Consider the following 144179-nt stretch of genomic DNA (forward strand, 5'->3'; position numbering starts at 1 on the left):
TGAACTCTCTCAAGTTCTATCTTCAAGTTCTAAGTGTTCTTCATAAATTCCAAAAGTTCTAGTTTCATAAAATCAAGAATACTTTCAAGTTTGCTAGCTCACTTCAAATCTTGTAAGGTGATCATCCAACCTCAAGAAATCTTTGTTTCTTACAGTAGGTTATCATTCTAATACAAGGTAATAATCATATTCAAACTTTGGTTCAATTTCTATAACTATAACAATCTTATTTCAAGTGATGATCTTACTTGAACTTGTTTTCGTGTCATGATTTTGCTTCAAGAACTTTGAGCCATCCAAGGATCCATTGAAGCTAGATCCATTTTTCTCTTTTCCAGTAGGTTCATCCAAGGAACTTAAGGTAGTAATGATGTTCATAACATCATTCGATTCATACATATAAAGCTATCTTATTCGAAGGTTTAAACTTGTAATCACTAGAACATAGTTTAGTTAATTCTAAACTTGTTCGCGAACAAAAGTTAATCCTTCTAACTTGACTTTTAAAATCAACTAAACACATGTTCTATATCTATATGATATGCTAACTTAATGATTTAAAACCTGGAAACACGAAAAACACCGTAAAACCGGATTTACGCCGTCGTAGTAACACCGCGGGCTGTTTTGGGTTAGTTAATTAAAAACTATGATAAACTTTGATTTAAAAGTTGTTATTCTGAGAAAATTATTTTTATTATGAACATGAAACTATATCCAAAAATTATGGTTAAACTCAAAGTGGAAGTATGTTTTCTAAAATGGTCATCTAGACGTCGTTCTTTCGACTGAAATGACTACCTTTACAAAAACGACTTGTAACTTATTTTTCCAACTAGAAACCTATACTTTTTTTGTTTAGATTCATAAAATAGAGTTCAATATGAAACCATAGCAATTTGATTCACTCAAAACGGATTTAAAATGAAGAAGTTATGGGTAAAACAAGATTGGATAATTTTTCTCATTTTAGCTACGTGAAAATTGATAACAAATCTATTCCAACCATAACTTAATCAACTTGTATTGTATATTATGTAATCTTGAGATACCATAGACACGTATACAATGTTTCGACCTATCATGTCGACACATCTATATATATTTCGGAACAACCATAGACACTCTATATGTGAATGTTGGAGTTAGCTATACAGGGTTGAGGTTGATTCCAAAATATATATAGTTGAGTTGTGATCAATACTGAGATACGTATACACTGGGTCGTGGATTGATTCAAGATAATATTTATCGATTTATTTCTGTACATCTAACTGTGGACAACTAGTTGTAGGTTACTAACGAGGACAGCTGACTTAATAAACTTAAAACATCAAAATATATTATAAGTGTTGTAAATATATTTAAATATATCTTGAACATACTTTGATATATATGTATATATTGTTATAGGTTCGTGAATCAACCAGTGGCCAAGTTTTACTTTCCGACGAAGTAAAAATCTGTGAAAGTGAGTTATAGTCCCACTTTTAAAATCTAATATTTTTGGGATGAGAATACATGCAGGTTTTATAAATGATTTACAAAATAGACACAAGTACGTGAAACTACATTCTATGGTTGAATTATCGAAATCGAATATGCCCCTTTTTATTAAGTCTGGTAATCTAAGAATTAGGGAACAGACACCCTAATTGACGCGAATCCTAAAGATAGATCTATTGGGCCTAACAAACCCCATCCAAAGTACCGGATGCTTTAGTACTTCGAAATTTATATCATATCCGAAGGGTGTCCCGGAATGATGGGGATATTCTTATATATGCATCTTGTTATTGTCGGTTACCAGGTGTTCACCATATGAATGATTTTTATCTCTATGTATGGGATGTGTATTGAAATATGAAATCTTGTGGTCTATTGTTACGATTTGATATATATAGGTTAAACCTATAACTCACCAACATTTTTGTTGACGTTTAAAGCATGTTTATTCTCAGGTGAATATTAAGAGCTTCCGCTGTTGCATACTAAAATAAGGACAAGATTTGGAGTCCATGTTTGTATGATATTGTGTAAAAACTGCATTCAAGAAACTGATTTCGATGTAACATATTTGTATTGTAAACCATTATGTAATGGTCGTGTGTAAACAGGATATTTTAGATTATCATTATTTGATAATCTACGTAAAGCATTTTAAACCTTTATTTATCAAATAAAGGTTATGGTTTGTTTTAAAAATGAATGCAGTCTTTGAAAAACGTCTCATATAGAGGTCAAAACCTCGCAACGAAATCAATTAATATGGAACGTTTTTAATCAATAAGAACGGGACATTTCAATTACCCCCACATCGATCCGTTGAATTTCAAATAGATCTTGTACTAGGAGCTGCACTAATAGCTCGTGCTCCTTACAGACTTGCACCTAGCGAGATGAAAGAACTGCAAAGCCAATTACAAGAACTTTTAGAGCGTGGTTTCATTCGACCAAGCACATCACCGTGGGGAGCTCCTATTTTGTTTGTCAAGAAGAAAGATGGTACATTCAGGTTGTGTATCGACTACCGAGAGTTGAACAAACTTACCATCAAGAACCGCTACCCACTACTGAGAATCGACGACTTATTTGATCAACTACAAGGCTCGTCTATTTATTCAAAGATTGACTTACGTTCCGGGTATCATCAAATGCGAGTGAAAGAAGATGATATTCCAAAGACTGCTTTCAGAACACGTTACGGTCATTACGAGTTTAAGGTCATGCCGTTTGGTTTAACTAATGCACCAGCTGTGTTCATGGACCTTATGAACCGAGTGTGTGGACCATTGATGTGTGCGATCGAGACCTTTATTTATGAACGGATTTGAGTTGTTTTGTTACACGAATTGATTTATTGTATATGTGGTATTTTATTGATTTTAGGTTGATTTCACACATATATATAGGCAACTAGTCCTATCCGTGTAGTTTAGTTTGTTGGTAAATCTGATTCTTTCCACAGGGAGATGGAGTGTTTAATGGGTTTTTAATAGTCTTTGATGTCAAACTTAATTAAAGAGGGTTTTGGATTAGGCAATTTATAGTAACAGTAAAAGAAAATAACTTAACTAATTTACTAAATAAAATAAAAGTACAATATGACAAGAATTATCTTAAAATGATACTAAATGAAATTATACTAATTATTATGCATTAATTATGTTACTAAATGGTAACTAGTAAAATAGTAATTTTTAATAGAACTATATATTTAGATTTTGGTTTTAAGCAATTATTATATAAACTTAATTAAATTAACTAAATGACATTTTTAATAAAACTAATACAAATTAAAAGGAAAATTAATTAATTTACTAACTATAAACTAGTTACAATTTATAAACCTATAATAAATACTAATTTTTAAGATTAAAACATGTATTTTAGTATTTTATACTAATTAATACTAATTATATAATAAAAATAACTAATAACCTAAATATATATAATTAATTAATTAAAATCCTAATTTTAACCTACGATGTACTGTAGCCGCGTTTTATTCCTACACGATTCGTGTGATGCTACACGATTCGTGTAAGGCTAAAAATATGTGACAAACAACTGTTTCGAAAAATAAATATTTTTATGGTTTCTTTTTATATTTTAAACTTATAATTCGTGAATAATAACAATAATACTTTTTATAAGAAGTATAAATAAGATAAATGGGAGTGTTTACTTAATTGTGTCACCCCTAGGTCCATGGATTGTTTTAAGTTTTACGCCCTATTAAAATGTTCTAGTATCAAACTTTACATTTTTCTCTCGAATAAATATAAGGTTACAACTTAACTAAATAAAATCTAATTTTCATTGGATTCTTTTTAGAAAGCTACTATTCCCTAAGTATTTAAATTGAGACCTAGCCTAGTTTTGACCTTCGCCAATACCCAAATTATAACGGTTTCCCTTTTTATAATTTCACCTTCATATAATTTATTGATATCACCCAAACCACCGAAGTTTATTTCTAAATTGGTGTCAATAACTTATCCATAAATTCGTCTAGATCATTTTTAATGTTGAAGCTTAATTTAGGTAAATAAATATAACTTTCGTTATTTAAATTTACTAAATTAAGCGGCAAGGGTTAAATACCTAATTACATAAAAATGGTTCTTTTAACTAGGCTCAATATTAAAAATACTAAAGTTACATTTTAACTTTACTAATGGTAACAATCCATTTCACTAGGGGTTCTACATTTAAGCAAACACTAGGGAAATTTAGTTATTCATTACACTAAGGTAGACATAAAAATATAGATATGCAAACATAATAACAACGCTAATTTTAACAGAGTAAACTTGAAATGTCCCGTTCTTATTGATTAAAAACGTTCCATATTAATTGATTTCGTTGCGAGGTTTTGACCTCTATATGAGACGTTTTTCAAAGACTGCATTCATTTTTAAAACAAACCATAACCTTTATTTCATAAATAAAGGTTTAAAAAGCTTTACGTAGATTATCAAATAATGATAATCTAAAATATCCTGTTTACACACGACCATTACATAATGGTTTACAATACAAATATGTTACATCGAAATCAGTTTCTTGAATGCAGTTTTTACACAATATCATACAAACATGGACTCCAAATCTTGTCCTTATTTTAGTATGCAACAGCGGAAGCTCTTAATATTCACCTGAGAATAAACATGCTTTAAACGTCAACAAAAAATGTTGGTGAGTTATAGGTTTAACCTATATATATCAAATCGTAACAATAGACCACAAGATTTCATATTTCAATACACATCCCATACATAGAGATAAAAATCATTCATATGGTGAACACCTAGTAACCGACAATAACAAGATGCATATATAAGAATATCCCCATCATTCCGGGACACCCTTCGGATATGATATAAATTTCGAAGTACTAAAGCATCCGGTACTTTGGATGGGGTTTGTTAGGCCCAATAGATCTATCTTTAGGATTCGCGTCAATTAGGGTGTCTGTTCCCTAATTCTTAGATTACCAGACTTAATAAAAAGGGGCATATTCGATTTCGATAATTCAACCATAGAATGTAGTTTCACGTACTTGTGTCTATTTTGTAAATCATTTATAAAACCTGCATGTATTCTCATCCCAAAAATATTAGATTTTAAAAGTGGGACTATAACTCACTTTCACAGATTTTTACTTCGTCGGGAAGTAAGACTTGGCCACTGTTGATTCACGAACCTATAACAATATATACATATATATTAAAGTATGTTCAAAATATATTTACAACACTTTTAATATATTTTGATGTTTTAAGTTTATTAAGTCAGCTGTCCTCGTTAGTAACCTACAACTAGTTGTCCACAGTTAGATGTACAGAAATAAATCGATAAATATTATCTTGAATCAATCCACGACCCAGTGTATACGTATCTCAGTATTGATCACAACTCAAACTATATATATTTTGGAATCAACCTCAACCCTGTATAGCTAACTCCAACATTCACATATAGAGTGTCTATGGTTGTTCCGAAATATATATAGATGTGTCGACATGATAGGTCGAAACATTGTATACGTGTCTATGGTATCTCAAGATTACATAATATACAATACAAGTTGATTAAGTTATGGTTGGAATAGATTTGTTACCAATTTTCACGTAGCTAAAATGAGAAAAAGTATCCAATCTTGTTTTACCCATAACTTCTTCATTTTAAATCCGTTTTGAGTGAATCAAATTGCTATGGTTTCATATTGAACTCTATTTTATGAATCTAAACAGAAAAGTATAGGTTTATAGTCGGAAAAATAAGTTACAAGTCGTTTTTGTAAAGGTAGTCATTTCAGTCGAAAGAACGACGTCTAGATGACCATTTTAGAAAACATACTTCCACTTTGAGTTTAACCATAATTTTTGGATATAGTTTTATGTTCATAATAAAAATCATTTTCTCAGAATAACAACTTTTAAATCAAAGTTTATCATAGTTTTTAATTAACTAACCCAAAACAGCCCGCGGTGTTACTACGACGGCGTAAATCCGGTTTTACGGTGTTTTTCGTGTTTCCAGGTTTTAAATCATTAAGTTAGCATATCATATAGATATAGAACATGTTTTTAGTTGATTTTAAAAGTCAAGTTAGAAGGATTAACTTTTGTTTGCGAACAAGTTTAGAATTAACTAAACTATGTTCTAGTGATTACAAGTTTAAACCTTCGAATAAGATAGCTTTATATGTATGAATCGAATGATGTTATGAACATCATTACTACCTTAATTTCCTTGGATAAACCTACTGGAAAAGAGAAAAATAGATCTAGCTTCAATGGATCCTTGGATGGCTCGAAGTTCTTGAAGCAGAATCATGACACGAAAACAAGTTCAAGTAAGATCATCACTTGAAATAAGATTGTTATAGTTATAGAAATTGAACCAAAGTTTGAATATGATTATTACCTTGTATTAGAATGATAACCTACTGTAAGAAACAAAGATTTCTTGAGGTTGGATGATCACCTTACAAGATTGGAAGTGAGCTAGCAAACTTGAAAGTATTCTTGATTTTATGAAACTAGAACTTTTGGAATTTATGAAGAACACTTAGAACTTGAAGATAGAACTTGAGAGAGATCAATTAGATGAAGAAAATTGAAGAATTAAAGTGTTTGTAGGTGTTTTTGGTCGTTGGTGTATGGATTAGATATAAAGGATATGTAATTTTGTTTTCATGTAAATAAGTCATGAATGATTACTCATATTTTTGTAATTTTATGAGATATTTCATGCTAGTTGCCAAATGATGGTTCCCACATGTGTTAGGTGACTCACATGGGCTGCTAAGAGCTGATCATTGGAGTGTATATACCAATAGTACATACATCTAAAAGCTGTGTATTGTACGAGTACGAATACGGGTGCATACGAGTAGAATTGTTGATGAAACTGAACGAGGATGTAATTGTAAGCATTTTTGTTAAGTAGAAGTATTTTGATAAGTGTATTGAAGTCTTTCAAAAGTGTATAAATACATATTAAAACACTACATGTATATACATTTTAACTGAGTCGTTAAGTCATCGTTAGTCGTTACATGTAAGTGTTGTTTTGAAACCTTTAGGTTAACGATCTTGTTAAATGTTGTTAACCCAATGTTTATAATATCAAATGAGATTTTAAATTATTATATTATCATGATATTATCATGTATGAATATCTCTTAATATGATATATATACATTAAATGTCTTTACAACGATAATCGTTACATATATGTCTCGCTTAAAAATCATTAAGTTAGTAGTCTTGTTTTTACATATGTAGTTCATTGTTAATATACTTTATGATATGTTTTCTTATCATAGTATCATGTTAACTATATATATATATATATATATATATATATATATATATATATATATATATATATATATATATCCATATATATGTCATCATATAGTTTTTACAAGTTTTAACGTTCGTGAATCACCGATCAACTTGGGTGGTCAATTGTCTATATGAAACATATTTCAATTAATCAAGTCTTAACAAGTTTGATTGCTTAACATGTTGGAAACATTTAATCATGTAAATATCAATCTCAATTAATATATATAAACATGGAAAAGTTCGGGTCACTACAGTACCTACCCGTTAAATAAATTTCGTCCCGAAATTTTAAGCTGTTGAAGGTGTTGACGAATCTTCTGGAAATAGATGCGGGTATTTCTTCTTCATCTGATCTTCACGCTCCCAGGTGAACTCGGGTCCTCTACGAGCATTCCATCGAACCTTAACAATTGGTATCTTGTTTTGCTTAAGTCTTTTAACCTCACGATCCATTATTTCGACGGGTTCTTCGATGAATTGAAGTTTTTCGTTGATTTGGATTTCATCTAACGGAATATTGAGATCTTCTTTAGCAAAACATTTCTTCAAATTCGAGACGTGAAAAGTGTTATGTACAGCCGCGAGTTGTTGAGGTAACTCCAGTCGGTAAGCTACTGGTCCGACACGATCAATAATCTTGAATGGTCCAATATACCTTGGATTTAATTTCCCTCGTTTACCAAATCGAACAACGCCTTTCCAAGGTGCAACTTTAAGCATGACCATCTCTCCAATTTCAAATTCTATATCTTTTCTTTTAATGTCAGCGTAGCTCTTTTGTCGACTTTGGGCGGTTTTCAACCGTTGTTGAATTTGGATGATCTTCTCGGTAGTTTCTTGTATAATCTCCGGACCCGTAATCTGTCTATCCCCCACTTCACTCCAACAAATCGGAGACCTGCACTTTCTACCATAAAGTGCTTCAAACGGCGCCATCTCAATGCTTGAATGGTAGCTGTTGTTGTAGGAAAATTCTGCTAACGGTAGATGTCGATCCCAACTGTTTCCGAAATCAATAACACATGCTCGTAGCATGTCTTCAAGCGTTTGTATCGTCCTTTCGCTCTGCCCATCAGTTTGTGGATGATAGGCAGTACTCATGTCTAGACGAGTTCCTAATGCTTGCTGTAATGTCTGCCAGAATCTTGAAATAAATCTGCCATCCCTATCAGAGATAATAGAGATTGGTATTCCATGTCTGGAGACGACTTCCTTCAAATACAGTCGTGCTAACTTCTCCATCTTGTCATCTTCTCTTATTGGTAGGAAGTGTGCTGATTTGGTGAGACGATCAACTATTACCCAAATAGTATCAAAACCACTTGCAGTCCTTGGCAATTTAGTGATGAAATCCATGGTAATGTTTTCCCATTTCCATTCCGGGATTTCGGGTTGTTGAAGTAGACCTGATGGTTTCTGATGCTCAGCTTTGACCTTAGAACACGTCAAACATTCTCCTACGTATTTAGCAACATCGGCTTTCATACCCGGCCACCAAAAATGTTTCTTGAGATCCTTGTACATCTTCCCCGTTCCAGGATGTATTGAGTATCTGGTTTTATGAGCTTCAATAAGTACCATTTCTCTCATATCTCCAAATTTTGGTACCCAAATCCTTTCAGCCCTATACCGGGTTCCGTCTTCCCGAATATTAAGATGCTTCTCCGATCCTTTGGGTATTTCATCCTTTAAATTTCCCTCTTTTAAAACTCCTTGTTGCGCCTCCTTTATTTGAGTAGTAATGTTATTATGAATCATTATATTCATAGATTTTACTCGAATGGGTTCTCTATCCTTCCTGCTCAAGGCATCGGCTACCACATTTGCCTTCCCCGGGTGGTAACGAATCTCAAAATCGTAATCATTCAATAATTCAATCCACCTACGCTGCCTCATATTCAGTTGTTTCTGATTAAATATGTGTTGAAGACTTTTGTGGTCGGTATATATAATACTTTTGACCCCATATAAGTAGTGCCTCCAAGTCTTTAATGCAAAAACAACCGCGCCTAATTCCAAATCATGCGTCGTATAATTTTGTTCGTGAATCTTCAATTGTCTAGACGCATAAGCAATCACCTTCGTTCGTTGCATTAATACACAACCGAGACCTTGCTTTGATGCGTCACAATAAATCACAAAATCATCATTCCCTTCAGGCAATGACAATATAGGTGCCGTAGTTAGCTTTTTCTTCAATAACTGAAACGCTTTCTCTTGTTCATCATTCCATTCAAATTTCTTCCCTTTATGCGTTAATGCAGTCAAGGGTTTTGCTATTCTGGAAAAGTCTTGGATGAACCTTCTGTAGTAACCAGCTAGTCCTAAAAACTGGCGTATGTGTTTCGGAGTTTTCGGGGTTTCCCACTTTTCAACAGTTTCTATCTTTGCCGGATCCACCTTAATACCTTCTTTGTTCACTATGTGACCGAGGAATTGAACTTCTTCCAACCAAAATGCACACTTTGAAAACTTAGCGTACAATTCTTCCTTCCTCAATACTTCTAACACCTTTCTCAAATGTTCACCGTGTTCTTGGTCATTCTTGGAGTAAATAAGTATGTCATCAATGAAAACAATGACAAACTTGTCAAGGTATGGTCCACACACTCGGTTCATAAGGTCCATGAACACAGCTGGTGCATTAGTTAAACCAAACGGCATGACCATAAACTCGTAATGACCGTAACGTGTTCTGAAAGCAGTCTTTGGAATATCATCTTCTTTCACCCGCATTTGATGATACCCGGAACGTAAGTCAATCTTTGAATAAACAGACGAGCCTTGTAGTTGATCAAATAAGTCGTCGATTCTCGGTAGTGGGTAGCGGTTCTTGATGGTAAGTTTGTTCAACTCTCGGTAGTCGATACACAACCTGAATGTACCATCTTTCTTCTTGACAAACAAAACAGGAGCTCCCCACGGTGATGTGCTTGGTCGAATGAAACCACGCTCTAAAAGTTCTTGTAATTGGCTTTGCAGTTCTTTCATCTCGCTGGGTGCGAGTCTGTAAGGAGCACGAGCTATTGGTGCAGCTCCTGGTACAAGATCTATTTGAAATTCAACGGATCGATGTGGGGGTAATCCCGGTAATTCTTTCGGAAATACATCGGGAAATTCTTTTGCAATGGGAACATCATTGATGCTCTTTTCTTCAGTTTGTACTTTCTCGACGTGTGCTAGAACAGCATAGCAACCTTTTCTTATTAGTTTTTGTGCCTTCAAATTACTAATAAGATGTAGCTTCGTGTTGCCCTTTTCTCCGTACACCATTAAGGGTTTTCCTTTTTCTCGTATAATGCGAATTGCATTTTTGTAACAAACGATCTCCGCTTTCACTTCTTTCAACCAGTCCATACCGATTATCACATCAAAACTCCCTAACTCTACTGGTATCAAATCAATCTTAAATGTTTCGCTAACCAGTTTAATTTCTCGATTCCGACATATATTATCTGCTGAAATTAATTTACCATTTGCTAATTCGAGTAAAAATTTACTATCCAAAGGCGTCAATGGACAACTTAATTTAGCACAAAAATCTCTACTCATATAGCTTCTATCCGCACCCGAATCAAATAAAACGTAAGCAGATTTATTGTCAATAAGAAACGTACCCGTAACAAGCTCTGGGTCTTCCTGTGCCTCTACCGCATTAATATTGAAAACTCTTCCACGGCCTTGTCCATTCGTGTTCTCCTGGTTCGGGCAATTTCTAATAATGTGGCCTGGTTTTCCACATTTATAACAAACTACATTGGCATAACTTGCTCCGACACTACTTGCTCCGCCATTACTCGTTCCGACACCATTTGTTCCTTTCGTTCTATTAACCCCTGGTCCGTAGACCTCACACTTCGCCGCGCTATGACCATTTCTTTTACACTTGTTGCAAAATTTGGTGCAGAACCCCGAGTGATTCTTTTCACACCTTTGGCATAGTTGCTTCTGATTATTGTTGTTGTTGCGGTTATTATTGTTGTTGGGATGATTGTTGTAGTTGCTGTTGTTGTTGTTGTTGTTGTTGTTGTTGGGCCGTTTGTTGTAGTTGCGATTGATGTTGCGATTGTTGGGATAATTGTTGCGATTATTGTTGTAATTGCTGTTGTTGTTGTATTGGTGATTCTTATCACCGTTTTCCTCCCACTTTCTTTTGACTTGCTTCACATTGGCCTCTTCAGCAGTCTGTTCTTTAATTCTTTCTTCAATCTGGTTCACTAGTTTGTGAGCCATTCTACATGCCTGTTGTATGGAGGCGGGCTCGTGTGAACTTATATCTTCTTGGATTCTTTCCGGTAATCCTTTCACAAACGCGTCGATCTTCTCTTCCTCATCTTCGAATGCTCCCGGACACAATAGGCACAATTCTGTGAATCGTCTTTCGTACGTGGTAATATCAAATCCTTGGGTTCGTAACCCTCTAAGTTCTGTCTTGAGCTTATTGACCTCGGTTCTGGGACGGTACTTCTCGTTCATCAAGTGCTTGAATGCTGACCACGGTAGTGCGTACGCATCGTCTTGTCCCACTTGCTCTAGATAGGTATTCCACCATGTTAACGCAGAACCTGTGAAGGTATGCGTAGCGTACTTCACTTTGTCCTCTTCAGTACACTTACTTATGGCAAACACCGATTCGACCTTCTCGGTCCACCGTTTCAATCCGATCGGTCCTTCGGTTCCATCAAATTCCAAAGGTTTGCAGGCAGTGAATTCTTTGTAGGTGCATCCTACACGATTTCCTGTACTGCTAGATCCAAGGTTATTGTTGGTATGTAGCGCAGCCTGTACTGCTGCTATGTTTGAAGCTAGAAAAGTACGGAATTCCTCTTCATTCATATTCACGGTGTGTCGAGTAGTCGGTGCCATTTCCTTCAAAATAGTCAAATGGAACAAGTTAATCATACAGAATATTAAGAGTAGTTAATAGTATTTCGTAGCATAATATGAACTCATTTATAAAAGCTTTTTCTTCATATTAGCGTTTTATAAGTTTAAATTCGGGTAGTACCTACCCGTTAAGTTCATACTTAATAGCTAATATACAATTCAACTACTACAATTCTATATGAAAAACTGATTATAATAATATTTCGCGTTCAAACTTTTATACAATATTTTACAAACTTACAATACCGCTTATTTTACATAAAGCATGAAATATAGCACACAATAACTTTGATACAAGATAGTTGTGAAGACAATTCTAGCTAGTACACAAGTCGTTCAGCAAAGGCAATAAAGACACGTAATTCATACGTCCAGAAACAAGTCATGCATTCTGGTTTTACTAGGACTACTTCCCATCCTTGGTCTTGTGCAACATAACCGTTATGGCCGTTGATAAGACAGCGTGTTGTAACGTCATCAAAGGGACGAGGGTTACGTAATGTCCAACAGTCCCGTAATAATCTAAAAACCTCATTTCTTACCCCAATTACCGACTCCGTCACTTGTGGAAACGTTTTGTTTAATAGTTGTAGCCCGATGTTCTTGTTCTCACTTTGGTGAGAAGCGAACATTACTAATCCGTAAGCATAACATGCTTCTTTATGTTGCATGTTAGCCGCTTTTTCTAAATCACGAAGTCTAATATTCGGATATATTGAGTCAAAATAATTTCTTAACCCGTTGCGTAAAATAGCATTTGGGTTCCCCGCAATATATGCGTCAAAGTAAACACATCGTAACTTATGGGTTTCCCAATGTGATATCCCCCATCTTTCAAACGAAAGTCTCTTATAAACCAAGACATTCTTGGAACGTTCTTCGAATGTCTTACAAACTGATCTCGCCTTAAATAGTTGTGCCGAAGAATTCTGGCCGACTCTAGACAAGATTTCATCAATCATGTCTCCGGGTAGGTCTCTTAAAATATTGGGTTGTCTATCCATTTTGTGTTTTTAAACTGTAAAATAGACAAGAGTTAGATTCATAAAAAAAATACTTATTAATACAAGCAATTTTTACATATATCATAAAGCATAAGAACACTATATTACATATATTACACCACACGAATACAACTATCTTATTCCGACTCGCTCGTTTCTTCTTCTTCGGTTTTGGTTCGTTTTGCCAAGTTTCTAGGGATATATGATGTTCCCCTAATACGAGCCGTCGTTGTCCACATTGGTTTAGAAAAACCTGGTGGTTTAGAGGTTCCCGGGTCATTGTTACAACTTAAGGACTTCGGGGGTTGACGATACATATAAAGTTCATCGGGGTTGGAATTAGATTTCTCTATTTTTATGCCCTTTCCCTTATTATTTTCTTTTACCTTTTTAAATTCAGTTGGGGTAATTTCTATAACATCATCGGAATTCTCGTCGGAATCCGATTCATCGGAGAATTGGTAATCCTCCCAATATTTTGCTTCCTTGGCGGAAACACCATTGACCATAATTAACTTTGGTCGGTTGGTTGAGGATTTTCTTTTACTTAACTGTTTTATTATTTCCCCCACCGGTTCTATTTCTTCATCCGGTTCCGATTCTTCTTCCGGTTCCGATTCTTCTTCCGGTTCCGACTCTTCTTCCGGTTCCTCTTCGGGAACTTGTGAATCAGTCCACAAATCATTCCAATTTACATTTGACTCTTCATTATTATTAGGTAAGTCAATGGGACTTGTTCTAGAGGTAGACATCTATCACATAATATCAAACACGTTAAGAGATTAATATATCACATAATATTCATATGTTAAAAATATATAGTTTCCAACAAAAATGTTAAGCAATCATTTTTAAAGAAAACACGGTCGAAGTCCAGACTCACTAATGCATCCTAACAAACTCGATAAGACACACTAATGCAAATTTTCTGGTTCTCTAAGACCAACGCTCGGATACCAACTGAAATGTCCCGTTCTTATTGATTAAAAACGTTCCATATTAATTGATTTCGTTGCGAGGTTTTGACCTCTATATGAGACGTTTTTCAAAGACTGCATTCATTTTTAAAACAAACCATAACCTTTATTTCATAAATAAAGGTTTAAAAAGCTTTACGTAGATTATCAAATAATGATAATCTAAAATATCCTGTTTACACACGACCATTACATAATAGTTTACAATACAAATATGTTACATCGAAATCAGTTTCTTGAATGCAGTTTTTACACAATATCATACAAACATGGACTCCAAATCTTGTCCTTATTTTAGTATGCAACAGCGGAAGCTCTTAATATTCACCTGAGAATAAACATGCTTTAAACGTCAACAAAAAATGTTGGTGAGTTATAGGTTTAACCTATATATATCAAATCGTAACAATAGACCACAAGATTTCATATTTCAATACACATCCCATACATAGAGATAAAAATCATTCATATGGTGAACACCTGGTAACCGACAATAACAAGATGCATATATAAGAATATCCCCATCATTCCGGGACACCCTTCGGATATGATATAAATTTCGAAGTACTAAAGCATCCGGTACTTTGGATGGGGTTTGTTAGGCCCAATAGATCTATCTTTAGGATTCGCGTCAATTAGGGTGTCTGTTCCCTAATTCTTAGATTACCAGACTTAATAAAAAGGGGCATATTCGATTTCGATAATTCAACCATAGAATGTAGTTTCACGTACTTGTGTCTATTTTGTAAATCATTTATAAAACCTGCATGTATTCTCATCCCAAAAATATTAGATTTTAAAAGTGGGACTATAACTCACTTTCACAGATTTTTACTTCGTCGGGAAGTAAGACTTGGCCACTGTTGATTCACGAACCTATAACAATATATACATATATATTAAAGTATGTTCAAAATATATTTACAACACTTTTAATATATTTTGATGTTTTAAGTTTATTAAGTCAGCTGTCCTCGTTAGTAACCTACAACTAGTTGTCCACAGTTAGATGTACAGAAATAAATCGATAAATATTATCTTGAATCAATCCACGACCCAGTGTATACGTATCTCAGTATTGATCACAACTCAAACTATATATATTTTGGAATCAACCTCAACCCTGTATAGCTAACTCCAACATTCACATATAGAGTGTCTATGGTTGTTCCGAAATATATATAGATGTGTCGACATGATAGGTCGAAACATTGTATACGTGTCTATGGTATCTCAAGATTACATAATATACAATACAAGTTGATTAAGTTATGGTTGGAATAGATTTGTTACCAATTTTCACGTAGCTAAAATGAGAAAAATTATCCAATCTTGTTTTACCCATAACTTCTTCATTTTAAATCCGTTTTGAGTGAATCAAATTGCTATGGTTTCATATTGAACTCTATTTTATGAATCTAAACAGAAAAGTATAGGTTTATAGTCGGAAAAATAAGTTACAAGTCGTTTTTGTAAAGGTAGTCATTTCAGTCGAAAGAACGACGTCTAGATGACCATTTTAGAAAACATACTTCCACTTTGAGTTTAACCATAATTTTTGGATATAGTTTTATGTTCATAATAAAAATCATTTTCTCAGAATAACAACTTTTAAATCAAAGTTTATCATAGTTTTTAATTAACTAACCCAAAACAGCCCGCGGTGTTACTACGACGGCGTAAATCCGGTTTTACGGTGTTTTTCGTGTTTCCAGGTTTTAAATCATTAAGTTAGCATATCATATAGATATAGAACATGTGTTTAGTTGATTTTAAAAGTCAAGTTAGAAGGATTAACTTTTGTTTGCGAACAAGTTTAGAATTAACTAAACTATGTTCTAGTGATTACAAGTTTAAACCTTCGAATAAGATAGCTTTATATGTATGAATCGAATGATGTTATGAACATCATTACTACCTTAATTTCCTTGGATAAACCTACTGGAAAAGAGAAAAATAGATCTAGCTTCAATGGATCCTTGGATGGCTCGAAGTTCTTGAAGCAGAATCATGACACGAAAACAAGTTCAAGTAAGATCATCACTTGAAATAAGATTGTTATAGTTATAGAAATTGAACCAAAGTTTGAATATGATTATTACCTTGTATTAGAATGATAACCTACTGTAAGAAACAAAGATTTCTTGAGGTTGGATGATCACCTTACAAGATTGGAAGTGAGCTAGCAAACTTGAAAGTATTCTTGATTTTATGAAACTAGAACTTTTGGAATTTATGAAGAACACTTAGAACTTGAAGATAGAACTTGAGAGAGATCAATTAGATGAAGAAAATTGAAGAATGAAAGTGTTTGTAGGTGTTTTTGGTCGTTGGTGTATGGATTAGATATAAAGGATATGTAATTTTGTTTTCATGTAAATAAGTCATGAATGATTACTCATATTTTTGTAATTTTATGAGATATTTCATGCTAGTTGCCAAATGATGGTTCCCACATGTGTTAGGTGACTCACATGGGCTGCTAAGAGCTGATCATTGGAGTGTATATACCAATAGTACATACATCTAAAAGCTGTGTATTGTACGAGTACGAATACGGGTGCATACGAGTAGAATTGTTGATGAAACTGAACGAGGATGTAATTGTAAGCATTTTTGTTAAGTAGAAGTATTTTGATAAGTGTATTGAAGTCTTTCAAAAGTGTATAAATACATATTAAAACACTACATGTATATACATTTTAACTGAGTCGTTAAGTCATCGTTAGTCGTTACATGTAAGTGTTGTTTTGAAACCTTTAGGTTAACGATCTTGTTAAATGTTGTTAACCCAATGTTTATAATATCAAATGAGATTTTAAATTATTATATTATCATGATATTATCATGTATGAATATCTCTTAATATGATATATATACATTAAATGTCTTTACAACGATAATCGTTACATATATGTCTCGTTTAAAAATCATTAAGTTAGTAGTCTTGTTTTTACATATGTAGTTCATTGTTAATATACTTTATGATATGTTTTCTTATCATAGTATCATGTTAACTATATATATATATATATATATATATATATCCATATATATGTCATCATATAGTTTTTACAAGTTTTAACGTTCGTGAATCACCGATCAACTTGGGTGGTCAATTGTCTATATGAAACATATTTCAATTAATCAAGTCTTAACAAGTTTGATTGCTTAACATGTTGGAAACATTTAATCATGTAAATATCAATCTCAATTAATATATATAAACATGGAAAAGTTCGGGTCACTACAAAACTTACTAAAATATCTTCACTTGCATTAACTTCAAACGGTAGAAAAATTACAATAATAACACCCCTTTCACGCGTACAATAACACCCTTTATCACGAACAATACACCCTTAATATTACAACTATTTTTAACCTTGAACTAATAGAGTAATAAAAATTACAGAATAATAACTTGCGTATAATAATTGTATGAAAATTATGTCTGTCTTCAACTCTTGATAGTACTCCGTATTTAAACTGATCCAAGTAGTAGTAGGTGAATTCAACTGGCTTGATGGCTGTAGCACTAGAGAAAAAGAAGTAATTTTTAACTCCAAAAGCAGCCGCCCCTTATCTAATGAATGATTAAATTCGGCCTAACATTACACGATTCGTGTATCACTACACGATTCGTGTGAGAATAAATATTCTACACGTTTCGTGTAGATATACACGATTCGTGTAAGAGTAATCAGCAATTTTCTTCATTTTTCTTTTTCAGTTGTTCTTTGTTGATCCCGTATTGACGTGTACTGATTTGGCACTTCTTATTTGAACTCTTTTCTTCTTTTATCTTGTACTTTAATTCGGATAAACGTTTCTTGATATAAATTTGGTTACAACTATCGTTTTATCGTCGAATCTTCAAATAGCAAGCTCTTATCCACTTTTGTCGTTTTTCTTGTGAAATGCGAATTGAATGTCTTTGTAGATGATAAAAACCTATGAAATATAAGTGATATTGCGTCGAATAATATGTATGTTTAGAGCAATATCAAAATACCCCACACTAGAACGTTGCTTGTCCTCAAGCAATTACATCTTTTAATAGAGTTAGAACATTATATATCTTTCTTATCGAACATTTAGATCACACAACACATACTACACGAAATGAAACACACGCTATATGAAATATATTACACAACACAGTATTTATTGGATCACACGCACACCACACGAAATGAAATTCTGACAAAAGAAACAAACATGAAACTCGTGATTAGGGTTTAAAAATTTGGATCCTTAGGGAAAATTGGACCTTGTGAAAACGTTTTATGATTTTATAAAATGTCATGCTAGTTTTTACACTAGACACGTTTTCCGGTTTTAACCTCAAATTCCGGTTGAGGGTAACTGAAAACCGAAGTCTCAGTCGGCGATTAGCAAGCTATTCGCCCCCATGATTGTAGAATCATGGAACTTGAAGCCAAATGTCCAAAAATAGTTTTACACAAATATAATTCATAAAATAGCATAAGTTTTAGAACAAAATTATATCGTGTCCAAATATCATCGGTGAACCATGAGTTTGCACACCTCAATTTGTTATGGCATATGTATGTTGACCGCGGTCAAACATAGATGCAGTTGATCTTTACGGAGATCATCCATCTGGGGATTAGATTCATTAGTCTTAAAAGCTAATTTGCAATGTGCCCCCCCATTGTACGAGACAGATCCATCTCATGGTTAGGATAAGTCTGACCACAAAAAAAAACCCTGTTTGATGCTGAGGTTAGGTGGATTTCCAGCCGATGATAGAGATGACTTTTCAAGATTTTTTGTCAACCTACAGCTGTTCTGGACTACATCTTCTAACATAAGTTAGCAAGTGTGTCATTTCGGAAGACTTTACTTCCTTACGGGATGGATTCGATTCATCCTCTATTACTCGTGATAATGGAATATTCAGGTTTATACATTCTGTAGCATTGATATCTGCAATAAACTTCAAAGAAACATGTGATAAATGGTTCTCAATATAAGGATTTATAAATTCTTGTTATAAATGGTTTTCTTTTATAAGTTTTAAACAAATAAACTTATGTATTTTTAATGTATGGAGACAACAATTTCGGTTTTTACACCTGATCTTTAATTGCTCGTAGTTACCTTAAAAATTGATTAGATACATTTGTTACTAATTTTTATAAATCTTGATAAAAATCACCAAATTATAAGTTCTCGAGAATTTATATATTCCCACCCCACACTTAAGATTATGTAATGCCCTCATTACATAAAAATCAGATAATAATGTATAAATTTGAGAGGACAAATAGTGTGAAGTATTTGGAACTTCCTTTGTTAACCGATTTGGATTTTCAAATTGTTTTACCTATGATTTTATCCAACGTTTGTATCACAATGTAATTCGATGTTTCGTTTCGTCTAATTGCATTTTCTTCTGTACCTGTCAAAACCATGTAAAAGCACACAAAACATGGGGTTGTACTTCAATCATACAAAACAATATTACCCCACACTAATTTCTTACTAATATATAATAAAACATAAGAAGTATAAAAAAAAATCAATACACACCATTCAATTATGTTATTACACACCAAAAAAATAAAATAAAAAAAAAATTAAAACAATAGAACTAGTCAAATGGGCTCCAAAATGGTCCTCCTCGTTCGCCCTCCTCCTGTTGCTGTCGCTGCCGTTGCTCGTTTAGGCGTTGTTCCTCGTAGAAACGCCTATATGCATCCTGACTCGCGGCTATTGCGGCGTTATGGTCATAGGGTGGAGGTAGAGGGTCATCGGGTGATTGCCATGGGGGATATGATGGAAAGGCTGAGGGTGCGTAAACTTGCGGGTTAGACGCGTATAGATATGCCTGTTGGTGCGCCCACTCTAATTGATTTCCCATTCCCCTCTGATCATATTGGATGTTGGACAGCATATTATATTGATCTAGCTGGGTATGCCTAATGTCCCCTAATTGCCGAGATAAAGCAGTGTACTGATCTTCTGATCTCGCTCCCCAGTTTTGATATGAATTACGTACATCTAAACTCAATGCGTTAAACGAGTTTTGGAGCATATCGAAATCAGAAGTACCTGTATGAGATGAGCTAGCCCGATCTGTCTCTCGTCGTCTCCTCCTGGCTTCTCTCTCGGGTTCGTCATCCTCTTCCATCGGTTCTTGAGGCGCAACTTCCTGTGGCCTTAAACTAATCACCCCAGCCCTCACCCGTATAGCTTTAGCTGTCCTATACACATCCAATCCTAAGGTACGAACCTGTTGATTTATCGGTTGGATTGGAGGTGCGAAGTCGTTCGGGTTGATATCGAACCAGGATGCCAAACATGTGATATAGTGACCCCCCGATATGTCACTGTCTCCTCGAGCACCCTTACCTACATTGGCCAAAAAGTAGGCCACTCCATAGGGTATACTAATATTAGTTTCCCTATCTCTAATAACATCCAAATACCAAAGGTCGACATAATTAATCCTATCTGTAGTAAGGAATGCCCTTTGGTTAATCGTGTTCGCTATAAATTTATGAATTAATCGATAGCGAATATCTTGGATCTTAAGGTATGATTCTCGGCCTGCTGTATATGAATTTCTTCCGGAAAAAGATCGCCAGACGCTGACAGAATCATAATCTCCTGAATACCTAGCTCCTGTAAATATAAATTCCCAAAAACCTGGAGCAATCATATCATCACCCTCATAAATCCCTAAGGCCATAGTTAAGTCGCCTAGGGACATTACTCTATCAACCCCACCCAGTCAGAATTGTAGGAAACTAGTATCTTGGACACTTGCGGTGCTTTTATCCATCCTAACAGTAGAGTAAAATTCTAAACACAAATCCCTATATACAGGAGCAGTCAAACCAAACAATCTCTCCCAGTCATTAAAATACCTAATTACCCCAAATTCATCCGTGTAGCTTTGGGTTAAAATATTCCTTATCTGTGTATCTAAATTAACTGGGTGACCTAAGGGAGTCCAATCAACAACGCAAACTTGATTGATTGTTCGATTTACCAGAGTAAGTAAATCCTTAACTTTTTGTACCCTTTGGCTTATTTCAATAGGGAAATGTAGAATCGGGTGTAGTTGCAACATTTGTTGTTCCATTTCGGGCGTAACTTCCTCTTGTTGGTTAACTGCCCTCATTCTAATTGGTCCCTGCATAACATTTTAAAAACAAGGAAATCATCCCAATAGGATGTGTAAATGTTAGCAAAGATTTTAACTTCAACAAACAACTTGTTTTCAACAACACCTTAATCAATTTAATTCAACAAACTTGGGATATTTAGTTCTATTATCCAAAACAAAGCAAAAACAAACCAAAAATCACAAATCAAAAATCAAGTTTCATATAAAAAGTCTAATTCACAAGTGAAAACACGCAATTTTTCTAAGCATATCTACTTCAATTCAATCACATTGCGCATATCTCAGCTTCTAAATCATCCTTAACATCATTCAAACGCATACTTGATTCATGAAAGTATCAAAAGTTAACAATTTTAGGCTAAAATTAAAAATCACACAATCAAGCAATCAAAATCATGTTCACAAGTTCTATATACTAACAAAATACTCAAAAACAACTAATTATAACCAAATTAACACACTTTAGTTTCAATTTCTCAATTTTCCCCAATTTGGTATAAACCCTAATTTGCAAACACCAATTAAACATCATTTTCTTATGCTAATCGGGTTTATCATATTACTAACAACATAGATATAACAATAATCAAGAAAAAAAATCAACACAAACATGCACAAAATTCGGATTATAACTATAAAGAAAAATAATGAAAAACTTGAAGAACACTAATTAAAATGGGTTAAAAATCCTTACCACTCTTGGCATGATGAAAGATTGAAGAATTAGAGGAGATTGGAGGTGTTAATTTATGTATTTGGTGCGATTTTGAGGATTTTGGGGTGTGTGGTTCGTCGCAGCAAAAAAATTTGGAAGGGAAAGAGTGTGTAACCCAGCCCCTGCCCCGTCTGATATGTGCAGCTGCTTTTGGCCTTACACGAATCGTGTAGGGGTACACGAATCGTGTAAGGCTTAATTTCTGCTGTATATTTTTTTTTTTTTTTTTATAACTTATAATCAATTAAGTTTTAAAATATCTTTTATAGATTTATATTTGTAACGGAAATTCGGTTTTTACACCTGTTCTTTATCCGTTTATAAATCTTAAAAATAAATTTATAAAATTTAATTTATTAATAGTTAAAGTTTTTAATATTTTTTGAAAACAAATTTAAAATAAAATTAAAACACTCTATTTTTTTATAACTTAAAATCAATTGAATTTAAAATATCTTTTAAAAATTTATATTTGTAACGGAAATTCGGTTTTTACACCTGATCTTAATCCGTTTATAAATTGTTAACTTCAATTTATAAAATTCAATTAATTAAAAGTTAAAGTTTTTAAAAGTTTTATCGAAAATGAATAAAATAAAAACAAGTACATGAAAAATAAAAATTAAATAAATAAAAGTTCACTCTATTTTTGTTATATACCCTTAAATCAACTAATTTTCAAACTTAAAACTTTGTTTCCTATCGTCTAGATAGAGATTAATTTCGGTTGTCAAACCTATCATTATCCACGACAAAGTTTTATAAGTTATATATTTTTACGGTTATTGATAAAAGAGTATATTTTTGCAATCTACTACAGACTTTTAGAATTTAACAAATATTCTGTACAATTTTTTTGAAAAGTAAAAATTCAGTTGTGACACCTAACATTTTTATTTTCAAAGAAACAAGTTAAACTCAAGGCGTTTCACCTCAATTTAGTAGAAAGGATTTTTTTTTTTTGTTTTCGTGATTTACTATTTAAATGATATCTTAAAAATTTAACAATTAATTTCGTTCAATTTGAACAACAATAATTCAGTTTTAACACTTTAACATTATCGTTTTCAATGAAAACAGGTTAAATTCAAGTTTAATCAATTTTAAATAGTAGACCTTTTTATAAAACTCACTGCAAACAAATATAAACCAAAATACACACAAAATAAAAAAAATAAAAATAAAATATGCACATACATACAATCGACGAGAAAAAGAATTAGATAGTGAACCCACGTTGAATCGCTTCGTAGTCGAGTCGCGAAATTTCGCTTCCCATTGCCTCGTAGGCGTAACCTCGTGGGTTTAAGAGGTTTTCTTCTAAACATTTGAAAGGCCCTTCTCGGCATAAAGTTACGTACTCGAAATTAGAGTCCGTTTGGTTCTTTGGGCAATCTCCTGAGTGAGCTGGTTTTCCACATTTTTCACATTTACCCAATTGACGTGCCCGACGCCTTTTAGCGCATTTTGATTTGCCTTTTCCATAATTTTTCTCATTATAATCTTGTCTTTCTCCTTTTCTCATCGCATCGCATCTTTTCTTAATATCTAACACCACATCTCTTGGTAAAATCTTATCGCATATTAAAATGAAGTGGTTGTAGATATATTGACCTCGCATCTTGAAAATAAACAATAAAAACAAACCAAAAGAAATTAAAAAGGTAGAATGGAGGGAGAAGACTAGTTCTTTAGGGTCTGCTACGGAAAGACCAATCTAACCCCACTCTTAAAGATAAGAATAAAAATCGAGAATGGAGTTTAAAACCTTAGAGTTACCCTGAATTTATTTGTCCTTAGGGTAGAAGGTGGTTTCGTCTCTTTCCGTAGTATTGATTTCTTCAAAGTATAACTTGAGTCTGTGTCCGTTCACTTTGAAAGTTCCGCCGTCTTTACCATACAACTCTGCATATCCAGATGGAAAAACCTGTTTTATTATATATGGCCCATTCCATCAGGATCTAAGTTTACCAGGTGAAAACTTGAAACGTGATTGGAATACCAATACTTTATCCCCTTGCTCAAATTCTTTCTTTTTTAATCGTGCATCGTGCCATACTTTAGTTTTTTCTTTATATGTTTTAGAATTTTCGTGGGCTTGTAATCTTAATTCATCTAGTTCGTTAAGTTGTGATAACCTATTTTCTCCGGCTTGTACAAGGTCGGTATTACATTCTCTCATAGCCCAGTACGCCTTGTGTTCAACTTCAACAGGTAGATGACACGCTTTACCGTATACAAGTCTAAATGGTGTGGTACCTATTGGTGTTTTATACGCAGTCCTAAAAGCCCACAACGCGTTATCTAACTTGCGTTGCCAGATTTTAGGGTTGTTATTAACCGTCTTCTCAAGTATGCGTTTAAAGGCACGATTCGTGTTCTCCACTTGACCACTTGTTTGCGGGTGGTACGAAGTAGAGAAACGATGAGTTACGCCATACTTCTTCAACACCTTTTCAAGAAGGTTGTTGGTAAAATGTGTTCCTCGGTCGGATATGAGTGCTTTTGGGATCCCAAAGCGTGAGAAGAGATTTTTCAAGAAGTTTACCACCACCCTAGCATCATTTGTAGGCAAAGCTTTTGCTTCAGCCCACTTGGATACATAGTCAACGGCTACTAGTATGTACTTGCACTTATGTGAACTTGGAAAGGGTCCCATGAAATCGATTCCCCAAATGTCAAAGATTTTACAAACTTGGATGCCGGTTTGAGGCATCTCATCCTTTTTCGTGATGTTACCCGTTCGTTGGCATGCGTTACAAGTCCGAACGAAATCATGGGCATCTTTAAAGATCGTGGGCCAATAAAAGCCTGATTCAAGGATTTTTCTTGCAGTGTGGTTTGGTCCGAAATGACCGCCGGTTGGCCCTTGATGGCAATGCTCAAGAATTTGTTGAGCTTCTTGTCCGTATACACAACGGCGAATTATTTGATCCGTACCAACACGAAATAGGTCTGGGTATTCCCAGAAATAAGATTTTAAATCCGCAAAAAATTTCTTCTTTTGCTGATAAGTAAGTCCTTTTTGTAGTATGCCTGAAGCAAGATAGTTTGCAAAATGGGCAAACCATGGGATTTCAGATTCTTTTTCAACCCTCATTAGAGATTCGTCAGGAAATGTGTCCTTGATGATTGTGTCATCAAGTTTATCTAATTCGGGATTTTCAAGTCGGGATAAATGATCGGCAGCTAGATTCTCAGCTCCTTTCTTGTCACGTATCTCAATGTCAAATTCTTGAAGTAAAAGAACCCAACGTATGAGACGATGTTTTGCATCTAGTTTCGAGAATAAATACCTAAGTGCCGAATGGTCCGTGTAAACAATGGTCTTGGACAACACCAAATATGACCGAAATTTATCAAATGCATAAACAACCGCTAGGAGTTCTTTTTCCGTGGTGGTATAATTAATTTGGGCTCCCGATAGAGTTTTACTTGCATAATAAATTGGAAGAAAATGATTATCGGGACGTTGTCCTAAAACAGCACCTAAAGCATAGTCGCTTGCGTCGCACATTAGCTCAAATGGCATACTCCAATCTGGAGATACCATAATGGGAGCTTGTGTGAGTTTTGACTTAAGAATCGAGAATGCATTCTCGCAATTAGTGTCAAAGTCAAATGGAGCATCCTTTTCAAGAAGCTTGGTCAATGGGCGGGCGATTTTAGAAAAATCTTTGATAAATCGCCTATAGAATCCTGCGTGACCAAGAAAGCTTCTAATTGCTTTAACATTTGATGGTTTAGGTAGCTTAGAGATAACTTCAATTTTAGCTTTATCTACCTCTATTCCCGAACGAGATATTTTGTGACCAAGTACAATGCCCTCCTTCACCATGAAGTGGCATTTTTCCCAATTTAGGACCAAGTTTGCTTTCTCACATCGGATAAGCATACGTTCTAGATTGAAAAGACACGATTCAAAGGAGTCTCCAAACACGGAAAAGTCATCCATGAAGACTTCCATACAATCCTCTACCATATCATCAAAGATTGCCATCATGCACCTTTGAAAGGTTCCGGGTGCATTGCATAAACCAAACGGCATGCGGCGATAGGCAAAGGTACCGAAAGGACAAGTGAATGTGGTCTTTTCTTGGTCGTTGGGATCAATTGGAATTTGGAAGTAACCGGAGAAACCGTCTAAAAAGCAATAATATTCTTTTCCCGCTAATCGTTCAAGCATTTGATCAATAAAAGGTAAAGGGAAATGATCCTTTCTAGTGGCATCATTTAGACGTCTGTAATCAATACAGACTCTCCAGCCGGTAACTGTTCTAGTTGGGACGAGTTCGTCCTTTTCATTTAATATAACGGTTGTACCCCCCTTTTTGGGTACTACTTGTACTGGACTAACCCATGGACTATCGGAGATGGGGTAGATTAACCCGGCGTCAAGAAGCTTGATGACCTCCTTTTTAACAACCTCTTTCATGTTGGAATTTAGCCTGCGTTGTCTTTGCACTACGGGTTTGTAGTCATTCTCAAGGAGAATTTTATGTGTACAATAAGACGGGTTTATTCCCGGAATGTCGGTTGTTTTCCAGGCTATAGCCTTTTTATGGGTTTTTAATACAGAAATTAGCTTATCCTTCTCATTATCTGAAAGATGTGAAGCAATAATTACTGGTAATTTAGATGTACCTTCGAGATAAGCATACTCCAAGTGTTTGGGTAGCTCTTTAAGCTCTAGTACGGGTGGTTCTTCTAAGGAATTTTTTATACGAAATCTATCTTCATTTTTGATTTCCTCAAACGATTCCTCTTCCATGGGAATTTCTTCTATTATGGTCTCGTCATCCGTGACCACCTTCATTAACTCATCAAAATCTTTATCAATATTGAAGTATTCATTCTCACTTACCGGGGCTAACCCCGGGATATCAATTTCAAGTAGCTCCTTCAATTCATTCTCGACACAAAGATCTATAACATCAATTTGAAAACAAGAGTCATCGGTAGAAGTGGGTCTTTTCATGGCTTTGTCAATGTGACAAATTATTCTCTCGTTTCCCACACCTAGACTTAATTGTTCTTTTTGGACATTGATGATAGCATCTGCAGTATTTAGGAAAGGACGTCCTAAAATGATAGGAACTTTTGTGTCCTCTTGCATTTCTAGAATAACAAAGTCGACGGGAAAGATGAGTGAGCCAACTTTTACAAGTATATCCTCGGCTATACCTATTGGAGTATCAAATGATTGGTTTGCTAATCAAATACCCATTCAGGTTGGTTTTAAGTCTCCTAAGTCAAGTTTTAAATATAACGAGTAAGGCATTAAGTTAACACTTGCACCTAGGTCGGCTAGTGCATCGTACACTACCGAATCACCCATCATACATGGTATGATAAAACTACCAGGGTCTCCTAATTTTGGAGGTACATTTTGTTTCTTTAAGATGGCCGAACATTCCTCATGGAGGAATGTGGCAGAAACGTCGTGGTATTTACCCTTCGAGGATATGAGATCCTTTAAAAACTTCCCGTAATTGGGCATATCCCTAAGAACCTCCGCGAGTGGCATGTTAATGCTAATTTGCTTAATCATGTCCGCAAATTTCTCATACCGCCTTGCGAGTCTGTCTTTCTTTAATGCTTTCGGGTAAGGAATAGGTTCCTTCTGCGCCTTTACTGGTGGTTCTTCACTTTTCTTTAGCATGACCTCAGGTGGATCATCTTTCTCTTGTTCTTTGTTATCTTGCTCATTTTCATCAACCGGTATTTGTAAAATAGAAGGAGATAAAGGAACTTCCGGGGATTTTGTAGTCTCCGGTTTAGTAGTTAAACCACTTCTAGTAGTTATAGCATTTACATGCTCGTTCCTTGTTTGGGGGTTGTTGGGATTTACTTGAGTATTTGAGGGGAGAGTACCTGGTGGTCTCTCTGATAGTAACTGTGAGATCCTTCCAACATCTCTTTCTAAGTTTTGTATTGTAGCTTGTTGATTTCGGATTTGCTGAGTTTGGAGCTCTGCATTTTGCTCGTGCTTAACCATAAAATCTCTTAAGAGATCTTCTAAACCAGATTTCCTCTCAGGTTGAGGTTGCATAATTGCTAATGGTTGTGGTTGATTGAATGCTAGTGGTTGTGTGTGTTGGAAATTATTTTGATAATTTCGTTGAGGTTGATTTCGGTTATTATAACCTGGTGGCGGATTTCTTTGATTTTGATTTGGGAAATTCCGGTTATTTTGGTAACCTGGATTTCCTCCTTGATAGTTATTATTATTTGATCCTGAAGGTCCTCCTACTTGATAGCTGTTTATAGGAGGATATTTTCGGTTGTTTGCTTCTATAGCTGGAAAATCACTGAAGTTCATTTCACCTTTGCGTAAGTATCCTAAGAAATTTGCTTGTTCTTCCATTGTACTTTGATCACAATCTCTAGTAAGATGGGGACCTTGGCACAGTTCACATCCTACTCTGATAGCATGCATTTCCTTGGTTACTTTCTTGATTTGCCTTGCTTGATTTGCTATTTGAACTTTTAAAGAAGCAATTTCATCATTGCTTTCAATACTAGCAACATTTGATGATCTAGAAAATTCTATTTCTTGATGCCAATTATGAGAATGGGAAGCTAAATCAGCAATGATTGTGTGAGCGTCTTCAGGTGTTTTCTTCATGATCGAACCTCCGGCTGCAACATCTATATCTTTTCTAGTTGTCACATTGACTCCTTTATAGAATATTTGGACCTTTTGGAATGTATTCAACCCGTGTTGAGGACATATTCGAAGCATTTTATTGAATCGGGTCCAAGCTTCATAAAGAGTTTAATTAGGCTTTTGTTTAAAGTGATTTATGTCACTTTGTAATTTTGCTGCTTTTGAAGCAGGAAAGAATTCTGACAAAAATTTATCCATCATATCATTCCAGTTTTCAATATAACCTTCTGGTAATGAGTCTAGCCAATCTCTTGCATCATCTTTTAAGGACCATGGAAAGATTTTTAAACATGCAACTTCATCGGTGACATCTTTGATTTTGAAAAGCTTGCAAATGCTTACAAACTTACGAAGATGCTTGTTAGCATCCTCATTTGGGGCTCCACCGAATTGACATGTATTAGTTACCATGTGTAAAAATTGACCTTTTATTTCAAAGCCATCACTCATCGTGGGTTGGATGATTGCGTGGCCTTGACCTTTTCTTGTGGCCTTCATTAATGCTTCCATCGTTTGATTTGTATCAGCCATTTCTTCTTCTTTTTTAATAATCGGCTCTATGATTGGTTGAATTATTGGTTCAGAGTCGGATTCTAAGAAAAGTGACTCTAAATTTTTAGCAAGAGATTCTACTTCTTGAGTTCTTAAGCGTTCGTGGAATTTTCTTTCGGGTTCAGGATGTGGAGTTAATTCAGCGTTGGAGGAACGTAAGTTCATACATTAATTTCTATTATGAGATCACTTCACTAAAGGTTTATCTAGGGTTACCTATTTGTTTCTCTTTTTTTTTTAGTGTTTTTCGGTGTTTTAAAATTACTAGTACTTCCTATTTCTTTTTGTTGTTTTTGTCCTTTATTAATTCTTTGAGGTTCCGGATTAAGTTTATCGAGTTTAGGATTGAACGGATCATACAATTTGGGAAATTGTATAAAGAATTAAAGGATTTATTCAAAAACTTTGAACTTTCTTGGAAATGAATTTCCTCGAGAGGATCGAATAACATAAAAACAATGATAAAAACCCTTAAACAACAGATTTTCCTTCTGATTTTGCCCACGTTTTGAATAGCCAAAAGATGCAGCAGAGGGGCAGGATCCTTCTATTGACCAATAAAATTGGTGATCCAACAACCCGGTCCACGTACAAATCCAACTACTACTACGAATCAGAAAAATTATCTATTTATTTAACTGCCAACTCCCCGGCAGCGGCGCCAAAAAGTTGATGTGTGTGATCGAGACCTTTATTTATGAACGGATTTGAGTTGTTTTGTTACACGAATTGATTTATTGTATATGTGGTATTTTATTGATTTTAGGTTGATTTCACACATATATATAGGCAACTAGTCCTATCCGTGTAGTTTAGTTTGTTGGTAAATCCGATTCGTTCCACAGGGAGATGGAGTGTTTAATGGGTTTTTAATAGTCTTTGATGTCAAACTTAATTAAAGAGGGTTTTGGATTAGGCAATTTATAGTAACAGTAAAAGAAAATAACTTAACTAATTTACTAAATAAAATAAAAGTACAATATGACAAGAATTATCTTAAAATGATACTAAATGAAATTATACTAATTATTATGCATTAATTATGTTACTAAATGGTAACTAGTAAAATAGTAATTTTTAATAGAACTATATATTTAGATTTTTGTTTTAAGCAATTATTATATAAACTTAATTAAATTAACTAAATGACATTTTTAATAAAACTAATACAAATTAAAAGGAAAATTAATTAATTTACTAACTATAAACTAGTTACAATTTATAAACCTATAATAAATACTAATTTTTAAGATTAAAACATGTATTTTAGTATTTTATACTAATTAATACTAATTATATAATAAAAATAACTAATAACCTAAATATATATAATTAATTAATTAAAACCCTAATTTTAACCTACGATGTACTGTAGCCGCGTTTTATTCCTACACGATTCGTGTGATGCTACACGATTCGTGTAAGGCTAAAAATATGTGACAAACAACTGTTTCGAAAAATAAATATTTTTATGGTTTCTTTTTATATTTTAAACTTATAATTCGTGAATAATAACAATAATACTTTTTATAAGAAGTATAAATAAGATAAATGGGAGTGTTTACTTAATTGTGTCACCCCTAGGTCCATGGATTGTTTTAAGTTTTACGCCCTATTAAAATGTTCTAGTATCAAACTTTACATTTTTCTCTCGAATAAATATAAGGTTACAACTTAACTAAATAAAATCTAATTTTCATTGGATTCTTTTTAGAAAGCTACTATTCCCTAAGTATTTAAATTGAGACCTAGCCTAGTTTTGACCTTCGCCAATACCCAAATTATAACGGTTTCCCTTTTTATAATTTCACCTTCATATAATTTATTGATATCACCCAAACCACCGAAGTTTATTTCTAAATTGGTGTCAATAACTTATCCATAAATTCGTCTAGATCATTTTTAATGTTGAAGCTTAATTTAGGTAAATAAATATAACTTTCGTTATTTAAATTTACTAAATTAAGCGGCAAGGGTTAAATACCTAATTACATAAAAATGGTTCTTTTAACTAGGCTCAATATTAAAAATACTAAAGTTACATTTTAACTTTACTAATGGTAACAATCCATTTCACTAGGGGTTCTACATTTAAGCAAACACTAGGGAAATTTAGTTATTCATTACACTAAGGTAGATATAAAAATATAGATATGCAAACATAATAACAACGCTAATTTTAACAGAGTAAACTTACTAAAATATCTTCACTTGCATTAACTTCAAACGGTAGAAAAATTACAATAATAACACCCCTTTCACGCGTACAATAACACCCTTTATCACGAACAATACACCCTTAATATTACAACTATTTTTAACCTTGAACTAATAGAGTAATAAAAATTATAGAATAATAACTTGCGTATAATAATTGTATGAAAATTATGTCTGTCTTCAACTCTTGATAGTACTCCGTATTTAAACTGATCCAAGTAGTAGTAGGTGAATTCAACTGGCTTGATGGCTGTAGCACTAGAGAAAAAGAAGTAATTTTTAACTCCAAAAGCAGCCGCCCCTTATCTGATGAATGATTAAATTCGGCCTAACGTTACACGATTCGTGTATCACTACACGATTCGTGTGAGAATAAATATTCTACACGTTTCGTGTAGATATACACGATTCGTGTAAGAGTAATCAGCAATTTTCTTCATTTTTCTTTTTCAGTTGTTCTTTGTTGATCCCGTATTGACGTGTACTGATTTGGCACTTCTTATTTGAACTCTTTTCTTCTTTTATCTTGTACTTTAATTCGGATAAACGTTTCTTGATATAAATTTGGTTACAACTATCGTTTTATCGTCGAATCTTCAAATAGCAAGCTCTTATCCACTTTTGTCGTTTTTCTTGTGAAATGCGAATTGAATGTCTTTGTAGATGATAAAAACCTATGAAATATAAGTGATATTGCGTCGAATAATATGTATGTTTAGAGCAATATCAACCATACCTTGACAAGTTTGTCATTGTTTTCATTGATGACATACTTATTTACTCAAAGAATGACCAAGAACACGGTGAACATTTGAGAAAGGTGTTAGAAGTATTGAGGAAGGAAGAATTGTACGCTAAGTTTTCAAAGTGTGCATTTTGGTTGAAAGAAGTTCAATTCCTCGGTCACATAGTGAACAAAGAAGGTATTAAGGTAGATCCGGCAAAGATAGAAACTGTTGAAAAGTGGGAAACCCCGAAAACTCCGAAACACATACGCCAGTTTTTAGGACTAGCTCGTTACTACAGAAGGTTCATCCAAGACTTTTCCAGAATAGCAAAACCCTTGACTGCATTAACGCATAAAGGGAAGAAATTTGAATGGAATGATGAACAAGAGAAAGCGTTTCAGTTATTGAAGAAAAAGCTAACTACGGCACCTATATTGTCATTGCCTGAAGGGAATGATGATTTTGTGATTTATTGTGACACATCAAAGCAAGGTCTCGGTTGTGTATCAATGCAACGAACGAAGGTGATTGCTTATGCGTCTAGACAATTGAAGATTCATGAACAAAATTATACGACGCATGATTTGGAATTAGGCGCGGTTGTTTTTGCATTAAAGACTTGGAGGCACTACTTATATGGGGTCAAAAGTATTATATATACCGACCACAAAAGTCTTCAACACATATTTAAATAGAAACAACTGAATATGAGGCAGCGTAGGTGGATTGAATTGTTGAATGATTACGACTTTGAGATTCGTTACCACCCGGGGAAGGCAAATGTGGTAGCCGATGCCTTGAGCAGGAAGGACAGAGAACCCATTCGAGTAAAATCTATGAATATAAAGATTCATAATAACCTTACTACTCAAATAAAGGAGGCGCAACAAGGAGTTTTAAAAGAGGGAAATTTAAAGGATGAAATACCCAAAGGATCGGAGAAGCATCTTAATATTCGGGAAGACGGAACCCGGTATAGGGCTGAAAGGATTTGGGTACTAAAATTTGGAGATATGAGAGAAATGGTACTGAGAGAAGCTCATAAAACCAGATACTCAATACATCCTGGAACGGGGAAGATGTACAAGGATCTCAAGAAACATTTTTGGTGGCCGGGTATGAAAGCCGATGTTGCTAAATACGTAGGAGAATGTTTGACGTGTTCTAAGGTCAAAGCTGAGCATCAGAAACCATCATGTCTACTTCAACAACCCGAAATCCCAGAATAGAAATGGGAAAACATTACCATGGATTTCATCACTAAATTGCCAAGGACTGCAAGTGGTTTTGATACTATTTGGGTAATAGTTGATCGTCTCACCAAATCAGCACACTTCCTGCCAATAAGAGAAGATGACAAGATGGAGAAGTTAGCACGACTATATTTGAAGGAAGTCATCTCCAGACATAGAATACCAATCTCTATTATCTCTGATAGGGATGGCAGATTTATTTCAAGATTCTGGCAGACATTACAGCAAGCATTGGGAACTCGTCTAGACATGAGTACTGCCTATCATCCACAAACTGATGGGCAGAGCGAAAGGACGATACAAATGCTTGAGGACATGCTACGAGCATGTGTTATTGATTTCGGAAACAGTTGGGATCGACATCTACCGTTAGCAGAATTTTCCTACAACAACAGCTACCATTCAAGCATTGAGATGGCGCCGTTTGAAGCACTTTATGGTAGAAAGTGCAGGTCTCCGATTTGTTGGAGTGAAGTGGGGGATAGACAGATTACGGGTCCGGAGATTATACAAGAAACTACCAAGAAGATCATCCAAATTCAACAACGGTTGAAAACCGCCCAAAGTCGACAAAAGAGCTACGCTGACATTAAAAGAAAAGATATAGAATTTGAAATTGGAGAGATGGTCATGCTTAAAGTTGCACCTTGGAAAGGCGTTGTTCGATTTGGTAAACGAGGGAAATTAAATCCAAGGTATATTGGACCATTCAAGATTATTGATCGTGTCGGACCAGTAGCTTACCGACTTGAGTTACCTCAACAACTCGCGGCTGTACATAACACTTTCCATGTCTCGAATTTGAAGAAATACTTTGCTAAAGAAGATCTCACTATTCCTTTAGATGAAATCCAAATCAACGAAAAACTCCAATTCATCGAAGAACCCGTCGAAATAATGGATCGTGAGGTTAAAAGACTTAAGCAAAACAAGATACCAATTGTTAAGGTTCGATGGAATGCTCGTAGAGGACCCGAGTTCACCTGGGAGCGTGAAGATCAGATGAAGAAGAAATACCCGCATCTATTTCCAGAAGATTCGTCAACACCTTCAACAGCTTAAAATTTCGGGATGAAATTTATTTAACGGGTAGGTACTGTAGTGACCCGAACTTTTCCATGTTTATATATATTAATTGAGATTGATATTTACATGATTAAATATTTCCAACATGTTAAGCAATCAAACTTGTTAAGACTTGATTAATTGAAATATGTTTCATATAGACAATTGACTACCCAAGTTGACCGGTGATTCACGAACGTTAAAACTTGTAAAAACTATATGATGACATATATATGGATATATATATATATATATAGTTAACATGATACTATGATAAGTAAACATATCATTAAGTATATTAACAATGAACTACATATGTAAAAACAAGACTACTAACTTAATGATTTTTAAACGAGACAGATATGTAACGATTATCGTTGTAAAGACATTTAATATATATATATATATATATATATATATATATATATATATATATATATATATATATATATATATATATATATATATATATATATATATATATATATATAGATATTCATACATGATAATATCATGATAATATAATAATTTAAAATCTCATTTGATATTATAAACATTGGGTTAACAACATTTAACAAGATCGTTAACCTAAAGGTTTCAAAACAACACTTACATGTAACAACTAACGATGACTTAACGACTCAGATAAAATGTATATACATGTAGTGTTTTAATATGTATTTATAAACTTTTGAAAGACTTCAATACACTTATCAAAATACTTCGACTTAACAAAAATGCTTACAATTACATCCTCGTTCAGTTTCATCAACAATTCTACTCGTATGCACCCGTATTCGTACTCGTACAATACACAGCTTTTAGATGTATGTGCTATTGGTATATACACTCCAATGATCAGCTCTTAGCAGCCCATGTGAGTCACCTAACACATGTGGGAACCATCATTTGGAAACTAGCATGAAATATCTCATAAAATTACAAAAATATGAGTAATCATTCATGACTTATTTACATGAAAACAAAATTACATATCCTTTATATCTAATCCATACACCAACGACCAAAAACACCTACACACACTTTCATTCTTCAATTTTCTTCATCTAATTGATCTCTCTCAAGTTCTATCTTCAAGTTCTAAGTGTTCTTCATAAATTCTACAAGTTCTAGTTACATAAAATCAAGAATACTTTCAAGTTTTCTAGCTCACTTCCAATCTTGTAAGGTGATCATCCACCCTCAAGAAATCTTTGTTTCTTACAGTAGGTTATCATTCTAATACAAGGTAATAATCATATTCAAACTTTGGTTCAATTTCTATAACTATAACAATCTTATTTCAAGTGATGATCTTACTTGAACTTGTTTTCGTGTCATGATTCTGCTTCAAGAACTTCGAGCCATCCAAGGATCCGTTGAAGCTAGATCCATTTTTCTCTTTTCCAGTAGGTTTATCCAAGGAACTTAAGGTAGTAATTATGTTCATAACATCACTCCATTCATACATATAAAACTATCTTATTCGAAGGTTTAAACTTGTAATCACTAGAACATAGTTTAGTTAATTCTAAACTTGTTCGCAAACAAACGTTAATCCTTCTAACTTGACTTTTAAAATCAACTAAACACATGTTCTATATCTATATAATATGCTAACTAAATGATTTAAAACCTGGAAACACGAAAAATACCGTAAAACCGGATTTACGCCGTCGTAGTAACACCGCGGGCTGTTTTGGGTTAGTTAATTAAAAACTATGATAAACTTTGATTTAAAAGTTGTTATTCTGAGAAAATGATTGTTATTATGAACATGAAACTATATCCAAAAATTATGGTTAAACTCAAAGTGGAAGTATGTTTTCTAAAATGGTCATCTAGACGTCGTTCTTTCGACTGAAATGACTACCTTTACAAAAACGACTTGTAACTTATTTTTCAGACTATAAACCTATAATTTTTCTGTTTAGATTCATAAAATAGAGTTCAATATGAAACCATAGCAATTTGATTCACTCAAAACGGATTTAAAATGAAGAAGTTATGGGTAAAACAAGATTGGATAATTTTTCTCATTTTAGCTACGTGAAAATTGGTAACAAATCTATTCCAACCATAACTTAATCAACTTGTATTGTATATTATGTAATCTTGAGATACCATAGACACGTATACAATGTTTCGACCTATCATGTCGACACATCTATATATATTTCGGAACAACCATAGACACTCTATATGTGAATGTTGGAGTTAGCTATACAGGGTTGAGGTTGATTCCAAAATATATATAGTTTGAGTTGTGATCAATACTGAGATACGTATACACTGGGTCGTGGATTGATTCAAGATAATATTTAACGATTTATTTTTGTACATCTAACTGTGGACAACTAGTTGTAGGTTACTAACGAGGACAGCTGACTTAATAAATTTAAAACATCAAAATATATTAAAAGTGTTGTAAATATATTTTGAACATACTTTGATATATATGTATATATTGTTATAGGTTCGTGAATCACCCAGTGGCCAAGTCTTACTTCCCGACGAAGTAAAAATCTGTGAAAGTGAGTTATAGTCCCACTTTTAAAATATAATATTTTTGGGATGAGAATACATGCAGGTTTTATAAATGATTTACAAAATAGACACAAGTACGTGAAACTACATTCTATGGTTGAATTATCAAAATCGAATATGCCCCTTTTTATTAAGTCTGGTAATCTAAGAATTAGGGAACAGACACCCTAATTGACACGAATTCTAAAGATAGATCTATTGAGCCTAACAAACCCCATCCAAAGTACCGGATGCTTTAGTACTTCGAAATTTATATCATATCCGAAGGGTGTCCCAGAATGATGGGGATATTCTTATATATGCATCTTGTTAATGTCGGTTACCAGGTGTTCACCATATGAATGATTTTTATCTCTATGTATGGGATGTGTATTGAAATATGAAATCTTGTGGTCTATTATTATGATTTGATATATATAGGTTAAACCTATAACTCACCAACATTTTTGTTGACATTTTAAGCATGTTTATTCTCAGGTGATTATTAAGAGCTTCCGATGTCGCATACTTAAATAAGGACGAGATTTGGAGTCCATGCTTGTATGATATTGTGTAAAAACTGCATTCAAGAAACTTATTTTGTTGTAACATATTTGTATTGTAAACCATTATGTAATGGTCGTGTGTAAATAGGGTATTTTAGATTATCATTATTTGATAATCTACGTAAAGCTTTTTAAACCTTTATTGATGAAATAAAGGTTATGGTTTGTTTTAAAATGAATGCAGTCTTTGAAAAACGTCTCATATAGAGGTCAAAACCTCGCAACGAAATCAATTAATATGGAACGTTTTTAATCAATAAGAACGGGACATTTCAAATATCCCCATCATTCTGGGACATCCATCGGACATGATATAAAACTCGAAGTACAAAGGCATCCGGTACTTTGGATGGGGTTTGTTAGGTCCAATAGATCTATCTTTAGGATTCGTGTCAATTAGGCGTGCACTAATTCTCAAAATTAGTGATGTTCCCTAATTCTTAGGCTACCAAGCAAAAAGGGGCATATTCGGCTTCGATCATTCAACCATAGAAAGTAGTTTCATGTACTTGTGTCTATTTTGTAAAATATTTATAAAGCTGCATGTATTCTCATCCCAAAAATATTAGATTTTAAAAGTGGGACTATAACTCACTTTCACAGATTTTTACTTCGTCAGGAAGTAAGACTTGGCCACTGGTCGATTCACGAACCTATAACAAATATGTACATATATATCAAAGTATGTTCAAAATATATTTACAACACTTTTAATACATTTTTGATGTTTTAAGTTTATTAAGTCAGCTGTCCTCGTTAGTAACCTACAACTAGTTGTCCAAAGTTAGATGTACAGAAATAAATTGATATATATTATCTTGAATCAATCCACGACCCAGTGTATACACGTCTCAGGCTAGATCACAATTCAAAGTATATATATTTTTGGAATCAACCTCAACTATGTATAGCTAACTCCAACATTACTGCATATGGAGTGTCTATGGTTGTTCCAAATAATATATATACATGGGTCGATATGATATGTCAAAACATTTGCATACGTGTCTATGGTATCCCAAGATTACATAATATATTAGAATACATGTATAATAAAATATAATTTAGCTAGGATATGATTAATATAGATTTGTTACAATATTTCCCGTAGCTACAACAATCAAAAAATATCCAATCTTGTTTTACCCATAACTTCTTCGTTTTAAATCCGTTTTGAGTGAATCAAATTGCTATGGTTTCATATTGAACTTTATTTTATGAATCTAAATAGAAAAAGTATAGCTTTATAGTCGGAAATATAAGTTACAAGTCGTTTTTGTAAGAGGTAGTCATTTCAGTCGAAAGAACGACGTCTTGATGACCATTTTGAAAAACATACTTCCATTTTGAGTTTAACCATGATTTTTGGATATAGTTTCATGTTCATAAGAAAAATCATTTTCCCAGAAGAACAACTTTTAAATCAAAGTTTATCATAGTTTTTAATTATCAAACCCAAAACAGCCCGCGGTGTTACTACGACGGCGTATGTCCGGTTTTACGGTATTTTTCGTGTTTCCAGGTTTTAAATCATTAAGTTAGCATATCATATAGATATATAACATATGTTTAGTTGATTTTAAAAGTCAAGTTAGAAGGATTAACTTTTGTTTGCGAACAAGTTTAGAATTAACTAAACTATGTTCTAATGATTTCAAGTTTAAACCTTCGAATAAGGTAGTTTTATATATATGAATCGAATGATGTTATGAACATCATTACTACCTCAGATTTTGTGGATAAACCTACTGGAAATGAAAAAAATAGATCTAGCTTCAAAGGATCCTTGAATGACTTGAAAGTTCTTGAAGCAGAATCATGACACGAAAACAAGTTCAAGTAAGATTTCCACTAGAAATAAGATTGTTATAGTTATAGAAATTGAATCAAAGTTTGAATATGAGTATTACCTTGTATTAGAAATATATCTTACTGTAAATAAGAAAGATTTCTTGAGGTTGGATGATCACTTTACAAGATTGGAAGTAAGCTAGCAAACTTGAAAGTATTCTTGATTTTATGAAACTAGAACTTATAGATTTATGAAGAACACTTAGAACTTGAAGATAGAACTTGAAAGAGATCAATTAGATGAATAAAATTGAAGAATGAAAGTGTTTGTAGGTGTTTTTCGTCGTTGGTATATGGATTAGATATAAAGGATGTGTAATTTTGTTTACATGTAAAGAAGTCATGAATGATTACTAATATTTTTGTAATTTTATGAGATATTTCATGCTAGTTGCCAAATGATGATTCCCACATGTGTTAGGTGACTCACATTGGCTGCTAGGAGCTGATTATTAGAGTGTATATAACAATAGTACATACATCTAAAAGCTGTGTATTGTACGAGTACGAATATGCGTGTATACGAGTAGAATTGTTGATGAAACTGAACGAGGATGTAATTGTAAGCATTTTTGTTAAGTGGAAGTATTTTGATAAATGTCTTGAAGTCTTTCAAAAGTGTATGAATACATATTAAAACACTACATGTATATACATTTTAACTGAGTCGTTAAGTCATCGTTAGTCGTTACATGTAAATGTTGTTTTGAAACTTTTAGGTTAACGATCTTGTTAAATGTTGTTAACCCATTGTTTATTATATCTAAATAGATGTTAAATTATTACATTATCATGATATTATGATATATTAATATATCTTAGTAAGATATATATACAGTTAAATGATGTTACAACGATAATCGTTACATATATGTCTCGTTTCGAAATCATTAAGTTAGTAGTCTTGTTTTTACATATGTAGTTCATTGTTAATACACTTAATGACATGTTTACTTATCATTTATCATGATTAAACATAGTGTATCAATATCTTAATATGATTCATATGTATTTAGTAAGACGTTGTTATAACGATAATCGTTATATATATCATTTCGAGTTTCTTAATTCAATAAACTCAATTTTATGTATATAACTCATTTTTTAAAATACCTAATGAGATACTTACTTATCATAATATCATGTTAACTATATATACAATCATATATATGTCATCATATAGTTTTTACAAGTTTTAACGTTCGTGAATCACCGGTCAACTTGGGTGGTCAATTGTCTATATGAAACCTATTTCAATTAATCAAGTCTTAAAAAGTTTGATTGCTTAACATGTTGGAAACACTTAATCATGTAAATAAAAATTTCATTTAATATATATAAACATGGAAAAGTACGGGTCACTACAGCATACACCATCATCCAATACTTGAAAGTGAGCTTTTGACTTCCCTTTTTAACCCCCAAAAGTGACGGTTTGTGTAGCATGGGAGGAGAGCTCCATTTTCAATTTTTTTGTTACTTATTTGCAAGTATCATTTCATTTTCCACACACACATACTTGCACTACTCTTTTCTCTCATCTTTTTCTCTCAAACTTTGTAAGTAATAAACTTATTTTCTTTCTTTTCTTTCCTTTGAATTCGAGTTCTATCATCATCATTTACTAGTTACTTGTTGTTTGTTGTTGTTAAAGATCAAGTTCTCTAACTTGTATCTTCATGTAATCTTGTTACTTCCATCTTTGTTTGATTAGAAAACAAGAACAAGGATCTAAGTTCTATAACTTATGGTTCTACAATTAAGATGTTATAAAGATCTAAAACTCATAAGCCTTGAGAGCTTACTTGTGTTCATGTTTTGTAGACTTGAAGTTTATTTCCTTAAGATCCAAACTTTGATTTGAATCTTCTCAAGTATGAAACAAACATGAACATAATACTTGTAACTTTAGTTTATTTCTTTATTTTATTTATTTAAAGTTGTGATGTTGTTAATTTGGTCAAGTATTACTAGTTAAACTAGATCTCATATTTCTTGAAACTAAAGTTAAACTTTGTAAGTTCAAGAACATGGAAGTATAACTTTCTAGTTATAACTTCATACACTTATGTTAGATCTAAGTTTCTATAGCTTATGGTCTTCTAATTTTGTATAAAATAAGAGCTTATGAGCTTACATAAATTTTACAAGATTAAAATCTAAGTTTCATAACTTATGGTTTTATTAAAGTAAAGATCCAAGTTCTATAACTTAGGATCTAACTTAAGAACACAAGATCTAGACTTTTTAGTCTAGGATCTTTAAGATCTAACTAAGATCTAGGTTCTACAACTTAAGATCTTGTTTATTTAGTTTACTTTCAAGTTTATAGCTTAATATTATTATTAGAACTAATGTATGTGTCGGATCTAGGATCTTGATGTAACCTTGGTTCATCAACCTTCATACAACTCTTAAGTGAGTTGTGCTACATATCTTAGACTTACACTAGTGTCATGACGGTTAAAACTTGGTAAAGATGATGCAAACACATCAACGAGTTGTACACTTGAAGCTATAGGCATCAAGGATGAGAACCGTGATGAGCATCAAGCACCAAGAACCAACCGGAACACTTTGCCGGCTGTTTTATGGGTCTGATCAGTAACCTGGACTACTTGAAAAGTTGATTTCTAGTTATTTAGGTTTGAGTAGATGATTTTACATTTAGGCCTCGTCTTAATCCGAGTTAGGTTTAGGATTTATGGCCTTCCGAAAGTCACTACGCCCTATTAACGTTGTGCTGAAATTTCTAACCTATTCGCACTTAAACTGTCACCACGGTCAAACGAAGACGAGTTTGGTTCTGGAATTTAGTCCGAAACTACGGGACTCATATACGGAGCCATGGCCACTGGTCTCACCTCATTTCAGTTTGTATAGAGGTCGTGGCGGTTGAACGAAGTCAGCCTTTGTTTTAAACTCTATTCTTGATTGAAAACTTACTTCACTTTTTACTTATGTTGTTGAATGATGATGACACTTAAGACCTAATTTACATACTTTTAAACCTTTGGGAACAATTTACTGACTTAGTAACTTTTGACTTAGGTTGAGGACCTTTCGGACCAACTACTTGCTTACTTGTCTCGTACCGACTTTACTACTTTTCACTGTGAGTTATAGCATCCCTTTTTACTTTAACTATTTTGGGAACTGAGAATACGCGTTTTACATTTTACATACTATGCACGAGTACTTAAACTTTATATATCTGTGGGTTATATAATGGCATAAACTTTCCCCTTAGCTCGGTAACGTTTAGTCATTGGCCTTTGAACCGGTGAACGCGAATCTTAGATATGTATCCATAGGGTTTGACATCCCCACTCGGGCTAGTAGCGCTAGCATTTAACGGGTGTTTAATACTTCGTAAACTTACACACTCGCCAAGTGTACTTTTAGGGGGTGATATTACGTTAAGTTAGTTACCAAGTGCCCACGGTTGAACATATACTTTTCATACTGTTTTGAAATACTGAAATCTCGTGGCCTACCTTACATTACTATTATACTTAAACTATAGCGCATCAACATTTGTGTTGACGTTTTTAAGCATGTTTTCTCAGGTGCTTAGAGGTTTGGTTGCTTCCGCTGTAGTTGTCATGCTGTGTAGACTCCCGCTGCGTTTATTAGAGATGTCTTCGCATGAAACATTTATTTTGCATTCAAACTATGTTACTTTTGAAACAATGAATTTGTAACGACCTATAGGTCACGTACTATTATTATTGCCTTCTATTCGTAGAAGCACACTATCGTATGTTAAACTTTTAATGTTGGTTAAGACGTTACTCCGTTTTATGAATGCAAACTTCTTTTAAAACATCATATAGTGTTTGACCTTGTAATGATCCTGTTGTTGATGATCCGTACACGTTAATTTTGTACGGGGTGTCACAATAAGAACGCATGCCCAAAGAAGAAAGCTAACCCCAATGCATGCGGTCGAGCTTTCAACATTAACACTGAGGAGGTCTGAGATGACAATGAACTAGTCACGGGTACATTTCTTCTCAACAACTCTTATGTTTATTGCTTATTCGATTCGGGTGCCGATAAGAGTTTTGTATCCAAGACCTTGACTCATTCTTTTTGCACTCAACCACTCCCACTAGATACTACTTATACCATTGAAGTGGCCAACGGAAAATTATTGAGTTCTGAAAAATTTTATCGGGGGTGTACGTTAAACTTATTGGGTAAAGAGTTTGAAATTGACTTGATACCTATAGAACTAGGGAGCTTCGATGTAATAATTGGTATGGATTGGTTAGCCAAAACAAAATCTCACATCCTTTGTGATCTTAAAGCAATCCAAATTCCCATCAAGAATGGTGAACCCTTGATTGTCTATGGCGATAAGAGTTGCACCGGACTCAACCTCGTTTCGTGCCTTAAAGTTGAAAAATATCTTCGTAAAGGATGTTTCGCGATCCTAGCCCACATTAAGAAAGTCAAGACCGATGAGAAGCATATCGATGATGTGCCAGTTGTAACGACCCGGAAATTTCCGACCAAATTTAAACCTTAAACTCTATATGTTTCCGACACGATAAGCAAAAACCCTAATATTGAGTCTAGAAAGTTTGAAATCTATATCTGGATGATTAGTTACCTTTTTGACACGAACATTTACGTGAGTATACGATATATATTTATTATTTGATAACGATAACAAAGTATTAGATATGTAATAATAGATTTCGATATAAGAATATTATATTTATCGGCAAGTGTAAAAGATAATATAATTTTATAAATATCTGCAACTGTTTTTGTCAAAAATATTAACGAGTCATTTTTTGTAAAATGAAGGTTTTAACATTATCTTAAAAGTCAGAAAATTTCTGGAAACCTTTTGACAAATTTCAAATAATAATATTCTGTGTTTTTAATAAAAATAAATATTTAATTAAAAAGTGTTTATCAAATATATATTTTAAAATAATCGTGCAACGTTTTGATTTTACTAACATTATTAAAATATATTTCTAATAACAACGAGACCTCGATTTATAAAAGTAAATGACCACAATGCTCAAAAGGTTAAGTTACATTTTTGGTGAGATTATTTTCTTAATTTAAATCTATTATTTTGTCAAAGGTACGAGTCACCAAACTTTAAGTGTTAGTTTTCTTGACGTACGAAACTTATTTTGGAAAACCGGAACTGAGACAGTAGATGGGTGACAACGTAAAAGTAATTTTTGTAAAAATTATATTTCTACCCTAAACGTAAATAAAATATAATATTTAATTAATTAGATAAATTAAATATAATATAATTTATATAATAAACGATCATCGGATTCTTTTTAAGGAGATATTTAGTGCAAGTCGTGGGGCCCATCTAGTCATGATATGTCTTTAAATGCCGTGTAATCTGGCACTTGATTCATTCACTTTAACTTTGCACACACATGCACAACAAAAATAATACTCCGTAACATAATATTATTACTATTATTTTATTATTAAAATTATTATTATTATTCATATTAAGATTAAAATTAGTATTAATCTTAAGATTTTGAGTATCCTTAGAGTTAATTATACACAAAAATACTATGACGGGGTTCTGCCCAAGTGTTCCAAAACTAATTTCATGAGTGTGATAAAATTAAGGAGATTATGGGTCATAACTATGGAAGTTATGGGTATGGATCGGGGGTTTTGCTCGTGAGCTAAACTAGTATTTATCGCCCTCGGGGTGTTTATATATCTATCCTGCAATATTGAATCTCAATATTGATACGTGAGCACTCAAAACTTGACTTTTATTTACTTTTAGTGTGTCCCTGACTAGTGCTCGAGAAATTAAGATCATGCATGCTATTTTATCTATTTTTGACAAAATATGTTTTAGGACAGAATCTGAATTAGTTACTCTTGCGGTCAAGATAAGATATATGAATTATATGTTTTTGGAAAGGTGGCGAAAAACTATAAACTTTTCATTTAGATGTCAAATGGATTCGACGGACGGATTTGAAGTTATAACCAATTGAACTTTTGTACGAATTATTAAAAATGAATATTTTTATTTTTACGTCGTCGTTAAAAATCATCGTTATTACTATAATTATTATCATTAATGTTATTATGATTATTAATAACTAATATTTTTATCAACAACTGTAAGAATTATTATCTTAATTGTTATTGTTATTAAAATTATTAATTATCATTTTTTTTAAAAAAAAAATATTATTATTGTTATTATTATGATTATTATTATTATTATTATTATTTATGTTAATAACTAAAAACAAATAATATTTTGTCAAAAACTATCAAAATATTATTTTGATTATTATAATTAATAAAATTATCAATTTATCATTTTTGTTACCATTATTAATATTAAATAATTATTTTGATCACTATTATTAAAATTATCAATTTATTAATAACATTAGTATTTTTAATAAATGTATTATTTTAAAGGAAATATTATTATCAATTATTATCATTAATGTTATTATGATTATTAATAACTAATATTTTTATCAACAACTGTAAGAATTATTATCTTAATTGTTATTGTTATTAAAATTATTAATTATCATTTTTTTTTAAAAAAATATTATTATTGTTATTATTATGATTATTATTATTATTATTATTATTTATGTTAATAACTAAAAACAAATAATATTTTGTCAAAAACTATCAAAATATTATTTTGATTATTATAATTAATAAAATTATCAATTTATCATTTTTGTTACCATTATTAATATTAAATAATTATTTTGATCACTATTATTAAAATTATCAATTTATTAATAACATTAGTATTTTTAATAAATGTATTATTTTAAAGGAAATATTATTATTATAAAATATTAACTCATCGTTTTAATATATTTTTACATATAAAATATTATTTATTAACAAGTGAATTATATTATTATTTACTATAAATAAATTTTGTTAAATATTTAAAAATATAAAATGACAATATTTGATTATGTAGAAATTTTTGGAAATTATTTTGAGTCAAATGAATTTCTGTTAACTTTTACATATTAGTCTCGAGCATTAGGATTGGTACACTATAAATTGATTTTATTTGTTATTTAGATATTAATCAATATATATATATATATATAATTAATTAGGTTCGTGAATCGAAGGCCAACCTTATAAGTTACCAATGGTGTTATATGTATTTTTACTACAAAATACATTAGGTGAGTATATAGTCCCACATTTAAACTCTAAGTATTTCGGGATGAGAATACATGTATTTTATGTTTTACGTTATGGACACAAGTAACTGAAAAATATATTCTACGTTGAGTTGTACCACTGGCATACTTCCCTGTAGCTTGGTAACTAATATTTACAGCGGTATTGTAAACGCGAATCCTGTTGATAGATCTATCGGGCCTGACAACCCCAACCGGACTGGACGACCAGTATTCAACGGTTGCACAGTACTTCGTTTCGTGACTACACTTGGTACAGTGTAGTAAGATTTCATAATAAAGGGAATATGCGACGTGATTAAATGTTAAGTATGGTTACCAAGTGCTCAACCACTTAGAATATTTTTATTAAAATGTTTATATATGAAATCTTGTGTTCCATTGTTATAACGCTGCTAGCATCAAACCTATATATCTCACCAACTTTATGTTGACGTTATAAAGCATGTTATTCTCAGGTATGAATTAAGTCTTCCGCTGTGCATTAGCTCATGTTAAGGATACTACTTGGAACCATTTAAGCCATGATACAAAGACGTTGCACTCGAGTCATTGAAGTTCATTAGAGATTGTTATTATGAAAATGGCAGATTAGGTCATTTGAATGTTATGAAATGTTAAGCGAATATGTCACATCATGATATAAAAATAGATTGCCTTTTTAGGAATAAATGCAACGTTTGTGAAATGTATCATATAGAGGTCAAGTACCTCGCGATGTTATCATATGTTATTGTATTCGTCCCTGTGGATTGGCTCGGGTTGTCTCATGTGGTATCAGAGCGTTGGTCTTAGCGAACCAGGTCTGCATTAGTGTGTCTAACTAGTAAGTTGTTAGGATACATTAGTGAGTCTGGACTTTGACCGTGTCTGCATGTCAAAAGTTTTGCTTATCATTTCTAGTCGGAAATCATCTGCTTATCATCCTTAGGAAATTGCCTGCTTATCATTCATAAGTCTAGACACGTCTTACTGCATTGATAGTGTATAGACAAAAATTCATATCTTAGCGCATCTGTAGACTTGCCTGACATATGCCGTAGGTTCCTCTGTAGTCTACGAAATCTTTAGTATTACGTATATAGATATTCTATATAGTTAGAATATCATCCGTTATCCGAAAAGCATTTCACATCGAATATTCATTCCATCCACCAAATTGCCCTCTTGGCGATGAACCTGAAGCACTTACCGACGAACCTGTTCGAGAAACCATTTTCTCTCTCATTTCTAGAGTATCTCGTCACGATTACATACTATCCCATATTTCAAATCTTGTTCATTCGCTCGTTCCAACCGTCAACCATCCCGGTGTAATAGAAGAAGTCAATGAGCTCCGTGCTCGGGTAGTGGCTTTGGAGAATATGGTGCGAAGGTTACAAACACCAGCGGCAGCACCAGCAGCATAATTCGTACTACCACTATCAACGCCGACAGTACCTTTATCACCCTCAATCACAATCTTGTCGTAAACCTCAACGTCATAATCTGTGCCTCGGATATCAACATCACACGCCTCAATATCTGTACTTCGAGTATGAACTTCGTTCTACACATCGATCTACATCGACTATCTTCGCTTTATGTATCATTCTGCCTCATTTTTCCTCGTTCGACATGATGATTATGTAATTTCTAAAGTTTTAGAGATTATGTAATCTAGTATTAACGATAAATCAGATGAGTTTTTGACTCATTAAATCCATAATTACATCCGAAGAAAATATATATGCATGTATATTTTCATAAAGATTGTAATTAAAACTTCTTTCGTACAAACTGTTAATGATGAGAATATTTTAACGGGTGGGTAGTACCCGAGGAATATTTAGAATTCACATTAATAAGTTACACTGTACATTCTTCGAATCTGATTCAACGATCATTTACTATCCTACTTATAATCACCGATAAAGGTATCCGTTCACCTCAGATTAACCATTTTCATTTAAATTTCATATTTGGATTTTTACCTATCCGAATCCAACAAGTGGCATAACGAAGAAAACATTGGACAAAATAAAATTTGTTAGAAACAAACGGATTAACTAATTGAAATTTGGTTAGGATTCCACGCTAACTGTTCCTAGCTAACTGTTCCCGGCTAACATTTAATTTATCGCAATTTACATTCTCGCAATTTACATTCTCGCAATTTTAATTTCTGCACTGTACATACTGTCGGGACACATGTACAACAATACGTCGGATTAATTCTGAGACAACACGTTGTATAATGGGTCATGATATATATTTATTTATTTTACGCACTTTAAATAACGGGACACGTATGCAAGGTTTCGACTTATCATATCGACCCATCTACATATATATTTTGGAACAACCGTAGACACTCTATATGTGAAGGTGGGAGTTGGCTATACAGGGTCGGAGTTGATTCCAAAATATATATATACTTTGAGTTGTGATCGACACCGAGACCGGTACACGGGTCACGATACGTATTATTTAATTCGAATATTATATATTAAATTATATATGAATCATTGAACCATCGGACTATTGGACTGCTAACTTTGGACAATTAAAATGAATTAAATTAAAATATTGATTATAACATATGAAACTAAATAATTGTTCAAGTTTGCCACTTGATTTCATCTGTACCTCGACAATTACAATTCGCGATCAAATCTTTCATGATTCTTGAAAACACCTCGATCGAGAAGTTGAACCAGCCGCACCTCGTCTATGGAAGAAGGATTCATACATACAGTTACGCACCTGAAAAATTTTCAAACTCGAAGTTATAGTTAAAACGTATTCGCATCGAATTCCTTATCATTTAAAAACAATCACGCGATTCCTTTTCAATCAGCTAATTTTGTCACAGCTCCACTTCGATATCTCAATGTACCAGCAGATCTTCATCCCTTTGGCAAAAGCAGCAATCAGTACTTTGAAAATCTCGCAAAACTTCGCCAGTTATATCTACAATGTCTATCCCTAAGAATTTCATACATCGAATGTGAAGTTTCTAAAAAACACCCTGAACTGCGAACTAGTTCTTGAAATGCTGATGAAGCAGCAAAAACTGTAAACGACTTAAACAAGTCAAAAGTTTACTAAAAGTACAGTGTGTTGGAAAAGCTCAGAAAAGGAGAAGGATTGGAACTAGAAAACGAATTAAGCAAAGTATGAAGGAAGGTGTGGATAAATCATCAGAATTGAATCTGCTTTCAAAGAATCCAAATGATTCAGTGTCTGCTGAAACCGTTAGTAAGAACCTTACTCTTTATTCTAAACCTTTCCCGGATGATATTCTTCATCATCATCTTATCTTAGATATTATAAGATATCTTCATATCTTCCGTTATACATATTCTCCATATTTTTGGAGATATTTTCAAAACTATTCTTATCTGGGATCATTTATCTCTTCGTAACATCTGCGTTACAATATAAAAGAAACTGTGTTAGTTTCTAAGTTCTAAAACCTTCAAATTTAAAATATGAATGTTCTGAAGCAGTGTTGGAAACTGATGCATGAATTAGTATAATATAATGAAACTTGATCAACTTCATTATATTATAGTAAGCCATGTTAAGTTTCTAATGGAATGTGATGATTCACAGTACCGTTATCATGTGCCATGTTACACGACTCTTACATTCTATTCAATCTCCAAACATATTAAGAACATATCGTCTTGGTAGTTCGATCTTTTCCAGCGTATTCTGCTAATTTGATAAATAAAAATCGTGCCATTACCATTTCTTTCTAAGAGCATTAACTATGTTCATACCTACGAATTCTGGACCATTACTCGCTTGGCTTGAGGACGGGAAGAGGAAACGAGAGAATGAAGCTCCAAAATAGAAATTAAAGTATAAATCGCAGCAGATAGGAGATGGCATTAACTGTGGATGACAATGATTATAGAAGAAATGAGTATGAACATCGAAGTATTAGGGAAGATATAAAACTCAATAAACCCCCCAGAAAATTCAAACCATGAATATCAATACAAATAGAGACACGGGAGAATTAGAAACACTATAGTAGAAGTAAATAGATTCTTCTGGTGATAGATGAAAAAGAAGGATGACAGATGTGAAAATTAAGAATAAATCAAGGATTAGAATAGGATGGAGCATATTGGCAAATATCTTTAAGTAAGAATTAAGGAGAAAGAGTAGAAGATGTGTGATATGGAAATAAGGGAAACGAAGGGGGTAGTTTTATAAGTGAAATATTCGGCAAAGAAATCACAACAGATTTGCCGCATTAAATCAAAGGAGATCCTGTTTCCAAAATCGCTGAAGAACCAAATCTTATCACGAAAGATTTCATTTAAATCTCGTGAATTTCGGAAATCAATCATAACCACGTCATCAGTTAAAAACAATTCCATATTACTCATTTCACTCTTTTATGATAGCTTCGCTCGTGCGCTTCATATGATCGAATCATTTTATTTATAATGATAAAACTTCATTAATACCTCATATTCGTCATGAAAACATTCCTATTGTTATTTATGACAACCTCTATCAAATTTCGGGGACGAAATTTCTTTAACGGGTGGGTACTGTAACGACCCGGAAATTTCCGACCAAATTTAAACCTTAAACTCTATATGTTTCCGACACGATAAGCAAAAACCCTAATATTGAGTCTAGAAAGTTTGAAATCTATATCTGGATGATTAGTTACCTTTTTGACCAAGCCTGATGATTCACGAACATTTACGTGAGTATACGATATATATTTATTATTTGATAACGATAACAAAGTATTAGATATGTAATAATAGATTTCGATATAAGAATATTATATTTATCGGCAAGTGTAAAAGATAATATAATTTTATAAATATCTGCAACTGTTTTTGTCAAAAATATTAACGAGTCATTTTTTGTAAAATGAAGGTTTTAACATTATCTTAAAAGTCAGAAAATTTCTGGAAACCTTTTGACAAATTTCAAATAATAATATTCTGTGTTTTTAATAAAAATAAATATTTAATTAAAAAGTGTTTATCAAATATATATTTTAAAATAATCGTGCAACGTTTTGATTTTACTAACATTATTAAAATATATTTCTAATAACAACGAGACCTCGATTTATAAAAGTAAATGACCACAATGCTCAAAAGGTTAAGTTACATTTTTGGTGAGATTATTTTCTTAATTTAAATCTATTATTTTGTCAAAGGTACGAGTCACCAAACTTTAAGTGTTAGTTTTCTTGACGTACGAAACTTATTTTGGAAAACCGGAACTGAGACAGTAGATGGGTGACAACGTAAAAGTAATTTTTGTAAAAATTATATTTCTACCCTAAACGTAAATAAAATATAATATTTAATTAATTAGATAAATTAAATATAATATAATTTATATAATAAACGATCATCGAATTCTTTTTAAGGAGATATTTAGTGCAAGTCGTGGGGCCCATCTAGTCATGATATGTCTTTAAATGCCGTGTAATCTGGCACTTGATTCATTCACTTTAACTTTGCACACACATGCACAACAAAAATAATACTCCGTAACATAATATTATTACTATTATTTTATTATTAAAATTATTATTATTATTATTATTATTATTCATATTAAGATTAAAATTAGTATTAATCTTAAGATTTTGAGTATCCTTAGAGTTAATTATACACAAAAATACTATGACGGGGTTCTGCCCAAGTGTTCCAAAACTAATTTCATGAGTGGGATAAAATTAAGGAGATTATGGGTCATAACTATGGAAGTTATGGGTATGGATCGGGGGTTTTGCTCGTGAGCTAAACTAGTATTTATCGCCCTCGGGGTGTTTATATATCTATCCTGCAATATTGAATCTCAATATTGATACGTGAGCACTCAAAACTTGACTTTTATTTACTTTTAGTGTGTCCCTGACTAGTGCTCGAGAAATTAAGATCATGCATGCTATTTTATCTATTTTTGACAAAATATGTTTTAGGACAGAATCTGAATTAGTTACTCTTGCGGTCAAGATAAGATATATGAATTATATGTTTTTGGAAAGGTGGCGAAAAACTATAAACTTTTCATTTAGATGTCAAATGGATTCGACGGACGGATTTGAAGTTATAACCAATTGAACTTTTGTACGAATTATTAAAAATGAATATTTTTATTTTTACGTCGTCGTTAAAAATCATCGTTATTACTATAATTATTATCATTAATGTTATTATGATTATTAATAACTAATATTTTTATCAACAACTGTAAGAATTATTATCTTAATTGTTATTGTTATTAAAATTATTAATTATCATTTTTTTTTAAAAAAATATTATTATTGTTATTATTATGATTATTATTATTATTATTATTATTTATGTTAATAACTAAAAACAAATAATATTTTGTCAAAAACTATCAAAATATTATTTTGATTATTATAATTAATAAAATTATCAATTTATCATTTTTGTTACCATTATTAATATTAAATAATTATTTTGATCACTATTATTAAAATTATCAATTTATTAATAACATTAGTATTTTTAATAAATGTATTATTTTAAAGGAAATATTATTATTATAAAATATTAACTCATCATTTTAATATATTTTTACATATAAAATATTATTTATTAACAAGTGAATTATATTATTATTTACTATAAATAAATTTTGTTAAATATTTAAAAATATAAAATGACAATATTTGATTATGTAGAAATTTTTGGAAATTATTTTGAGTCAAATGAATTTCTGTTAACTTTTACATATTAGTCTCAAGCATTAAGATTGGTACACTATAAATTGATTTTATTTGTTATTTAGATATTAATCAATATATATATATATAATTAATTAGGTTCGTGAATCGAAGGCCAACCTTATAAGTTACCAATGGTGTTATATGTATTTTTACTACAAAATACATTAGGTGAGTATATAGTCCCACTTTTAAACTCTAAGTATTTCGGGATGAGAATACATGTATTTTATGTTTTACGTTATGGACACAAGTAACTGAAAAATATATTCTACGTTGAGTTGTACCACTGGCATACTTCCCTGTAGCTTGGTAACTAATATTTACAGCGGTATTGTAAACACGAATCCTGTTGATAGATCTATCGGGCCTGACAACCCCAACCGGACTGGACGACCAGTATTCAACGGTTGCACAGTACTTCGTTTCGTGACTACACTTGGTACAGTGTAGTAAGATTTCATAATAAAGGGAATATGCGACGTGATTAAATGTTAAGTATGGTTACCAAGTGCTCAACCACTTAGAATATTTTTATTAAAATGTTTATATATGAAATCTTGTGTTCCATTGTTATAACGCTGCTAGCATCAAACCTATATATCTCACCAACTTTATGTTGACGTTATAAAGCATGTTATTCTCAGGTATGAATTAAGTCTTCCGCTGTGCATTAGCTCATGTTAAGGATACTACTTGGAACCATTTAAGCAATGATACAAAGACGTTGCACTCGAGTCATTGAAGTTCATTAGAGATTGTTATTATGAAAATGGCAGATTAGGTCATTTGAATGTTATGAAATGTTAAGCGAATATGTCACATCATGATGTAAAAATAGATTGCCTTTTTAGGAATAAATGCAACATTTGTGAAATGTATCATATAGAGGTCAAGTACCTCGCGATGTTATCATATGTTATTGTATTCGTCCCTGTGGATTGGGTCGGGTCGTCTCACCAGTTGTTAGTGACTTTTCCGATGTATTTCCCGACGAATTACCGGGTCTTCCACCTCATTGGCCGGTTGAATTCCAAATCGATCTTATTCTGGGAGCCGCACCCGTAGTACGTGCACCATATAGACTTGCTCCATCCGAAATGCAAGAATTGCAAAGTTAAATTCAAGAACTACTTGACCGTGGTTTTATCCGACCTAGCCATTCACCATGGGGTGCTCCAATTTTGTTCGTTAAGAAGAAAGATGGATCCCTACGAATTTACATCGATTATCGCGAACTAAATAAATTGACGATTAAGAACCAATATCTTCTTCCTCGCATCAATGACCTCTTTGATCAACTACAAGGATCTCGTGTATATTCAAAAACTGATCTCCTCTTGGGTTATCATCAACTAAGGGTTAAGGGTGAAGATGTCTCCAAAACCACTTTCCGAACTCGTTATGGTAGTTATGAGTTTCTTGTAATGCCATTCGGATTAACTAATGCACTGCCGATGTTCATGGACCTTATGAACTGCGTGTGCAAACCGTATCTCGATAAATTCGTCATCGTGTTCATAGATGATATTTTAATCTACTCAAAAAGTGAAGAAGAACACGAACAACACCTCCGACTCGTGCTTGAACTCTTGAGACAAGAACGACTCTATGCAAATTTCTCCAAGTGTGAATTTTGGTTAAAGGAAGTTCAATTTCTTGGTCATATTGTAAGCTATCAAGGTATTAAGGTCGATCCAGCAAAAATCGAAGCCATTAGTAAATGGGAAACCCCTACTACTCCTACTCATATTCGTCAATTCTTAGGCCTCACCGGGTATTAAAAGTAATTATGTAAAATAAAATAAAAATGATATTATGATAATTATTATTTAAAAACTTATCTATATATATAAATAAAGTATACTAAATATATATCTTGTGATTTCGAATCTATTTAGTAAACGACTGTTACACTCAATTGCCATTCGATGGATATTAAACCAGTTTAATGCGAACTTGTATGATTTTAAAATAAACGGTGATCCAAAAATGAGTTCTATAAATTTTAGGCTTACTAAAAATGTATTTAGGATCTAATTATTAAATTTTAACACTTTTCATATTTTACCTGGAAACGAGCACGGACAGTGATGTAATTTTTATTTAATAGTTAATGATCGAATTTTATACCATAATGACCAAAATAAATAAATATAGTTAATCTAAAAAATTGGGATTTTTTCGTGTACTTTTATTTGCCACTAATTATCAACGGAGTACGAAATAATATCCTAATAAAACTGTCGGCAGATATTTTTCTCAATTCACACGTTTTTATTTTTAAATTATATTATTAATATTATTATATATATTTCAATCGATTTGTGGATTAATTAGAGATGATTGAACATGTAATCAACTTTACAGTTATTAAAGATATATATACATATTCATGACAGTTACCATATGGAATTATATAAGATATACGTTCACCAATTCACTAACACCCACTTCCTGCTTATATTTATATACAAGTACAGACAAAAACAAAGAAACCCACTTCTATCTTCCTTTTCTCTCCCTCTCTCTGCCTATCCCTTTCTCTCTTATGTATTTTGCTGAAAAATCAACTTGAAATTACCACTCAAACCTTCATAAACCTGCTACTATATACTTTCGGTTACTGTTTCTGTCCAAGCCACAACCATCACAACCCCACATAAAATGAAGGCATGCAGCGTGTTTGCTTTTGTTATCTTTTCCAGCTGTTCGAGCAGCTGCCAAAGTGCTGCGTTTGCTTTTCTGTTTCTTTTAAAATAGAGTGGACGATGATGATAAAAGTTTAATGATGACATGAAGAAGAAGGAAAATATCGAGCAATGATGGTGATGTTTCGTGAAGACGAATGATTGATGATAAAAGTATCTAGATAAATATGATAATGATAATCTTAATTGATAAACCGAAGACCCCACTTTTGTTTTCCTGTCGTGTTAACCTACTCAATGCATGAAACGGTTATTGAACATTAAACTGATTGTTGGGCTTCCAGGATTATGTCCAATTGCTAACTGGGCCGCTATTAAATTTGGATTTTAGTTGGGCCAAAACCCAAACTTGAATTAGGAGAAATTCGATGGTGATAATGAAAAGAAGGATATAGATGGCAAACGGTTCTTACATATTAAATAAATAGTCGAGCGGTTTAAAACAGAAACAATCCAATGGGTCAGTGGTTGGGAAGTGAGATGTTTAGGCGAGAGGTCTGGGGTTCGAGCCCGGACTGAGGCATTTTTTTAGGAACTCACTCATTAAGGTATTAAATACATTTTATTATTATGATTATTATTATTATTATTATTATTATTATTATTATTATTATTATTATTATTATTATTATTATTATTATTACTATTATTATTATTATTATTATTATTATTATTATTATTATTATTATTATTATTATTATTATTATTATTATTATTATTATTATTATTATTATTATTATTAGTATCATTATTAGTATTATCATTAAGATTAAAATGTAATACCATTATGATCAAATTATTATTTAAGTATTATTATCATTAGTATTAAGATTATTATTATTATCATAATTATAAGTATTATATCTATTATTATTATTATTATGAGTATTAGTTATGATATTAGTATTAATTTTAAAACTTTAATATTATTATTATGATGGAAAGGTTTATTATTATTATCATTATGAAAATAATACAAAATTATTATTATTTTCGTAAACATTAGTATTAATATCTTTTATAAACAATAGAATTGTTAATATTAACATAAGTATTATTAATTATATTATCACGAGTATCATTATTATGTAATTACTAAAATCAGTATCATAACTATCATTAACAGTAAAATTAATATCTTTACAAGTATTATTATTAATATCATTGTTATTGTCATTAATAGAGTTATTATTAACATAAGTATATTATTAATGTTATTATCATTTTCTTTATATTAACTTAGTATATTTAGAACTATTGTTCGGATAAACAAATGAAATACAAAAATTATATATATTTAACACATATAACATAACAAAATATTTTTTATTATATAAAAGGAATATATGAAATATAAACATATTATTAATATAAAAATAATATCATTAATAGGTTATATATATAAACATATTCGATTACGATTATGTGTATTAATATATATACACGAATGATATAGGTTCGTGAATCCGAGGCCAACCCTGCATTGTTCACTTGTTCAATGTCGTCCTATGTATTTTTGCTACAAAATACAGTATTGTGAGTTTCACTACTCCCTTTTTAAATGCATTTGCAATATATATTTTTGGGACTGAGAATACATGCGCTGCTTTTATAAATGTTTTACGAAATAGACACGAGTAATTGAAACTACATTATATTGTTGAATGGATCGAAGCCGAATATGCCCCTTTTAAACTTGGTAGCCTAAGAATTAGGGAACAGACCCCCTAATTGACGCGAATCCTAAAGATAGATCTATCGGGCCCAACAAGCCCCATTCTGGAATTTGGAATGCTTTAGTACTTCGAAATTATCATGTCCGATGGGTGTCCCGGAATGATGGGGATATTCTATATGCATTTTGTTAATGTCGGTTACCAGGTGTTCAATCCATATGAATGATTTTTATGCATGATGTTTATGAGAAATGGAAATATGAAATCTTGTGGTCTATTAAAAATATGGAAATGATTATTTATGATAAACTAATGAACTCACCAACCTTTTGGTTGATACTTGAAAGCATGTTTATTCTCAGGTACGAAAGAAATCTTCCGCTGTGTATTTGCTCATTTTAGAAATATTACTTGGAGTCATTCATGGCAAATTTCAAAAGACGTTGCATTCGAGTCGTCGAGTTCATCAAGATTATTATTAAGTCAATTATAGTTGGATATATTATGAAATGTTATGCATGCCGTCAACTTTCGTTGTAAAGAAAGATTGTCTTTTAAAATCGAATGCAATGTTTGTAAAATATATCATATAGAGGTCAAGTACCTCGCGATGTAACTAAATGTAATGTATTCGTCCAGATGGATTAGGATGGGGCACTACAGTGAAATGTCCCGTTCTTATTGATTAAAAACTTTCCATATTAATTGATTTCGTTGCGAGGTTTTGACCTCTATATGAGACGTTTTTTTTCAAAGACTGCATTCATTTTTAAAACAAACCATAACCTTTATTTCATAAATAAAGGTTTAAAAAGCTTTACGTAGATTATCAAATAATGATAATCTAAAATATCCTGTTTAAACCCGACCATTACATAATGGTTTACAATACAAATATGTTACATCGAAATCAGTTTCTTGAATGCAGTTTTTACACAATATCATACAAACATGGACTCCAAATCTTATCTTTATTTTAGTATGCAACAGCGGAAGCTCTTAGTATTCACCTGAGAATAAACATGCTTTAAACGTCAACAAAAATGTTGGTGAGTTATAGGTTTAACCTATATATATCAAATCGTAACAATAGACCACAAGATTTCATATTTCAATACACATCCCATACATAGAGATAAAAATCATTCATATGGTGAACACCTGGTAACCGACATTAACAAGATGCATATATAAGAATATCCCCATCATTCCGGGACACCCTTCGGATATGATATAAATTTCGAAGTACTAAAGCATCCGGTACTTTGGATGGGGTTTGTTAGACCCAATAGATCAATCTTTAGGATTCGCGTCAATTAGGGTGTCTGTTCCCTAATTCTTAGATTACCAGACTTAATAAAAAGGGGCATATTTGATTTCGATAATTCAACCATAGAATGTAGTTTCACGTACTTGTGTCTATTTTGTAAATCATTTATAAAACCTGCATTATTCTCATCCCAAAAATATTAGATTTTAAAAGTGGGACTATAACTCACTTTCACAGATTTTTACTTCGTCGGGAAGTAAGACTTAGCCACTGGTTAATTCACGAACCTATAACAATATATACATATATATCAAAGTATGTTCAAAATATATTTACAATACTTTTAATACATTTTGATGTTTTAAGTTTATTAAGTCAGCTATCCTCGTTAGTAACCTACAAGGATGTACAGAAATAAATTAATAAATATTATCTTGAATCAATCCACGACCCAGTGTATACGTATCTCAATATTGATCACAACTTAAACTATATATATATTTTGGAATCAACCTCAACCCTGTATAGCTAACTCCAACATTCACATATAGAGTGTCTATGGTTGTTCCGCAATATATATATAGATGGGTCAACATGATAGGTCGAAACATTGTATACGTGTCTATGGTATCTCAAGATTACATAATATACAATATAAGTTGATTAGGTTATGGTTGGAATAGATTTATTACTAACTTTCACGTAGGTAAACTGAGTAGTTTTTATCAATCTTATTTTACTCGCCATTTCTTCGTTTCTAATCCGTTTTGAGTGATTCCAGTTGCCACGGTTTTGTATTGAACTTAAATTTATGAATATAAATAGAAAAAGTATAAGTTTATAGTCGGAAATACAAGTTACAAGTCGTTTTTGAAAGAGGTAGTCATTTTCGTCGAAAGAACGACATCTTGATGACCATTTTGAAAAACATACTTTCACTTTGAGTTTAATCATGATTTTTGTATATAGTTTCATGTTCATAAGAAAAATCATTTTTCCAGAAGTATAGCTTTTAAATCAAAGTTCTTCTTAGCTTTTAATTATCCCAACCAAAACAGCCCCCGGTTTTACTACGACGGCGTATATCCAGTTTTATGGTGTTTATCGTGTTTCCAGGTTTTAAATCATTAAGTTAGCATATCATATAGATATAGAACATGTGTTTAGTTGATTTTAAAAGTCTAGTTAGAAGGATTAACTTTATTTGTGAACAAGTTTAGAATTAACTAAACTATGTTCTAGTGATTACAAGTTTATAACGTTGAATAAGACAGCTTTTTATGTATGAATCGAATGATGTTATGAACATCATTACTACCTCAAGTTCCTTGAATAAACCTACTGGAAATGAGAAAAATGGATCTAGCTTCAAAGGATCCTTGGATGACTTGAAAGTTCTTGAAACAGAATCATGACACGAAAACAATTTCAAGTAAGATTTCCACTCGAAATAAGATTGTTATAGTTATAGAAATTGAATTAAAGTTTGAATATGATTATTAACTTGTATTAGAAAGATATCTTACTATAAATAAGAAAGATTTCTTGAGGTTGGATGATCACTCTACAAGATTGGAAGTAAGCTAGCAAACTTGGAAGTATTCTTGATTTTACGAAACTAGAACTTGTAGAATTTATGAAGAACACTTAGAACTTGAAGATAGAACTTGAGAGAGATCAATTAGATGAATAAAATTGAAGAATGAAAGTGTTTATAGGTGTTTTTGGTCGTTGGTGTATGGATTAGATATAAAGGATATGTAATTTTGTTTTCATGTAAATAAGTCATGAATGATTACTCATATTTTTGTAATTTTATGAGATACTTTCATGCTAGTTGCCAAATGATGGTTCCCACATGTGTTAGATGACTCACATGGGCTGCTAATAGCTGATCATTGGACTGTATATACCAATAGTACATACATCTAAAAGCTGTGTATTGTACGAGTACGAATACGGGTGCGTACGAGTAGATTTGTTGATGAAACTGAACGAGGATGTAATTGTAAGTATTTTTGTGAAGTAGAAGTATTTTGATAAGTGTCTTGAAGTCTTTCAACAGTGTATGAATACATATTAAAACACTACATGTATATACATTTTAACTGAGTCGTTAAGTCATCGTTAGTCGTTACATGTAAGTGTTGTTTTGAAACCTTTAGGTTAACGATCTTGTTAAATGTTGTTAACCCAATGTTTATAATATCAAAAGAGATTTTAAATTATTATATTATCATGATATTATGATGTACGAATATCTCTTAATATGATATATATACATTAAATGTCGTTACAACGATAATCATTACATATATGTCTCGTTTCAAAATCATTAAGTTAGTAGTCTTGTTTTTACATATGTAGTTCATTGTTAATATACTTAATGATATGTTTACTTATCATAATATCATGTTAACTATATATATATAACCATATATATGTCATTATATAGTTTTTACAAGTTTTAACGTTCGTGAATCACCGGTCAACTTGGGTGGTCAATTGTCTATATGAAACCTATTTCAATTAATCAAGTCTTAACAAGTTTGATTGCTTAACAAGTTGGAAAAACTTAATCATGTAAAATAACAATTTCATTTAATATATATATAAACATGGAAAAGTTCGGGTCACTACAGTACCTACCCGTTAAATAAATTTCGTCCTGAAATTTTAAGCAGTTGGAGGTGTTGACGTATCTTCTGGAAATAAATGCGGGTATTTCTTCTTCATCTGATCTTCTCGTTCCCAGGTGAACTCGAGTCCTCTACGTGCATTCCATCGAACCTTAACAATTGGTATCTTGTTTTGCTTAAGTCTTTTAACCTCACGATCCATTATTTCGACGGGTTCTTTGATGAATTGAAGTTTTTCTTTGATTTGGATTTCATCTAACGGAATAGTGAGATCTTCTTTAGCAAAACAATTCTTCAAATTCGAGACGTGGAAAGTGTTATGTACAACTGCGAGTTGTTGAGGTAACTCAAGTCAGTAAGCTACTGGTCCGACACGATCAATAATCTTGAATGGTCCAATATACCTTGGATTTAATTTCCCTCGTTTACCAAATCGAACAACGCCTTTCCAAGGTGCAACTTTAAGCATGACCATCTCTCCAATTTCAAATTCTATATATTTTCTTTTAATGTCAGCGTAGCTCTTTTGTCGACTTTGGGCGGTTTTCAACCGTTGTTGAATTTGGATGATCTTCTCGGTAGTTTCTTATATTATCTCCGGACCCGTAATCTGTCTATCCCCCACTTCACTCCAACAAATCAGAGACCTGCACTTTCTACCATAAAGTGCTTCAAACGGCGTCATCTCAATGCTTGAATGGTAGCTGTTGTTGTAGGAAAATTCTGCTAACGGTAGATGTCGATCCCAACTATTTTCAAAATCAATAACACATGCTCGTAGCATGTCTTCAAGCATTTGTATCGTCCTTTCGCTCTGCCCATCAGTTTGTGGATGATAGGCAGTACTCATGTCTAGACGAGTTCCTAATGCTTGCTGTAATGTCTACCAGAATCTTGAAATAAATCTGCCATCCCTATCAGAGATAATAGAGATTGGTATTCCATGTCTGGAGACGACTTCCTTCAAATACAGTCGTGCTAACTTCTCCATCTTGTCATCTTCTCTTATTGGCAGGAAGTGTGCTGATTTGGTGAGACGATCAACTATTACCCAAATAGTATCAAAACCACTTGCAGTCCTTGGCAATTTAGTGATGAAATCCATGGTAATGTTTTCCCATTTCCATTCTGGGATTTAGGGTTGTTGAAGTAGACCTGATGGTTTATGATGCTCAGCTTTGACCTTAGAACACCTCAAACATGCTCCGACGTATTTAGCAACATCGGCTTTCATACCCGGCTACCAAAAATGTTTCTTGAGATCCTTGTACATCTTCCCCATTCCAGGATGTATTGAGTATCTGGTTTTATGAGCTTCTCTAAGTACCATTTCTCTTATATCTCCAAATTTTGGTACCCAAATTCTTTCAGCTCTATACCGGGTTCCGTCTTCTCGAATATTAAGATGCTTCTCCGATCCTTTGGGTATTTCATCCTTTAAATTTCCCTCTTTTAAAACTCCTTGTTGCGCCTCCTTTATTTGAGTAGTAAGGTTAGTGTGAATCATTATATTCTTAGATTTTACTCGAATGGGTTCTCTGTCCTTTCTACTCAGAGCGTCGGCTACCACATTCGCCTTCCCCGGGTGATATCGAAGCTCAAAATCGTAATCATTCAATAGCTCAATCCACCTACATTGTCTCATGTTCAGTTGTTTCTGATTAAATATATGTTGGAGACTTTTGTGGTCGGTATATATAATACTTTGGACCCCATATAAGTAGTGCCTCCAAGTCTTTAATGCAAAAACAACCGCACCTAATTCCAAATCATGCGTCGTATAATTTGGTTCGTGAATCTTCAATTGTCTAGACGCATAAGCAATCACCGTCGTTCGTTGCATTAATACACAACCGATACCTTGCTTTGATCCGTCACAATAAATCACAAAATCATCATTCCCTTCAGGCAATGACAATATCGGTGCCGTAGTTAGCTTTTTCTTCAATAACTGAAACGCTTTCTCTTGTTCATCCTTCCATTCAAATTTCTTCCCTTTATGCGTTAATGCAGTCAAGGGTTTTGCTATTCTGGAAAAGTCTTGGATGAACCTTCTGTAGTAACCAGCTAGTCCTAAAAACTGGCGTATGTGTTTCGGAGTTTTCGGGGTTTCCCACTTTTCAACAGTTTCTATCTTTGCCGGATCCACCTTAATACCTTCTTTGTTCACTATGTGACCGAGGAATTGAACTTCTTCCAACCAAAATGCACACTTTGAAAACTTAGCGTACAATTCTTCCTTCCTCAATACTTCTAACACCTTTCTCAAATGTTCACCGTGTTCTTGATCATTCTTTGAGTAAATAAGTATGTCATCAATGAAAACAATGACAAACTTGTCAAGGTATGGTCCACACACTCAGTTCATAAGGTCCATGAACACAGCTGGTGCATTAGTTAAACCAAACGGCATGACCATAAACTCGTAATGACCGTAACGTGTTCTGAAAGCAGTCTTTGGAATATCATCTTCTTTCACTCGCATTTGATGATACCCGGAACGTAAGTCAATCTTTGAATAAACAGACGAGCCTTGTAGTTGATCAAATAAGTCGTCGATTCTCGGTAGTGGGTAGCGGTTCCTGATGGTAAGTTTGTTCAACTCTCGGTAGTCGATACACAACCTGAATGTACCATCTTTCTTCTTGACAAACAAAACAGGAGCTCCCCACGGTGATGTGCTTGGTCGAATGAAACCACGCTCTAAAAGTTCTTGTAATTGGCTTTGTAGTTCTTTCATCTCGCTGGGTGCGAGTCTGTAAGGAGCATGAGCTATTAGTGCAGCTCCTGGTACAAGATCTATTTGAAATTCAACGGATCGATGTGGGTGTAATCCCGGTAATTCTTTCGGAAATACATCAGGAAATTCTTTTGCGACGGGAACATCATTGATGCTCTTTTCTTCAGTTTGTACTTTCTCGACGTGTGCTAGAATAGCATAGCAACCTTTTCTTATTAGTTTTTGTGCCTTCAAATTACTAATAAGATGTAGCTTCGTGTTGCCCTTTTCTCCGTACACCATTAAGGGTTTTCCTTTTTCTCGTATAATGCGAATTGCATTTTTGTAACAAACGATCTCTGCTTTCACTTCTTTCAACTAGTCCATACCGATTATCACATCAAAACTCCCTAACTCTACTGGTATCAAGTCAATCTTAAATGTTTCGCTAACCAGTTTAATTTCTCGATTCCGACATATATTATCTGCTGAAATTAATTTACCATTTGCTAATTCGAGTAAAAATTTACTATCCAAAGGCGTCAATGGACAACTTAATTTAGCACAAAAATCTCTACTCATATAGCTTCTATCCGCACCCGAATCAAATAAAACGTAACCATATTTATTGTCAATAAGAAACGTACCTGTAACAAGCTCCGGGCCTTCCTGTGCCTCTGCCGCATTAATATTGAAAACTCTTCCGCGGCCTTGTCCATTCGTGTTCTCCTGGTTCGGAAAATTTCTAATAATGTGGCCCGGTTTTCCACATTTATAACAAACTACATTGGCATAACTTGCTCCTACACTACTTGCTCCGCCATTACTCGTTCCGACACCATTTGTTCCTTTCGTTCTGTTAACCCCTGGTTCGTAGACCTCACACTTCGCCGCGCTATGACCATTTCTTTTACACTTGTTGCAAAATTTGGTGCAGAACCCCGAGTGATACTTTTCACACCTTTGGCATAGCTGCTTCTGATTGTTGTTGTTGTTGCGGTTATTATTGTTGTTGGGATGATTGTTGTAGTTGTTGTTGTTGTTGTTGTTGTTGTTGTTGTTGTTGTTGTTGTTGTTGTTGTTGTTGTTGTTGTTGTTGTTGTTGTTGTTGTTGTTGGGCCGTTTGTTATAGTTGCGGTTGATGTTGCGATTGTTGGGATAGTTGTTGCGATTATTGTTGTAATTGCTGCTGTTGTTGTATTGGTGATTCTTATCACCGTTTTCCTCCCACTTTTTTTTTAACTTTCTACATTGGCCTCTTCAGCAGTATGTTCTTTAATTCTTTATTCAATCTGGTTCACTAGTTTGTGAGCCATTCTACATGCCTGTTGTATGGAGGCGGGCTCATGTGAACTTATATGTTCTTGGATTCTTTCCGGTAATCCTTTCATAAACGCGTCGATCTTCTCTTCCTCATCTTCGAACGCTCCCGGACACAATAGGCATAATTCTGTGAATCGTCTTTCGTACGTGGTAATATCAAATCCTTGGGTTCGTAACCCTCTAAGTTCTGTCTTGAGCTTATTGACCTCGGTTCTGGGACGGTACTTCTCGTTCATCAAGTGCTTGAATGCTGACCACGGTAGTGCGTAAGCATCATCTTGTCCCACTTGCTCTAGATAGGTATTCCACCATGTTAACGCAGAACCTGTGAAGGTATGCGTAGCGTACTTCACTTTGTCCTCTTTAGTACACTTACTTATGGCAAACACCGATTCGACCTTCTCGGTCCACCGTTTCAATCCGATCGGTCCTTCGGTTCCATCAAATTCCAAAGGTTTGCAGGCAGTGAATTCTTTGTAGGTGCATCCTACACGATTTCCTGTACTGCTAGATCCAAGGTTATTGTTGGTATGTAGCGCAGCCTGTACTGCGGCTATATTTGAAGCAAGAAAGGCACGAAATTCCTCTTCGCTCATATTCAAGGTGTGTCGAGTAGTCGGTGTCATTTCCTTCAAAATAGTCAAATGAAACGAGTTAATCATATAGAATATCAAGAGTAGTCAATAGTATCTCGTAGCATAATATGAACTCATTTATAAAAGCTTTTTCTTCATATTAGCGTTTTATAAGTTTAAATTTGGGTAGTACCTACCCGTTAAGTTCATACTTAGTAGCTAATATACAATTCAACTACTACAATTCTATATGAAAAACTGATTATAATAATATTTCGCGTTCAAACTTTTACACAATATTTTACAAACTTACAATACTGCTTATTTTACATATAGCATGAAATATAGCACACGATAACTTTGACACAAGATAGTTGTGAAGATAATTCTAGCTAGTACACAAGTCGCTCAGCAAAGGCAATAAAGACACGTAATTCATACGTCCAGAAACAAGTCATGCATTCTGGTTTTACTAGGACTACTTCCCATCCTTGGTCTTGTGGAACATAACCGTTATGGCGGTTGATAAGACAGCGTGTTGTAACGTCGTCAAAGGGATGAAGGTTACGTAATGTCCAACAGTCCCGCAACAATCTAAAAACCTCATTTCTTACCCCAATTACCGACTCCGTCACTTGTGGGAACGATTTGTTTAATAGTTGTAGCCCGATGTTCTTGTTCTCACTTTGATGAGAAGCGAACATTACTAATCTGTAAGCATAACATGCTTCTTTATGTTGCATGTTAGCTGCTTTTTCTAAATCACGAAGTCCTATATTCGAATATATTGAGTCAAAATAATTTCTTAACCCGTTGCGCAAAATAGCATTTGGGTTCCCCGCAATATATGCGTCAAAGTAAACACATCGTAACTTATGGATTTACCAATGTGATATCCCCCATCTTTCGAACGAAAGCCTTTTATAAACCAAGGCATTCTTGGAACGTTCTTCGAATGTCTTACAAACTGATCTCGCCTTAAATAGTTGTGCCGAGGAATTCTGACCGACTCTAGAAAAGATTTCATCAATCATGTCTCCGGGTAGGTCTCTTAAAATATTGGGTTGTCTATCCATTTTGTGTTTTTATACTGTAAAACAGACAAGAGTTAGATTCATAAAAAAAATACTTATTAATACAAGCAATTTTTACATATATCATAAAGCATAAGCACACTATATTACATATATTACACCACACGAATACAACTATCTTATTCCGACTCGCTCATTTCTTCTTCTTCGGTTTTGGTTCGTTTTGCCAAGTTTCTAGGGATATATGATGTTCCCCTAATACGAGCCGTGGTTTTCCACATTGGTTTAGAAAAACCTGGTGGTTTAGAGGTTCCCGGGTTATTGTCACAACTTAAGAAATACGGGTGTTGACGATACATATAAAGTTCATCGGGTTTGGAATCAAATTTCTCTATTTTTATGCCCTTTCCCTTATTGTTCTCTTTTGCCTTATTAAATTGTGTTGGGGTAATTTCTATAACATCATCGGAATCCTTGTCGGGATCCGATTCATCGGAGAATTGGTAATCCTCCCAATACTTTGCTTCCTTGGCGGAAACACCATTGACCATAATTAACTTTGGTCGGTTGGTTGAGGATTTTCTTCTACTTAACCGTTTTATTATTTCCCCCACTGGTTCTATTTCTTCTTCCGGTTCCGATTCTTCTTCCGGTTTTGATTCTTCTTCCGGTTCCGACTCTTCTTCCGGTTCCTCTTCGGGAACTTGTGAATCAGTCCACGAATCATTCCAATTTACATTTGACTCTTCATTATTATTAGGTGAGTCAATGGGACTTGTTCTAGAGGTAGACATCAATCACATAATATCAAACGCGTTAAGAGATTAATATATCACATAATATTCACATGTTAAAAATATATAGTTTCCAACAAAATTTGTTAAGCAATCATTTTTTTCAAGTAAACACGGTCGAAGTCCAGACTCACTAATGCATCCTAACAAACTCGATAAGACACACTAATACAAAATTCTGGTTCTCTAAGACCAACGCTCGTATACCAACTGAAATGTCCCGTTCTTATTGATTAAAAACGTTCCATATTAATTGATTTCGTTGCGAGGTTTTGACCTCTATATGAGACGTTTTTTTTCAAAGACTGCATTCATTTTTAAAACAAACCATAACCTTTATTTCATAAATAAAGGTTAAAAAAGCTTTACGTAGATTATCAAATAATGATAATCTAAAATATCCTGTTTACACACGACCATTACATAATGGTTTACAATACAAATATGTTACATCGAAATCAGTTTCTTGAATGCAGTTTTTACACAATATCATACAAACATGGACTCCAATACTTGTCCTTATTTTAGTATGTAACAGAGGAAGCTCTTAGTATTCACCTGAGAATAAACATGCTTTAAACGTCAACAAAAATGTTAAAGAGTTATAGGTTTAACCTATATATATCAAATCGTAATAATAGACCACAAGATTTCATATTTCAATACACATCCCATACATAGAGATAAAAATCATTCATATGGTGAACACCTGGTAACCGACATTAACAAGATGCATATATAAGAATATCCCCATCATTTCAGGACACCCTTCGGATATGATATAAATTTTGAAGTACTAAAGCATCCGGTACTTTGGATGGGGTTTGTTAGGCCCAATAGATCTATCTTTAGGATTCACGTCAATTAGGGTGTTTGTTCCCTAATTCTTAGATTACCAGACTTAATAAAAAGGGGCATATTCGATTTCGATAATTCAACCATAGAATGTAGTTTCACGTACTTGTGTCTATTTTGTAAATCATTTATAAAACCTGCATGTATTCTCATCCCAAAAATATTAGATTTTAAAAGTGGGACTATAACTCACTTTCACATATTTTTACTTTGTCGGAAAGTAAGACTTGGCCACTGGTTGATTCACGAACCTATAACAATATATACATATATATCAAAGTATGTTCAAAATATATTTATAATACTTTTAATACATTTTGATGTTTTAAGTTTATTAAGTCAGATGTCCTCGTTAGTAACCTACAACTAGTTGTCCACAGTTAGATGTACAGAAATAAATCGATAAATATTATCTTAAATCAATCCACAACCCAGTGTATACGTATCTCAGTATTGATCACAACTCAAACTATATATATATTTTGGAATCAACCTCAACCCTGTATAGCTAACTCCAACATTCACATATAGAGTATCTATGGTTGTTCCGCAATATATATATATAGATGGGTCAACATGATAGGTCGAAACATTGTATACGTGTCTATGGTATCTCAATATTACATAATATACAATATAAGTTGATTAGGTTATGGTTGGAATATATTTATTACTAACTTTCACGTAGGTAAAATGAGTAGTTTTTATCAATCTTGTTTTACTCGCCATTTCTTCGTTTCTAATCCGTTTTGAGTGATTCAAGTGGCCACGGTTTCATATTGAACTTAAATTTATGAATGTAAATAGAAAAAGTATAAGTTTATAGTCAGAAATACAAGTTACAAGTTGTTTTTGAAAGAGGTAGTCATTTCCGTCGAAAGAACGACATCTTGATGACCATTTTGAAAAACATACTTTCACTTTGAGTTTAACCATGATTTTTGGATATAGTTTCATGTTCATAAGAAAAATCATTTTTCCAGAAGTATAGCTTTTAAATCAAAGTTCTTCTTAGCTTTTAATTATCCCAACCAAAACAGCCCCCGGTTTTACTACGACGGCGTATATCCAGTTTTATGGTGTTTATCGTGTTTTCGGGTTTTAAATCATTAAGTTAGCATATCATATAGATATAGAATATGTGTTTAGTTGATTTTAAAAGTCTAGTTAGAAGGATTAACTTTATTTGCAAACAAGTTTAGAATTAACTAAACTATGTTCTAGTGATTACAAGTTTATAACGTTGAATAAGACAGCTTTTTATGTATGAATCGAATGATGTTATGAACATCATTACTACCTCAAGTTCCTTGGATAAACCTACTGGAAATGAGAAAAATGGATCTAGCTTCAAAGGATCCTTGGATGGCTTGAAAGTTCTTGAAACAGAATCATGACACGAAAACAATTTCAAGTAAGATTTCCACTCGAAATAAGATTGTTATAGTTATAGAAATTGAATTAAAGTTTGAATATGATTATTACCTTGTATTAGAAAGATATATTACTATAAATAAGAAAGATTTTTTGAGGTTGGATGATCACTCTACAAGATTGGAAGTAAGCTAGCAAACTTGGAAGTATTCTTGATTTTATGAAACTAGAACTTGTAGAATTTATGAAGAACACTTAGAACTTGAAGATAGAACTTGAGAGAGATCAATTAGATGAAGAAAATTGAAGAATGAAAGTGTTTGTAGGTGTTTTTGGTCGTTGGTGTATGGATTAGATATAAAGGATATGTAATTTTGTTTTCATGTAAATAAGTCATGAATGATTACTCATATTTTTGTAATTTTATGAGATATTTCATGCTAGTTACCAAATGATGGTTCCCACATATGTTAGGTGACTCACATGGGCTGCTAATAGCTGATCATTGGAGTGTATATACCAATAGTACATACATCTAAAAGCTATGTATTGTACGAGTACGAATACGGGTGCGTACGAGTAGATTTGTTGATGAAACTGAACGAGGATGTAATTGTAAGTATTTTTGTTAAGTAGAAGTATTTTGATAAGTGTCTTGAAGTCTTTCAATAGTGTATGAATACATATTAAAACACTACATGTATATACATTTTAACTGAGTCGTTAAGTCATCGTTAGTCGTTACATGTAAGTGTTGTTTTGAAACCTTTAGGTTAACGATCTTGTTAAATGTTGTTAACCTAATGTTTATAATATCAAAAGAGATTTTAAATTATTATATTATCATGATATTATGATGTACGAATATCTCTTAATATGATATATATACATTAAATGTCATTACAACGATAATCGTTACATATATGTCTCGTTTCAAACTCATTAAGTTAGTAGTCTTGTTTTTACATATGTAGTTCATTGTTAATATACTTAATGATATGTTTACTTATCATAATATCATGTTAACTATATATATAACCATATATATGTCATCATATAGTTCTTACATATTTTAACGTTCGTGAATCACCGGTCAACTTGGGTGGTCAATTGTCTATATGAAACCTATTTCAATTAATCAAGTCTTAACAAGTTTGATTGCTTAACATGTTGGAAACACTTAATCATGTAAAATAACAATTTCATTTAATATATATATATAAACATGGAAAAGTTCGGGTCACTACATACAGGTGGTATCAGAGCGGTGGTCTTAGCGAACCAGGTCTTGCATTAGTGTGTCTAACTGATAGTTGTTTAGATGTATTAGTGAGTCTAGACTTCGACCGTGTCTGCATGTCAAAAGTTTTGCATATCATTTCTTGTCAGAAATTACCTGCTTATCATTCTTAGTCTAGACACGTTTTACTGCACTGACTGCATGAATAGTGTATAGACAAAATTCATATCTTAGCATATCTCATAATTCATATCTTAGCGTATCTGCTACTGTAGACTTTGCCTAACAGCTTTCGTAGATTCCTCCGTAACTTATGGAATTTTAGTATTATATATGCATATGTAAATTATGTATTGCAGGGTACTAATCTACATCCTATAATCTATTTTTTATCGAAAATCCTTCATCTGATTGTACAAGATGGAACTCGCAACTAGTTCAAGTCCCTCGGATTCTGATATGGAGTCCCACTCAAGCTCCAAAAGCAGTGTGACCGAAATAGATCAACCAATTAGCCATTATCAATTCATCTGATGAGTTCATAGTTATAACAACCCTCACTTTTTGACTTCTAAAATTACTGAAATGACCCTAGGGTTTACTGTCTGACTATACGTATTAATTATTTAAGGGTTGTTATATACACAATCAATTTAACGTTGACCAAATAATAAACTTTTATTCGACACTCACTGCTAATTAAAATTTATGCATTTCAATAATATTATTTATAACTATTAATCTATAAGTAATAAATAAAAAGTGACATTTATATAAATAATAAAACAATTGGGAACTAAATAAAAATAAATACAAGTCATGAATTAGTAAAAAGAAAATAATACTTATCATGTAGTAAATGTAAAAATAATAATAAACATAATAATAATAATAATAGTAATAATAATGAGACTAAAGAATCTTAAACAATTACATCGTTATGTTGACTAAAAATGAAGTATAAACTAGTACATCCTTATGTTGACTAATTATAAACTAGTACCACCTTTTGTTGACTAAAAATTATAAAACAAAATAAAATCATTAATTAGAACATCCTTATGTTGACTAACACTCTCATACTTGCACTATATAAACACTCCTAGACTCCTAGTTTCTCATTCACAAATCACACCAAAATCCTCTCTCAAAAACAATCTCTCCCTCTCCCTCTCTTGTGGTATTCGGATCTTCAAGCTTGTTCTTCGTGTTCTTCAAGAATCTTCAAGGAGTTCTTCAAGATTTTTAAGGCTTTGATCTTCCATCTTCATCGTGTTCATCTTTTCTTTGTTAATTATCTTGAATCTTCAAAGGTATAACATAAACCCTAAACTATTTACATAAACTTTAATCTTTGTTAATTCATATTCATATTATAAACTTGTTATTCATAAGTATATACATAAACACTCCTAGATTTATATATACATATATACATGTAAAATAAAAATAAAAATTTTTATGTATATATACGAATTATATATACATATACATATTAAAACCTTAAACCCTAATACTACTTATACTAGTATTTAACATGTATACACTATTACTATTACTATTACTAGCACCTATAACCTACTACTTATATTGTAGCACAAAAACATTTTGGGATATGTATTAGAGATGTATAGATCTTCGAACTTTCTTGACGAATGGTTTCTACGAGATTCTAGGCAGAGGTTTTGGATTTCCGATTTAAAGGGTCCTATGGCTCAAGCCCCTAGATCTAAATTAGCCATTCGAAGGAAAAGGGGTGATTGGAAGCTTATCTAATACGGCAAGTATCCTAAAATGAAAAACACTCATAAAAGTAGAAACTCTCTAGTCATAGAAACTTAGTAAAATAAGAAACTTTCTAAAAATGGAAACTTTATAAAAATAGTAACTTACTAGGAATAGAAACTTAGTAAAACAAACTATACTTAAACACATACTTAAACTTAAACATGGGCAAAACACTTAACTAATCTTAAATGTCAATAGGTTAACTTTTCTGCTCACTCGTTCAACTCTTTATTCCGAGGAATAACTCTCTCTCTACTTACTAAGGTGACTTTCATAGCCCCACTCTTATTGCTATAGCACTTTTTATACTTACTTGGGTGAGACACATGCTGCTTTTATACTTTAAACAACTTAGACACAAGTACGAACCTAAACTGTACTATGACTAGCTTATGCTACTAAGACCCCACAGTGATATTTTTTAATTGCTTTCAGGATAAGGCATTCTTAATTATTGGGGGTAGGCCTATCGGGAGTAACGTCCCCGATACATTTGACCGTGATGTCTTTGTATTACTTAATAATGATTTAAACATGGTGATAAGGTACTGCCAACTTATCATCGGGGCAACAAAACAAACGTTTAGTCTAAAATATCACGAATCAGTACTACTTTTGGATCAGCGAGATCTACTTTTTGATCCTGCGGGAGATCAACTTTACAACTAAATCTTGTGGTCTAAAAATAACGATAACTACTTTTGTTAAACCTATGAACTTCACTCAACCTTTTTGGTTGACACTTTAGCATGTTTTGTCTCAGGTGCTGTTTGATTCAAGCTTTCTTATCTACTACTTATGTGATGCTACTTGGACTTAGGATCAAGAGATATCGCATTTATTACTTCTGCATATGAACAATTACTTTATCGTTATTTCCATTATTGTAACGACATTTCATTTTCCGCTGCGTACTCAATAAAGTTAAATTTTCTCATTTAGTATTGTTATCGTATTATAATATGTTGGTTTATTTGATATTAGTAACGTTTCTTCCAGACCCTATTGGGAGGACGTTACAGATTGGTATCAGAGCATGTTGTTGTAGAGAACCAGAATTGCATTTTATGTGTGCCTTATATAATTAGGTACCTTAGCAATGTAGGACTACAGCTATCCTTGGCCATAGTGCCTTTATTTGTTGCCTTTAACTGTTAAATGTTATACTATACTTTAGAAACCTTACTTATCTTAGAATGCCGTGCCAATCTAAGAACTCTGTTCATTTTCCTAAGTATTATCCAATTACGCCACCGCATTTAAATGCGACACCATGATTTCTGAAATTCTTGACATTCCTATGTCATCTATCATGGTTTTGTGTATTACATATGTATTACATGAAATATTATCCATGATTTTTGAAACTCCTATAATTGTTACTATTCATACTCAAACGTATATAACTTCCTGTTATATCACGTACCTATATGCCTTATACCTTTATGCATCGGTTTGCGAACCGAAAAATATCATTGGGTTATCACAGTATACGAATTGAAAGTCTTTAGTCGAAAGATTATCAGATTACATACTTATCATTTTATGATCTCGACACGTCATACTGCCATTATTGGAATATAGACACGTCATATCTTATCATATCTATCCCAATAGACTTTGTGACGACCCGGAAATTTCTGACCAAATTTAAACTTTAATCTTTATATTATTCCGACACGATAAGCAAAGTTTATTAAGTTAAATCTCAAGAATTTTAAACTGTGTTCATACATTCATTATAACCTCGACCAAATTCTGACGATTCATGAACCGTTATATATAAATAGATATGTTATGTATATATATATTATAACTTGAGAATATTAATAAAGTATTAAACGTATAATACTTTACACGAACATATTTGTTTCAATATGATTTTACACGAAATTAAAAAAAATATATATTAAATGATTGAATTATCAGAAACATTGAATTATGATTACAAGTCTCTGTTGAGAGGTCCACTATGATTTGAGAAAATCTATTCCTCTTAACGATATTCAGAATAATTTGTAAAGCTATTTATAAATAAAAACAAAAAGTGTCATTTACGAAAGTTAGACAAAAGTTAGTGGAGAATTGGTTTCCATAATATTCTATTAATCTATTTTCAAACGTACAAAGACGTTTTCAGTTTAAAAAGAACTTTATTATTAAAACGTATATAACTTTTATAAATATCTAGAATCACTTTTGACAACTCATTACTTAACCAGTATAATAAATATAATGATATTTATATTTTATTTCATTAAATATATATATAACGATTTAAATTAATATTATATATATTTATACGCGTATTATACATACATAGTTTTTATACTTTTACTATACTTTAACTATACCTTTACTTTACTTTTACTTTTACTTTACTTTAACTTTAATAATTCATACTTTAATAATTCACTTTAATAATTCACTTTAATAATTCATACTTTAATAATTCACTTTAATAATTCACTTTAATAATTCATACTTTAATAATTCATACTTTAATAATTCACTTTAATAATTCATACTTTAATAATTCACTTTAATAATTCAAAAATCTATTATAAATAGAATTCAATAGGTTTCATTATTTCATATAAACTTGAAAATATATTTCTCTAAACTCTATCAATCGATTTATGTATATATATATATATATATATATATATATATATATATATATATATATATATATATATATTTGCTCTGTATTATTTCAAGATATTATTAGTATACATAAAATATTACGACAGAGTGCTGTCCGAGTGATTTCAAAATAGTTTTTTTGAATGAGTCGAAGCTAAGGAAATTATGGGTTATAGCTATGGAGGTGATGGGAGGATGTTCATGGGTATGCTCGTGAGGTCAATCTAGTGTTTATCATCTCCGTTGCGTCTACGTACTTTCCTGCAATATTGAATCTCAATATTGATACGTTCGTGAATCCGAGGCCAACCTTGCACTTGTTAAATGACGTTATATGTATTTTTACTACGAAATACAGTATTGTAAGTTTCATTACTCCCTTTTTATATATTTTTAGGCTGAGAATACATGCGCTATTTTATAAATGTTTTACGAAATAGGCACAAGTACTAAAACTAATTCTATGTGGGTTTAAACCAGAAATATACCCTTAGCTTGGTAACATTAAACTACTTGTCTATGTACGGTAGGCGCGAATCCTAAAGATAGATCTATTGGGCCTGACAGACCCCATCCTGACTATGGGATGCTTTAGTACTTCGAGGTTTATATAACACACCTGATTCGGTGTACTTTCAGAGGGTAAAACATGAACGTTAAGGCTTGTTACCAGGTGCCTACAACTTATAGAATCCTTTTATACACTTGCGAGTGTACATATATTTATAAACGGAAATCTTGTGGTCTATTAATATATTGAAATGATTGTTATGATAAACCTATGAACTCACCAACCTTTTGGTTGACACTTTAAAGCATGTTTATTCTCAAGTATTAAAGAAATCTTCCACTGTACATTAGCTCATTTTAAGGATATTACTTGGAGTCATTCATGGCATATTTTGAAAGACGTTGCATTCGAGTTATTGAGTTCATCAAGATTATTATTAAGCCAATTATAGTTGGATGTATTATGAAATGGTGTGCATGCCGTTAACTTTCGTTGTAAAGAAAGTTTGTCTTTTAAGAACGAATGCAATGTTTGTAAAATGTATCATATAGAGGTCAAATACCTCGCGATGTAATCAACTATTGTGAATCGTTTATAATGTATATAAACGGGTCCTTTCAGTTGGTATCAGAGCGGTGGTCTTAGCGATCCAAGTCTGCATTAGTATGTCTAACTGATAGTCGTTAGGATGCATTAGTGAGTCTGGACTTCGACCGTGTCTGCATTTCAAAAGTTTTGCTCATCATTCTTGTCGAAAATTACCTGCTTATCATTCTTAGTCTAGACACATCTTATTGCATTGATTGCATGAATAGTGTATAGACAAAATTCATATCTTAGCGTATCTGCTAATTCATTTCTTAGCGTATCTGTTACTGTAAACTTTGCCTGACATATTCCGTAAATTCCTCCATAATCTACGAAACCTTTTGCTCTATATAATTAGAATACCACCCGATAGCCGGAAAATCATTTCATATCGAAAAATTCTTTATTCAATCGTACGAAATGGAATTCGTCATTAGTTCAAGTCCCTCAGATTCCGAAATGGAATCCCACTCAAGTTCCGAAAGCAGTGTGACCGGAATGGATCAACCAATTAGTCATCATCTATTCTGGATGAATTGAGGATGGGTTCGTAGCCTCCTTAATCATTGGAGACAAGAAGAAGGTGATCCCTTCCATCCACCACATTGCCCTCTTGGCGAAGAACCTGAAGCACTTACCGGCGAACCTATCCGAAACACCATTTTCTCTCTTATTTCTAGAGTATCTCGTCACGATTACATACTACACCAAACTCTAGATTTTATTTATCCGTCCGTCGGAACCGACAATCACCCCGGTGTAATAGAAGAAGTGAACGAGCTTCGCGCTCGGGTAGTGGCTTTGGAGAATATGGTGCAAAGGTTACAAACACCAGCAGCAGCACCAGCAGCATAAACAGTACCACCATCAGCAACACCAACAGTACCATCACCACCACCAATAACAACATCCACATCTCACACCGCAACATCGCAATCTGTATCTCAAACATCAACTTCATACCCCCTGTAAATATCCAGGAATATCAACAACAACAAACGATGAAGTATTAATTCATAAACTTCATTGAAGAGATATCTCTGCGGCAGTTATGTAATCTCCAAAATCTTAGAGATTATTTAATTCTGACCATAAATCGGATGAGTGAACGGAGATGGTAGAGTAGAAAATTTGATCGAAAATGGTGTACGATTTACAAGCTAGATTTGTTTTACCAACAGCATCAACAGGACCGTAGCATCATCAACACAGTCAGTGCCGTCAGTATCGTCAGAATCAACAGCACCTATAACATTACAAACTCTGTCAGTTCAAGAATCATTGTGGACATCATTACGAATCAACAACAAATATATTGTATCAACGAGTTATGAAGTATTAACTCATTTCCAATCGAAAGATTTATATGTATATTTTATATGTATAAATTTTTAAACCATAATAAATCTTCCCGTACTAAGCTATTATGTGTGAATCTTAACTACTCAGTTAATTCATATTACAAATATGCAATGATGTACGTCCTTCGTTCGCAACTTAACCATCGTTAATTACAATCTCTGTCTCAATTCAATAAAAATCCAATTCATAATAAATCAAGTGTATCATTCAAATATATGTTTGATTTTACACTTTCATCATCGATGTACTCGAAACTTTTCAAATAACATCATTCGTACCTTGCGAAGTTCACAAGAATTTCACGAAAACCAACAAATAACAAAGTAATGATTCATAATTTCAATATTATTGAAGAAATACTTATGCAATTTATAAAGTTTTAGGGATTACTCAATTCTAGTTCCAACCATAAAACAAATGAGTTTAATTTAATATTAACTCATTAAATCTATATTACATCTAAAGAAAATATACACATATATTTTCATAAAGACTGTAATAAACTTCTTTTGTACAAAATATTAATTGTGAAAAATTTTTAACGGGTAGGTAATACCCGAGAGATATATAAATTCACAATTAATATATTACATTTTTTTGAAACTGATTCAGCAATCATCAACTATACTCCCTACTTTCACAACAATATCCATTCTTTCATATAAATCAAAACAATCATACTCATTCAAATTCAATTACATATTCTGATTTTGAAATCGCATAATTCAATTTGAAATATAACCAGTATCATCACTCTTCGATTCCTATATCTTTCAAAGCTATACTTTGACTTCAAAACTGTGTTAGAACATCATATGTATTAACGATTACAATATGTGCTCAAACCCTTCGAAATTCCTGAAGACACTTCAACTAAGGAACAATCGAGATGATGATCCAACCACATGTTACCCACAGTTATACACCTGAAAAACTCTCAAAACCCAAGTCATGGTTCGACACGTATCCGTGTTAGACCCTTTGGCATTTACTAGCTAAAATAACTTTTCAATTCCATTTCAAAATAGACAGTTTTGTCACATCTCCAGCAAGTCAACTTCGACTTCTCAATCAAAACAGTCTTTTATAACCTCAATAGATACGTTGCCCTTTCGCCAACGTTACCGGGGAATCGTTTATATTCACCACATTAGCAATAAACTTACAAACAACTTCACTTATCTTTGACTTTCAAAAAAAAAAAATCATTATAATTATCGAAACCCTATCATATACTCATTCGTACCTTATAACAAGAATTGCTGATAAGGCTAAAAAGGAACATATATTTCATAGCAATATCCCTTCTAAATAATAGGTTTTCATATGTAATTGTATTATATTTTCATTGTAATTGTTTAAATAAATAAGTGCGAAGACAAAAGGCGAAAACGAAGATTTGAAGACACAAACGTCCAAAAAGCTCAAATGTACAAGATACAATTCAAAAGGTTCAATTTATTGATGAGAAACGTCTAAAAATGACAAGAGTACAAGTTACAAAACGCAAAGTACAAGATATTAAATTATACGAAAGGACGTTCGAAAATCCGGAACCGGTACCCGAGCCAACTATCAACGCTCGACGCAACGGAGCTGAAAGTACAAGTCAACTATGCACAAGAATATAATATAATATTTAAATAATTCATAATAAGAATAATAATAAATAATAAAAAATTGTTAATTGAGCATAGTTAAGGGGTCATAAGTGAAAATTTCAATTCAATATTTGCCTATAAAAGGCAATTCATTTGATCGATTTATGTACACCTTTTCTTCTTTCTTTCTCTTTACATGTAATATATATATAATTATAATTTTAATTTTAGTTTAAGTTTAACAATAATTGGGTTATTGTAAGGAATGTTTTACGGGTTTTAAAGTCGAAACTCTGTCCGTGTAACGCTACACGATTAATAATCACTGTAAGTTATGTTCTTCCTTTTTAAATTAATGTCTCGTAACTAAGTTATTATTATGCTTATTTAAGCCGAAGTAATCGTGATGTTTGACTAAATATTAAGACGGGGTTATTGGATTTTGTACCATAATTAAGGTTTGGGCAAAAGACCGACACTTGTGGAAATTAGACTATTGACTATTAATAGATGGGGGGTATTGTCTAATTGAGTGACAACTCATTGGAGTCTGTCGAACCTATCTTCAAATTAATTATCCTAATAATTAATAATGATTATGGTTGTCCTATTTAGTGACGTTCATATGGAATCTATTATAATCATTTAATTAATTATTCGGGTTGGGTAATTGATTATTCAAACTGATCAAGTGGGTAAATTAATATTCATATCTAATCAAAACAGGGGTGGATTACATACAGTGATAACTGGTGTAATTGTTGACAGAAGTGATAACTGCGTCACAGTTTAAATCCTTAATTAGTTGGAATATTTGACTTCGGGTATAAGGGTAATTTGACGAGGACACTCGCACTTTATATTTATGACCGATGGACTATTATGGATAAAAACCAGATAGGTATCAAATAAACCATGACAAAGGACAATTAACCCGAGTAACAATTAATTAAAATCAAAACGTTAAACATCATGATTACGGAAGTTTAAATAAGCATAATCCTTTTATTTCATATTCTATCGCAATTTTATTTATTGTTATTTTATTTATCGTCATTTATATATTTTACGCACTTTAATTATTGTCATTTATCTTTACACTTAAAAATATAAAATCGACAAACCGGTCATTAAACGGTAAAAAAACCCCCTTTTATAATAATATTACTACTTATATATATATATTTGTATTTTTATAAAATAAAACTAATATAGCGTTAAGCTTTGATTAAAAGATTATAGTATGTAATCACTAGCTCCCTGTGGAACGAACCAGACTTACTAAAAACTACACTACTCTACGATTAGGTACACTGCCTATAATGTTGTAGCAAGGTTTAGGTATATCTCATCCGTAAATTAATAAAACTTGTGTCATATTTTGTAGTATTTTGTATTAAAAATAATACTATTTCGTACCCTCACGCTACATCATCAAGTTTTTGGCGCCGCTGCCGGGGAGCGCTAAAACGCTATATTTTTAATTTATATCTGTAAAAATATAGTTATAAAAAAAAGTAATTTCGGGGACACTTTTTGTATTTTCACGGGGTATTTAAGTTTTTTTTTTTTAGTTTTTGATTGATTAAAGATATATTAATTTAAATATAATAATTTAATAAATATAATAATATAATAATATTAAAATAAAATATAATAATATAATAATATTTTTGAATCAAATTTGATACGTAAAAATTTTAAAAGTTTTAAAAAGTCGTATTTATTAAATATTTCAGGGGTATATTATGTAACTTGCAATTAATAATTTCTATCATGTCGCTTTCATGTGAATAGTAAATTAATTAATTTCTTTTCATTTACTATTCATGAATAGTAAATGAGTTAAAAAAAAGTTTTGAAAAAAAAATAATAATAATAAAAAAATTATTAATTCATTTGAAAAAAAAATTGTGTAAAAAAAATCGTTTTTTTTAAGAAAAAAAAAATTCGTTTTAAAAAAAAATTGTAAAAAAAAATCGTTTTTTTTAAAGAAATTTAAAAAAAAAAGTTTTAAAAAATATATATATAAAAAAAAAATTTTAAAAAAATATTTTTTAAAATCCTTAAAAAACGAAATATAAAAAAAATTAAAAAAAAAGTTTTTTTTTTTTATTACCTTTAGATTTTTAGACTCTAGTTACAATTTTTAGTATTAAGTTTAGTTTTGCCATAGTTATTTTTATTTCTAGAATTTTTAGGTTTGCCGTAAAATCCCTTAAGTGCTTATTCCTTAGACTAAGATTTATGTGCTTTAGAATTTTGCGACGCCGTTTTTTGCTCTACTTTCTTATTTTTATTTTTCGACGCCTATTTTTCGACCTTTTATTTTTCGACCTTTTTCGACGCGTTTTTTTCCTTTCTTATTTCTCGCTATTCTAGTTTTAGGATAAGATTTTTATTCTACTTCTTATCTAAATTTCTTAAAATTACGAAAATTTATTTTAAGTGGTTAAATTGATAGACATCAAAATTTTCTGGTTCGTAGTAATAGTTGGATTTGTACGTGGACCGGGTTATTGGAGCCAAACAGTACTCAATTATATTGAGACCAAACGAATCCTGCCCCTCTGCTGCATCTTTTGGCTATTCGAAACGTGGGCAAAATCAGAAAAGTCTATTAATTGGATAACTTATATAATTTTTCTTTCCTTTTAAAAACTAATAGGATATTCAGTGAATGCACCGAGTAAAACGTTCACCACCTTTCATACGTTCACCACCTATAACTCGATCAAGACATCTAGCCAATATTGTCGCCGTTGATTTTTCTTTAAAATCATCATCTAGTCGACCAAGAACTCCAACTCAAATTTCCGATAATCCATCTTTTGAACCCGACCTCACAATTGAGAATCCGGAGAATATTCAGGGACAATTCCAAGATCCAGAACCACTAATCATTCCTCCTGAACCACAAACCATTAAATCAGAATCTTCTAGTGATTCGTATTCAACAAATTCAATCATGGAAAATCTGGAACCTCTAAGTATGGAAGACCGAATGAGAGCCACACGCACGGGCCAAGGTCACGCCATTATTAAGCCAGACATTAATGCGCCAGATTATGAAATCAAAGGACAAATCCTACATATGGTAACTAATCAGTGCCAATATAGTGGTGCGCCGAAGGAAGATCCAAACGAACATCTTCGTACGTTTAATAGGATCTGTACACTATTCAAAATCCGAGAAGTTGAGGATGAACATATCTATCTCATGTTGTTTCCCTGGACTTTAAAGGGAGAAGCCAAAGATTGGTTAGAATCGTTACCTGAAGGGGCGATTGACACATGGGATGTTTTAGTTGAGAAATTTCTTAAAAGATTCTTTCCGGCATCTAAAGCCGTGAGACTTCAAGGATAAATTGTTACGTTCACACAAAAGTCAAATGAAACTCTATATGAGGCGTGGACAAGATTTGGAAAGTTGTTGAGAGGATGTCCTCAACACGGTTTAGACACTTATCAAATAGTACAAATATTCTACCAAGGTGTCAACGTTGCTACACGAAAAGACATCGACATAACAGCTGGTGGTTCCATTATGAAGAAAACCGCAACTGAAGCTTACAAAATTATTGATAACACAGCCTCCCACTCTCATGAGTGGCACCAAGAGAAAGATATATATCGTTCATCTAAAGCGGGTAGAGCAGATTCTAGCCATAACTTTGATTCCGTTTCCGCAAAAATAGATGCTTTCGAGAGACGAATGGAAAAGATGAATAAAGATCTTCACGCAATACGAATCAGTTGTGAGCAATGCGGTGGACCACACTTAATGAAAGACTGTCACATTGAACAAACGATGGAACAACGTGAGAATGTTGTCTACATGAACCAAAGGCTGGAAAATAGTTATCAGAATAATTATCAACTGCCAAGGCCAAACTTCAATCGAAATCAAAACATTCTTTACAATCCAAAAGGACCCGACAATAACTCGTATAACCAACAAGGTCCGAATAACCAACCAACTCAAAACAACACTTTCAATCAACAAAGACCTGGCTTGTATAAACCACCACAACAAACCGAAGAGAAAAAGTCAAATCTGGAAGAAGTGGTATTTAAGCTAGTTGAATCTCAAACACAATTTATTGAAACTCAAACTCAAACGAATGAGAGGTTTGATCAGTCATTTAGAACTCAACAAGCTTCTATTTTAAATCTAGAAAAACAAGTAGGTACTCTTGTTAGATTGATGAGTGAAAGGAAACAAGGAAAGCTACCGAGTAATACTGAAGTAAATCCTTGGAATGAAAATGTTAATATGGTTTAAACAAATTCTGAAAAACCAGCATTAGAAATGGGGAGGTTTTAGATGTAAGTAACAATGAAAAAGTTACACCACCACCACCACCCGAGTATGTAAAGCCAGTGGTGGCACCATACAGACCACCCATCCCGTTTCCAAGAAAAGGAGTTGAGTATGAGCAAGTGATAGGTAATAAAGTTTGTGATACCTCTGGGAAGAAGAAGAAGAAGAAGAATAAGAAAGTGCAAGAAATAAAAATCGTAGAAGTAAACCCGGTGAAGACAGTTCCACCAAAACCTCTACCTAGGATAGGTGATCCAGGTGAATTTATTGTTCCTTGTCTACTTAGTGATTGTGTCATGTATGATGCACTAGCAGATTTAGGTGCGAGTGTAATTATTATGCCTCTTTCATTATATAAGAGATTAGGTGTAGGTGAGTTAACTCCAACGAATATGAGTGTTCGACTCCTTGATCAAACCATTAAGCACCCAGTTGGAATTGCTGACAACCTACCCGTTCAAGTAGGTAATTTAACCTTTCTAGTCGAATTCATTGTCATTGACATAGAAGAGGACTCAAACGTTCCTCTAATTTTAGGTTGACCATTCTTAGCGTCTACCGGGGCGTTATTTGATGTAAGAAATGGTAGAATGACACTTAGTAATGATGAGAAATCGATCACCTTTATGATTCGAAAGTCTAAATATCCACAAACCAAAACTGTTAAACCGACAAAAACGATTGGTAAGAACCATGTTGTTTTACCAACTCCAACGGTAATGCTTAACAATAATAGAAGGCCTAAGTGTGGGGAAAATGAAGTAACACCTAATGATGACTTGATAATAAAGAACCCCATAGTTGATACGAAATTAAATGACCCCGTTATTAACAGTTCAATGAAGAAACTTTTTAAACGGGTTATTGATGCTAAAAGTAAGGGGAACCTTAAGTTATATAACCGGTTAGTATCCAATCTGTCGCCTAAAGAAAAGGCGAAGCTAGTTGAATTTGTGGATATTACGAAAAAAGCTGGTCACTGGCTTAAAGCAAAAGTCACAGATATGCAAGTTGATTATGGTCCAAGAGAAATTGACGATGAAGTTATTCACAATTTCGACACCACAGCTACCTAAGTGTGGGGAGATTCAAGTGTTCTAAAAAGAAAATGCTCTCTAGAGTTAGTTGTTCTGTTCTCGTGTAGTTCCGAGAATGGAATCCGATTGGTCTTTTCCGCTAGCAGACACTAAAGAACTAGTTTTCTCCCCCCATTCGGATTTTTTTTATTTTGTAGGTTTTATATGAAATTAATATGCTTTTTAAATTTAAGTTTTGTGTGAATTTAAAAACAAAATTTACTTTATTTCATTAAGTAAAAAAAATGATTTCTAAAATTCGTCGTGAGTTGAAGATTAGGTAGTTGAACCGAAATTACTTTAACCGAGGGCGGGACGAGAAATTTTGTTATCATTATTTTTAATTTAATTGATTTAAAGTATGCCAAAAAAAATATTAGATTTTATAAATTTTTGAACGTGGGGTAATATACCCAACTTCAAAATTATGTATGTTTGTATTTTATGTTATATACAAAACAGGGTAAAACAACGCACTTTCAAAGACTAACATTAAGTTCAGCAAAAGCTACTGATTTTGACGACAAGATGCAAAACAACAAATGTGATATAATAAATGAAGGAATGAACGATGAGGCGCGCCATCTATCATTCGACGAGCTTTGTAATTACAAACTGGGTATTTTTAATCACTTTCCTACACTAATCACCCTCATGAATTTATAATTATAGTCTGATTTCATGCAAATGAGGGCATTGCATGATCTCAAGTGTGGGGAAGGGTTATAAATTCTCTCGGGTTTATACTTGGCTTATTTTCTAAATATTATGAAAATTTTAAAATTTTTTAACTAAATGAATTCAAAATCATGTTTATACATATTTATGAACGATAAAACTAGGTGTTAATGCCGAAATTATTGTTACCTCGGAAAGGACATAAATTGAGAAACAACTAAAACGCTTGAATTTATTTATTAAGATATAAAAAGACGCATGAAAAAAGCCAAGTGTGGGGAGAATGTACCAAGTTATTCAATTAAAAACTATCTATCACATGTTTTTGTAAAGTTATTGCAGGTGCTTTTACTTTGGACTAAATTAACTGGTTTACCCGATTTACTGTAAGAAAGATGGATCTACACGATGAATCAATTCCATCATTAAAAGGAAGTAAAGTCTTCCGAAAAAGAAACGCGCTTCTTGATTTAGGTCATGAAGTTGTCGTTCAGACCAGCTGTAGGTTGACGAAAAATCTAGAAAAGTCATCTCTAAAATCAGCAGGAAATCCACGGACCTCAGCATCAAACAGGGTCGCCAAGTGGTCAGATTTATCCTAACCATGAGAAGGATTTGTCTCGTAAAATGGGGAGGGCGCCATGCAAATTAGCTTGATAAGACTAATGAATCAGATCCCCAGAAAGGATAATCTCCTTTTAAAGATTAAAAATCAGCTTTTAAGACTGATATTACTCAATCCTTGAGATTGACCTTAAAGATTGAGAATTCAAACTCATAGAATTCAATGATATCTAAACTCGAGCTTGAACGAGAAAATATTTTGATCAAATTATAAACCGATTTATTTTCTGAAAACCTATTTTCAATGCGTTCATTACTATTGAACGTAAAATCCTGAGAATTCATTGGAATTCATTAGGTCACCTGAACCAAATCGGGTGCCAACCGTAAGAACGGTGGTTGCATAGCATGGTCGAAGACAGGACCTTGTGCCAGACCGAAAAATCATAGGATGATCTTTACTATTGCTCCTACAAAGGATAGTACTAGCATCCGACACGTTTTAAGACCATAATCATATGCTTGTCATTAGACATTGCCTTAACAGTTTCTTGTTCATCGCTTTCCTTTACAACCGGACGGTAGTTTACCGAAAGGTAATATACAGAACAAGTAAACTGGACGTGTTGCTTTCCCAATACAAGGTTAGCAAGTGGGTAACACAAAACCACAAGTGTTGAGCTAAAATTTTCAAATCTGAAACCCACACAACCCACAAAAATATTTTGCAAACACCGGTGAAGGGTTATTCCGGAAAACTTATCTAGGGTAAAAGCTAGAATAAATTTTCAAAAAGATCAAATGTTTTCATAAAGATCCAATTTCCTTAAGGATCTACATTTTCATAGTCATGTGGGACTGTAAACCACCTTTCAAATGTGCACTTTGCTTTGGAAACCGAAAGTAAATCGGCTATTTGATTGCAAGTGTCGTTGACCTAAACCCGAGGCAACTGTGGATGACACACCCACCTTTAACCATGGTTCTATCGTTACTATCATTGTTTATACCACCATATCAAAATCACTAATGTACAAAGTGTGATGAATAAAAAAGTGATTCATGTATGTTTTTATTTCAAGTTCTGTATTGCTTGAGGACAAGCAACGCTCAAGTGTGGGGATATTTGATAAGGCTAAAAAGGAACATATATTTCATAGCAATATCCCTTCTAAATAATAGGTTTTCATATGTAATTGTATTATATTTTCATTGTAATTGTTTAAATAAATAAGTGCGAAGACAAAAGGCGAAAACGAAGATTTGAAGACACAAACGTCCAAAAAGCTCAAATGTACAAGATACAATTCAAAAGGTTCAATTTATTGATGAGAAACGTCTAAAAATGACAAGAGTACAAGTTACAAAACGCAAAGTACAAGATATTAAATTATACGAAAGGACGTTCGAAAATCCGGAACCGGTACCCGAGCCAACTATCAACGCTCGACGCAACGGAGCTGAAAGTACAAGTCAACTATGCACAAGAATATAATATAATATTTAAATAATTCATAATAAGAATAATAATAAATAATAAAAAGTTGTTAATTGAGCATAGTTAAGGGGTCATAAGTGAAAATTTCAATTCAATATTTGCCTATAAAAGGCAATTCATTTGATCGATTTATGTACACCTTTTCTTCTTTCTTTCTCTTTACATGTAATATATATATAATTATAATTTTAATTTTAGTTTAAGTTTAATAATAATTGGGTTATTGTAAGGAATGTTTTACGGGTTTTAAAGTCGAAACTCTGTGTCATAACCCGTCCTTAACCATAAGAACGTGTTAGATAACGTATGATTTCATTGCGAGGTATTGACCTCTATATGCGACATTTTTAAAAAGGAAAACTGCATATATTATACATTACAAACCAAACCATTATTTTTGTTACAAGCTTTAGACAATAAAAAGATGATTATCGTTTAACGATAATCTTCGACTTACAAACTTTACAAATGATAATAACAACACGATTTCTAGCATATTTTACAACACACGTCCTCGGATATGCAGTTTTATTTTTGACACAAATATGAGTACGCATGATCCTGCTTAGATTCAACATAATGCAGCGGAAGCTTTAATTATCACCTGAGAATAAACATGTTTAAAAACGTCAACATAAAGTTGGTGAGATATAGGTTTAGTGCGCAGCAATATATATATATAGACCACAAGATTTCGTATATAAACATTTCAATAAAAATATTCTAAGTGGTTGAGCACTTGGTAACCATACTTAACATTTTCACGTCGCATATTCCCTTTAATATGAAATCTTACTACACCGTACCAAGTGTAGTCACAAAACGAAGTACTGTGCAACCGTTGAATACTGGTCGTCCAGTCCGGTTGGGGTTGTCAGGCCCGATAGATCTATCAACAGGATTCGCGTTTACAATACCGCTGTAAATATTAGTTACCAAGCTACAGGGAAGTATGCCAGTGGTACAACTCAACGTAGAACATATTTTTCAGTTACTTGTGTCCATATCGTAAAACATAAAATACATGTATTCTCATCCCGAAATATTTAGAGTTTAAAAGTGGGACTATATACTCACTCTTGTCTTGATGATATATATATTTTGACTCGGTCTTCCGGTTGATATCACGAACCTATCCATATATAATATATCAATATGTTTTCATTTTTAAACAAATGTTATAAATATATACTTGTTATACTTTTAATACTTTGAATAATTCCTTAGTCCGTAGTTAGCAGTCCGATGTTAGTAATTCAATTTTAATGGTTCATTTTTAGATGTTTAATATACCCGCAATGAAATAAATAAAACCCCCAACGAAATCAATAAAACCCCATCGTATATGTGTTGGTCGAGATTAATCTTGACCCATGGTACCGGTGTTGTCAAATGACGTGTTGCGTACATAAAGTACCGGTGTTGTCAAATGACGTGTTGCGTACAAACATGGGATCTTATGATTAATCTTCTCGTATTGTTTACGGGTGATCCTGAACCATATAAAATTGAATTATAAGTACATATATATAAAATATCATGTTATCTTAGAAATATGTGATTTATATCATTTTTTTCCAATTGATCCCGTAGTTGAAATGATCTAGGATAACCAATTTTGTTTTGGTCATAGTTTCTTCGTTACAAATCCGTTTTCGTTGATTCAAATTGCCATCTTCTTGGATCGAGTTCTTCTTTAAGACTATGAACTGTAAATACCTTGGTTTGTATTCAAAATCATACGGCATAAGTGAAACATTAGTGAAACATATGAAGTTAAACATTTTTGTTACAACAAAATCATTTAATGACCATTTTTCTAAAAATACTTATACTTTGAAAAACCAAGTTTTACCTTGTTAAATTAGTATATACATAAGTTATATTACAGGTCTTGAAGTATTTTAAAAGTTAAGTTAGAAGGATCTATTTAGTTTGCAAACAAGTTTGAAAACATTCAAACTATGTTCTTGTTGTTAAACTTTTGTACCACAAAATAAGATAGCTATATATATATGAATCGAATAAGGTTATGAACATAGTTACTACCTCAAGTTCCTTGGATAAGTTTGCTGTAAAAGAGAAGTAAGAAGCTAGAATCAAAAGGGTGATAGAAGTGGATGAAAGATTGGAAGTAAGTTGGTGTTCTTGGAGGGTTTTCTTGAAGTGTTTTTGTATGGTTTTCTTATGGTGTTTTAGTATGGTTTTTGAAGCTAGATCTTTATGGAACTTTGCTGGATTGTTATGGAGTTTAGAGAGTAAGAAAGAGTGTGTGTTTTTAGTTAAGAGATTGAAGTAAAAATGAATCAAAAATGATGATACATATATACTCCTAAAAATGTGATCTTTAAGGATAACATGACAAAATTCTAGTTTGTATTTTTGTAATTAGTCTTGCAATGATTCAAAAGTAATTACCTAGCTCTAAGGGCATGAATAATGGCTGGTTAGGTGGTGATTTTGATGTGTATTTACTATTAGTAAATACGTATAGAAGCTTGGTATGATACGAGTACAAATACTCTAGGTATACGTATGGAAATTTTGTGAAAAATGGAATGAGGATTCAAATATAGCTATCTTTTGTGAATACACTTATATGATTTTATGTATTTAAGTTCTTAAAAGTGATTAAATACATTACTTATACAATATATGTATAAACATTATAGTCTTAAGTATTTAAGTCAAATAACGTTACGTATTGTTATCGTTTTGAAAACTTAAGTTAGTAGTTTCAAAATACACATATAACTTGTTGTTATTAATACAAAATGAGATATTAAAACATTCATTAATTATGTTAAATATGTATATATACATATATATACACAAACGTATAATTATCATATATTGTATAGTTCGTGATATCATTGGTCAAACTAGACGGTCAAACGTTGTGTAAAATTCTTTTCGGAAATATAAGTCTCAACAATTTGGATTACTTATCATGTTGGTAAGGTTTAATTTATGTAAATATCAATCTTATAAGTATAGAACGATCGAAAAAGTGCGGGTCGTTACATTACCTCCCCGTTAAATAAATTTCGTCCCGAAATTTTAAAATTGTACCTATTTTGCGTTATCGAGAAACAAGTGCGGATACTTTCGTTTCATCTGATCCTCTCGTTCCCAAGTAAACTCGGGACCTCTTCTAGCATTCCAACGAACCTTAACAATCGGTATATTACTCTGTTTGAGCTGTTTAACTTCACGGTCCATGATTTCGATTGGTTCTTCGACGAATTGTAGTTTCTCGTCGACATGGATTTCTTCAAGAGGAATGGTGAGGTCTTCCTTTGCAAGACACTTCTTAAGGTTTGAGACGTGAAAGGTATTATGTACTCCGGCGAGTTGTTGCGGTAACTCGAGTCGATAAGCTACCGGTCCAATGCGTTCGATGATCTTGAACGGGCCTACGTACCTTGGGTTCAGTTTACCCCTTTTGCCGAAACGTATTACACCTTTCCAAGGTGACACCTTTAGCATAACCATGTCCCCGACCTGAAACTCTAATGGTTTCCTTCGAACATCGGCGTAGCTCTTTTGGCGACTACGGGCTGTTTTCAATCTCTCCTTGATTTGCACTATCTTCTCAGTCGTTTCATGTATGATCTCGGGACCAGTTAAATGTCAATCTCCTACTTCATTCCAACAGATAGGAGATCTACACTTCCTTCCGTACAATGCTTCGAATGGCGCAGCTCCAATGCTCGCATGATAACTATTATTATACGAGAATTCTGCTAACGGTAGGTATTTATCCCATCCGTTTCCAAAATCGATCACACATGCCCTGAGCATGTCTTCGAGAGTCTGAATCGTTCTTTCACTCTGTCCATCGGTTTGTGGATGATATGCGGTACTCATATCCAACCGAGTTCCTAGTGCCTCCTGTAGTGATTGCCAAAACTTTGAGGTAAATCTACTATCACGATCGGATATAATGGAAATAGGTATTCCATGCCTTGAAACTATTTCCTTTATATATAATCGTAATAATTTCTCCATTCTATCTGTTTCCTTTATAGGCAAGAAATGTGCAGATTTGGTAAGACGATCAACAATTACCCAAATGGTGTCGTATCCCCAGGCAGTCTTTGGTAACTTCGTGATGAAATCCATGGTAATACCATCCCATTTCCATTCTGGGATTTCTGGTTGTTGAAGTAACCCTGACGGCTTTTGGTGTTCTGCTTTGACTTTGGAACAAGTTAAACATTCCCCAACATATGTTGCAACGTCTGTCTTCAAATTAGGCCACCAATAATGCGTCTTAAGATCTTGGTACATCTTTCCAACTCCAGGATGTATCGAATATCTTGTCTTATGTGCCTCGTTCAATATCAACTTCCTTAATCCACCCAACTTCGGTACCCAAATACGATTTGCAAAATATCGAATTCCATCTTCCCGCATAACGAGTTGCTTCTCATACTTCTTCATTATTTCATTTCCTATATTTTCTTTAGTAAGTGCTTCTCGTTGAACTTCTTTGATTTGTGAGTTGAGATTCATACGAATTTTTATGTTCATTGCTCGAACTCGAATTGGTTCTCGTTCCTTTCTGCTTAGTGCGTCAGCCACCACATTCGCTTTCCCGGGATGATAACGAATTTCACAATCATAGTCGTTTATTAACTCGACCCACCTACGTTGCCTCATGTTCAATTGTTTCTGATCAAAAATATGTTGAAGGCTTTTATGATCAGTAAACACAGTGAATTTAACCCCATACAAGTAGTGTCTCCACATCTTCAATGCAAACACGACTGCTCCCAATTCTAGATCATGCGTCGTATAATTTCGCTCGTGAATCTTCAATTGTCGGGATGCAAATGCAATTACTTTCTTTCGTTGCATAAGAACACAACCAAAACCTTGTCGCGAAGCGTCACAATATATTTCAAAATCATCGTTCCCTTCAGGTAACGATAAAATAGGCGCCGTAGTTAACTTCTTCTTCAGTAATTGAAATGCGTTCTCCTGCTCCGAGGTCCATTCATATTTCTTCCCTTTTTGCGTTAACGCTGTCAACGGTTTAGCTATTCGGGAAAAATCTTGAATAAACCTTCTATAATAACCGGCTAAACCCAAAAATTGGCGTATCTGCATTGGTGTCTTAGGAGTCTCCCATTTTTCAATAGCTTCAGTTTTTGCTGGATCAACCTGAATTCCTTTGCTATTAACAACGTGACCAAGAAATTGCACTTCTTTCAACCAGAAAGCACACTTAGAAAATTTAGCATACAGTTGTTCTTTTCTCAACAACTCCAGTATCAACCTTAAATGCTCTTCATGCTCTTTCTCACTCTTGGAATAGATAAGAATATCATCAATGAAAACGATAACAAACTTATCTAAATACGGACTACAAACTCGATTCATGAGGTCCATGAATACAGCTGGCGCATTCGTCAATCCAAACGGCATAACCAAAAATTCGTAATGACCATAACGTGTCCGAAAAGCAGTTTTCGGAATGTCCTCTTCTTTAACGCGTAGTTGATGATAGCCCGATCTTAAATCGATTTTCGAATAAACACATGATCCTTGCAATTGATCAAATAAGTCATCAATTCTCGGTAGTGGATACCGATTCTTGATAGTTAACTTATTTAATTCACGATAATCTATACACATTCGGAAAGATCCGTCTTTCTTCTTGACAAACAAAATTGGAGCTCCCCACGGTGATGTACTTGGTCGTATGAATCCACGGTCCAATAATTCTTTTAACTGACTTTGAAGTTCTTTTAATTCGGACGGTGCAAGTCTATATGGCGCACGAGCCACTGGTGCAGCTCCTGGTACTAAATCTATTTGAAATTCTACCGATCTAAATGGAGGTAATCCCGGCAATTCTTCCGGAAAAACTTCAGGAAAATCTCTTGCCACAGGCACGTCGTTGATGCACTTTTCTTTCTTTTCGACTTTATTAACATGTGCTAAAATAGCGTAACATCCCTTTTCTAAACACTTCTTGGCTTTCAAACAGCTAATGAGTTTTAGCTTTGAATCACCCTTCTCTCCGTAAATCATCACCGGCATTTTATCCTTACCAGGAATACGAATTGCCTTCTTGGCACAAACAACTTCCGCTCCTATTTTGGACATCCAGTCCATGCCAACTATTACATCAAAACCTCCTAATTCTACGGGTATTAAGTCGATTTTAAACGTTTCTCCGGCTAGATTTATTTCACAATCACGACAAATTTTATCGGCTTTAATTAGCTTACCATTAGCTAACTCAATCAAGTACTTAGCATCTAGAGGTAATGATGAACAATTCAATTTAGTGTAAAAATTTCTACACACATAACTTCTATCGGCGCCAGTATCAAATAAAATAGATGCTGATAAGTTATTAATGGTAAACGTACCCGTAACAAGCTCCGGGTCTTCTCGTGCCTCTCTAGCATTAATAACAAACGCTCTTCCACGTGCAGGTCCGCCATTCTGATTCGGGCACTGGCTCTTATAATGACCCTGTTTTCCACACCCAAAACAAGTAATGTTAGCCAAAGCAGTTCTATTTGCGTTGGTGGCAGGAGTCTTGTTGCCATTTGTAACGAGAGCCTTACAATCTTCCGCAAGATGACCTTGTCGATTACACTTGGTGCATAACACACTACAGTAACCAAAGTGATGTTTGTGGCAACGGTTGCATAAAGGATTTTGTCCTTTATAACCAAAGCTTAAACCACTACCCGCACCTTGCGTGTTTTCTTGTTTCTTAAAAGATTGTTGTTGGTTACCTCGATCATAATTTCCATTCCACTTTCTTTTGTTACCTGATACCTTCACATCAGTATTGGATACTTTCTTATCCATGATGACCTGATCCATTAGCTCGTTTGCCATGGTTATAGCTTCATGAATTGTCTTAGGTTTCGATGCTGTAACATTTGCCTTGACCTTTTTGGGCAAACCAGCTTTGTACATTTCAATCTTCCGTTCTTCGGTTGGAACCAATTCAGGACATAGCAAAACTAATTCCATGAATCGCTGGTTGTAGTTGGTGATTTCAGTACCAACCACCTTCAAACTTCGTAACTCATCTTCTAACTTAATAACCTCATTCCTTGGACAATACTCGGTGATTATCATTGCTTTGAATTCTTCCCATGGAGTATCATAAGCTACATCTCCTCCTACCGCCTTCACATAATTCTTCCACCATGTGAGTGCACTATCTTGTAAAGTGCACGATGCAAACTTGGTCATGTCTTTTTCATCACAACCGCTGATTTTGAACACCGTCTCCATCTTTTCTATCCATCGGGTTAAACCGATAGGTCCTTCCGTTCCACTGAATGATGATGGCTTGCAAGCTTGAAACGTCTTGTAGGAGCATCCTACACGAGGATTTGGATTAACTGCAGCAGCTCTTGCAGCCTCAACCCATAACATTCTGTCGTTCACTCGCTGGTTGATGAGTTCCTCGAGTTCTTGTTCCGTCATTCGATTCAATCGCGCCATTTCCTAATGAAAGAAAATAATTATTCACATGGATTATTATAGATGTAGTGTGTATTTATAGTACATTATAGCTTATTAATAATATGAACTAGGTATTATTATAAAAGCCTTTTCTTCTTATTAGCGTTTTATAATTATATCTTGGGTAGTACCTACCCGTTAATGTTCATACTTAATAGCTTAGTACAGAATCAATTACTACAATCTAAATAATACTTAACCATGGAAAATTATTGCATTTCATACTTCAATATTTTACATATGCTTATCTTACATCGAACATTAAGCAAACCACACTATTAATATTATACAAAACATTATTCGGTTCCATGGTTTGACACAGCAGCGCATCGTTTGATCTATTTTCTAGGACGTTTAGACACAAAGATTTGCTTAACGCTTATCCTAACTGTCTGCCTATATTTTGGCTGTGGGACTGAAGAACTGGATGCCGGGACAGAACGAATAGGAATAGCGGGGATAGGGGTGGTAGTGTTGAGTGGAATTGGTGCCACATCATTCTCATTAAACTCGGGATTTGGATTTTCTAATTCATTAGCCTTTCGTTTCTTTCCTAGTTCAAACTCGTCTTTTGTAATTTCCTGTATTTCTTCCTCGGGTTCACTTTCCTCCTCGGGTTCACTTTCCTCCTCGGGTTCACTTTCCTCCTCGGGTTCACTTTCCGGGTTCTTTATAGTTGGTTCATCCGGAATTTGTGAGTCTTCCCCAAGGATATCATTTTCGTCATCGGACAGGTTAATGACTGGAACGCCATCTGAAGATTCTGATTCGGAGTCGTTGATTGTGATAACAATTTTTGAGCTCGACATCTATCACACAACAACTAACCCATTAGTACTTATATAATATTTACATATAAATTTTAACCAACAGTGATAAGCAATGGTTTTTTTTTTAAATCAGACCCGGTCAAAGTCCAGACTTTACTAATGTATCCTAACGACTTATCAGTTAGACACACTAATGCAAACCTGGTTCGCTAAGACCACCGCTCTGATACCACATGTCATAACCCGTCCTTAACCATAAGAACGTGTTAGATAACGTATGATTTCATTGCGAGGTATTGACCTCTATATGCGACATTTTTAAAAAGGAAAACTGCATATATTATACATTACAAACCAAACCATTATTTTTGTTACAAGCTTTAGACAATAAAAAGATGATTATCGTTTAACGATAATCTTCGACTTACAAACTTTACAAATGATAATAACAACACGATTTCTAGCATATTTTACAACACACGTCCTCGGATATGCAGTTTTATTTTTGACACAAATATGAGTACGCATGATCCTGCTTAGATTCAACATAATGCAGCGGAAGCTTTAATTATCACCTGAGAATAAACATGTTTAAAAACGTCAACATAAAGTTGGTGAGATATAGGTTTAGTGCGCAGCAATATATATATATAGACCACAAGATTTCGTATATAAACATTTCAATAAAAATATTCTAAGTGGTTGAGCACTTGGTAACCATACTTAACATTTTCACGTCGCATATTCCCTTTAATATGAAATCTTACTACACCGTACCAAGTGTAGTCACAAAACGAAGTACTGTGCAACCGTTGAATACTGGTCGTCCAGTCCGGTTGGGGTTGTCAGGCCCGATAGATCTATCAACAGGATTCACGTTTACAATACCGCTGTAAATATTAGTTACCAAGCTACAGGGAAGTATGCCAGTGGTACAACTCAACGTAGAACATATTTTTCAGTTACTTGTGTCCATATCGTAAAACATAAAATACATGTATTCTCATCCCGAAATATTTAGAGTTTAAAAGTGGGACTATATACTCACTCTTGTCTTGATGATATATATATTTTGACTCGGTCTTCCGGTTGATATCACGAACCTATCCATATATAATATATCAATATGTTTTCATTTTTAAACAAACGTTATAAATATATACTTGTTATACTTTTAATACTTTGAATAATTCCTTAGTCCGTAGTTAGCAGTCCGATGTTAGTAATTCAATTTTAATGGTTCATTTTTAGATGTTTAATATACCCGCAATGAAATAAATAAAACCCCCAACGAAATCAATAAAACCCCATCGTATATGTGTTGGTCGAGATTAATCTTGACCCATGGTACCGGTGTTGTCAAATGACGTGTTGCGTACATAAAGTACCGGTGTTGTCAAATGACGTGTTGCGTACAAACATGGGATCTTATGATTAATCTTCTCGTATTGTTTACGGGTGATCCTGAACCATATAAAATTGAATTATAAGTACATATATATAAAATATCATGTTATCTTAGAAATATGTGATTTATATCATTTTTTTCCAATTGATCCCGTAGTTGAAATGATCTAGGATAACCAATTTTGTTTTGGTCATAGTTTCTTCGTTACAAATCCGTTTTCGTTGATTCAAATTGCCATCTTCTTGGATCGAGTTCTTCTTTAAGACTATGAACTGTAAATACCTTGGTTTGTATTCAAAATCATACGGCATAAGTGAAACATTAGTGAAACATATGAAGTTAAACATTTTTGTTACAACAAAATCATTTAATGACCATTTTTCTAAAAATACTTATACTTTGAAAAACCAAGTTTTACCTTGTTAAATTAGTATATACATAAGTTATATTACAGGTCTTGAAGTATTTTAAAAGTTAAGTTAGAAGGATCTATTTAGTTTGCAAACAAGTTTGAAAACATTCAAACTATGTTCTTGTTGTTAAACTTTTGTACCACAAAATAAGATAGCTATATATATATGAATCGAATAAGGTTATGAACATAGTTACTACCTCAAGTTCCTTGGATAAGTTTGCTGTAAAAGAGAAGTAAGAAGCTAGAATCAAAAGGGTGATAGAAGTGGATGAAAGATTGGAAGTAAGTTGGTGTTCTTGGAGGGTTTTCTTGAAGTGTTTTTGTATGGTTTTCTTATGGTGTTTTAGTATGGTTTTTGAAGCTAGATCTTTATGGAACTTTGCTGGATTGTTATGGAGTTTAGAGAGTAAGAAAGAGTGTGTGTTTTTAGTTAAGAGATTGAAGTAAAAATGAATCAAAAATGATGATACATATATACTCCTAAAAATGTGATCTTTAAGGATAACATGACAAAATTCTAGTTTGTATTTTTGTAATTAGTCTTGCAATGATTCAAAAGTAATTACCTAGCTCTAAGGGCATGAATAATGGCTGGTTAGGTGGTGATTTTGATGTGTATTTACTATTAGTAAATACGTATAGAAGCTTGGTATGATACGAGTACAAATACTCTAGGTATACGTATGGAAATTTTGTGAAAAATGGAATGAGGATTCAAATATAGCTATCTTTTGTGAATACACTTATATGATTTTATGTATTTAAGTTCTTAAAAGTGATTAAATACATTACTTATACAATATATGTATAAACATTATAGTCTTAAGTATTTAAGTCAAATAACGTTACGTATTGTTATCGTTTTGAAAACTTAAGTTAGTAGTTTCAAAATACACATATAACTTGTTGTTATTAATACAAAATGAGATATTAAAACATTCATTAATTATGTTAAATATGTATATATACATATATATACACAAACGTATAATTATCATATATTGTATAGTTCGTGATATCATTGGTCAAACTAGACGGTCAAACGTTGTGTAAAATTCTTTTCGGAAATATAAGTCTCAACAATTTGGATTACTTATCATGTTGGTAAGGTTTAATTTATGTAAATATCAATCTTATAAGTATAGAACGATCGAAAAAGTGCGGGTCGTTACACTCTGTCCGTGTAACGCTACACGATTAATAATCACTGTAAGTTATGTTCTTCCTTTTTAAATTAATGTCTCGTAACTAAGTTATTATTATGCTTATTTAAGCCGAAGTAATCGTGATGTTTGACTAAATATTAAGACGGGGTTATTGGATTTTGTACCATAATTAAGGTTTGGGCAAAAGACCGACACTTGTGGAAATTAGACTATTGACTATTAATAGATGGGGGGTATTGTCTAATTGAGTGACAACTCATTGGAGTCTGTCGAACCTATCTTCAAATTAATTATCCTAATAATTAATAATGATTATGGTTGTCCTATTTAGTGACGTTCATATGGAATCTATTATAATCATTTAATTAATTATTCGGGTTGGGTAATTGATTATTCAAACTAATCAAGTGGGTAAATTAATATTCATATCTAATCAAAACAGGGGTGGATTACATACAGTGATAACTGGTGTAATTGTTGACAGAAGTGATAACTGTGTCACAGTTTAAATCCTTAATTAGTTGGAATATTTGACTTCGGGTATAAGGGTAATTTGACGAGGACACTCGCACTTTATATTTATGACCGATGGACTATTATGGATAAAAACCAGATAGGTATCAAATAAACCATGACAAAGGACAATTAACCCGAGTAACAATTAATTAAAATCAAAACGTTAAACATCATGATTACGGAAGTTTAAATAAACATAATCCTTTTATTTCATATTCTATCGCAATTTTATTTATTGTTATTTTATTTATCGTCATTTATATATTTTACGCACTTTAATTATTGTCATTTATCTTTACGCTTAAAAATATAAAATCGACAAACCGGTCATTAAACGGTAAAAAAACCCCCTTTTATAATAATATTACTACTTATATATATATTTGTATTTTTATAAAATAAAACTAATATAGCGTTAAGCTTTGATTAAAAGATTATAGTACGTAATCACTAGCTCCCTGTGGAACGAACCAGACTTACTAAAAACTACACTACTCTACGATTAGGTACACTGCCTATAATGTTGTAGCAAGGTTTAGGTATATCTCATCCGTAAATTAATAAAACTTGTGTCATATTTTGTAGTATTTTGTATTAAAAATAATATTATTTCATACCCTCACGCTACATCATCAATTGCCATACCAATTATTGAGAATCAGCAATCAGTATTTTAAAACCACGCAGCATGTCTACATCAACAATTACATATACACACAACGTCTACCTCCAAGACTTACATTCTTTGAATGAGGAATTTCTGAAAAACACCCTAAACTGCGAACCAGTTCTTGAAATTTTGAAAAATGCTGATGAAGTAGCAAAAACTGTAAACGACCTTAACAGTAAAAAGTTGGATGATAAAGGATAGTATATTGGCAAAGCTCAGAAAAAGAGAAGCTTTGGAACTGGAAAACGGATTGAGCAAATTATGAAGGAGGCTGTGGAAAAATCACAAAGGATGAACCTGCCTTCAAAGAATCCAAATGATTCAGTACTTGCTGAAGTCATTAATGAATACCTTGCTCCTGACTCTAAATCCCTGCGGATAATATCCTTCATCATCCTCTGATATTAGACATTCTAAGATATCATCGTATCTTTCATTATAAATATCATCCATACTTCTGAAGATATTTTTATAATTATTCTTATCTAAAATCATTTACCTCTTCACGCTATCTGTATTATATCATAAAAGAAACTATTTTAGTTTCTAAATTCTGAAACATTCGAGTTTAAAATAGGAATATTCTTGAAGAAGTGTTGGGAGCTGAAGCATGAGTTAGTATAATATAATGACACTTGATCAACGTGATTATATTATAGTAATTCATGCTGAGTTTCTAAATGGAACATGATGATTCACAGATCATAACGTCATCATGTGCTATGTTACACGACTCTTATATTCTCTTTGATCTCTAAATATCAAGAAAATATTTCTTGATGATTCGGCCTTTTCCGAGGTATTCTGGTAATTTGACAAGTCAAGATCGTGTCATTACAATTTCCTTCCTAGAACATTAACAATGTTCATTCCGAAATTTATATCTGCGAATTCTGGACCATTACAAGCGGTGCTTAATCGCAAGAAGAAGAAACAAAAGGACAAAGCTCCGAACTAGAAATGGGAGTATAAATCATAGCAAATAGAAGAGAGCATTAACTGTGGATGACAATGATTATAGAAGAAGCAAGGACTTTGAAATATAAGGGAAGATATAAAACCCAACAACAACCCAGAAATCACAAACCGTATATATCAATGCATATAGCAATATAAAGACACGGGAGAACTAAAAACACTATAAAACCAAGAGTATAGTAGAAGTAAATAGATTCTTCTGGAGGCAGATGAAAAAGAAGAGCGACAGATATGAAAGTGAGGAGTATATCAAGAATCAGCACTGGATGAAGCATATTGACAAATATTTTAAAATATGAGTTGAGAAGGTGTGAGTTGTAAGAAAACAAATGAGGTGGATTTATAGTGAAATATCCGACAGAGAAATCAAAATAAATTATCACATTAATTCGAAGAGGATCATAATTTCCTTAATCGCCCAATAATCAAATCCAATATAGATTACAAAGATTTTCTTTTCGGAGATCAATCGTGATGACGTTAAAAGATATAACGAATCACTATTATCTTATTTCATTCATTTACGATAACTTCACTCACACGCTTCAAGTAATCGAATTATTTTATCCATTCTTCTTGAACATGATAAAACTCTATAATCGTTATAATAACATTCTCATTGTTAGTCATGACGACCTCTATCAAATTTCGGGGACGAAATTTCTTTAACGGGTAGGTACTGTGACGACCCGGAAATTTCTGACCAAATTTAAACTTTAATCTTTATATTATTCCGACACGATAAGCAAAGTTTGTTAAGTTAAATCTCAAGAATTTTAAACTGTGTTCATACATTCATTATAACCTCGACCAAATTCCGACGATTCACGAACCGTTATATATAAATAGATATGTTATGTATTGAAAGGATCCGTTCATATACATTATAAACGATTCACAATAGTTGATTACATCGCGAGGTATTTGACCTCTATATGATACGTTTTACAAACATTGCATTCGTTTTTAAAAGACAAACTTTCTTTACATCAAAAATTGACGGCATGCATACCATTTCATATTACATCCAACTATAATTGACTTAATATTAATCTTGATGAACTCAACGACTCGAATGCAACGTCTTTTAAAGTATGTCATGAATGACTCCAAGTAATATCCTTAAAATGAGCTAATGCACAGCGGAAGATTTCTTTAATACCTGAGAATAAACATGCTTTAAAGTGTCAACCAAAAGGTTGGTGAGTTCATTGGTTTATCATAATCAATCATTTCCGTAATAGTAATAGACCACAAGATTTCAGTTTCTATAAATATCCGTACACTCGCGAGTGTATAAAAGTATTCTATAAGTTGTAGGCACCCGGTAACAAGCCTTAACATTCATGTTTTACCCTCTAAAGTACACCAGATCAGGTGTGTTTAAAATAACCTCGAAGTACTAAAGCATCCCATAGTCAGGATGGGGTTTGTCAGGCCCAATAGATCTATCTTTAGGATTCGCACCTACCGTACATAGACAAGTAGTTTAATGTTACCAAGCTAAGGGTATATTTCTGGTTTAAACCCACATAGAATTAGTTTTAGTACTTGTGCCTATTTCGTAAAACATTTATAAAACAGCGCATGTATTCTCAGCCCAAAAATATATATAAAAAGGGAGTAATGAAACTCACCATACTGTATTTCGTAGTAAAAATACATATAACGTCATTTAACAAGTGCAAGGTTGGCCTCGGATTCACGAACCTATATTAATTATATATATTTATATGTTGGTCAATATTTGTCTAACAATTTTTGGTCAAGTCATAGTGTACCACAATCCTAATGCTCGAGACTAATATGCAAAAGTTAACAAAAGTCAACTTAACCCAAAATGACTTCTAAAATTTATACGTGTTTATTATATAACTTAACTATAGTCATTTTATATATTTAAATATATTTATTAGATTTTATAATAATAAAAGTCATTTATTAATAAAAATTTATATTAACGTTTATATATGATAAAATATACTTTTATATATCTTAAGTAGTAAAATTTATAAAGTTCACTTAATATCGTAAAACTATAGTGGTAAGTATTATTAATGTAATTATATTACGCGTGGTGAAAAATATCTTTGTATCCCCTATTTATTTGATAAAATAATATTGATCATAATAATAATAAGTAAAAGTTGTATTATTTTGTAATAATAATTATTATTATTCTATAAAAAATAACAATATTTATATTTACTAAAAATGTTATTATGATAAAATGATAATACTAACATAATAGTAATAATGATATTTTATAATAACAATGATATTTCTATTAAAATAATAACGACGATAGTAATAATAATCATTTTAACAATAATACTAAAATTCAGTTGACTATAACTTCTAATCCGTTCATCGAAACCATTCGATATCTAAATGAAAAGTTCTTAATTTTTCGCTAGCTTTCCAATGACATGCATATCATATACCCTATCTCAGTAGCATATGTATCTAATTCAGGATTCAACAAACCTATCTAAGTACAATATCGAATGTACAAGCATGCATAATCCTATATACTCGAGCACTAGTCAGGGATACACTATTGAAATATAAAAGTTAAGTTATGAGTGCTCACGTATCAATATTGAGATTCAATATTGCAGGAAAGTACGTAGACGAAACAAAAATGATAAACGTTAGGTTGACCTCACGAGCAATACCCTCGATCAATACCCATAACCTCCATAGCTATAACCCATAATTTCCTTAGCTCTATCCCGTTTGAAAACTTATTTTAAAATCGTCTGAATATAACTCCGTCATAGTATTTTATGTATACTAATAATATCTTGAAATAATACAAAGAAAATATATATGTGTAATTCGATTGAGAGAGTTTAGAGAAATATATTTTCAAGTTTCTATGAAATAATAAAACCTATTGAATTCTATATATAATAGATTTTTGAATTATTAAAGTGAATTATTAAAGTATGAATTATTAAAGTGAATTATTAAAGTATAAATTATTAAAGTGAATTATTAAAGTATGAATTATTAAAGTGAATTATTAAAGTATGAATTATTAAAGTGAATTATTAAAGTGAATTATTAAAGTATAAATTATTAAAGTGAATTATTAAAGTATGAATTATTAAAGTGAATTATTAAAGTATGAATTATTAAAGTGAATTATTAAAGTATGAATTATTAAAGTTAAAGTAAAGTAAAAGTAAAGTAAAGGTAAAGTTAAAGTATAGTAAAAGTATAAAACTATGTATGTATAATACGCGTATAAATATATATAATATTAATTTAAATCGTTATATATATTTGATAAAATAAAATATAAATATCGTTATTTTATCATACTAGTTAAGTAATGAGTGGTCAAAAAGAATAGATTTCTTAAATCACAGTGGACCTCATAACATAGGCCCGTAATCATATCATAATGTATCTGATAATTCAATCATTTGATATTATCTCTTAATTCTGTCAATAAATATATCGAAACAAATACGTTCATGTAAAGTATCATATATCTAATACTTTGTTAATGTTTTCAGTTAATATTATATATTATATATACATATCTATATACACATAATTGTTCGTGAATCGTCAAACACGGCCAAAGGATAATTGATTACATGAATGTAGTTCCAAACTTTTTGAGATTCAACACTACAAATTCTGCTTATCGTGTCGGAAACATATAAAGGTTAAGTTTAAATTTGGTCGGAAATTTTCGGGTCGTCACAGTACCTACTCGTTAAAGAAATTTCGTCCCGAAATTTGATCGAGGTCGTCATGGCCAACTATAAAAATGTTTTCATGACGAATATGAGTTGATAAATAGAGTTTTATCATCATTGAGTAATATAGATAAAACAATTTGATTACGCGAAGAGTATAAGTGAAGCTATCGCAAGAGAGTGAAATGAGTAAACGTATATTTATTTTAACCGATGACGTAGTTATGATTGATTTCCAGAATTCATTGGATTTAAAGAAAATCTTTGCAATAAGATTTGGTTCTTCGGCGATTAAGAAAATCATGACCTTCTTTGATTAAATGCGATAATCTGTCTCGATTTCTCTGTCTGATATTTTACTATAAATCCACCCCCTTCGTTTCTTTATTTCCACAGCTCACACCTTCTAGTCTTTCTCCCCAATTCATACTTTAAAGCATTCGTTAATATGCTTCATCCAGTATTGATTCTTGATATACTCTTAACTTTCATATCTGTCATTCTTCTTTTTCATCTACCACCGGAGGAAGTTATTTTCTTCTACCATTACCTTGGGGTTATTGTGTTTTTCATTCTCCCGTGTCTTTATATTGCTATACGCATTGATATACACGGTTTGTAATTTCGAGGTTGTTATCGGGCTTTATATTCTCCATTATATTTCGGAGCTTCATGCTTTCGTTTTCTCTTCCCAGCCTTAAATCAAGCGGATAATGGTCCAGAATTCGTAGATATGAATTTTTGGATGAACATAGTTAATGTTCCAAGAAGAAAATCGTAATGGCACGATCTTAATTTGGCAACTTACCAGAATATCTGAAAATATAGAGCTATCAAGATGATATGTTCTTAATATGTTTGGAAATTGGGTAGAATATAAGAGTCGTGTAAATAGTACATGATGACGGTATGTTTTATGAATCATCACGTTCCATTAGAAACTCAGCATGACTTACTGTAATATAATCACGTTGATCAAGTGTCATTATATTATACTAACTCATGTTTCAGTTCCCAACACTGCTTTAAAACATTCCTATTTTAAATTCGAATTTTTTTTCTTCAAAATTTAGAAACTAACACAGTTTCTTTTTATGTTGTAACGCAGATATTGCAAAGAGATAAAAGATTTCGGATAAGAATAGTTGTGAAAATATCTTCAGGAATATCGAAGATATTTATAATAAAAGATACGATAATATCTTAGAATTCTTAACATAGATGGATGATGAAGAAGATTTGTCTGTGAAGGTTCAGAATAAGAAGTAAGGTGTTTGCTAACGATTTCAGTAGACACTGAAACATTTGGATCCTTTGAAGGCAGGTTTAGTCTTTGTGATTTGTCCACAGCCTCCTTCATGGTCTGCTCAATCCATTTTCCAGTTTCAAACCTTCTCTTTTTCTTAGCTTTACCACCATACTATTCTTTATCATCAAACTTTTGACTGTTAAAGTCGTTTACAGTTTTTGCTGCTTCATCAGCATTTTTCCAATTTCGGAGAACTAGTTCATAGTTTGGGATGTTTTTCAGAAAATTCACATTCGAAGTATGTAAGTCTAGGAGATAGACGTTATATGTATACATATAACTTTTAACGTAAAATTGTCGCGAAATTCAAAATACTGATTGCTAATTCCCAGTAGTTAGTGTGACAATTATTGTTACAGGATGTAGGTGAGTACATGATGGGGTTTTAATGAATAAGTATAGCGGATTTTCGGAGAGGCTTAAGTCGAAGGTTAATGAAGTTGTTGATAAGTTTACTGCTAATGTGACGAGATATGAAAGGTTCCCCGGTAACCATGATGAAGGGTTTATTCGTATAAACAAATGAAGGTGATTTGCTGGAGCTGTGACAAAACTGTCTATTTTGGAAAGAGATTGAAAAATTATATTTGGTAATAAATATCAAAGGATCTGACATTGATACATGTTAAACTATAACTTTGGTTTCGAGAGCTTTTCAGGTGCATGATAGTGGGTAATGTGTGGTTGGATAATCATCTCGCATGTCTTTAGGAATTTCGAAGTGTTTGAACACATATTGTAATTGTTAATATACATATGATGTTCTAAGATTTTGAATGATACAAATATTTTTGCGAGTTCCATGAATAGAAATGAGGTTCTAGGACAGTTTTGAAGTCAAAGTATAGTTTTGAAAGATGTAGGAATCTAAGAGTGATGATTTCGGTTATATCTTGAATCGAATTCTGAGATTTTAAAATCAGAATATGTAATTAGATTTTGAATGAGTATGGTTGTTTTGATTTCTATAAAAGAATGTATATCGTTGTGAAAGTAGGGAGTATAATGGATGACTTGCAGAATCAGATTCGAAGAATGTAACATATTAATTGTGAATTTATATATCTCTCGGGTATTACCTACCCGTTAAAAAAAATTCACAATTAATATTTTGTACAAAAGAATTTTATTACAGTCTTTATGGAAATATATATGTGTATATTTCTTCAGATGTAATATAGATTTAATGAGTTAATATTAAATTAAACTCATTTGATTTATGGTTAAGGCTAGGATAGATAATTTCTAAACATTAGAAATTACATAATCGCCGTAGAATGTTTCCCCAATGAAGTTATGAATCAATACTTAATCGTTGTGGTATTCCTTGTTATCTACATGGCGTATGACGTCGATGCTCGTGGGACAGATTGTGAAGTTGAGGTTTGCGATGCGGTTGTTGTTGGTGGTGGTAATGGTACTGTTGATGTTGTTGATGGTGGTACTGGTTATGCTGTTGGTGCTGCTGCTGGTGTTTGTAACCTTTGCACCATATTCTCCAAAGCCACTACCCGAGCGCGAAGCTCGTTGACTTCTTCTATTACACCGGGGTGATTGTCGGTTCGGACGAGCGGATAAATAAGATCTAGAATTTGGTGTAGTATATAATCATGATGAGATACTCTGGAAATGAAAGAGAAAATGGTGTTTCGGACAGGTTCGCCAGTAAGTGCTTCAGGTTCATTGCCAAGAGGGCAATGTGGTGGATGAAAGGGATCACCTTCTTCTTGTCTCCAATGGTTAAGTAGATTACGAACCCATCCCCAATTCATCCAGAATAGATGATGGCTAATTGGTTGATCCATTCCGGTCACGCTGCTTTCGGAGCTCAGGTGGAAATCCATATCGGCATAGCTGTCGGAATCCGAGGAACTCAAACTGGTTGAGGGATCCATCTTGTATGATCAGGGAAAGAATTTTTTTGTATGAAATAGATTGTAGAATTTAGATTTGGTATTCTTCAATACATAATTTACATATGTATATATAATAACAAAATCCCATAAATTACGGAGGAATCTTTGAAAGATGTCAGTCAAAGTTCACAGTAACAGATATGCTAAGATAAGAATTCGTATATACACTATTATGTAATAAATGTAGGAAAACACGTCTAGACTTAAGAATGATAAGCAGGTAATTTCCTAAGGGTGGTAAGTAGATGATTTCAGACTAAAAATGATAAGCAAAACTTTTGACATGCAGACACGGTCGAAGTCCAGACTCACTGATGCATCTTAACAACTATCAGTTAGACACACTAATGCAAGACCTGGTTCGCTAAGACCACCGCTCTGATACCAACTGAAAGGATCCGTTCATATACATTATAAACGATTCACAATAGTTGATTACATCGCGAGGTATTTGACCTCTATATGATACGTTTTACAAACATTGCATTCGTTTTTAAAAGACAAACTTTCTTTACATCAAAAATTGACGGCATGCATACCATTTCATATTACATCCAACTATAATTGAATTAATATTAATCTTGATGAACTCAACGACTCGAATGCAACGTCTTTCAAAGTATGTCATGAATGACTCCAAGTAATATCCTTAAAATAAGCTAATGCACAGCGGAAGATTTCTTTAATACCTGAGAATAAACATGCTTTAAAGTGTCAACCAAAAGGTTGGTGAGTTCATTAGTTTATCATAATCAATCATTTCCGTAATAGTAATAGACCACAAGATTTCAGTTTCTATAAATATCCGTACACTCGCGAGTGTATAAAAGTATTCTATAAGTTGTAGGCACCCAGTAACAAGCCTTAACGCTCATGTTTTACCCTCTGAAGTACACCAGATCAGGTGTGTTTAAAATAACCTCGAAGTACTAAAGCATCCCATAGTCAGGATGGGGTTTGTCAGGCCCAATAGATCTATCTTTAGGATTCGCGCCTACCGTACATAGACAAGTAGTTTAATGTTACCAAGCTAAGGGTATATTTCTGGTTTAAACCCACATAGAATTAGTTTTAGTACTTGTGCCTATTTCGTAAAACATTTATAAAACAGCGCATGTATTCTCAGCCCAAAAATATATATAAAAAGGGAGTAATGAAACTCACCATACTGTATTTCGTAGTAAAAATACATATAACGTCATTTAACAAGTGCAAGGTTGGCCTCGGATTCACGAACCTATATTAATTATATATATTTATATGTTGGTCAATATTTGTCTAACAATTTTTGGTCAAGTCATAGTGTACCACAATCCTAATGCTCGAGACTAATATGCAAAAGTTAACAAAAGTCAACTTAACCCAAAATGACTTCTAAAATTTATACGTGTTTATTATATAACTTAACTATAGTCATTTTATATATTTAAATATATTTATTAGATTTTATAATAATAAAAGTCATTTATTAATAAAAATTTATATTAACGTTTATATATGATAAAATATACTTTTATATATCTTAAGTAGTAAAATTTATAAAGTTCACTTAATATCGTAAAACTATAGTGGTAAGTATTATTAATGTAATTATATTACGCGTGGTGAAAAATATCTTTGTATCCCCTATTTATTTGATAAAATAATATTGATCATAATAATAATAAGTAAAAGTTGTATTATTTTGTAATAATAATTATTATTATTCTATAAAAAATAACAATATTTATATTTACTGAAAATGTTATTATGATAAAATGATAATAGTAACATAATAGTAATAATGATATTTTATAATAACAATGATATTTCTATTAAAATAATAACGACGATAGTAATAATAATCATTTTAACAATAATACTAAAATTCAGTTGACTATAACTTCTAATCCGTTCATCGAAACCATTCAATATCTAAATGAAAAGTTCTTAATTTTTCGCTAGCTTTCCAATGACATGCATATCATATACCCTATCTCAGTAGCATATGTATCTAATTCAGGATTCAACAAACCTATCTAAGGACAATATCGAATGTACAAGCATGCATAATCCTATATACTCGAGCACTAGTCAGGGATACACTATTGAAATATAAAAGTTAAGTTATGAGTGCTCACGTATCAATATTGAGATTCAATATTGCAGGAAAGTACGTAGACGAAACGAAAATGATAAACGTTAGGTTGACCTCACGAGCAATACCTTCGATCAATACCCATAACCTCCATAGCTATAACCCATAATTTCCTTAGCTCTATCCCGTTTGAAAACTTATTTTAAAATCATCTGAATAATACTCCGTCGTAGTATTTTATGTATACTAATAATATCTTGAAATAATACAAAGAAAATATATATGTGTAATTCGATTGAGAGAGTTTAGAGAAATATATTTTCAAGTTTCTATGAAATAATAAAACCTATTGAATTCTATTTATAATAGATTTTTGAATTATTAAAGTGAATTATTAAAGTATGAATTATTAAAGTGAATTATTAAAGTATGAATTATTAAAGTGAATTATTAAAGTATGAATTATTAAAGTGAATTATTAAAGTATGAATTATTAAAGTGAATTATTAAAGTGAATTATTAAAGTATAAATTATTAAAGTGAATTATTAAAGTATGAATTATTAAAGTAAATTATTAAAGTATGAATTATTAAAGTTAAAGTAAAGTAAAAGTAAAGTAAAGGTAAAGTTAAAGTATAGTAAAAGTATAAAACTATGTACGTATAATACGCGTATAAATATATATAATATTAATTTAAATCGTTATATATATTTGATAAAATAAAATATAAATATCGTTATTTTATCATACTAGTTAAGTAATGAGTGGTCAAAAAGAATAGATTTCTTAAATCACATTGGACCTCATAACATAGGCCCGTAATCATATCATAATGTATCTGATAATTCAATCATTTGATATTATCTCTTAATTCTGTCAATAAATATATCGAAACAAATACGTTCATGTAAAGTATCATATATCTAATACTTTGTTAATGTTTTCAGTTAATATTATATATTATATATACATATCTATATACACATAATTGTTCGTGAATCGTCGAACACGGCCAAAGGATAATTGATTAGATGAATGTAGTTCCAAACTTTTTGAGATTCAACACTACAAATTCTGCTTATCGTGTCGGAAACATATAAAGGTTAAGTTTAAATTTGATCGGAAATTTTCGGGTCGTCACAGTACCTACCCGTTAAAGAAATTTCGTCCCGAAATTTGATCGAGGTCGTCATGGCTAACTATAAAAATGTTTTCATGACGAATATGAGTTGATAAATAGAGTTTTATCATCATTGAGTAATATAGATAAAACAATTTGATTACGCGAAGAGTATAAGTGAAGCTATCGCAAGAGAGTGAAATGAGTAAACGTATATTTATTTTAACCGATGACGTAGTTATGATTGATTTCCAGAATTCATTGGATTTAAAGAAAATCTTTGCAATAAGATTTGGTTCTTCGGCGATTAAGAAAATCATGACCTTCTTTGATTAAATGCGATAATCTGTCTCGATTTCTCTGTCTGATATTTTACTATAAATCCACCCCCTTCGTTTCTTTATTTCCACAGCTCACACCTTCTAGTCTTTCTCCCCAATTCATACTTTAAAGCATTCGTTAATATGCTTCATCCAGTATTGATTCTTGATATACTCTTAACTTTCATATTTGTCATTCTTCTTTTTCATCTACCACCGGAGGAAGTTATTTTCTTCTACCATTACCTTGGGGTTATTGTGTTTTTCATTCTCCCGTGTCTTTATATTGCTATACGCATTGATATACACGGTTTGTAATTTCGAGGTTGTTATCGGGCTTTATATTCTCCATTATATTTCGGAGCTTCATGCTTTCGTTTTCTCTTCCCAGCCTTAAGTCAAGCGGATAATGGTCCAGAATTCGTAGATATGAATTTTTGGATGAACATAGTTAATGTTCCAAGAAGAAAATCGTAATGGCACGATCTTAATTTGGCAACTTACCAGAATATCTGAAAATATAGAGCTATCAAGATGATATGTTCTTAATATGTTTGGAAATTAGGTAGAATATAAGAGTCGTGTAAATAGTACATGATGACGGTATGTTCTATGAATCATCACGTTCCATTAGAAACTCAGCATGACTTACTGTAATATAATCACGTTGATCAAGTGTCATTATATTATACTAACTCATGTTTCAGTTTCCAACACTGCTTTAAAAACATTCCTATTTTAAATTCGAATTTTTTTTCTTCAGAATTTAGAAACTAACACAGTTTCTTTTTATGTTGTAACGCAGATATTGCAAAGAGATAAAAGATTTCGGATAAGAATAGTTGTGAAAATATCTTCAGGAATATCGAATAAAAGATTTCGGATAAGAATAGTTGTGAAAATATCTTCAGGAATATCGAAGATATTTATAATAAAAGATACGATAATATCTTAGAATTCTTAACATAGATGGATGATGAAGAAGATTTGTCTGTGAAGGTTCAGAATAAGAAGTAAGGTGTTTGCTAACGATTTCAGTAGACACTGAAACATTTGGATCCTTTGAAGGCAGGTTTAGTCTTTGTGATTTGTCCACAGCCTCCTTCATGGTCTGCTCAATCCATTTTCTAGTTTCAAACCTTCTCTTTTTCTTAGCTTTACCACCATACTATTCTTTATCATCAAACTTTTGACTGTTAAAGTCGTTTACAGTTTTTGCTGCTTCATCAGCATTTTTCCAATTTCGGAGAACTAGTTCATAGTTTGGGATGTTTTTCAGAAAATTCACATTCGAAGTATGTAAGTCTAGGAGATAGACGTTATATGTATACATATAACTTTTAACGTAAAATTGTCGCGAAATTCAAAATACTGATTGCTAATTCCCAGTAGTTAGTGTGACAATTATTGTTACAGGATGTAGGTGAGTACATGATGGGGTTTTAATGAATAAGTATAGTGGATTTTCGGAGAGGCTTAAGTCGAAGGTTAATGAAGTTGTTGATAAGTTTACTGCTAATGTGACGAGATATGAAAGGTTCCCCGGTAACCATGATGAAGGGTTTATTCGTATAAACAAATGAAGGTGATTTGCTGGAGCTGTGACAAAACTGTCTATTTTGGAAAGAGATTGAAAAATTATATTTGGTAATAAATATCAAAGGATCTAACATTGATACATGTTAAACTATAACTTTGGTTTCGAGAGCTTTTCAGGTGCATGACAGTGGGTAATGTGTGGTTGGATAATCATCTCGCATGTCTTTAGGAATTTCGAAGTGTTTGAGAGGTCCACTATGATTTGAGAAAATCTATTCCTCTTAACGATATTCAGAATAAATTGTAAAGCTATTTATAAATAAAAATAAAAAGTGTCATTTACGAAAGTTAGACAAAAGTTAGTGGAGAATTGGTTTCCATAATATTCTATTAATCTATTTTCAAACGTACAAAGACGTTTTCAGTTTAAAAAGAACTTTATTATTAAAACGTATATAACTTTTATAAATATCTAGAATCACTTTTGACAACTCATTACTTAACCAGTATAATAAATATAATGATATTTATATTTTATTTCATTAAATATATATAACGATTTAAATTAATATTATATATATTTATACGCGTATTATACATACATAGTTTTTATACTTTTACTATACTTTAACTATACCTTTACTTTACTTTTACTTTTACTTTACTTTACCTTTAATAATTCATACTTTAATAATTCACTTTAATAATTCACTTTAATAATTCATACTTTAATAATTCACTTTAATAATTCATACTTTAATAATTCACTTTAATAATTCATACTTTAATAATTCACTTTAATAATTCATACTTTAATAATTCACTTTAATAATTCAAAAATCTATTATAAATAGAATTCAATAGGTTTTATTATTTCATATAAACTTGAAAATATATTTCTCTAAACTCTATCAATCAATTTATGTATATATATATATATATATATATATATATATATATATATATATATATATATATATATATATATATATATATATATATATATATATATATATATATATATATATTTGCTCTGTATTATTTCAAGATATTATTAGTATACTTAAAATATTACGACGGAGTGCTGTCCGAGTGATTTCAAAATAGTTTTTTTGAATGAGTCGAAGCTAAGGAAATTATGGGTTATAGCTATGGAGGTGATGGGGGGATGTTCATGGGTATGCTTGTGAGGTCAATCTAGTGTTTATCATCTCCGTTGCGTCTACGTACTTTCCTGCAATATTGAATCTCAATATTGATACGTTCGTGAATCCGAGGCCAACCTTGCACTTGTTAAATGACGTTATATGTATTTTTACTATGAAATACAGTATTGTGAGTTTCATTACTCCCTTTTTATATATTTTTGGGCTGAGAATACATGCGCTATTTTATAAATGTTTTACGAAATAGGCACAAGTACTAAAACTAATTCTATGTGGGTTTAAACCAGAAATATACCCTTAGCTTGGTAACATTAAACTACTTGTCTATGTACGGTAGGCGCGAATCCTAAAGATAGATCTATTGGGCCTGACAAACCCCATCCTGACTATGGGATGCTTTAGTACTTCGAGGTTTATATAACACACCTGATTCGGTGTACTTTCAGAGGGTAAAACATGAACGTTAAGGCTTGTTACCGGGTGCCTACAACTTATAGAATACTTTTATACACTTGCGAGTGTACATATATTTATAAACGAAAATCTTGTGGTCTATTAATATATTGAAATGATTGTTATGATAAACCTATGAACTCACCAACCTTTTGGTTGACACTTTAAAGCATGTTTATTCTCAGGTATTAAAGAAATCTTTCGCTGTGCATTAGCTCATTTTAAGGATATTACTTGGAGTCATTCATGGCATATTTTGAAAGACGTTGCATTCGAGTTATTGAGTTCATCAAGATTATTATTAAGCCAATTATAGTTGGATGTATTATGAAATGGTGTGCATGCCGTCAACTTTCGTTGTAAAGAAACTTTGTCTTTTAAAAACGAATGCAATGTTTGTAAAATGTATCATATAGAGGTCAAATACCTCGCGATGTAATCAACTATTGTGAATTGTTTATAATGTATATAAACGGGTCCTTTCAGACTTTGTCTAACACTTTTCCTAAATTTCCTCCGTAAATTACGGAAATCTTTTTGCTATATATACTTATTCAAAGAGACGAATATGTCATTCAATATTCAACACCCATTTCATATCAAACCCTAATTCAAATCACATAAGATGGATTTCTCACTTGATTCCTCAAACTCCTCGAGCTCCAATGGCAGTGTAACCGAAATGAACCAACCAATCAGCCATCATCTATTTTGGATGAATTGGGGATGGGTTCGTAGTAAACTTAATCAATGGAGACAAGAAGAAGGTGATCCCTTCCACCAACCGAATTCACCTCTTGGTGAAGAACCTGAAGCACTTACTGGCGAACCCGTTCGGAACACTATTTTCACCCTCATTTCCAGGATATCCAGTCACGAATATATAATATCTAAAATTTTAGATCTTATTCATCCACTTGTCCGAACCGCCAATCATCCCGGAATAATAGAAGAAGTCAACGAGCTTCGCGCTCGAGTAGTGGCTCTGGAGAATATGGTACGAAACCTACGAACACCAGCAGCAGCACCAGCAGCATAACCAGTACCACCAGTACCATCGGCATCACCACCAACATCACCAGCTTCACCAACGAAAACATCCGCATTCCAAGCCTCAACATCACACTCAGTACCTCAAACATCAACATCATACGCCCCATAGATACCAAGGAATATTAGTAATAATGAGTTAAGATGTATTGACTCATTCTTCCTGAAGAATTACATATGTATACTTTATATATATGGATTGGAACAATAATAAATCTTTTCATACTAAGCTATTACGTGTGAATCTTAACTAGTATGTACTACTTGATTAATTCATATCATTAATATGCTATGATGTACATCCTTCGTTAATGACTTAACAATCGTTAATCACTGCTTCAACACAATAAACTCCATTTCAAAATAAACCAAGTGTATTACTCAAATACATGATTGATTGTATACTTTCATTTTCGATGTACTCGAAACTTTCTAGAAAACATCATTCGTGCCTTATGAATTTCACAAGAATTCCACGAGCACCAACATCATATACTGAGGTATATCAATAACAATGAACGATGAAGTATTGATTCATAACTTCATTAGCAAAATATTTCGCGACAATTATGAAATCTCTAAGGTTTTGGAGACTATTTATTCTCGTTTCAACCGCAAATCAAATGAGTTTAATATTATATTAACTCATTAAATCTATATTATATCTGAAGAATACATATATGAACGTATATCTTCTCTTTTGTACAAACTGTTAATTGTGAAAATATTTTAATGGGTAGGTAATACCCGAGAAATATTTATATCTCACATTAATATGTTACATTGTACATTCTTCAAATTCTGATTCAATAATCAGTAACTATACTACTTACATCCACATATGTATCCGCGCACCAAAGAACAACCATTTTCATTCAAATCAAATTACATATTCTGAATTTGACATATCAGAATTCAAGTAAAGCTATAGCAGATGTTATCTTCCTAAAGATCACTACATTCGTGAATTATATTCATTCGTATTCTATGATGAATTATCACATCAAACCACCAAAATTTTCATTCATTACTTTTGAAATCAACAACGCCTATTCGTCAACCATTAGATCCATTGACGATTACAATCAGCGTTTAATCATCTAAAAATAAAATTTCTTGAAACCATCTCGGGTTGTCAATCAATGATTCAGATTCGTTAACCTTGAGAATGCTGACGAAGCAGCAAATGCTATAGATGTTCTTAAGGGCTAACAGTTTGATAATAAAGAATGGTACGTTGGAAAAGCCCAAAAGAAAATTTGTAACTGAAAAACAGATTAAGCTAACCATGGAGGAGACCAAGGACAAACACAAGGGCCAAACCCTATATTCAAAGAATCCAGGAAATTCTTAATCCGGTGAAATCTTTAGAGAATATCTTGCTCCAAAGTCATGTTAAAAGCTTGCGGAAAATTTTTCTTCATCAACTTTCGAACTTAGAAATTCCAAAATATCATCATAAATATCCTCTATATTTCGGAAGATATCTTCATAACGATTCATGTCCGCAATTAAGTATCTCTTTGCGATATCTTTATAAAGGAAACTGTTTTAGTTTCTATATTCTGTAAAATTCGAGTTTAAATTATAAATGCTTTGAAGAAGTGATTGGGAATTGAAGCTTGAGTTAATATAATATAATGACGTCAGGCCAACGTGATTATATTACAGTAAGTCATGCTCAGTTTTTAATGGAAGATGATGATTCATAGATTTTATAATCATCATTTGCCATGTTACACGACTCTTACATTCTATTTAACCTCTAAACATATCAAGAAAATATTTTTCTTGATGATTCGGTCTTTTTCGGATATTCTGGTAATTTGACAAATCAAATCGTGCTATTACCTTTCCTTTCTACTTTATATATTATGATCATTCAAAACTTCATACCTATGAATTCTGGACCATTACTCGCTTGACTTGAAGTCGGGAAGAAGAAACAAAAACATAAAGCTCCGACATATAAGGGAAAATATAAAGCCCGATAACGACTCCGAAATTACAAACCGTGTATATCAATGCGTATAGCAATATAAAGACACGGGATAATTAAAAACACTATAACCCCAAGAGCATAGAAGAAGTAAACAGATTCCTCTGGCGGTAAAAGAAAAAGAAGAATGACTGGATAGATGGTCAATATAATAACCAGGATCAGAACTGGATTTAGCATTTTCTTAATCTTTTGGAAGTTTGAATTGAGAAAGAAAGTATAGAAGTGGTGAAGATAATGAAACGGAAGAAGCTAATTTATAGCAAAATTCCAAACACATCAATCGAGGCAAATCACCGCATTTAATCAAACAAATCTCAAAATTTCGTAAATACCGGAGAATCAAATCTTATTGATTACGAAGATTTCCTTTAATTCCTTGAATTCCGGAAATCAATCGTGACTACGTCAAAAGTTAAGGCGAACATTTAATTTTCTCATTTCACTCTTTTATGATAGCTTCGCTTATACTCTTCCTATAAACGAATCATTTTATCCATATTATTCAATAGTGATAAAACTTTATTTTTCAACTTATATTCATCATTAAAATATTCTTGTTGTAAACAATGAAGATCTCTATCAAATTTCATGAATGTGATTTTCACGAACTCCTCTCTGTTTGTCTGCCCTAATATTGTGGCATAAAATGCTCAAGGTTTTAAATGAGCTCAATACCATTCATAACACATTTCATGTATCCAATTTACTGAAATGACTTGTATAACATCATCATTTTGAATGATCTTCGCATTAATGATAAAATGCACTTCGTTGAAGAACCTATAGAAATCATGGAAGGAGAGGTCAAACAAACGCGTAAAAGCAACATACCTATCATTAAAGTCTATTGGAATTCGCGTAGAGGCCCCGAATGTACCTGGGAACGCAAAGACCATATGAAACGGAAATATCCCCATCTCTTCTCAACTGCTGATGCATCCGAGAAGTCTACCTAAAACTTCGGGATGAAGTTTTTATTAACGGGGAGGTACTATAACAACCCTCACTTTTTGACTTCTAAAATTACTGAAATGACCCTAGGGTTTACTGTCTGACTATACGTATTAATTATTTAAGGGTTGTTATATACACAATCAATTTAACGTTGACCAAATAATAAACTTTTATTCGACACTCACTGCTAATTAAAATTTATGCATTTCAATAATATTATTTATAACTATTAATCTATAAGTAATAAATAAAAAGTGACATTTATATAAATAATAAAACAATTGGGAACTAAATAAAAATAAATACAAGTCATGAATTAGTAAAAAGAAAATAATACTTATCATGTAGTAAATGTAAAAATAATAATAAACATAATAATAATAATAATAATAATAATAATAATAATAATAATAATAATAATAATAATAGTAATAATAATGAGACTAAAGAATCTTAAACAATTACATCCTTATGTTGACTAAAAATGAAGTATAAACTAGTACATCCTTATGTTGACTAATTATAAACTAGTACCACCTTTTGTTGACTAAAAATTATAAAACAAAATAAAATCATTAATTAGAACATCCTTATGTTGACTAACACTCTAATACTTGCACTATATAAACACTCCTAGACTCCTAGTTTCTCCATTCACAAATCACACCAAAATCCTCTCTCAAAAACAATCTCTCCCTCTCCCTCTCATGTGGTATTCGGATCTTCAAGCTTGTTCTTCGTGTTCTTCAAGAATCTTCAAGGAGTTCTTCAAGATTTTTAAGGCTTTGATCTTCCATCTTCATCGTGTTCATCTTTTCTTTGTTAATTATCTTGAATCTTCAAAGGTATAACATAAACCCTAAACTATTTACATAAACTTTAATCTTTGTTAATTCATATTCATATTATAAACTTGTTATTCATAAGTATATACATAAACACTCCTAGATTTATATATACATATATACATGTAAAAAAAAAAATTTTTATGTATATATACGAATTATATATACATATACATATTAAAACCTTAAACCCTAATACTACTTATACTAGTACTTAACATGTATACACTATTACTATTACTATTACTAGCACCTATAACCTACTACTTATATTGTAGCACAAAAACATTTTGGGATATGTATTAGAGATGTATAGATCTTCGAACTTTCTTGACGAATGGTTTCTACGAGATTCTAGGCAGAGGGTTTGGATTTCCGATTTAAAGGGTCCTATGGCTCAAGCCCCTAGATCTAAATTAGCCATTCGAAGGGAAAAGGGTGATTGGAAGCTTATCTAATACGGCAAGTATCCTAAAATGAAAAACACTCATAAAAGTAGAAACTCTCTAGTCATAGAAACTTAGTAAAATAATAAACTTTCTAAAAATGGAAACTTTATAAAAATAGTAACTTACTAGGAATAGAAACTTAGTAAAACAAACTATACTTAAACACATACTTAAACTTAAACATGGGCAAAACACTTAACTACTCTTAAATGTCAATAGGTTGACTTTCATGCTCACTCGTTCAACTCTTTATTCCGAGGAATAACTCTCTCTCTACTTACTAAGGTGACTTTCATAGCCCCACTCTTATTGCTATAGCACTTTTTATACTTACTTGGGTGAGACACATGCTGCTTTTATACTTTAAACAACTTAGACACAAGTACGAACCTAAACTGTACTATGACTAGCTTATGCTACTAAGACCCCACAGTGATATTTTTTAATTGCTTTCAGGATAAGGCATTCTTAATTATTGGGGGTAGGCCTATTGGGAGTAACGTCCCCGATACATTTGACCGTGATGTCTTTGTATTACTTAATAATGATTTAAACATGGTGATAAGGTACTGCCAACTTATCATCGGGGCAACAAAACAAACGTTTAGTCAAAAATATCACGAATCAGTACTACTTTTGGATCTGCGAGATCTACTTTTTGATCCTGCGGGAGATCAACTTTACAACTAAATCTTGTGGTCTAAAAACAACGATAACTACTTTTGTTAAACCTATGAACTTCACTCAACCTTTTTGGTTGACACTTTAGCATGTTTTGTCTCAGGTGCTGTTTGATTCAAGCTTTCTTATCTACTACTTATGTGATGCTACTTGGACTTAGGATCAAGAGATATCGCATTTATTACTTCTGCATATGAACAATTACTTTATCGTTATTTCCATTATTGTAACGACATTTCATTTTCCGCTGCGTACTCAATAAAGTTAAATTTTCTCATTTAGTATTGTTCTCGTATTATAATATGTTGGTTTATTTGATATTAGTAACGTTTCTTCCAGACCCTATTGGGAGGACGTTACAATAGTCGACTTAAATCAATAGAGACGTGAAGAAGGTGATCCTTTCCACCAACCGAATTCACCTCTTGACGATGAACCTGAAGCACTTACCGAAAAACCTATCCGAAACACCATATTCACCCTCATTGCCAGGATATCTAGCAACGATTATATGACATCCCAAATTATGAACCTTATTCATCCACTCGTTCCAACCGACAATCATCCCGGAATAATGGAAGAAGTCAACGAGCTTCCCGCTCGAGTAATTAATTTGGAAAACATGGTGCAAAACCTACCAGCTTCAGCAACAACACCGACAACACCAGTACCACCAATAACATAAGCCTCAACATCACACGCTTCAACATCGCAATCTATACCTCTAGCATAATCTTCATTCTACATCTTGTTCTACGTCGGTTATCTTCGTTCTTCATAATGATTATGTAATCTCTAATGTTTTAGAGATTATGTATTCTAGTTCTAACGGTAAATCAAATGAGTTAATATTATATCTACTCATTAAATTCATGATTACATCTGAAGAAAATATATATGTATATATATTTACATAAAGATTGTAATTGAAAATTCTTTTGTAGAAACTGTTAATGGTGAAAATATTTTAACGGGTAGGTAATACCATAGGAATATTTAGATGTCACCTTAATAAGTTACACTGTACATTCGTTGAAGCTGATTCAACAGTCAATTACTATTCTACTTACATCCACAAGATGTACAAATCCGTTCACCACAAAAACTAACCATTTTTATTCAATTTCATATTTGGATTTTGACCTATCAGAATCCAACAAGTGGCATAATGAAAAAAACATTGGACAAAAATAAAATTTGTTAGAAACAAACAAATTAACTATGAGAAATTTTTTAAGAATCCACGCTAACAAAATCCTAGCTAACTGCAAATTCCTTATTACATTTTAATTATCGCAATTTATTTTATCGCAATTTAATTCTCGCAATTTTATTTATTGTCATTTAATTTCTGTTATTTATTTTACGCACTTTATTTATCGTCATTTAAATACTGTTATTTACGCATTTTAAATATCAGGACACGTATACAATGTTTTGACATATCATATCGACACATCTATATATATTATTTGGAATAACCATAGACACTCTATATGCAGTAATGATCGAGTTCTCAATACAGAGTTGAGGTTGATTGATATGGCCAAAACGGACGGTTTTATTTTCGCGGTGTCGTTAGGCCGCGGCACGTCAGAATCAGCTACCATGAGGAGGAGTAGTGGTTTGTTTTATCATTTATATTTAGCAGGGGTTCCAAGCTATAACTCACCTACTTGTCTTCCTTTTAACGAGTAAGTGGTAAATATAACTCAGGTACGTATTTTTGTATGTTTGTTCAGTAATGTGGGACAAAAGTGCCTATATAGTTAACCCTAGTGACAAGAGGTGATAGATTGAAGATTAACTAGATAAAATAGTAATTAGACAATAAAAGTAAAGATAGGTATGAAGAATAGAATTCTGAAGGGGAATTATCGCAAGAGTTTAACTTCCTAGGATAAACACTAAACCTCAATCAGCTGGGCTGTGAACCTAACTGATTTGTCACTAAGAGTTTAGGCTTTGAAGATTCTGGCTAAGACAGGTATCCCTACTCCCAACGTTAACCTGAAAGGTTTGAACGACCTTATGGATGGAATCCTAGGTACATGAACAAAGTGGTTTACCCAATAAAGGAACGTCTCAGCTTTTCTTAATCCTAGTTGGTCTGACTAAAGCAATATCCTACCACTAAATCACTATGCTATGCCTCAACATTAACAGATGTGCAATCGTAGATATCCTAAGGTACTGCTAATTGGGATAGAAGTCTCTCCTTTGCGATCACTTATTCAACCCCGGATCATCTTACAATATCTCAAGAACATTGCTTCTGACGCGAATCATGCTTCTGAGTAAGCTAGTGTTTACTGAACTCTCTATTGCTAACTCTAACCATAATCTAAATGGGCAGCTCTTCTATGATGAACAAATGGTTGTTCATACCTAGGTACTATATCCCTATTGTGACGTTAAGCACACATAACTACTTACCTCGTATCCTAGGGTTGATCGGGTCCTAATACTAGGTTATAGCCACGTGAACAAGCGGAAAGGGTGATCCGTAAATTAAACCTCTAAACCGTCAAGGTTTCAGCATAACAATATGATAAGTTTCAGATAAAATATTCAACACATAATAGACAATTGTAACAGATAGATAATTATGTAAGATGAAAGCAACTCAAGATAATAACTTTATTAAATTAAGGAAAGCGTTCACCGTTTACAGACGAGATCTGGACCATTACAAGTGCTGACAACCTCTAGCCCGCTCCTATTACAATCTTCGGCGTTCGCCTCCGGGTACTTAATTTCCTGCTCGGAGGTGAGAAGGCCTTGAAAGCTCTAGTGGGAGAAAGTGTATTGTAGTAAGAGAGTGAAGAGAGGTGTGTGTTGGAATGAATGACAAAGACCCTTTAAATAGACTTGAAAATTGCCAAATACGCCTGGCAGGCCGTTTGGCAAGCCGTATTTGGCAGGCCGTATTGCAGGCAGGCCGTTTGGTGGATCGTGTGGTGGCACGTATCTGGCAGGCCGTTTCCATACTGGTAGGCCGTATGGCTTGCTGGTCAGCCTTGATTCCCTGGATCGTAACTTGATTTCTTGTCTTTCACCGTTTTCACTTTAGAATCTTCGTTTTAGCTCTGTTTCTCTTGATTCTTTTTGCATTGTCTTTGTTATTACTTTACCTACAAGTTTAACTGAAAAAGCGATTATTTTGCCGACAAAGCTTTGAACTTTATGCTTTTGGGACTCAATATCGGGGGTAAAAACGTGACTTTTTAGCCGATATCAAATATCCCACACTTAGACTTTGCTTGTCCTCAAGCAAACTTCCGAACTTAAAACAGTGAGGACTTTAATTCATAGAGATCAAGCTATTTTGTTTCGCAAGATGGAAGAGCGGAAACTTGGCTTTTATTCTTTTTGCTATTCTCAAATCTTTTCCCGCAAGCATGAGAGGAGGTTACATAACTGAGGCTATCTCACTCTGGTCACTCATTTCACTAAAGTGTTTAGGGTATCCTAAAGTTCTAAGAAATGAAGTCACTCTTAGCCAGTTATGCTTACATTCTTCGTCATAGGCTTGATCAAGACTCAAATCTCCATCACTTATTTGCGAGAATTTTCGGTTATCGACTCAGCTTGAATTTGTAAAGAGATGGGGGTTTGGAAGTTTCTAGAGTACGAAGGGTTTTGATAGATATGAGTTTTCTTTTTCGAAAGATTGATTTCACAATCCCTTTAGCTTTTATCAGGAATTTCTTGGTGAGCATCCTTCTTTTTGACTGCCAGGAGTTCTTTTCTCGAATCTTTGCTGGTTCTGCTCCCTTTCTCAGAGCCTTTATTCGCAGAGACTTTGCTCAAGTTTTTTTTTTTTAAAGCAACTTTTGCTTTTCTCTTCGAGGTCTCCTTTTGGGCGATCTTCTTTGATAATTGGCTTGGATGCTCGCATTTTTCTAGTGCGATTTTGGAGGTTTTCCCGAAGAAGAGTGATTTAGTCGGGATTTATTTATTTATGAAGCGGATAGAGTAAGTAAAAAGAAAAAGGTGAAATGGATTTGTGGAGCGAAAATGAAAACGAAGGTGTGTAGCGGGGGTTGTTTTTGTCTTCACGAATAGTTGAGGTTTTCACTTAGTCATCCTCGTCAAAGTGTGTGATTCCGAAATGTAGATCAAGAGCAAGTTCTGATTCCGAGATGTTAACATCGGCGCGCTCAACGAAAATATAGTGAAGCACTAAAAATGAGTGCTTATAAAGCCTTATTTGGGGGTGCCTCACAACAATTATAGCAGGTCGAATTGCACCTTTTATTATGCAATGCTCTATTGAAAAATTGATTTTGATTTTTGCAAAAAGTTTTCAACCTTGTTTTTACCCTTTTTGTCTATTTTGTAGCAAAAAACATTTTGATCTTTTATAGAATTTTATCATCCTTGGCGTTTTATAATTCGAAAAGTTTTAAATTTTTTGAAAAACTTGAGGATTTTACAAGAATCGTTATGTGCAACATTTTATATCCCACACTTTAAAATAACATTGTCCTCAATGTTAAGGATACGGAGTATCCCACACTTTAGTTTTTAAAAGAGGCATTGTGTTATTAAAAGTTTATGTCGGTGGGGTTGCCAATCCCACACTTAGTTTTCAAAGTGGTATAGTAATTGCGTATATTCTATTTGAAAAGGTGATGAAGACGTAGTACTCCCCTATGGTTTCAAGACGTGCAATCGGATGGCGCGCTGATTATGGATTCTTCAGTTCTTATGCCGGCGTCATCCTCGTTCAAGTCGTCTTTGCTCCAGTATCCACCTCGTATGGTCTCGATCGTTGTTTGCTTTGTGACATTTATTCATGCATTATTTATTCTAAAAACAACCATACATGCTAAAACATAAAAGTAGTTATGCCCGAAACCGGGCGTACAGAAACATAATGTAATGTAATGTAGCATCAGTAATAAAAGGTACGAATGTTCCAAAAGATAATCATGATTATGGATGAGGTGCTGAATATAGGGGAGAGTAGATCACGCTGGTACGGGCCCTGGTTGGGTTCCTCAATCTAGATTGACCCTCGCTGGTTAGTTCCTCGTCTGTGGCAAACTGGTCTGCCAACTCTGCTGTATTCATACCCGAGGATATTCTAAATTCTATCTCATATGATCTAGCGATTAACCCAGTTAACGATGACGTGCTCGTATAAACCGTCGGCCCTGCCTGCCAACCCATACTATCCTGTAAATCTCTACCTCTTCCCCACTGCTGGTTCACATCCATACTATCGATATCCTGCGCAATCCCTGCAGTCGTACGCTGCTCCAACGCCTGTTCCCACCTAGGGTCCTGACCAACAGTAGACGTGTTAACGTTGAACAACTCTTCAACAAAATTCTCGGGCCCTGTAGTCTGTGGAGGTGGCGGTGTAGATGTAGATGTAATGACTGTACGCTGCGTGTAGTGATGAGTAGGTGGAGGTGTAGGTCCTGAAAACTGATGGCTCGGGCCTGCTCCCCTTGGATCACGGTGGGCTTGCATTACCGGATACTCATGTGGGTATGGTGGGATGTCGAACTGCCTCCCCGCATAATGCGCAAAGTGATCCAAATTCTCAAGGATCGCGTGATGGGAAAACCAACTCTCATGCCCAGGTAAATCTCCCATATGGTACTGGTAGCCGTACGGTGGATATCGTGGACGATCACCCTCGCCAACTGATGAGTGACGGTGAGTGTCAGTGGGCCGTCCATGGGCTGTGGGGTCATCCTCATCCCTAGGTTCCTGGGAACCTTGTCTCCTACTACCATCCCGTGTCCGAGTGTCAGGTCTAAATCCCTGAACTCTCACTCCTGGTACCGTCCGCTCTTCGGAACTGGGTATCTCTGGGTTTGCCTGGATGATCAACTGCTCACCCTCAACGCGAATATACTTCCAGTAGCTCAACAACTTATACCCAATCTCCTCTGATACGGCCCCAATCGTATAGTTAAATCGTGCAACATCCCCCAAAACACGCATGCTCTTGAGCAACTTAGTCACAACACCCCCTAAAACCGGCACAACCGTGCTTGCTGAATTCTTCTCGCTGGTGATGGCCTGAGCTAGGAGATGTGCCACCTGTAGATTCTGGTTGTTCATTATGGCGTGCATCAGGCGCATGTCTCTGATTGTAACAGCACCGCCAAATCTGGCTTTAGGATGGAGGGTTTTGGTGATTAGGTGGTGGAGGATTCGGAGTACGGGTGTCATAACCCTAACTTTTTCTACTAGGTTATTTAATCTAACCTTTCAAAATTAGAATTTTTTTTTTCTTGACTAGTATATTTAATAAAATACGTCTTGATTTATTTTAGGGTTTGTATAACCTTGGTCTTACATTTAAGTCATGATTGATCGAGGATTGTTATACATATACACAATTCCTAGAAACCCTAGTTTACCACCATAAATCCTAAGACTTGAAAAAAAACTACACACTTGTATACTTGTGAAATTAAGTATATAACATGATCAAGTATTATTGATTAAGTAATCATCCTTAATCCACCTAGTTAGTAAAATACTACAACATTAGTCATTAACTAAGTCTTACTCAAGATTATAACACCTAATTATATACTTACATCTAAACTTAAAACTAATCTAAGATTAACCAAAAGACTACATGTAATTAACATTACTTAATTAGCACTAATTACATGCAAATATAACAAACACTTGTCATTTCCATGCGTAATTAACTAAGTAAAGATTGATTAGTCATCTTCTCTTTTCTTCTCCTTATGCCACATTACATACACATGTCACTTCCATGCATGATTAGCTAGTAAGTGTGCTTAGTCATTTAACCTCTTTTTCTTCTCCATGTTACATGCCATCATCATCATTCCCATAAGATCAAATTGGTAACTCTTGAACTCACTTACTAATCTTAATCATTCACTAAATCCTCTCTAAGTTACAGCCATTTCTTTCTTCTTTGTTCATCTTCATCAACTCATACATCATCATTACTCAAGATATAATTACCAAGAACACTTCTTTTATTTCTTACCAAGTTACTTTCAAGAGAAATGGGTGTAAAAGTTTAATCTAGAGTGTTAAAAACACTCAATGATGATCACATGGATAACTCTAATCTTGATCATAAGTAACTAAAAATATGTTTTACATATGTTTAACGACCTAAAATAAACTTAAAATGAAAAGGGATATAGCTAAAATGTATTAAGATTACTAGTTAGTTCTTAACTTACAAAGAAACCAAATCAGTCTTCATTTGGTGGAATTTTTAGAAAATACTTACACTCACTTTTGCTACTGGAATTTTTTAGATTCTAAAACTTTTATGAGTCCTAGACCTTATGTAAAAATCCCATGATTTATAAAGTAGTTTAAGTATTTCTTTTGTATTTTTACTTTTTATGGGTACTGATTTGGACAGAATCTGTCCAACACACATGTATCACCAAAAATGAGGTACCAACGTTTAGATATGAAAACTTAGGAGATTTTCATTATAAAATAGACTAAAAATAGAACATGTTAGGCTTTGGAATCATATAAAAAGCTTAAGAAATGATTAGGATATGGTCTTGTACATTTAAATAATGGGTTTTAAACTTGTTGAAACTGTCACCACTTAGAATATAAAGAAAACGTACACAACTTATGTTTTCTGAGCAAAATGAATTTTTGAACTAAAATATAACTATATTGGAGTAAGACTTCAAAAGGATAAGTCTAAATAAATTAATTTACTATTTTTAGTGATGTTAAACTTTAAACTAGTCAAAACAGTCCACTTGTAGTAAAATAATTCTATAAAATTCATTTTTATGATATAGATTACAAATCTTATATTTTTAGACCTACAACACATATACCTTCACATATAAAATAAGAATTACCTTATATCACTACTTTTTAAATAAGAAATCAACTTCTAAAACTACTTGTAAAATCAGTCCACATAGAAACCTTAACTTGTAAACCGAGAAATCGTCTTTTAAAAGCCGAGTACACTATGTTACATTTGAACATAAATCAAATCATTAGTATTACTAATATTAGTAATAACACACCTTTAACCTTAACTTATGTATTTAGGTCCCGAGCTCGAAGTACATCAAAGTACTTAAATGAAAGGACCCGTTCATATACATTATAAATGATTCACAATAGTTGATTACATCGCAAGGTATTTGACCTCTATATGATACATTTTACAAACATTGCATTCGTTTTTAAAAGACAAACTTTCTTTACAACGAAAGTTGACGGCATGCACACCATTTCATAATACATCCAACTATAATTGGCTTAATAATAATCTTGATGAACTCAATGACTCGAATGCAATGTCTTTCAAAATATGCCATGAATGACTCCAAGTAATATCCTTAAAATGAGCTAATGCACAGCGGAAGATTTCTTTAATACCTGAGAATAAACATGCTTTAAAGTGTCAACCAAAAGGTTGGTGAGTTCATAGGTTTATCATAACAATCATTTCAATATATTAATAGACCACAAGATTTCCGTTTATAAATATATGTACGCTCGCAAGTGTATAAAAGTATTCTATAAGTTGTAGGCACCCGGTAACAAGCCTTAATGTTCATGTTTTACCCTCTGAAGTACACCAGATCAGGTGTGTTTAAAATAACCTCGAAGTACTAAAGCATCCCATAGTCAGGATGGGGTTTGTCAGGCCCAATAGATCTATCTTTAGGATTCGCGCCTACCGTACATAGACAAGTAGTTTAATGTTACCAAGCTAAGGGTATATTTCTGGTTTAAACCCACGTAGAATTAGTTTTAGTACTTGTGCCTATTTCGTAAAACATTTATAAAAACAGCGCATGTATTCTCAGTCCCAAAAATATATATAAAAGGGAGCAAATGAAACTCACAATACTGTATTTCGTAGTAAAAATACATATAACGTCTTTTAACAAGTGCAAGGTTGGACTCGGATTCACGAACGTATCAATATTGAGATTCAATATTGCAGGAAAGTACGTAGACGCAACGGAGATGATAAACACTAGATTGACCTCACGAACATACCCATGAACCATACCCATCACCTCCATAGCTATAACCCATAATTTTCTTAGCTTCGACTCATTCAAAAAAATATTTTGAAATCACTCGGACAGCACTCCGTCGTAATATTTTATGTATACTAATAATATCTTGAAATAATATAAAGAAAATATATATATATAATTCGATTGAAAGAGTTTAGAGAAATATATTTTCAAGTTTCTATGAAATAATGAAACCTATTGAATTGTATTTATAACAGATTTTTGAATTATTAAAGTGAATTATTAAAGTATGAATTATTAAAATGAATTATTAAAGTATGAATTATTAAAGTGAATTATTAAAGTATGAATTATTAAAGTATGAATTATTAAAGTGAATTATTAAAGTGAATTATTAAAGTATGAATTATTAAAGTAAATTATTAAAGTATGAATTATTAAATTGAATTATTAAAGTATGAATTATTAAAGTTAAAGTAAAATAAAAGTAAAGTAAAGGTAAAGTTAAAGTATAGTAAAAGTATAAAACTATATACGTATAGTACGCGTATAAGTATATATAATATTAATTTAAATTATTATATATATTTAATAAAATAAAATATAAATATCGTTATCTTTATCATACTGGTTAAGTAATGAGTTGTCAAAAGTGGTTCTAGATATTTATAAAAGATATATACGTTTTAATAATAAAGTTCTTTTTAAACTGAAAACGTTTTTTGTACTTTTGAAACTAAATTAATAGAATATTATGGAAACCAATTCTCCACTAACTTTTGTCTAACTTTCGTAAATGACACTTTTTGTTTTTATTTATAAATAGCTTTACAAATTATTCTGAATATCGTTAAGAGGAATAGATTTTCTCAAATCATAGTGGACCTCTCAACAGAGACTTGTAATCATAATTCAATCATTTAATATATTTTTTTTAATTTCATCGAAAAATCATATTGAAACAAATACGTTCGTGTAAGGTATTATACGTTTAATACTTTATTAATATTCTCAAGTTATAATATATATATATATATATACATATACATATCTATTTATATATAACGGTTCGTGAATCGTCGAAATTTGGTCGAGGTTATAATGAATGTATGAACACAGTTTAAAATTCTTGAGATTTAACTTAACAAACTTTGCTTATCGTGTCGGAATAATATAAAGATTAAAGTTTAAATTTGGTCGGAAATTTCCGGGTCGTCACAGTACCTACCCGTTAAAGAAATTTCGTCCCCGAAATTTGATAGAGGTCGTCATGACTAACAATGAGAATGTTATTATAACGATTATAGAGTTTTATCATGTTCAAGAAGAATGGATAAAATAATTCTATTAATCGAAACGTGTGAGTGAAGTTATCGTAAATGAATGAAATAAGATAATAGTGATTCGTCGTATCTTTTGACGTCATCACGATTGATCTCCGAAAATAAAATCTTTGTAATCTATATTGGATTTGATTATTCGGCAATTAAGGAAATTATGATCCTCTTCGAATTAATGCGATAATCCATTTTGATTTCTCTATCGGATATTTCACTATAAATCCACCTCATTTGTTTTCTTACAACTCACACCTTCTCAACTCATATTTTAAAGTATTTGTCAATATGCTTCATCCAGTGCTGATTCTTGATATACTCCTCACTTTCATATCTGTCGCTCTTCTTTTTCATCTGCCTCCGAAAGAATCTATTTACTTCTACTATACTCTTGATTTTATAGTGTTTTTAGTTCTCCCGTGTCTTTATATTGCTATATACATTGATATATACGGTTTGTAATTTCTGGGTTGTTGTTGGGTTTTATATCTTCCCTTATATTTCAAAGTCCTTGCTTCTTCTATAATCATTGTCATCCCCAATTAATGCTCTCTTTTATTTGCTGCGATTTATACCCCAATTTCTATTTCGGAGTTTTGTCCTTTCGTTTCTTCTTCTTGCGATTAAGCACCGCTTGTAATGGTCCAGAATTCGCATATATGAATTTCGGAATGAACATTGTTAATGTTCTAAGAAGGAAGTTGTAATGGCACGATCTTGACTTGTCAAATTACTAGAATACCTAGAAAAAGGCCGAATCATCAAGAAATATTTTCTTGATATTTTAGAGGTTAAAGAGAATACAAGAGTCGTGTAACATAGCACATGATGACGTTATGATCTGTGAATCATCACGTTCCATTTAAAAACTCAGCATGACTTACTGTAATATAATCACGTTGATCAAGTGTCATTATATTATACTAGTTCATGCTTCAGTTCACAACACTACTTCAAAAATATTCCTATTTTAAATTCGAAAGTTTCAGAATTTAGAAACTAAAATAGTTTCTTTTATGATGTAATACAGACAGCACGAAGAGGTAAATGATTTCAGATAAGAATAATTATGGAAATATCTTCAGAAATATGGAGGATATTTATAATGAAAGATACGATGATATCTTAAAATTTCTAATATCAGAGGATGATGAAGAATATTGTCCGTAAGGGTTTAGAGTCAGGAGCAAGGTATTCGATAATAACTTCAGCAGACACGGAATCATTTAGATTCTTTGAAGGTAGATTTCATCCTTGTGATTTATCCACAGCCTTCTTCATGGTTTGCTCAATCCGTATTTTTCAGTACCAAATATTCTCTTTTTCTGAGCTTTGCCAACACACTACTCTTTATCATCAAACTTTTTACTGTTAAGGTCGTTTATAGTTTTTGCTGCTTCATCAGTATTTCGAGAACTAGTTCGCAGTTTAGGGTGTTTTTCAGAAACTTCACATTCAAAGTATATAAGTCCAGAAGATAGACACATATAATTGTTGGCGTAGACATGCTGCGAGATTTCAAAATGCTGATTGCTAATTTCCAATGATTCGTATGGCAATTCTCGTTACAAGATGCAGATGAGTAAATGATGGGGTTTTGATGAATATAAAGATTTTTCGGAAAATCAAAGATCAATGAAGTTATTAATAAGTTTACTGCTAATGTGGCGAGATATGAAAGGTTCCCCGGTAATATTGATGAAGAGGTAATCATTATAATAAGGCTTATTCGATTGAACAATTGAAGTTAGTTTGCTGGAGCTGTGACAAAACCGTCTATTTTTAGAAGGGATTGAAAAGTTATTTTAGCTAGTAAATGCCAAAAGGTCTGACATGGATACATGTTAAATTATGACTTTGGTTTCAAGAGTTTTTCAGGTACGTAACTGTGGATAACATGTGGTTGGATCATTATCTCGATTGTTCATTATTTGAAGTGTCTTCAGGTATTTCGAAGGGCTTGAACACAGATTATAATCGTTAATATACATACGATGTTCTAACACAGTTTTGAAGTTAAAGTATAGCTTTGAAAGATGTAAGAATCTAAGAGTGATGATACCGGTTATAACTTGAATTGAATTCGGCGATTTCAAAATCAGAATATGTAATTAGATTTTTGAATGAGTATGGTTGTTTTGATTTCTATAAAAGAATGTATATTGTTGTGAAAGTAGGGAGTATAATGGATGATTTGCTGAATCAGATTCGAAGAATGTAACATATTAATTGTGAATTTATATATCTCTCTGGTATTACCTACCCGTTAAAAAAAATTGTAACAATTAATATTTTGTACAAAAGAATTTTATTACAGTCTTTATGAAAATATATGTGTATATTTCTTCAGATGTAATATTGATTTAATGAGTTAATATTAAATTAAACTCACTTAATTTATGATTAAGGCTAGGATAGATAATTTCTAAACTTTAGAAATTACATAATCGTCATAGAATGTTTTCCCAATGAAGTTATGAATCAATACTTCATCGTTGTGGTATTCCTTAGTATCTACAGGGCGTATGACGTCGATGCTCATGGGACAGATTGTGAAGTTGAGGTTTGCGATGCGGTTGTTGTTGGTGGTGGTAATGGTACTGTAGATGTTGCTGGTGGTACTGGTTATGTTGTTGGTGCTGCTGCTGGTGTTTGTAACCTTTGCACCATATTCTCCAAAGCCACTACCCGAGTGCGAAGCTCGTTGACTTCTTCTATTACACCGGGGTGATTGTCGGTTCGGACGAGCGGATAAATAAGATCTAGAATTTGGTGTAGTATATAATCATGACGAGATACTCTGGAAATGAGACAGAAAATGGTGTTTCGAATAGGTTCACCGGTAAGTGCTTCAGGTTCTTCGCCAAGAGGGCAATGTGGTGGATGGAAGGGATCACCTTCTTCTTGTCTCCAATGATTAAGGAGGCTACGAACCCATCCCCAATTCATCCAGAATAGATGATGACTAATTGGTTGATCCATTCCGATCACACTGCTTTCGGAACTTGAGTGGGATTCCATTTCGGAATCCGAGGGACTTGAACTAATGATGAATTCCATTTCGTATGATTGAATAAAGAATTTTTGCGATATGAAATGATTTTCCGGCTATCAGGTGGTATTCTAATTATATAGAGCAAAAGGTTTCGTAGATTACGGAGGAATTTACGGAATATGTCAGGCAAAGTTTACAGTAACAGATACGCTAAGATATGAATTAGCAGATACGCTAAGATATGAATTTTGTCTATACACTATTCATGCAATCAATGCAATAAGATGTGTCTAGACTAAGAATGATAAGCAGATAATTTCCGACAAAAATGATGAGCAAAACTTTTGACATGCAGACACGGTCGAAGTCCAGACTTACTAATGCATCCTAACGACTATCAGTTAGACACACTAATGCAGACCTGGTTCGCTAAGACCACCGCTCTGATACCAACTGAAAGGACCCGTTCATATACATTATAAACGATTCACAATAGTTGATTACATCGCAAGGTATTTGACCTCTATATGATACATTTTACAAACATTGCATTCGTTTTTAAAAGACAAACTTTCTTTACTACAAAAGTTGACGGCATGCACACCATTTCATAATACATCCAACTATAATTGGCTTAATAATAATCTTGATGAACTCAATGACTCAAATGCAATGTCTTTCCAAATATGCCATGAATGACTCCAAGTAATATCCTTAAAATGAGCTAATGCACAGCGGAAGATTTCTTTAATACCTGAGAATAAACATGCTTTAAAGTGTCAACCAAAAGGTTGGTGAGTTCATAGGTTTATCATAACAATCATTTCAATATATTAATAGACCACAAGATTTCCGTTTATAAATATATGTACACTCGCAAGTGTATAAAAGTATTCTATAAGTTGTAGGCACCCGGTAACAAGCCTTAATGTTCATGTTTTACCCTCTGAAGTACACCAGATCAGGTGTGTTTAAAATAACCTCGAAGTACTAAAGCATCCCATAGTCAGGATGGGGTTTGTCAGGCCCAATAGATCTATCTTTAGGATTCGCGCCTACCGTACATAGACAAGTAGTTTAATGTTACCAAGCTAAGGGTATATTTCTGGTTTAAACCCACGTAGAATTAGTTTTAGTACTTGTGCCTATTTCGTAAAACATTTATAAAAACAGCGCATGTATTCTCAGTCCCAAAAATATATATAAAAGGGAGCAAATGAAACTCACAATACTGTATTTCGTAGTAAAAATACATATAACGTCTTTTAACAAGTGCAAGGTTGGACTCGGATTCACGAACGTATCAATATTGAGATTCAATATTGCAGGAAAGTACGTAGACGCAACGGAGATGATAAACACTAGATTGACCTCACGAACATACCCATGAACCATACCCATCACCTCCATAGCTATAACCCATAATTTCCTTAGCTTCGACTCATTCAAAAAAATATTTTGAAATCACTCGGACAGCACTCCGTCGTAATATTTTATGTATACTAATAATATCTTGAAATAATACAAAGAAAATATATATATATATAATTCGATTGAGAGAGTTTAGAGAAATATATTTTCAAGTTTCTATGAAATAATGAAACCTATTGAATTCTATTTATAACAGATTTTTGAATTATTAAAGTGAATTATTAAAGTATGAATTATTAAAATGAATTATTAAAGTATGAATTATTAAAGTGAATTATTAAAGTATGAATTATTAAAGTATGAATTATTAAAGTGAATTATTAAAGTGAATTATTAAAGTATGAATTATTAAAGTGAATTATTAAAGTATGAATTATTAAATTGAATTATTAAAGTATGAATTATTAAAGTTAAAGTAAAATAAAAGTAAAGTAAAGGTAAAGGTAAAGTATAGTAAAAGTATAAAACTATATACGTATAATACGCGTATAAGTATATATAATATTAATTTAAATCATTATATATATTTAATAAAATAAAATATAAATATCGTTATCTTTATCATACTGGTTAAGTAATGAGTTGTCAAAAGTGGTTCTAGATATTTATAAAAGATATATACGTTTTAATAATAAAGTTCTTTTTAAACTGAAAATGTTTTTTGTACTTTTGAAACTAAATTAATAGAATATTATGGAAACCAATTCTCCACTAACTTTTGTCTAACTTTCGTAAATGACACTTTTTGTTTTTATTTATAAATAGCTTTACAAATTATTCTGAATATCGTTAAGAGGAATAGATTTTCTCAAATCATAGTGGACCTCTCAACAGAGACTTGTAATCATAATTCAATGTTTCTGATAATTCAATCATTTAATATATTTTTTTTAATTTCATCGAAAATCATATTGAAACAAATACGTTCGTGTAAGGTATTATACGTTTAATACTTTATTAATATTCTCAAGTTATAATATATATATATATATACATATACATATCTATTTATATATAACGGTTCGTGAATAGTCGGAATTTGGTCGAGGTTATAATGAATGTATGAACACAGTTTAAAATTCTTGAGATTTAACTTAACAAACTTTGCTTATCGTGTCGGAATAATATAAAGATTAAAGTTTAAATTTGGTCAGAAATTTCCGGGTCGTCACATTAAACCACAAATCCAAGCTTTATACCGCATAACATCACCTGTGAGTATCATAGTCCCATTTTACTTGCTTTTAGCAAACTTACTATTTTGGGATGAGAAGCATGCTTCTTTTATGTTTTACATTATGGACATAAGTGCTTAAAACTATATTCTATTGTGTTGAGTTTGTGACTTAGCTTAAACCCCGATTCTGATATCGTTAATTACTTGTTTATGGTAAACGCGAATAATGTGGATAGATCTATTTGAGGGTGACTCCTCACATCCGGCATAGTCTTCAGGCTAGCGAATGCATAACCTTCAACTTTGTAGCTCTAGCTAAGTGAGACTACATGATTTCGGGTTCTTGATTGTTAAGTTCGATATCGGGAGCTCATGTTTATTTAGAATATATTTACAACTGTTTATACTTGAAAATCTTATGGTCCATACATTTATATACATTAAACCTATGATCTCACCAACATTATTGTTGACGTTTTTAAGCATGTGTTTTCTCAGGTCCTTAAGCAGGAGTCCGCATACATTCAGGTTGGCTTTTGGGATGTCGTCTGGATGTCGGGACGTCGTTTTAAAAATAAATCATCATGCACTATGTTTAAGTGTTGTACTTTGTTATGTTATGGTTGTAATTGTTGTACTTTACTTTTAAGTCCCGACATGTAACTCAAAACTTGTACTTGTGTGTTGAAATAAAAACGTTCCCGCTGTCGTCTTTAGAAATCGTTAACTATAACTGGGACACCTATCACGTCACATTTCGGGATCGAAAGGGGGTCGTGACAACGGGGTTGGCAAATTTTGATGCCTTTTTACTTGGCTGCCATGGCCCGTTATCTGTGGTGTGCTCTTGCCAAAAAGTCTGATGATCCATGGGATTCAAGGTGGTCAATCCATCCCTGAATATTGGCCGGGTGAGTTGTGATGATTTGTACAACTCTAGGTGTCTCGCAAACCGTGCGAGAGTCAAGTGATACATTCGGTTTTGATGTCGAAAATGGATGCATTCTTGATTATTATAATCCGCCGGATCAACCGTTGAATCAAAACTCCAGGTAGCCATGAACTCTGCATATGGCTCGTTATATGTTGTTTCATTTAACTCAAACAACATTTTCCAGGCCCGGCGCGTTCTACCCGCGGCTTGGAAAGTCAACATTCTTCCGAGATCATCAGCCCAACCACACTATTCTAATATCGTCCAGTTGATGTATTTATTTCCCGCTTTTTCTCGGTTAACCCAAACTCTCATGAAGGGCTCATTTTCCTCCGGGTTATCCTGCCCACGAAGAGAATGGGGCAACTCGACATCATTTCGACGATTGGCCATCTGCAAAAATCAAGTAAAATAGGTTATGCTCCAAAAATTAAGATTTAAAATCCAAAAATGCCTATATTTTTCGAAAAAAATTCGAAATGAGAGCTTTAAAAATGGGGTTTTCCAAAATCCTGTTATAGCCAAAATTACCACAAACAACATTTAAATGAACTATAATCTTACTTTTGAGCAAAATTCAAAGTGTACCCGTGATTTCAATAAATAATGCAATAAATAATAATTATAGTCATTTAGTCGTAATAAGCAATTTTTAACCAAATGTGATGATTTTTAAGCATACAATGATCCTAACAACCATTTTTAATTAACTTAAATATTTTTAAACATCAAACTTGAGCTATAACATGTTACAGTCAAAGATTAGAGCCGTTTGACCGAAAAATATTCATTTTGTTCAAAACGTACAAAATAAAAAAAATCAAGGATTAAGCTACATTTTCACGAGCAAATCAATGATTCTGCCATTTGAACTAGTTTTAAGGCAATCCTAAGTTTTAAAAACGTTTTAACTATAGGAAAAACCGTAGTCCTAATTACGTGTAGTTTGACCAAAATACCAAATTCAAGCAAACAAGCCTTCTTTGTTCCAAATTCAGTTTCTAAACGTTCTTAATGAATCACTAAGCCTAACTAAGCTAGCAAAACATTAAATTTCCAAGAATTTCACCAAATTTCACCCTAAAATCTCAACTAACTAGTCTAGAGCCAGTAACTATCCAAAATATCTCAATCAAGCCTAAAAACTAACACAAAGTAATCACATTATCTATCTAAGCATAAAGGAATCCAAAATTGAGTCAAAAACAAAGTTTTTCTAAAAAGTCAAAAATTTGACCCTAAGAGAAAATTCAAATTTTCATCAAGAAAGAGTACCGTTTGTGCGAAATTGATGATGGAATCGAGTTTAGGAGGCTAGAGAGAACAAGTTTCGAGCTTTGATTCGTCGATTTTGGTTGATTTTTTAGTGTGGTAGTGTGGTGGTGTGTGCGACGGTCGAAGGGGACAGAGGAGGAGAAAAAGATCAAAAAGAAAAGAGAAGGAGAGGAAGAAAGGAAAAAGAAGTGGCCCGTGTGGCTCGCGGACTTATTTCCCCGATCCGACTTGCACTATTTTTAAGTTTTTATGATTTTAAAATTTAAAGGGTTTTAAAAAAAGATAAATGAAATAAAACCTCGGATTTTAATCCGGTTATTTTTATATTATTTTGTTTTTAAGATGTATTACTAACTAAAATAAGAAAAAACAACTAAAAATTAAAATATTTTATTTTTATTAAAAGCACAAATTACACAGGTTCTACAACTAAATTCCAGAAATGACGCGGAAAGAAAGACAAGTTTAAAGCTTCTTTGACCATCCAGAGTAAATCAGCGGAGTGTATTGAAAATATTTCGAAATCACTTAACATCTTACGCTCGCGCTTCTGTAAATCTTCGATATCGTCCATAAGTTTAACCAAAGCCCTTTTTACTTTCTTAGTATTTGAAATTCCGTCCCTTGGCCCAGTATCTCTATAATTTAGTTCAAAAAGAAGTTTTTCCACTGTGTCTTGAAATAAAAGATCTTCCGCGTAGTCAGGATCACCGATAGTAAATTTAAAGTTTAAAGATATTTCTCGAATGATCTTTCTTTGCGGAGTTGTAAATGGAAATTTTGACATAGTGAGGATTTGCACGAGTTTCGAATATACTTCCTTTCTTTTTGCGAAGAAATTCTGATGTATTCTTTTCTCGGTAGAATCCGGAAAAGCTTCAATTAATCTTTTGATGAGAAATGAGACTGGATCAAAGTAAAAGAAATCTCGGTTTCCGTAGGTTGAAATAGGGTTAGGTGTCTTGCTTTCAATCCAAAATTCTAATTCAGAGATCATTGTCGCGACGTAACGGTTTATATGAATTGGAGAAACTTCCTTATTGGTGAAATGAGGGAGAAAAGCGACGAATGACTCTAAATTGAATTTGAAATTGATTTCTGCATCCCGATACTTGACGAAAAGGTCATCCCCACACTCTTTTAACAGTTTGTGAAGAGAACGAGTCTGAGAACGCAGCTCTTTTAACAGATTGATTTGAAATGTTGAAAATGGGAAGTCTGAGGAATAGAGGTGCCTAACGAATTCTCTATAGATGTCTAACCTTCTTCTAGGATTTAACAGATTTCCAATAAACGGAGCTTTTATTTTATCAGGGTTTCGTATCTCTTTAGGATTAAATTCGAACAACTCTGGATAGTTAAAAATAGTTGGATATTCTTCCATTATCTCATCTTCCATTATCAGGAGTTCGTTAAGACTGAGCCTCCCTTTTAGATCGTGAAGAGGGTCGAATCCTGGTGTATTTGAGTAAAACTTGTCCAAAAGCAATGAAATCTCTAAGTCAGATGAAATTATCCAGCTTCTTGGACTACAAGAATCAAGAACTAAGTCTTGATGAGATTCATCAGGGTTTAGATTTATTTTAGGTTTATAAAGAAAAACGTCGCCGGTTTCCGAAGTCGTGGGAGAGCAACTGCCATTCGCACTTTCTTCGTAGACGGTTAAGTTTGAACTGGAAACTACAAAAATTAAAACCATAATTAATATTTTTGTTTTTATAATTTAAAAAGGGTTTACTGTAATGGCGACTTTAAATCCTATACCGACAAACTCTCTGCTTGTTAAGCATGTGTAATTCTTATTAGTTTATCTTTTGAAACAAGTGGACAGGCAGACAACGAAGAGGCGGGATCCTTTTGGTTCCAATATAATTTTAGACTGTTCGGAAAATCCAATAACCAAGTCCGTGTATAATTGTCTTTCTTAGACACCACTTAAGAATCTCAGATATCTTGATAGAATCAGCAATTACCTTAACAGACAGAAAATAAGTCCCCGGCAGTGGCGCCAAAAACTTACTCTTACTCTCGTGATATGGCTGAAATGGACGGTTTTATTTTCGCGGTGTCATTAGGCCACGGCACGTCAGAATCAGCTACCATGAGGAGGAGTAGTGGTTTGTTTTATCATTTATATTTAGCTGGGGTTCCAAGCTATAACTCACCTACTTGTCTTCCTTTTAACGAGTAAGTGATAAATATAACTCAGGTATGTATTTTTGTATGTTTGTTCAGTAATGTGGGAAAAAAGTGCCTATATAGTTAACCCTAGTGACAATGGTGGTAGATTTAAGATTAACTAGATAAAATAGTAATTAGACAATGAAAGTAAAGATAGGTATGAAGAATAGAATTCTGAAGGGGAATTATCGCAAGAGTTTAACTTCCTAGGATAAACACTAAACCTCAATCAGCTGGGCTGTGAACCTAACTGATTTGTCACTAAGAGTTTAGGCTTTGAAGATTCTGTCTAAGACAAGTATCCCTACTCCCAACGTTAACCTGAAAGGTTTGAACGACCTTATGGATGGAATCATAGGTACATGAACAAAGTGGTTTACCCAATAAAGGAACGTCTCAGCTTTTCTTAATCCTAGTTGGTCTGACTAAAGCAATATCCTACCACTAAATCACTATGCTATGCCTCAACATTAACAGATGTGCAATCGTAGATATCCTAAGGTACTGCTAATTGGGATAGAAGTCTCTCCTTTGCGATCACTTATTCAACCCCGGATCATTTTACAATATCTCAAGAACATTGCTTCTGACGCGAATCATGCTTCTGAGTAAGCTAGTGTTCACTGAACTCTCTATTGTTAACTCTAACCACAATCTAAATGGGCAGCTCTTCTATGATGAACAAATGGTTGTTCATACGTAGGTACTATATCCCTATTGTGACGTTAAGCACACATAACTACTTACCTCGTATCATAGGGTTGATCAGGTCCTAATACTAGGTTATAGCCACGTGAATAAGCGGAAAGGGTGATCCGTAAATTAAACCTCTAAACCGTCAAGGTTTCAGCATAACAATATGATAAGTTTAAGATAAAATATTCAACACATAATAGACAATTGTAACAGATAGATAATCATGTAAGATGAAAGCAACTCAAGATAATAACTTTATTAAATTAAGGAAAGCGTTCACCGTTTACAGACGAGATCTGGACCATTACAAGTGCTGACAACCTCTAGCCCGCTCCTATTACAATCTTCGGCGTTCGCCTCCGGGTACTTAATTTCCCGCTCGGAGGTGAGAAGGCCTTGAAAGCTCTAGTGGGAGAAAGTGTATTGTAGTGAGAGAGTGAAGAGAGGTGTGTGTTGGAATGAATGACAAAGACCCTTTAAATAGACTTGAAAATTGCCAAAAACGCCTGGCAGTCCGTTTGGCAGGCCGTATTTGGCAGGTCGTATTACTTGTAGTGACCCGAACTTTTCCATGTTTATATATATTAATTGAGATTGATATTTACATGATTAAATGTTTCCAACATGTTAAACAATCAAACTTGTTAAGACTTGATTAATTGAAATAGGTTTCATATAGACAATTGACCACCCAAGTTGACCGGTGATTCACGAACGTTAAAACTTGTAAAAACTATATGATGACATATATATGGTTATATATATAGTTAACATGATATTATGATAAGTAAACATATCATTAATTATATTAACAATGAACTACATATGTAAAAACAAGACTACTAACTTAATGATTTTGAAATGAGACATATATGTAACGATTATCGTTGTAACGACATTTAATGTATATATATCATATTAAGAGATATTCGTACATCATAATATCATGATAATAAAATAATTAAAAATCTCTTTTGATATTATAAACATTGGGTTAACAACATTTAACAAGATCGTTAACCTAAAGGTTTCAAAACAACATTTACATGTAACGACTAACGATGACTTAACGACTCAGTTAAAATGTATATACATGTAGTGTTTTAATATGTATTCATACACTTTTGAAAGACTTCAAGACACTTATCAAAATACTTCTACTTAACAAAAATGCTTACAATTACATCCTCGTTCAGTTTCATCAACAATTCTACTCGTATGCACCCGTATTCGTACTCGTACAATACACAGCTTTTAGATGAATGTACTATTGGTATATACACTCCAATGATCAGCTCTTAGCAGCCCATGTGAGTCACCTAACACATGTGGGAACCATCATTTGGCAACTAGCATGAAATATCTCATAAAATTACAAAAATATGAGTAATCATTCATGACTTATTTACATGAAAACAAAATAACATATCCTTTATATCTAATCCATACACCAACGACCAAAAAAACCTAAAAACACTTTCATTCTTCAATTTTCTTCATCTAATTGATCTCTCTCAAGTTCTATCTTCAAGTTCTAAGTGTTCTTCATAAATTCCAAAAGTTCTAGTTTCATAAAATCAAGAATACTTTCAAGTTTGCTAGCTCACTTCCAATCTTGTAAGGTGATCATCCAACCTCAAGAAATCTTTGTTTCTTACAGTAGGTTATCATTCTAATACAAGGTAATAATCATATTCAAACTTTGGTTCAATTTCTATAACTATAACAATCTTATTTCAAGTGATGATCTTACTTGAACTTGTTTTCGTGTCATGATTCTGCTTCAAGAACTT

This window comes from Rutidosis leptorrhynchoides, chromosome 9, assembly GCF_046630445.1.
Source record: "Rutidosis leptorrhynchoides isolate AG116_Rl617_1_P2 chromosome 9, CSIRO_AGI_Rlap_v1, whole genome shotgun sequence".
Taxonomy (NCBI): Eukaryota; Viridiplantae; Streptophyta; class Magnoliopsida; order Asterales; family Asteraceae; genus Rutidosis; species Rutidosis leptorrhynchoides.